This window comes from Balaenoptera acutorostrata, chromosome 2 (assembly GCF_949987535.1).
Source record: "Balaenoptera acutorostrata chromosome 2, mBalAcu1.1, whole genome shotgun sequence".
Lineage (NCBI taxonomy): Eukaryota > Metazoa > Chordata > Mammalia > Artiodactyla > Balaenopteridae > Balaenoptera > Balaenoptera acutorostrata.
This window is the reverse complement of record NC_080065.1, coordinates 60340366-60484544: the sequence shown is the minus strand read 5'-3', so window position 1 is coordinate 60484544 and position 144179 is coordinate 60340366. Positions and strand designations below refer to the sequence as shown.

Here is a 144179-nt window from a genome sequence, read left to right as displayed (position 1 = left end):
AACTGGAAGAATAGAGACTAGAATAGGAATTGTAGCCATAGGAACCCAAGAAAAGAGGCACCTTTGGTTGAGCTAAGAATGGAGGGGTGGGCTTGGTCTCCCTTGAAGGCTCATTGAAGCCTGAACAGAGATCTCAGTCACCACTGGACCAGCACCTTCTGCACACTGGGTATCACCAGATTTCAGCAACAACATAGTATACCAGTAAGAAGCATAGTCCCTGAGTTTCTTGGTCAAACGAGGAGAAGGAGGGAGCCCTGTCCATCCATTTATGTAACAAACATTTATTGAACACCTATATTAAGATAGGCCCTCTTCTAAATACTGGGGATATAATAGTGAATGAAACAAATAACTTTGCTGCTCTTGCGGCACTTACTTAGTGTGGGAAGAGAGACCACAAGTATGTAAATAAGTGAGATCCTTTTGGATGGTGATAGATGCTATGAAGTATAATCGGGATAGATTTTGGTGGGGAGAAGGGACTTCTTTACAGAGAGTAGCCTCCCTGAGGAAGTGACATTTGAGCAGAGACCTGAATGAACCAAAGGACCAGCCAGGCAAACATCTGCAGAGGGGTCCACGTTGAAGGATCAGACAGTGCAGAGCCCCAGAGTTAGCAGTGAGCTTGTTTTGTTAAAATACACAGAAAGGAGAGCAGTGTAGTTGGAAGGCAGTGATAAATTGGGAGAAGATCAGAGATGAGGTCAGAGAGGAAGGCAGAGTTGTGTCAAGGATAGAGAAGCTGGTTGTATTGGTCTCAGTCCAAGGAAGCCAATGGAGGGTTTTAAAGCAACAGAGATATGATCTGATTTATGTCTTAAAAGATCACATTGACCGCTCTGTGCAAAGGGCTTTGGGGGTGGGGGCAGGAACTGGGCAGCCACTTAAAAAAACAGATATTACAGCCCTGGCAAGAGAAGATGGTGGCAGGGACTAGGTGACAGCAGTGGCAGTGGTAAGAAGTGATCAGGCTCAAGATCTATTTTGGGGCTTCCCTGGTGGAGCAGTGGTTGAGAATCTGCCTGCCAATGCAGGGGACACGGGTTCGAGCCCTGGTCTGGGAAGATCCCACATGCCACGGAGCAACTAGGCCCGTGAGCCACAATCACTGAGCCTGCGCGTCTGGAGCCTGTGCTCCGCAGCAAGAGAGGCCGCGACAGTGAGAGGCCCGCGCACCGCGATGAAGAGTGGCCCCCGCTTGCCGCAACTAGAGAAAGCCCTCACACAGAAATGAAGACCCAACACAGCCAAAAGTAAAAATAAAAGATAAATAAATAAATAATTTTTAAAAAGATCTATTTTGAATGTAAAGCTGACAGAATTTGCTAATGGATTAGATGTAGGGTATGAAAGGAAGAAAGAAATCAAGGATGGTCCTAGGAGTTGTGCTTGAGCAACTAGGTGTATAATGGTGCCTCAGAGATGGAAAAGGTACAGAGAACAGCTGGTTTGGAGAAAGGGAGGAGGATTCAGGGTTCTGTTTTGGACATGTTAGGTTTAAGATGCCTATTGGAAATCCAAGTGGAAATGGCTATCAGGCAATTGGATACATGATTTGGGAGCTAAAGACAGATGTTGGATTGAAGTCATAAATTTGAGGGTCATCACCATGTATAGATGAGACAATGAAATTCATCGAAGGGGACGAGAGAGAGAGAGAGTGCGCAGGAGAGAGAGAATTGAGTTGAACCAAAAATTTTGGGGCACTTCTACACTTATACGTCAGGAGAAGTGGATGAGCCAGCATTGGAGATTAAAAAAGAGTAGCAAAATAGAAGAAACACCAGGAAAAAAGGAAGGCATTGAAGCCAAGAGAATGTTTTAAGAACTGGTCAATGGACAAATATGAGAAATGCCATTGCATTTAGCAGAATGGAGGCAGCCTTGGCAAGTGTTGATTCTTTGAAGTGGTGGAGAAATAAACCTGATAGGAGTGGGTTGAAAAGAGAAGAGGAAGTAATGACAGCAAATATAGACAACTTGTTCAAGCAGCTTTGCTGTGAAAGGGAGCAGTGAAATAGGCAGATATTGAAGGGAACAAGGAATGAAAGGGAAGGAGCATAAAATGGGCAGTATTAAGTCATGCTTGAGTGTCAGAGGGAATGAGCCAAAGAGAAGGGAGTGGGGAGATAATTATAGAAATGTGGTCCTTGAGTAGAGGAAAGGACATGGGACCAGAGCAAAATCAGAACGTCAAGAGAGTGTTTCTGGATTTCCAGTTAATAACTCTAATAGGATCTTGATCAATTAGTTGGAAAAAATAATTATAACTGCATGTGCAATTTTCGTTCTGCATGATAAAAGCACCTTTCATGTATTATCTCACTGAATCCTCACATCAACCTTATGAGGTCACTACTATTATTATCCCGATTTTACAGATGAGAAAATACACTCGATGAGATTAAATAAGTTGCCAAGGTCACAGAAGTAGTAAGTGGTAAATTACTGTTAACTTGTGATAAACTTATTAACATTGGTAAACTACAGTACTGTTAACAGCGGCATGAACAAGGTGTTATGCAGGAAGGTAAATGAGGCCACAAGCAATAGAAGAGGTCAAAAGAAGATGAGTGGTCAAGGGTGAAAGTTAAACTCATCCACCCAGGGCTTTTATTTATGGTTTTTTTGTTTTGGTTTTTTTTTTCATTCATAGTCTGGTGTTCATTCATAGTCTGCATCACATTCATTCTGTAAAGAAGTCCCTTCTTTGGTTATCGTCGCTCTAACCCAGGTGCTCTAAATGAATATGAACGCTAACTAATAAGGATCCCATAAAAATTTCAAGCGAATTTATTTATATACATATTATTTTAAAAAGTTTTTTCTCTTCTTACCATCAGTTCTGAAACATGCAAGAAATATAATTGTCCAAAAACTCAGATTCTATCAAAATCTAGACCTGTCCCACCCTAAACAGGACATCTGGTCATTGTATTAAAACAGTCCCTTTTTACAGGCAGAAGGAAACAGACAACCAAATCATCCTGTAGACATGACTGCAATGTACTCTATCAAATCTTTAAGAAAGACCACGAGGGCTTCCCTGGTGGCATAATGGTTAAGAATCCGCCTGCCAATGCAGGGGACATGGGTTTGAGCCCTGGTCTGGGAAGATCCCACATGCCGTGGAGCAACTAAACCCGTGCACCACAACTACTGAAGCCCGCATGCCACAACTACTGAAGCCCGCGCTCCTAGAGCCCGGGCTCCGCAACAAGAGAAGCCACCACAATGGGAAGCCCGCGCACCGCAACAAAGAGCAGCCCCCGCTCACCGCAACTAGAGAAAGCCCGTGCACAGCAAGGAAGACCCAATGCAGCAAAATATAATTATATAAATAAATAAAATAAATCTATTTAAAAAAAAAAAAAAAGAAAGACCACTAAATTCTGATGAACTATTTTCAGGGAGTCAACCAGACTAGGCCAAACTGACCAGATCCAAAGGTGATGAAATGAAATTTTGTTTCTAGCCTTGCAACTCCACTGGATATCTGCCTTGATATACTTTTTAAAAGAGTGCTTCAAGAAAAAACTGTCATCAATTAGGGTTTTTAAAAAAAATTTAGGTCCAGAAAAATATGTTATTTTTTTCTTCTCACTTCCCACATGCCAGCTAAAACCACTTCTTTCCTTTATTCAAAGCTATCTTCAAATATATCTTCTCCAGAAAAAGAAAGCTGCTAAATCATTACCTTCTGTATAATCTCACTTATATGTCTTTTTTCCTCCATATTCACTGATACATCCTTTAGATGAATTAGTTTATATCTTGTCACAAAAAGCTATAAACTGTTCTTTGTAGCATTTCTTTCTTTCTTTTTTTTTTATAAATTTATTTATTTATTTTTGGCTGCATTGGGTCTTCGTTGCTGTGCGCGGGCTTTCTCTAGTTGCGGTGAGCAAGGTTACTCTTCGTTGTGGTGCGTGGCTTCTTTTTTTTTTTTTTTTTTTTATTAATTTATTTATTTTTATTTATTTATTTATTTATTTTTGGCTGTGCTGGGTTTTCGGTTCGTGCGAGGGCTTTCCCTAGCTGCGGCAAGTGGGGGCCACTCTTCATCGCGGTGCGGGGACCGCTCTTCATCGCGGTGCGCGGGCCTTTCACTATCGCGGCCCCTCCCGCTGCGGGGCACAGGCTCCAGACGCGCAGGCTCAGCAGCTGTGGCTCACGGGCCCAGCCGCTCCGCGGCATGTGGGATCTTCCCAGACCAGGGCTCGAACCCGTGTCCCCTGCATTAGCAGGCAGATTCTCAACCACTGCGCCACCAGGGAAGCCCAGTGGTGCGTGGCTTCTTATTCTGGTGGCTTCTCTTGTTGCGAAGCACGGACTCTAGACACGTGGGCTTCAGTAGTTGTGGCACTCGGGCTCAGTAGTTGTGGCGCACAGGCTTAGTTGCTCCACGGCATGTGGGATCTTCCCGGACGAGGGCTCGAACCTGTGTCCCCTGCGTTGGCAGGCGGATTCTTAACCACTGTGCCCCCAGGGAAGTCCCCTTTGTAGCATTTCTTTTTTTTCTTTTTTTTCGTTTGTTTGCAGGTGTATGTGTTTGTGTTGGTGTTTGGGGGGTACTCATCCTTTCTTCACTCTTAAAAATACATCCTCTCCTACTTTTCAGTTTATCTGTAGATATATGTACATATATATATATATATATATGTATATATATACCCATTCAGTCATTGAATAATTGTGTGTTGTGTATTGTGTGTAGACACTGTTTTGGATGTGTGACATATGGTAGTGAAGAAAATAGGTAAAGTCTGCCCTCAGAAATCTTACAGCTCAATAGGATTAATAGGCAAAAATAAAATATCATAAAGAAGTAGATATACAGTATAATGTCTAATATATGTAATTAGGTATACAGTATTGTGATAAGTGCTATATTAAAAAATAAATCTGGGCAAAGGCAGTGTAATATTGTATTTAAAAACAGCAGATAAGAGACTATAGGACTATATAGAATATGATACTGGAATTAAACTGGGTTTTAAACCTGGCTCTGATACTTATGAGCTCTGTGACCTTAGGGAAGTTACATAATCATTTGTGTGACGCAATTTACACCTGCCCATCTGTAAAGAGGGAATGTACAATGTATACCTGTAAAGAGGGAATAATAATAGCACCTATCTCAAAGGGTTGTTGTAAGGATTAAATGATTTAAAATATGGAAAACAGAGATATGCCTGGGATATAGTAAATACAATCAATGTAAGTTATTAATATTATTAAGAGGACTAGGGAGTAATGAGAGGTGCTATTTCAGGGAGAACGTTTTCAGAGAAGACCGATGTGAGGAGGTGAATGGAATGAAGGAGAATCTCCTGTGATATCTGGAGAAAGAACCTATCAGGCAGAAGGAAAAGCAAGTGCAAAGAACAGCAAGGAGTTTGGTGCGGTTTGAGCAGAGCAAATGGGTAAGAGTTGTAGGAAATGAGGAGGGAGTCAGGGGCCAGATGAGCTAGGGCCTTGTAGGCACAGAAGAACTTCAGTGTTGCTCTAATGGTGGTGAGAAGCCATCAGAGGGCTTCCAGCAGAGGCGGACCACAACCAAATGTTTAGAAGGACCATCCTAGCTGCTACGTGGAGATGAAGTTACAGAAGGGCAAGACAGCTGGTGGTGAGACATTTACCAGCACGTCACTGCACAGCATTCAAGATATATTAGTAAGCAGAACAAAGCAAGGTATAGGACAGAGTGCATGGTATATTTCTGTTTGCATAAAAAGAAGAAAACTATGTATGTGTGTGTTTGTGTATATGTACAAACATATGTATATATACACATGCATTTCACTTATATACGCAAACATTTTATACATATAATATATATATAATCTAAGTAATTGTATGTGTATTTTTTGTGTGTACTTACCCTATCTTGGGAAGGCTATGTAAGAAACTGGTAACCATGATTGTCTTTGCACATGACCTTAGCCAAAAGGCCAAGAATCAATCATGGTTGCTTTTGAAGATGGGAACTAGGTAATGTGAATAAAGAGACTGACTTCTGCACTTTTTGAATTTTGTTCCATGTAAATGTACTATTTAAAAATAGATAAAGAAACTTAAACACTAAAAGGGAAGAAAAGAATCAGAATCATTTTACCCAGATGTTTAAAAATGGAACCAGAGGTGAGAGATAAGGCAGCAAACAAAGATACTGAAATGTATTGGATGCTTGAGAGGAAAAAACACAAATGTCACTACCAAGGATACTAGCATATGTATACTTGAAACAAGACAAAAATAAAATGTTTTCCTGTTGCCTTCTTTGCTTCAATGACTATTTGACTAGTGTCTGTCGATCACACTTTATTTCCTTGATTTTATAGGATTTTTCTACTGTCTCCTAGCAGTAAATATCCTGTGGAGAAGTCTGAAGCTAGCCTAAATTGTTTTTCCCTTTTTTACATCATTTTTCTCAACCTGTCTGTTCAAAGGTTATTTTTCTTTGAAGTCAAATAAATTTATTACAATGTATCTTGTTATAGATGCAGCACATCCATTTTTTTCTGTCACCCTGTTAGGATAGGCTAAACTATTATGATAGATCCCAAAAGAAATGGTCCTAACAAAATAGAAGTTTATTTCTTCCTAGGGTAACAGTCTACTACAGGTATTCCAGATCACAGGACAACTCTTCCCCACACACATGGCTGAGCCATATGCCCAGCTCTTTGAAAAAAGGGGAGAACAGATTTTGGTATTTGGCAAGCAGATATTGCCAATGATATGATGTGTTTCTTCAATCAGTTGGTATAAGTCTTTTATTTCTGGAATACTATTTTGAATTACATCCTAAATATTTCTTAATATTTACTTGAATGGTATCTTAAATATCTTATTTCAGTGTTTAGACTGAAAGACACTAATCATGCATACATAGATTTTTCTTTCCTTGTCTTCTAAAATTATCTTTTTCTCTTTTTAAAGCTTTTACAATTTTTCATTTTGTTGTTTTTTTTTTAAATCCTGTCCTCTGTGTGCCTACCTTACTGTGTTTCCAGCAATGCCTATTCTCCTTTGTGCTGCTTCCAGTGTCATGCTCACATCTGAACATTTTTAATAGTTATTATAAAATATTGGCTATATACCCTGTGTTGTACAATATATCCTTGTAGCAACATCTGAAATTTTTATTTTCTTTTCACTTCTGTTTTTTTTTTTTTTAAATATTTATTTATTTGGCTGCGTCAGGTCTTAGTTGTGGCACACGGGATCTTTTGTTGCAGCGTGTGGGCCCTCTAGCTGTGGTGCGCCGGCTCTAGAGCGCACGGGCTTAGTTGCCCTGTGGCATGTGGAAACTTAGTTCCCCGACCAGGGATCCAACCCATGTCCCCTGCATTGGAAGGCGGATTCTTAACCATTGCACCACCAGGAAAGTCCCTTCTTTTCACTTCTCCCTGGGCCCTGCTGTCTCATGTTTCATCAACATGAAGAAAAATGTGTCTTCATGTTTTTATCTTATCTTCCCTGAACTCACATATTTCTGCTTTGTGCTCTCGTTTTATGCAGATAAATTTTATAGAGATAACTTTTTAAAACTTAATTCATGGCAATTTGTTTGGTCTCAATTTTTTCCTGCTCCATGGTGAGAATTCTTCATCTGCCATTTGTTTTGCGTGGTTTTTCCCCCCTCATTCTTTCTTATCTCTTTTTATAGTTCGTACGGTAGTTTTTTTTTTTTTAATTTACTTATTCAACTTTAAATAAGTTAAGTTCCCCCCCAGACTACTTATTTACTGGCGTTTTGTGGGAGAGAGGCCAGGACTGCATTCAAGATCAGTAGAAACTCCCCTCATAACACAGGGTTATGTGTGAGAGTCAGTCCCTTTAGGTTTTTCATCTCTGCAGCCTACTTGAGGTCAGCACCAAAGGGATGTCACAATGCATCTTTCTCCCTCACTCTCCTCCCTCAACAATAGACTGCTTCCTGAAAAATATGATTAGTCTGTGATATTTCTTGCTCAAATCCACTTCCTCAGCTTTTTCTCGGTACTAAACTGAGTCCAGAGAAGTTCCCACCACCAGAACTTCATTTCATAGTTGCAACAGAAGGATTATTGATTTTTATCTTAAGCTATGCACTTTATTATTTTTTCCATAAATTTATTTATTTATTTCTTATTTATATTTGGCTCAGTTGGGTCTTCGTTGCTGTGCACAGGCTTTCTGTAGTTGTGGCGAGTGGGGGCTACTCTTCGTTGTGGTGCACAGGCTTCTCATTGCGGTGGCTTCTCTTGCTGTGGAGCGTGGGCTCAGTAGTTGTGGTGCACGGGCTTAGTTGCTCCACAGCATGTGGGATCTTCCTGGACCAGGGCTCAAACCCATGTCCCCTGCATTGGCAGGTGGATTCTTAACCACTGCGCCACCAGGGAAGTCCTATGCACTTTACTTTAGGGTCATGGGTTCTGCTGTCTTTTTCTCAGATTTGCAGCTCTGGGCTCCATTCTTCCCTGTGTCTCTGTTCGACCCTTGCCTCTTTTGGCAATCCTTCTTCCTATTTTACCTTCAGATGCCTTCTCATTTCATTAGATATGGAGTTGGCATTACTGTTTCTCACTCCTCTGTTACTTATAGGTGGTTTCTAAAAGAAGAGGCAGCAAAACCCCAACTTTTGTCATATTAATACCTGGATACCTTTAGAAGATAATTTTGCATTAACTCTGCCTGGCATTTAATAGGCCCTTTCAGTCCAAGTCCCTCTTTAGTTCTGGGAAATGTTCTTTCCTTATTTCTTTGATAATTTCCTCCCTTTTATTCTCACAGTCCTATACCTACAGTTTAAGTTATATCTATCCTCTATGTCTCTTAATACTACTTTTCTTTCTCCTGCCTTCCTTCCCTACTTCCTTCCTTCCCTCCCACCTTGCTTACATCCTTCCTTCCTTCCTTCTCCCCTTCCTTCCTTCTTTCCTTTCTTTCTTTCTTTCTTTTTCTTTCTTTCTTTCTTTCTTTCTTTCTTTCTTTCTTTCTTTCTTTCTTTTTTTCTTTCTTTCTTTCTGGAATACCATTTTCAAAGACTCTTTCAACTCAGTTTTCTAACTTAATGGCATATTCAGACCAACTTTTGGGTTTAGCAATTATATTTTTAAATTTCCATAAATTCTGATTGTGTTTCATAGGAACTGTCTCTTTTTTGAATGCAATATGCTTTCAGGTAACTCTGAGGATATTAACTATTTTTAATCTGTTTCCATTAACTCTATATTTTTTAGCATGAGCTAGTTCCGTATGTTGAATTTGGTGCTCTCTTTCATGCTGTTGATTCCCCCGAAAAGGTTTACTGGTTCTTAGTTTTCTATTCCTATTTGTAGGTGCAAGTCTAGACTAAACTTTATTCATAGTTGGAATGCATTTCCTCACTTCAAGTGAGAACTCCTGTTTACCTGGCAGTGAATGCATGTTTTAATTATAGGAATCTGCCTCATGGGATTGTGGAAGGACAGGGAGACTATGTAGGTAAACTTCTCTTCTTAGCGTGGGTTCCCTGACCCTCCAGGCATTGTCCTTTCCCTCTAATCTTAGCTTACTCTGGAGCAGTGGTATGTTGGTAAATGTTTAACAACCAGCTCTGGGGTGGAGGGAGTGATAAATAACTACTTCAGAAAACTGTACCCGTGGCTCTCATCTGAGTCCATACCACAGAGCCAGCTGCCGTGGCAACAGCTCCAGGAGTTGGTGAGTTGGTGGAGTTTTAGGGGTCTGGCTCAACTGTTTTTCTCTTTTGTTAACTGCTCGAGTACCCTGTTACCTGTAAATGTTTTAGTTTCTTCTGCTTTGCTAGATTTTTCTGTCAATCAATCTCATTTCTTTTATTCTTTTTGAAAATTTCTTGCTATATTGATCTGCTGGAAGCACACTTTTTGGTTTTGCTGTCCTTTGAATTTATTTTTCTATTTCTTTGCCATTTCAGTGAGAATTGGAGAAGGACAGGCAAAGCAGAAGTCCTTCTATTTCATGACTTCACTTGTTTTCATTAGAAGTCACTTCCTCTCTTTTTCTTTTTTTAAAATTTGTTTATTTATTTATTTATTTTTGGCTGCGTTGGGTCTTCGTTGCTGCACGCGGGCTTTCTCTAGTCGTGGCGAGCGGGGGCTACTCTTCGTTGTGGTGCGCGGGCTTCTCATTGCGGTGGCTTCTCGTTAGGGAGCACGGGCTCTAGGAGCGTGGGCTTCAGTAGTTGTGGCTCGTGGGCTCTAGAGCGCAGGCTCAGTAGTTGCGGTGCACGGGCTTAGTCGCTCCGCGGCATGTGGGATCTTCATGGGCCAGGGCTCGAACCCATGTCCCCTGCATTGGCAGGCGGATTCTTAACCACTGCGCCACCAGGGAAGTCCCAGAAGTCACTTCCTCTTATATCTCAGAGGTTGATTCTCCTCCTACGACCAGTGGTTTTCCTACAAGCTCACTGTCCCCAGTGATGGTTTGACTAACCGGGGTGACTGGCTCTCAGAGATCTCTGGAGAAACTTGGCTAACTGATTGAGGTGTCTGCCTTTCCACCCGGGCTCCAGCTGGGAAGCACACTGCTCTGTTCATGGAGGCCATTCATACTGGCCAGAGAGGAGCAGCCCAGCAGGTGCCCCGTCTCTGAGGTGGAGCACAGCTAGTGGCCTGGGGTGAAAGGTGTCTTTCTCAAGTGGCCAGAAGCAGAAGGATCCAGGTCAAATGACAGGGCTGCCGAGATTTATTCAGAAAGTGGTTGAAGGTGCTCAACCCTAGATCTCTTCCATGTGACTCTTTGGTTGATGACACTTCGACCCCAACACTTGGAAGTCCCTCTCTGGCAAGGAGCAACTTTTACTTCACCCTGGAAGCATGGGCAGGTGGGCACAGAGCAGAGTCCCCGGGGTAGAATCCTCTGTAGGTTAACTATGTGGCAGGTACATTTCTGAGCCTTTACATAAGTTAACTCCTTTAATCTTCATGACAATCTTCTGAAATATGTATTATTACTATCCTCAGTTTACAGATGAAGAAACTGAGACACAGAAAGTTCACACAGTCAATAAGTGGTTGAGGCAGGATTTAAGTCCAAGAAGTCTTATGACAGCTGTCAGCAGAGGTGGCAGCTTCCCGGTAGGTGTGTAGATAGGTATGCAGTGGCTTCCTCTCTAATGAAAAACTCCCAAAGCACTGTAAAACAATCAGGTAGCAGCAGTTCCCAGGTCATTCCCAAGTGGCCAGGGTCATCTGTGGGTTCAGTAGACTATGTACCAGGTCACATTAAAGAAGCAGGTTTACAGCAAACTTACCTCCTGTGATTGAATGCATGTTACAAAAATGGGCAAAAGAATATCTCCCATCCCACATGTTCTTCTTATGACTTTGACACTCTTCCCAATGAGAGGTGGTATCTGTTTCCTTCACCTGAATCTGGGCAAGATTGCGACTACAGTGAAAATAATGTTATGTGACTATTGTGGTGAGGTCATAAAAAGCTGTACAACGTCTATCTGATTCTCTTGGGACACTTGATCTTGAAACCCAACCACCATCCTGTGAATAAGGCCATGGCCCATGGGAGAGGTCCAGATAGCCAGGAATTAGGCCCAAAGAACACATTCCCAGCTGGCTTCCAGTCAACAGCTAGAACCAACTCACCAGTCATTTGAATGACACATCTTGAAAGTGGATCCTTCAGTCCGCAGGAAGCCACCCCAGCCAATGAAATGCCGAGCAGAGATGTGCTTCCCTTCTAAGCCCTGCCCTAATTGCAGATTCATGTGCAAATAAAGTATTGTTGTTGTTTTAAGCCACTAAGTTTTGGAGTGATTGGTTTGTTATGGAGTAATAGATACATTCCTGGATAATACCTGCTTGTCTGCATAAAATCCAAAGCTTCAGTCTCATAGGTGGTACTTATACCAAAGGCTCTGGTGGTGATCAGATTTCTTCCACGACTTCTGCCAAATTGTTGAGTTGTTTCAGGAGAAGGAGAACATAAAGAGTATATTTATAACCTTCCCCTGACTTTATTTTTTACTTTTAAATCTTTAATCTCTTTAGAATATATTTTAGTTTAAGGCATGATACAGGGATCTAACAATTTTTACAAATTATCACACAACTGCATATTACATTTTCCATCATTTTGTTATTGATTTAAAACATCACCTTTATCATAATTTGGGACCCCAAAGGCAATATTATCAAGGCAAAGGTGAGCAAGAAATAAACCTGCTGGAAAGAAGGGGATAGCAAGGAACCTTGTGAATTTTGACCTACACAGTGGATGAAGAGGGCAAATCTCTGCGAAAAATTCATAACCACAAGCTAGCACTTACATGAATTTGTAGCCACGCTACCTTAAAAAACAAACGAACAAACAAACAAACACCTGAAACAGATAACTTATTTCAGTGGCCCTGGGTTACTTACATGCCAAATAAGTAACAGAGGCAAACAAAAATCCTCTCCTGGGGACAATAATTTCAACCCATGCCTCAAGAATTTCCACAAATAAAATTCCAAAAAGAATAAATGCTGGATAGGGTGTGGAAAAAAGGGAACCCTCCTACACTGTTGGTGGGAATGTAAATTGGTACAACCACTATGGAGAACAGTATGGAGGTTCCTTAAAAAGCTAAAACTAGAACTACCATATGATCCAGCAATCCCAACCCTGGGCATATGCCCGGAGAAAACCATAATTCAGAAAGATACATGCACCCCAATGTTCATTGCAACACTATTTAAAATAACCAGGACATGGAAGCAACTTAAATGTCCATCAACAGAGGAATGGGGCTTCCCTGGTGGCGCAGTGGTTGAGAATCTGCCTGCCAATGCAGGGGACACGGGTTCGAGCCCTGGTCTGGGAAGATCCCACATGCCGCGGAGCAACTGGGCCCGTGAGCCACAACTATTGAGCCTGCACGTCTGGAGCCTCTGCTCCGCAACAAGAGAGGCCGCGATAGTGAGAGGCCCGCACACCGCGATGAAGAGTGGCCCCCACTCGCCGCAACTGGAGAAAGCCCTCACACAGAACCGAAGACCCAACACAGCCAAAAATAAAAATAATAAATAAATAATAAATAAAAAAATTAAAAAAAAAAAACCAGAGGAATGGATAAAGAAGATGTGGTACATATATAAAATGGAATATTACTCAGCCATAACAAAGAACAAAATAATGCCATTTGCAGCAACATGGATGGACCTAGAGATTGTCATACTGAGTGAAGTAAGTCAGACACAGAAAGACAAATATCATAAAATATTGCTTATATGTGGTATCTTAAAAAAGGATACAAATGAACTTATTTACAAAACAGAAGTAGAGCCACAGACGTAGAAAACAAACTTATGGTTACCAGGGGATAAGCGGGGGGAGGAGGGATAAATTGGGAGATTGGGACTGACAAGTTCACACTAGTATATATAAGATGAATAACTGATGAGGACCTGCTGTATAGCACAGGGAACTCTACTCAATGCTCTGTAATGGCATATATGGGAAAATAATCTAAAAGAGTGGATATATGTATATGTATAGCTGATTCACTTTGCTGTACACCTGAAACTAACACAACATTGTAAATCAACTATTCTCCAATAAAAATTAAAAAAAAAAATTCCAAGGAATCTGAGAGTTAATTTAAAAATCACAAAACGCAAGGAACCCAGGCACCATAAGTGAAAGAGATACCAGAGATACCAGAATCAGACACACAACGAATTCAGATATTGAAATTATCAGACACAGAGTATGAATAACTAAGTTGAATATATTTAAAGAAAAAAAAGAGAGTAACGAGCAAGGAATTAGAGACTATAAAATGATGAGATCTGAAAAAGAATCAACTAGAACTTTTAGTTTACTTTAATAAAACAATTAGAACTTAAAACTCAATGAAGAAATAAATGGCAGATTAGTCAGAACTAAAGACAGAATTAGTGAGTTGGAAGATAGTAAGAAAGAAAAGAGTCTCTGAGGACAGTGAGGAAGAGATAAAAATAGCTAAAGGATAAACGATAACAGAGTGAATTCTAACAAACTGTTTAATGGTAGTTCCAGAAGTAGATAAGAGATTAGATAAGTAGATAAGAAAAGAAAAGATTCACACACACACACACACACACACACACACAAAAGAATAAAAGAAAAGGAAAAGGAAAAGAGATGATTCACTATTTTAAAAGAGAATGGATAAAAATTATTAATGGACATAAGCTTTCAGACCTAGCAAGTCCATTGTATCCCAAGTAAGATAAATTTAAAATATTTCCACACTCAGATTCATCATGGTGAAATATGCACCAAAGACAAAAAATTTTTTTAACAAACACACACACAAACAAAAAAAAGAAGCTAGACTAAACACTGACTTCTCAATAGCAACAATATAAAGCTCAAGAGAGGGAGATAGTATCTTCAATGTGCTGACTGAAAATAAATGTCAACCTGAAATTATCTACCCAGCCAAAATAACTTTCAAGAAAGGAAGCAAAATTAGGAGATTTTTTTTCGACAAGCAAAAATAGATTTTACTACAACAGACCCTTCCTAAAGGAAATTCTAAAGTCTGTACTCATATAAAGAATGACTTTAAACAGAAAATTCGAGATACAAACTGAAATGATAAGGAAAGATAATATAAGGATAATATGATATATGGAAAAATCTAAACAAAAGTCAAATATATAAAATAAATATAATGTGTATTTTATGGAGGAAAAAAACCTAAAATACTATTTAATAGTGGGACATAAGTGGGAGAGGGTGGTGATCAGAGTTAAAACACTCTAGGGTCTAGGGATTGTTCCGAACAAACTGAATTAAATATCATTGAGTGGGGCTTCCCTGGTGGCATAGTGGTTAAGAATCCGCCTGCCAAGGCAGGGGACGTGGGTTCGAGACCTGGTCTGGGAAGATCCCACATGCCATGGAGCAACTAAGCCTGTGTGCCACAACTACTGAGCCTGTGCTCTAGAGCCCACGAGCCACAACTACTGAAGCCTGCACGCCTAGAGCCTTTGCTCTGCAACAAGAGAAGCCACCACAATGAGAAGCCTGTGCACCGCAACAAACAGTAGCCCCCGCTCACCGCAACTAGAGAAAGCCTGCGCGCAGCAACAAAGACCCAATGCAGCCAAAAAAAAAAAAAAAAATCTTTGAGTGACATGTTAGGTATGCATGTAAAATAGCTGAAGTCACCATAAAATACTAAAATTAAAGGATGTAACTGGAACTTCACTGGTGGTCCAGTGGTAAAGAATCCGCCTTCAAATGCAGGGGACCTGGGTTTGATCCCTGGTCAGGGAACTAAGATCCCACATGCCGCAGGGCAACTAAGCCTGCATGCCACAACTACTGAGCTCTCACGCCTGAACTAGAGAGCCCACGTGCCACAAACTACAGAGCCCATGCACTCTGGAGCCCACACGCCATGACTAGAGAGAAGCCCGCATGCCACAACCGAAGATTCTGCATGCCGCAACCAAGATCCTGCATGCCGCAACTAAGACCCAACACAGCCAAAATAATAAAGAAAATTTTAAAAAAATAATAAAGGATATAACTTTCAAATTAATAGAGAAAAAGGGATTAAAGAAAGAAGAAAAAATGTTCAATCAATTTTAAAAAAAAAAGGTCAAGTAGAGAGAAAAAAGAGAAAAGAAAGAGAACACTGCAGGGAAAGATAGAAAGTAGAGATGAATCTATACATAACTCTTTGAGTTTAAAGACAAAAATTGTCAGACTGGATTTTAAAAGCAAATCCAATTATGCTTTCTAACTGCTATTTTTAAGTGACACACATAAAGATAAGGAAAAACAAAAAAAAAGATGGAAAATACATCAGACAATACAAACCAAAAGAAAGCTAGTGTAATTAATATATTTATTTTAATTTACTTAATAATTTATTGCAATGATAAAAATTTAATGCCCTGAGATATGATCATGACCTATACTTTATACGTACCTAACAACCTATCTTTAAAGTATATAAAGCAAACATTGACAGAGCTACAAAGCGAAATAGGAAAATCCACAATCATAGTGAGAGATTTTAACTTACCTCTCTCAAAAATTGAAAGATCAAGCAGTAGGCCCAATGGATCCATGAACCCACCTGGAGTTACCTTCTAAGTCTCTACATTGGGATAAACATACTTGAGAGTAGTTAAAGAAGACCCAGTAGATTGTCTGAATGCCAAGATTATGGCTTCTTGCTTCCTTCCTTGAAGTTTAGTGAGATTCTTCCGGTGGACCCTATGGAAGCATCTCCCCTCTGGGAAACAAGATCTCTAGATCCACAGGGCCTAAGACTGTGGGAGCAGTAAGCACAAATTCCCAAGGGGGTCACTGGGAGTGATGGTGTGTGTGGCTGTTCCCGTGGATTCTGCTCTGTTGGGACATCCGTCTCAGCAGTTGCTGGATGGGGCATTGACCATCAGCCAAGCGCAAGGCTCCAGAGAAGAGTGCAGCTGTGCGCTGTTCTCAGCCTACCTTTCGTCAGCTGGGGGAGGGCTGACTGGTTTTGTAAAGAGGATCTGGGAGGGCACCAATAGAGTCTGCTCTACTGACTGACTGCTGAGTAGAGCTTCAGGAAAGAAGGCTTAGTTCACCTCACCAGCTTAAGTACTCCAACATGCTGAGGTACTGGCTGGCTGAGAGTAAGGGAACATGGAATGAGCAGAGGAGGAAAGATGTTATACATATCAACTAGTGCCCTAACAAGTTGAAGAAAAAAAAAATTAGAGCAGCCACCCTTGTTCTCTTCCTTGCCTTGTTACTAGTATATTGTGTATAGTAACCAATTTTCTTTTCCCCCATTCCCTTTCTGCTGCTAATCAGTACAAATTAGTGAAGATAATTTTAAAAGTTATTTCTTAGGGTATAAGATATCAAAGGTACAGGCGATAGCAAAAATTTTTTAAAAATCTGTTCGGAAATCCAATTGGGTTTTTTGTTTGCTCTAATTCTTTGAGCCCATCTCTGAAGCAAATAAATGCTTGCTGAGGCTTTAAAGCCTCAGCTTTAAAGGGTGGGGGAGGGGAGGTGGGGAGGAAGGTGGCAGAAGAGAGGAGAAAAGAAAAACTTAGGCTTAATATTACCAAATTTTAATTTGACACATATTATAAAATCAAAAAAATTTTAAATGCATTGATTCATATTGATATAAAAGAATAAATAATGGGAAAGAGAAACTCTTCCTTGTAATACAATGCCAACTAAAAAAATATTGAAAAACACATTTTGGCAATCCACATAGTAATAATTGACTTAGGCAAGAATAATCAATAAATGCTAAAACTAGTGGGTGAAAGTTTAATGAGAAACATGATTTGCATAATTTCAAAGTATCAGCCCACAAGATACTTATTAATTGCAAAGGGGAAATTAGTAACTTTACATCTGAGAAATGTGGTAGATAGCACCTTAAGAGATCCAAGTTGACATCACTCATAACAGTACAAACTGGCATAATATGTCTCCTAATATTACAGTATTTCTGCCAAAAATGAATATTTCTGAATCTAACAGGAAGAAAAAAGATGAACCCAAATGGTGGGACATGATATAAAATAATAGGTTTATCATCTTCAAAAATGTCAGTGTTATGAAAGACATTGACTGGGGAATCTTACCAGATTAAAAAAGGAAAAGGGGGGGCTTCCGTGGTGGCGCAGTGGTTAAGAATCTGCCTACCAGTGCAAGGGACACAGGTTCGAGCCCTGGTCTGGGAAGATCCCACATGCCACTGAGCAACTAAGCCCGTGCGCCACAACTACTGAGCCTGCGCTCTAGAGCTCACGAGCCACAACTACTGAAGCCCGCGTGCCTAGAGCCCGTGCTCTGCAAGAAGAGAAGCCACCACAATGAGAAGCCCATGCACTGAAACGAAGAGTATCCCCTACTCGCCACAAATAGGGAAAGCCTGCGCGCAGCAACAAAGACCCGATGTAGCCAAAAATAAATAAATAAAATAAATAAATTTATTAAAAAAGAAAAAGGAATGCCACCTGAGTACGATGAGTAATATGGGAATTTTCTTTTGTTATAAGTGACGTTATCGGGATAACTAGTAAAATTTGAATAAGGATGCAAATTAGATTGAAATTTTGATCATTTTCCTGTGGTCATGTAGAATATTTTAGGACATACATACTAAAGGATTTATGGATAAAAGGGCATCTGTTACTTATATTCAAATGGTTCAGGGGTAAAAAAGGAGTATTAGTTAACTATTTCTTTGGCCAAATTACCCCCAAACTTAGAGACTTAACAATATTTACCCATTAATATTTATCCAGGCGAATACTTTATGTTCACACAAAAACCTGTATGTGAAGGTTTAGTCATAAAGTTTAGGAGTGTTAGTCATAATTTCCAAAAACTGGAAACAACCAAGATGTTCTTCAACAAGTGGAAGAGGGCTTCCCTGGTGGCACAGTGGTTGAGAATCTGCCTGCCAACGCAGGGCACACGGGTTCAAGCCCTGGTCTGGGAAGATCCCACATGCCGTGGAGCAACTAGGTCCGTGAGCCACAACTACTGAGCCTGCGCGTCTGGAGCCTGTGCCCCCACAACAAGAGAGGTCGTGACAGTGAAAGGCCCGTGCACCACAGTGAAGAGTAGCCCCTGCTTGCCGCAACTAGACAAAGCCTTCGCACAGAAACGAAGACCCAACACAGCCAAAAATAAATAAATAAATTAATTAATTAATTTAAAAAAAAACAAGTGGAAGAATAAATATACTGCAGTATCCCCATACAATGGAATACTACTTAGCAATGAAAATGAGTAAGCCATTGATTTGTACAATATGGATGAACGTTAAAAGCATTTTGCTAGGGGCTTCCCTGGTGGCGCAGTGGTTGAGAATCTGCCTGCCAATGCAGGGGACACGGGTTCCAGCCCTTGTCTGGGAAGATCCCACATGCCGCGGAGCGACTGGGCCCGTGAGCCACAATTACTGAGCCTGCGCGTCTGGAGCCTGTGCTCCGCAACAAGAGAGGCCGCGATAGTGAGAGGCCTGCGCACCGCGATGAAGAGTGGCCCCCGCTCTCCGCAACTGGAGAAAGCCCTCACACAGAAACGAAGACCCAACACAGCCATAAATAAATAAATAAATAAAATATTTAAAAAAAAAAAAAAAAAAAAGCATTTTGCTAAGTGAAAGAAGTCAGACTCAAAAGGCTATATACTCGATGATTCCATTCATATGGTATTATTGAAAAGGCAAAACTATAGGGATGGAAAACAGATCAGTGGTTGCCAAAGCTTGGAGGAAGGGAGAGTAGTTGACTACAAAGCAGCTGCATGGGGAAATTTTTTAGGGTGATGGAACTGTTCTGTGTGGTTTGGGGGCAGTGGAGAAATGATTTGTTACATTTGTCAAAATCCATAGAACTTTCACTGTATGCAGATTTAAAAAACGAACAAGGATGCTGGGGAAGATGGGAATCAAAGTCTGAAATGCAGGTTGAGACAAGTGACTCAAACTGTATTACAAGTGTATGACATAATCTCCCTGAACGGGTTGGAGGAAAAGGAGCTGACCTAAGTAACTTTGGAAAACGGTTTTATGACTGAATGCTGTATGTAATCATTGGACTGTAGTAAGTTGTTTCTCACAGTGGTACAGGCTAGTAATTCCAAAACTACTGTACATGTTTAGTAGGGTTGAACAAATAAGTAAAGACATTGAAGATAATGGGAGCCAGGCTTATTACTTTCAGAGAAAGAAGTTATAAAGAATCAAGGCAAGAGCAGGAGGGAGGATGAAAATGAATTCAAGTTGGAGATATCATCATGATATCCTGACATTAACTTGATGTTAAGTTATCATGATGACATCTCCAACTCCACTATTTTTCTATACTGATATAGAAGTAAATACAGACATGTGGTTATAGATGGGTTAGTATACATGCATTTATTTCTTTGCTCTGTCCACTGAGAGGATGTAGGAACAGTAACACGCCAGTAGCAGTTAGCACACCCAGCACCCAGCTCTTAGTTTTTAAATGCCATTCTCCAGTAAAAGGAACCAGGTCTCCTTGGAAAAATAGCTGATTCTAGGGCTGGGGCAGGGAATAAACAAGATGAGCCCGGAGTACCACTTATTGACAGAAAGTTAGTGCTAAAGATGAAAATAAAAAAGGATCGGGGCATGTTAAAAGTACACAGAAACCAACTTGAAAGTGTTCCCAATGGTCAAAGCTGAAAGAACTTGAGCAACACAACAGTGATAGTATTAGATTACAACCCAAAGAATAAAACAAATATCCATGAGTTCGTACTGATATAAATAATTAAATATATACGTACATACAGAGAGGAGAAGGGTCACATCTTCCTTAGAGAGAAATTCCAGATAATACATGCAGATATGTCCCCTTCTGGGAGGTGAGGTTTAATTCCTTTCCTCTTGAGTGTGGGCTGGACTCAATGACTCGCTTCCAAAGAACAGAATATGGGAAGAGAAAAATAGTAACTTGACTACAGAGAAACTGGCTGATATCACCTTAACAAAGAGATCAAAGTTAACATCTCTATAGTGATGTCATGTTGATATCAAGTATTCCTTGATATGATGCAGTGAGAAGGATACTTCACCTTTGTAGAAGTCTTCAAAAAAACATCCACAGGGCTTCCCTGGTGGAGCAGTGGTTGAGAATCTGCCTGCCAATGCGGGGGACACGGGTTCGAGCCCTGGTCTGGGAAGATCCCACATGCCACGGAGCAGCTGGGCCCGTGAGCCACAATTACTGAGCCTGCGCATCTGGAGCCTGTGCTCCGCAACAAGAGAGGCCACGATAGTGAGAGGCCTGCGCACCGCGATGAAGAGTGGCCCCCGCTTGCCGCAACTGGAGAAAGCCCTCGCACAGAAACGAAGACCCAACACAGCCATAAATAAATAAATAAATAAAATTTAAAAAAAAAAATCCACAACCCCAGTTCAATAATGAGAAAACATCGGACAATTCAAAATTGAGAAGTATTCTCCAAAGTGCCTGACCAATCTACTTTAAAATTTTCCATGTAGAGACGAACGAGGAAAGACTGAGAAACTGTCAAAGACTGGAGGAGACTCAGGAGACATGATGACTAAACAAGTGTGATACAAAAAATGAAAATGCAGACAGGACAGGAAACGATTTATAGGTTAGATTGCGGGGGGGTGAGGAGAGGCCCTAGTGGGGAGGTGATACCCATCCTAAAATAGGAATGACCAAATGGTACCAGCCACGTGAATAAAAAGGGAAGAACAGTTCAGACTCAGGGAACAGAGTGTGCAAAGACCTTAAGGCTTTCCTTACTTCCTGTGTTTGGGGAACAAAGGGTCAGGGTGGCAGGAGCTTGGAGAGAAAGTTAAAGGTGAGCTGGGAGGTGTAGGAAGGGGCAGAGGACAACACAGAAACCTGTGAAAAATTGATTTGGCCCAAAAGAATTATAGGAAGAAAACAGTTTTTAATATGGTAAGTACTTCTTCAAAGTAGTGGGCCAGGCTAGTTATTCAGTGTGGGAGAGGACCTTGGGATCGCAGGGAACAAAAACATCTAAAACATAGGGAAAGCTCTTATGTACATTTGAGTTTATGCAAGCTATTTTATGTTTCCTAAGAAGACAAGTGCTTTCTGAGACATCTGTAGGTCTTCCTAAACTACATAATAAAAATATTTTTACTGGGATACAAAGGTACAGGAATTTAAGTTTCAGCCAAATGGCATAAAAAATAGAATTTGTTGTAGGAAGTTTGTTCAAGTAATAGTAAATGAACTTTATTAATATAATCCACCTGCAACTATTTAAGTTATGAGTGACTTCTTGTAGATAGAAGAATTTCAAATGTCCATCTTCCTTTCGCCAGATTTGCAAATGAGATCAAATAGTAGCTGTAGAAGATTAGAAAAAATAAACAATGTAAAGTAACACTTTCTTCGGACAATATAACTGGAATAGCAATTCCCATGAAGAAGCCAGAGATGTCCCAGCACAGAACCCTGGCCCAGCAAAAGACCTGAGAGGTAGGGGATGTTAAATAACTCTTTTAGGCTGGATGTCCAGGGGCACTTAAGGACCTCCTGTCTTTATTGATCTTCTGTAATTTGGGGTCATGATGATCATTCCTTTGGTCGAGGAAACTACAAGACTTAACCAAATTAGATGATGGGGTAAGGACTGGTGGCAACTTGTTCCTTCATGAACTCTGAGTGGTGGGCTGGCTGTGCCTCATTTCTTTCCCACCTCCGCTCTACAGGCCAGGTTAGGAAGTGGGGAGATGTTCTTTACGCTGTGCAGTCGTGGCACCTGTCCTTGGGACTTTTGTGTTTTGGCATAGCGAACCCTACAATGTGTCAGGAACAAGTGACCATAAACAGATATATTACAACAGGCCTTTGGACAATAAGTGCCTGAATCGGTGTGGGACTTTATCTCTTACCTAAAAATGAGTGTCAGTATAGTATTTTTTGTTAAAAGCATGGGCCCTGGAGCCAGTGACAAGTTCAACTATTTGAGTTTAAATTCTGGTTTCGCTACATATAACTTTAGTTTCCTTCTCTATGGACAGGAATAATAAAACAGCTGACTTCATAGACTGTCAAGAAAATGAAATGAGTTAATATACATAAAGCACTTAGACATTGTCCTCATTCATTCAACAAATATTGTTGATCATCTACTTTTGTTTCAGGGATTGCTCAGGGCGCTGAAGACATTCGAGCAAAAAAAATATACAGAAGCCCCTGCTCTCTTGTGACGCTTACATGTTAACTATTTAGTTCTTAATGTCATAAGGGAACTTCAGGTTCCCAAGAACTCTCTAGGTCCTTGCTAACTCAAAGTAAGGTCCATAAACAAGCTGCAAGGCATCACCGGGGAACCTGTTAGAAATACACAAACTTAGGCCCCATCTAGACTTACTGAATCAGGATCTTCATTTTATCGGGACTAGCAGGTGACATGTATGCACGTTAAAGTTTGAGATGTCCTGCCTAGATCACAATCCCTGTCCTTGGACTTAGGGAAACATTTCTTGAAGATATTTTTGTGTTCGAAGGGAGAATGGCATTAACAATTTTCAAGATTATTTTCATGTAAAAATGTCATGTTAATTGAGGTGAGCTTGCGGGGTGGAAATTTTCTCCATATATATATATTTATGTTTTATGTTCTTACAAAATACTGTACTAATATTCCAGGATTAATATAGGTCAATGGCTCCATCTAGTGGAAATATTTTGAATTTATACATTGTTGAGTATCGTTTAAGGTAGTCCTAAAAGGATTTCAGGGAAATTAAAATTTAAGAAGCTTAAAGAAAATGTGCATGCCTACAGTTGACAAAAAGGATGAGGCTTAACAAAACAGAAATGCTTGTAAAATCCTAGCAGACACGGAAGAAAGGCCTAGTAACTATCAATTCCTTCCTTTTCACATATAAAGAGTGGGCCTTTGGGGAATTCCCTGGTGCAGAGCTTAGGACTCTGCACTTTCACTGCAGAGGGCCTGGGTTCAATCCCTGGTCGAGGAACTAAGAGCCTGCAAGCCGTGCAGCATGGCCAAGAAAAAAAAGTTGTGATAAGGAAATAAGTGTTAAGAAGACATCTTATATATACTTTTCTATTTGGGAAAACGTGCCTTCAAAGTGAAAGTGTAGAAACAAAGTACTTAGAGAAGTTTATCAATAAAGATGCCAGAAGGTGAATATAGACATATATTACTTTGCCTTGTAGGAAGTATTGGATATCTCAGAAGTTGAACAAAAAAAGCTCTCATGGATCTTTAGTCCCTAAGTATGTTGGATTGAAATGAACTTGAGCTAACACATCTATAGTGTTACCATAAAGTTGCCTGATTTGATTATAAAAGATGAACTTGCTGGAAAAATAAAGGGAGGTCAGTATGCCAGTATATGGTTACCAGATAAGTCTTCTCTGGTGCTATGAAATTATGTGTGAAATATACATTGAGTATACATTCATGTACCATTTAAAGAATAAAATGTACCCACCACCCAAACTCTTCATCATTGCACCCTCAGCTTTCAAGTTGTAACCATCTTAATTTTATTTACACACTTATGTGTGTATCTCTATGTATTTTTTAGTTTTGTCTGTTTTTGAATTTTATATAAATGGTTTCTCTGTATTTTACTGTAACTGGCTTCTTTTGCTGAGAACTATTTTAAAAATTCATCCATCCTGTGGGACATTTGGATTATTCCTTTTTATTCTTTGCTATTACAATGCTGATATGAAGATTCTTGTGTGTTTTCTGGCACACATAAGAAGTTGTTCCAAGGTATATACCTAGTAGTATAATTGCTGACTCAGCGTATACAAGTGTTCAACTTTACTAGGTAATGGCAAACTAGTTTCCAAACTAGTTATACTAAATCAGAGTTGTAAGAGTTCCTGTTCCTCTATCACGCATCTTTAACAATTGGTATTTTCAGTTTTTGTGAATTTAGTGACTGTGAAAAGGTAAGTAGTATCTTTTCATTTGTTTATGAGCTATCATATTGGTTAAGTACTTAGGGAATGATTTATAGGTCAAAGAATGCATGTATTTATAATTTTGATGTTTCTAAATTGCCCTTCATATTGTACTAATTTACACTCCTGCTAGCAATGTATGAATTCCGGTTGCCATGTTCCCTAGGTAAGTGCATCACGAAGCCTTTCTGACCTTTGTCAATGTGAAAGCAATCTAAGTGTAAATTTTCTGTGAACTCAATATTCGTTGCCTATTTTTCTAATAGGTTGTCTGACTGACTTACAGGAGCTCTTTAAAATTTACAGAAATTAATCATTTTCTGTAAAAGGAGCTGCAAAATTTCCCCTAAGTTTTTACGTTGTCATGCAGAATTTTTAGGCTTTTTAAACCAATCTTTTCTTTCATGACTTTCAGGGTTTGTGTCATTCCTAGAAATGCCTTCCCCACACTAAGATTATATATAAAAAAGAAACTTTAAGGTTTCATATTGTACTTTAATTTAGAGCCATCTAGAATTTTTGGTACACAGTATGAGGTTGAGATAGGAACCCAATTTTTTTTTTTTTTAATTAAAACGAATGCCTACCCAGTTTTCCCAACACTTGTAAACTAATCCATCTTTTTTCACTTAAGTGCCATATACTAGTTTCATGTGAAGCATTTAGATGTTTCCGGACTCAGTTCTTTTGAGCTGCCTATGTATGAATCAGTAGTTTTCACTCATGTAGCCATAATTAAAAAACAAAAAAACAAAAACAAAACCCAACAACCTGATTGGGACTGTCCCACCCTCATTACTACCTTCTTTCACAGTTTTTCTGGTTTCTCTGATTTTTCACATGAACTCTACAATAATCTTGGAACAAACAAAAACCTGTTGCCAGTCTTTGGGGATGTTTTAAATTTTAAATTTAGACACTACACGCTGGTTATCATCTAGGGAAGTAATCTAACCACTCTCGCCTGTTCACTCCTCACAAGCTTCCACATTTCTTGAACAACCCAGTTTTTAGAAAACAACAAAGCTACTTGACGTGGTCTTGACGAAAAGGGAAGCCTATGGTCTCTCAACCCTTCTGGAGGGATGGAGACGATAGCTCTCATTCTGATTCGACAGCCATAAAAAAAGTCTGCCAAAACAACCTCCAGGTTGCTAAATGCAAAGTAAATTCTGTCTTACTTGTTCTGTACATCAGAACACCATGATTCTCTAGTTTTCTTTCCTCAAGCCTTAAGACATCATTGTTGGAATTTCATGTTTAGTCCTTGCATCTTTCATTTTTCCTGTTCTCAGATGGTGTTATTCAGCTTCATGGTTTAAAGCACATTTACACACTTCCGATTTTCCATCTGCAGCCAGACGATCTTCCCTGAACTCCAAGTGCCTACTCCACATTTCTTTACAGACGGCTCAACCCAAATGTCAGAGTTTTCATATTCCAGTTAACATTTCCATCCTTCTAGCTGCTCAGACCAAAAACCTTAAGAGCCATCCTTGGTTTCTTTTCTCAAACCCATTTCTAGTATGTGAGCAAATCTCGATTCCTCCTTTAAAACATATCCAGTTAATCCCACAATGGTCCTTTAACTTTACTCAAGGGCAAAACTGACATTCCAAACATTTTACTGTCTCAGGACATTCGTCCTTATTGTTCCTTTTACCTGAAATAGTCACCCCCAGACGTCCATTCCAAGTTTTTGCTCAAACGACACCCCCTCAGACCTTCCTCTATGTCCACTCACCCCATTTAAAATAACAAGTCTCTTCATCATCACCTCCCATCTCACTGGCACTTGCCACCATGTAACACACAGTTACTTATCTGCTTTGCTATAACAGAATGTAAGCTCCATAAGATTAAGGAATTGTGCCTGTGACATAAGACTCGGATATCTGTTAAATACGTAATGTGAAAGTATGATTTTTGTATATAAAATTTCCTAAATACAAAGTTAGAAAATCATGCTATTTAAATCACAGTTTACAGCACACATGGTTAATACCCATTGAAGTTACTGCTGGGTATGAAAATTAGTATAACTTTCTATGAAAGGAAATTGTACTATAACCATCTCCTTTTGACATGGCAATTCCAGAGAAATCGCTACAGATGTATGCAAACATTTAAGCATAGGGGCATTCATCATAACTTTATTTCTAGGAGTAAAAAATGAGAAATAATTTCTGAATGTCCAACAATAAGACGGTTGTGTAAACTGTTCACAGAACGTGGCATAGCTATCATGTACATTAACAGGCAAATTTAGATACTAAAAACAATGCACAAATCTACTATTCATATGTGCACAGAAACATCAAGTTATTCTACTGGGTAGTTGTACTAAATCCATTTACAACTGTTCACTTGTCTTTCTTAAATTGTTTAATGAAGCTCTTCAAAAGGTAACATAAAGCTAGAAAAGGAATACATCGTATAAAATTTAAACTGTCAGAGCAAAATGGCTATAATATGTACAGAAATGAATTAGATCAGTAACTGGCACAAAAACTTTAAGGTTCTTAGTATAAGAATTTTTCCAGTATCACTTTTGCCAATGATTTAGATTCTGTTGAATTTCTAAACTGTAACTTGCAAACTGTGTTGAACTGAACACTGGAGATCTATGCGGATGTTTCAGGAGTTTCTTTTATACCAACACAAGACTCTGACATTAAGGACAAGATGACAGTCGCAGCTTCTGTATTCACCATAGCAATGAATAAGTCCAAGCTCAGAGCTGTGGAGTTCAACTGCTGTTATACTTTTCCAATCATTCCTAAAGAATCACATGTAATGCTAATGATTGGAGTCAGGCTGATTATGAACTCACAAGATTAAAAACACCAGTCTGTTCAAAAACAGGTATAAAGTGAAAACATCTTAAAAGTCTGTACTTTAATTTCATTAAAATGTTAAAGACTTACAAAAGATTTTTAGCTACAGGCACATTCTAAGATTGCTGCAGCAAATTGGAATCATGAGTAACTAATGATTAGGCTGGTTTTGATTATCTTCTTCCACAACCTAAGTCCTAAACTCTGGAATCTTAAACTATTTCTTGATGATGTGTTTCAGACATGATACTCAGGTGTCATCTTCCCCCTCCCCTCCAACCCAAGTGAGGTATCTCAAATGTTCTCATGTGCAGGTAACGAAAGGGAAAAAAACCCCAAGTCTCATTTCCCTTAAAAGTTTTCTGGGTTGCACTAATCTAATCTCAGGCACTTTCCTTGTTATAAATCCAAAAAAAAAAAAAAAAAAAAAGAGTACTTGACAGTTATGCACACACTTCCTCTGAAATATATTAATACATTTAATTAGTAACATGCAACTATAATGGATTACAACCTGAAGAGGAAACTACTACTTTTGTAAATATTAATTTCCAAAATTACAAGTCTTATTTTTTTGAAGGATGACCAGAAAGCCTTAATAGGCCACACGTTCATACACATTCATGCAATCTATCCTTTCAATGTTTTATTCATGACTTCACTTAGTTTTAATTCCTTTTTTTGCAGAGCAGTATCTTTTTCCTCTCCCACCGGAAGCTGAACCTAGAATCAACTGTTTAGAAATACATCAATAACAGGATTAAAATGTGGGGAAAACAGGTTTTTTTTACTACATTATACAACTAAGAAAATACTCAATTAAAAAAAATAGATGATGTCAAACAAGAGTGCACTAAAGTGTAAGCTAAAAAACCCTCTCAAAACAAACAAACAAAAAAACAAAACAAAGAACAAGACAACAAGAAGACCTATCTGGACCCAAAATGGGATGCGGGAACGGGGGGAAGAAAGCTCATTTCCTTCCATTAAAAATCAGAGTGAAACATCTATAGTTAAACAACTTTATTAACATAGTCAAGCAGTGATTAACATTCACATCTATTATGTCACATCATACAAATGTAAATACAAAATTACTACAGTACAATATATATTCTCTGCATGATCCAAAATATTTGGTGGCCCCAAAAAACTCTCTTTAAAATTCAGCAGCTTATCAAAAATTAAAACCGTATTCTATTTAAAATGAAGATCTGTTAGCACAGAGTTTGACTTCAAGAAGTATCAATTTAGTACAGTTTGAGAAGTTGCAGGAGGATATGTTTGAAGGACACATTCTAACATAGTGTGGCAGGTACAGGAAACATCAGATTTAAAGCTTTTAAGCATAACTCATACAACCTAAGTTGTCAGCAGAAAGATCCAGTTATTTATAACTAAAGCTAAAACTACTAAATTATTGCACCCAATATTAACATGAATATTAAGTGTAAAACTGTTTTATAATATGAAGTGAAGTCATCAACCACGTTTAAACATCTCTTCTCACAGATGATAATCTATTAAGCAAAATTACTTATACAGTATTGTCTTATTATTATCTCCATAAAATTCATCCAATCTTAATTTGGTTATATATCCACAGAGGAAAAACAACAATGAAGCAATATGGGGAAAGTACAGCGGAACCCCTTTATGAGGCTGGTATTAGGAGGGAACCAACATTGCCTTATAGGCTAACCATGTTACAGTATAAGCTTTTAGGAAGATAACTGAACTTGCAAAATGGCTAACTGTGAATAATACCAAGCCATATAGTTAAGGGGATTCTATAGTAGATGAACAAAAATTGTAATACACGGGAAAAGCCTATTTTCCTAATTAGTGATATAATGCTTGGCAAATAGATTTGGTTTGACTTTAAAATGTACAAGAGGTGAAAAAAATAATCACCATTTTAACTTCCCTCAAAATCATGCATACATTAAAAAATAAAAATAAAAACAATACATTCTGGGATACAAATCACAATAAACAGTTGCTATAATTTAAATGTATACCTTAAAATTAATACGCATAATAATTAGGCATAAAGATAAAGAATCCTCTACATATAATACCAATGGGGGAAGATCTATATAAGACTGAAAAAATGTCACAAGTCACCTGGAAAGTGTACAAGTGAATGAAACTTTCACATAAAACTGAATTTTTAAGAGGCATTAGAAATATCTCCATATTTAATACAGTATGACTAGGTACTAAGTAGGTATACAATGCTCTTGCATGGTATTATTACTAGATAATATTGTTACACAGCTCTTTATTGATCTGACTTTTAATCTAGATTATTTTAGGCCCTTAATCTGAAGACCAGTTTTCATCAAAATTTCAATGCCTACATTTCAATAACAGTACAGTAGCGACAGTTAAGTGTTTTCCCCCTTGTATTACTTGCAAAAATAATTCAATAAGCAAAGCTGTGTGTAAAGTACTACTAAAGGAAGGACTTAAATTGCAGTTATGCACGATACACTCTTCTCTTGGGAAGAATGTTTTTGCACCGTTATCTGTTAATACATTCAATATGAATAATATAGATTAACTATATGAAGCAAAAAATCCCACTTTTTTCTTTATGGCAAAGGATTTAAGTTAAATTTAGACTGAAAGGTTTAAGACATACTTTAATTCTGGCATTTCAGCTATGCGGGGTAATTTAATATATGACAGAAAAACTTTCCACTTTCCTATCTTAAGAGTTCGGAGAAAAGGAGAACCAAATTGAATTCTCGCCAGGAAGGACTTATACCACCATAGTCTGCAAGAATTAAGGATTGGAAAATCAGACTAAATGGAAAGATTCTTCATGAAATACACTAAAAAAACGACTACAAGTATGATGACTCTTTATAAGCATACGTCACCAAAGCAAGAAGGATACAAGAGTATTCACCTGAGATAAAACTTGTATCTGAATATTTTATAACTGAGTAGACAAAGCATTTCAATAGAGGAAAGTCAGTTGAAATTATTTTAAAATATACATCTGATCCTATTTTACAATATATGCAATTTAAGCAATTCAGGTCAATGAAAAAGTCTTAACAAAAAAAATCACAGTGTTTATCAATATGTTAATTACAAAATGTATGCTACTTATTTTGTTTTTAAGATGTAATGGCTTGGTTAAGTGTTTTAAAATCTATTCTTCTGAAATCCAACCTGCATCACAAAATCAAGTAGCAGTATAATGTAAAGCATCAGAACTGGCTCTTAAAGATTATTTACATGTTGATTATTTGGAAAATAACCAACCAAAAAATATAAAAAAGTGATTTCTTTTTTACACAGTATGAAGTTATTAAAGAGATTAGACAATACAAAAAGCAAAATTCTTTCCTGAATAAATGAATGTCTGTGGCACTAGGTTCACTTACTAATGGACTGTAACATGGAACTGCCAAACATGCATTTAAATTATATTAAATACACTTTCTGTTTCCAACTTAGGTTGATCAGCAGCTTTTGTTCTGTTAGAATCCTTCAAAGAGAGAAGCTCAAACAGGAAAAAGAAGGCATATATAAAACAGTAAACACTGACCTCCTGAGGTTCCTACAACATAAAAATATTCAAGTAGAAAATCTACATCACTTAGCAGCGGCTATTTCTGTAGTTGAGCACACTAACAGCACTTTAGTGTGTAAGGAGCAGATGAAGTAAGCCGTGCTTTTAAGCATGCCAAGAGGCAGAAACACTGGAATGTAACAAAGACAAACTCACAATTTCATAGACATTCAGTCAACATTCAAAACTATTAAGACTACACCACAAGAATTAAGTTGCTTTATATATATATCCCATGATGTATTAAGTTTTATCAGAATAAACGCTAAATCAGAGCTTACCTCAAAAGATAACTTAAATGGCTTCTGCAAATTCCTATGTTATACTATGTATCTGAAATATAATTAGGAAGAAACTATAACCTCAAGGGGGAAAAAAACCCAAAAAACCCAACCCCATCTCAGGTTGTCAGTCATATTTTATTTATATTTTGTATTTTTAAATTATATTTCCTTTTAATTTAAAAACACGTTAAGTGACTACAAAAAAGGGCACATTCTTATGTTATGTATCTGCTTAATTAGAAATTAATTTTTCAATCCAATAGGTAACAACGCTTTTCAGTCAATAGAGAATTATCACAGGTCCAGATAACTTTATTGAAGGTTGTTTTTGTATGTTCATTTTAAAGTGTTCAGGAGAATTCTGAATTTAAAATTCTTTCAATTTAAAATGTTTACTACTTATTCCAGAATATTAAAATATCTCCCATATTAAATTCTAAAAAGTTTTGGAAAACTACAGTATATCACTAGAATTTAAGGATAAAATAGCTACCCTAATCAGGTTTTAAAGACTAGCTAGGAAGCAAATTTTGAGCTCCCAGTGAGGCAATGGTACTAGAAAGCAAAATGCTACATACCCTTTGGATCCAACTTACAATTAAAAAAAAAACCTGTACATTAAAAATATGATTTAATTTCAGGCTCTACAGACTGAAATTTGCAAAGCCAAAGTAGAGGAAAGAAGGTGAAAGAACATGTTAAAAAAAAAATACACACACACACACACACAACAACAAAAACCTTTCTGCATGCTACCATGCATCTGAAATTTTTTGTAACGGTATTTATAAATTCACACACATACAGCTCAAACTTCAGTGCAATGGCTGTATCATTCAACACCTTTAGAGGAAGAGAACCATGCAAAGAGGAGCAACTGCTTACAAAAATGGTTATTCAGTATTTATTCTGCAATGCGAAGGTGACAAACTAAAATATAAAAAGGTTGTTATGGCTTAACATTTCTGTTGCAGATTAAATATGCAGCATTGAAAAATGGAAAGGTGTGGCTTCATCTCTGACCAGCAGAGTTAAAAAGAAAAATCTCTCCATTTTCCTTCATCATCATGGGATACACTGTTCAGGCAATCCAAATTAATAAAGACTTGCACTTTCATATGGACACAAGATCAAGTGTACCAGTTAGGTTTTCACATTCACAGTATATAAGAAAATACACATGGAAGGAAAAGTAAAGGGTTAACTTAACAAGGATTTATTCACAGGAATACATGTAAGTAGAGAAAAATAACAGAAAAGCTGAACAAATGAAATGAAGAGGATCCAAACCAACTTTCACTCTGTAGCTTTTTACTTGCACCCTGTGTGCATATATCTAGGGCACAGAGGGCCACCAACATGCGCCAATACAGTGTAGGAACCCTGCATTACATCCATTAACTTAAACATATCTTTAAGATCATGCTTTGAACAAAAAAAGAAAGCTTAGAAGGCAATATGTTGAGTGGGAATAAACATTGAAATATAGCAATCATGTCTTCAACTTCTACAATTGTCTTTATGTGCCAACTAACATTTATGCAGCCTCTTACAGATCTTTTACCATGTAATTTAAGTTTTAGAAGTTTTGATAAAATCACTAGTAGTATATAACCATGCAGAAAGCACATCACACTGACAGCACAGAGGCAAAGATTTTGCACAGGTATATCAGCTTTCCACATTGTGCAGGTTACACACAATACAATATCAATCTTATTCCTAACAGATCCTAAAAAGATATTTCAAGGCCTAGCTGTAAACTACAGTACTTTATATCTATATTCTTAATAAAAATAAAATCCACAAATCTTAAAAAGGAATTTTAAATGCAGGGCTATATTGAACTGGTAAACTGCAACACAAACTGGCGCAACAGAGGTAACTGAATACCAATCTCACTCTATGTGATGCAAGCATGCTACTCTCCCACTAATTTAAAGTACTTTCAATCACTATGAGCCAGAATGCATGCCTGAACCTTAAACTGCACTTTAAAAATAACATCTTGGCCTAGAAATTAAATCTAATGAAGTACAACCATCAAATTATATCCACTACATTAATGTCTTAATGCAAAATCAAGATGTCAATCTTTAGTTTGATATGTCCAACCCCATTTATTCCTCCCTCCCTGCCCACCCCACAAAGGTAAAAGGAGTGACTCATTTGGCATTTCACAGGGTGCTTCATTGTTTATATTTGTTTTGTTTTATTTCCAACTTTCTGGGGTACCTTAAATTGTAACTTCCAAGAACCTGCTTCTACTATTATGGGTAGGCACGCTGATTTTAACTCTTATTAGCTTTCATTTGTGTAGTTCTTCATCAGCATGCAAAAACAAGTCCCCATCAATGTGGGAAATTTTATAAAAACCTTTAAATAAAAAAAACTAAAAAAACAAAAAAAACCCAAAAACTTTACTGTCTTCTAATCCCCATTCTTAGGTTTCCTTTATTGTGCGCTATAGAATTTTTCCTCTTTCTCATCTCTATGCATCATTTATATGGTTCTTGTTTTGGTACAATTCCCCATAATATTCCAGAATGTACTGTTTTGTGAGTAGATTGAATAGCTTTTTCTTTTTTTTTTTTTTTTTTGCTTCTTCACATCCAGTGCAGAGTTGTAATTGGAGACAGATTTCCACCCACAAAGGCTCCAGATGTTAAAACGTTTCCCAACAGCGACTTAATACAGTGACGGCAACACCTCCCTCCCGCCCCTCCCAGTAGGGTTGGGATTGTACTGTATTCCCTACTGGTTTACCCTTCCCCCCTGTAAAGGGTAACATTTTCCCTGGGTGCAGAGGCTCCCTCATAGTCTCCAAGACTGAAGGACCTGTAAGAAAACAGAAACAATTTTATACGTAAAATTGTTTTTCTTTTAAAGCCAGTGGAACACAAAATTAATCAGGTAGCAATGCTATCTCTACCTAAAGAAAATGAGAAACTGTACAAATTGCCTAAGATCACGCTCGTCAATGAGAACCATGTTGCTCCCTTCTCCTACAGCTCTCAGCTGTCACCTGCATCAGATACGAAAAGTGACGCCAAGCTGGGGACATGCAGAGAGGTGTGCAGCGCTTTATACAGATGAAATATAGATGAAATATGCCTTGTAGGTTGCCATCAGTCTAATTATCTATCCTCGTTCGCACAATGGGTCCCAATGGGAGCCGATTATTTCTTATATAACAAGTTGCCTTGCTTTCTTCAAAATTAAGTTAGCACTTTCTTTAGGACAATCACTTTCCTTAGTGAGAATTGAAACATTATCATTTTTGCCAGTATTCCCAACGTTAAGCAAAAAAACAGAGCGTGACTTATTTTACTCAGTCATGTCCTATACTCTCAGGCCTCTTCATTTTCCTGATAAAGACTTTTTCAATGCTAGCACAGTTTTAATTATGAGAAGATTAAGAAATAAAGGTAGATTACTGGGAGACTGTAACTAGTACCTGACATTGTCCTTTCACAACAAAACTTTAACTACTCCTGCGAAACTCTGGACATTTATGAAGATCACCACAGTTAATTCATAACTGGTGAAATGACAGAGACCACATACGGTTATTAATCAGGGTTATTAACCCGAAAGTGCTCAAGACTTAGCTCACTGTTGAATAATTTAGCCCTTGATGCTAAAAGTTATTTCTCATCTATTGCATTCTCATGATTTAACGTAAAGTGATCAAGCACTTCTCTAAAATGCTAAAGCCACAAGACAGCCGTAAGGACTCAAGACCACTGAGGGACAACACACACAAAGGGCTCTGAGACATTCCAGAGGCTGCAAGTCCATTTCTACTGCCCTTTTAGGCTAGTCAACTTAGATGTTCAAATCTTTCCAGGTTTAAAATCTAGCTCAGAGTAAACCAGCAAGCATGCAAACAGAAACTCCAACATACAAGGTAATTCAAGTAAGTGTATGCATGCTCAACACACACTGAGTACACTCTCTGACCCTCCAGTTGAACAGGTCTCAGTTCATGTTCAAAAACTAATGAAGTGCGTCCTGGCTCACTGTACTAACCCATATTACTGATATTTATTGAGCCAACTTAGTGTGTTAGGCAATATACGAAGTCCTGGCACCACATATAGAATAGTATTTAATCCTCAAAATAACCTAACGAGGGAACTAAGGCTAAAAGACCAGAATTGTTAGTTTGACTTAAGTCAGAAAAACTCAAACAACAAGAGTGCAGGTGGACTTTCCCCTCTACCACCCCAAATCAAAAAAGAATCTTCCACTGATCTTTTAAAAACACAGTGCTGGGAACAAGGAAGGTGTTCAATAAAATATGAAGAATAAATATTAAATATTCCTATTTACTGAGACCAAATCCAGTTCCAATTCTACTTGGGTTTTCCCTAAAGCTCGCAACATAGGAAGTCCTTGATATATGAGACTATAAATTCATGCTTTAAAAATGAATCATCTCTACCCTGCCACAGTGAATGTCAGTGACCTCTTAAAGGGCAAAAATTAAAAAAAGGATTGGTTGAAGAAATGGTGAGTAATCCAACTAGTACACCAACTTGGATTTCCTTCTACCTAGGATTCAAAGTGGAACCATGCATTTTATCTTGCTTGCTGGCTCATCAATCAATCAATCAATCAATCAATCTCCAGCCTTCATGTAAGTAATTTTAAGTCAAATATAACATGAGACTGTTTTACTCAACCTCTGTGGAAAACAAATAGCTTTTATTCTATTCAGTAGTTTTAGACTGAAGTCCTAACTTAAGTTCCTTCATCCTGGAAAATTCCAAATTTCTTACAACTTACCCCTAATTATGGGACTGCAGCCTAAGTGTATGAGATTAAACACCATAAAAAGCTGCAAGACGCTCTTTTAAGGGAAGTGGAAACTGGTCAGAGAAACGCCTCCAATTTTCATCCCCAACTTGATTTTTAAATCCATGAAGGATCTGCAAAAAAGTAAAAAATCATTAATTTATCAATAACAAAAGAGAAACTCTCATATCTGCGTAGCTTCTGAAATCAAACACTACTGATTTTATTATTCTAAAATTTTACCCCTATTAAAGTAGTTATTCTCAAACTTTGTTGAATTCTACACCATTCCATGTCTTGCCTAAAAGCACCTCATAGAATATGCTGCACTTTGCTTTGAGAAGGTTAGAACTCAGCAAGTGTCCTAGTAACAGAAGTACTCTAAGCAATCTGACATAGTAGTAATGAAAAGCAAGCAAAAAGGTATAGAATTCACCCAAGGGATTAAAATTTTAATGCCTTATTAAGTTTATTCAAATTGAAAATACACAAAGCTTTGGGGGTTCATAGTTGCAACTATATAGTTCACTAATTTTTTTTTTAAATTAATTAATTAATTTATTTTTGGCTGTGTTGGGTCTTTGTTTCTGTGCGAGGGCTTTCTCTAGTTGCGGCCAGCGGGTGCCACTCTTCATCGCGGTGCACGGGCCTCTCACTATCGCGGCCTCTCTTGTTGCAGAGCACAGGCTCCAGACGCGCAGGCTCAGTAGTTGTGGCTCACGGGCCTAGATGCTCCGCGGCATGTGGGATCTTCCCAGACCAGGGCTCGAACCCGTGTCCCCTGCATTGGCAGGCAGATTCTCAACCACTGTGCCAGCAGGGAAGCCCTAGTTCACTAATTTTAATATTAGGTAATTCAAATGTGTAGCAGCATTTTATTTCTTATTTTGTTATGGCTGAGGGCTGACTGGAGTTAACCACAAGGGGCATTACTAAAACACACAGGTTTAATCCTTGCTGCGACCAGTTATTTACTTTGTTCAATAGATTATATTATACTCCAATCTTAGTCAGCCATCTTTGAAAATACATGCTATTTTGCATAGGTGGGATAACGGGACTTCATGAATCAGTGGTACTGCTTGAGAAAATATTTTTGAAATACATGCTCTATTGATACAAAGTCACTACTGTATATTAAGAAAAGATCAAGTCAACTTCTTTATTACCAAGAACAAAGGTTATATAGTCTACCAGTACTGATTTGAAGAGTCTAAGTTTCATATGAAATAAAACCATAATTTAAATTTCCCAACTAAGACTGTAACAGTCACATGATGTGCACCATAAAGACTTTTTAGTTACCTTACAGAACATGTCTCGCAGATCATCTTTTGGATTAATCCATGATGCAACAGCATCACAAAAAAATATAAAATCCTATAACAAGCAAGAAATACATCTTCAATTGATACTGTATTTGTCAAACACAACAAAAGATACATGTAAACTTCAGAATATATATCAACAGAATCCTAGGTAAAAAAAACCAACTTTTTTAAACAGATATAATAAGGAATTAAAGTAATTTCTTAATGGTTGTCCCTGTTACTCCACCATCAAGGAACCTCTAACTCATTCAGTTTATATTGGAATTTAGTGCTACAGGAAAACCCAAATGAACTTTTTGGCCAACCCAATATTTCATTTTACATTACAAAACCCCAGTCTAGTAAACGTGTAGCATCAGCAAGGACTGAAAGCATCAAATAAGCACCAGTTTAAAAAATCTTCATTTATGGAATTAATTATATAAATTCAATAATTTTACAGTTCTGATTGGCCTAGAAATAATTCAAAGCTAGTTAAGTATACACCAAACAAGTTTGACTTAAAGCATAGGAATTTATAGATCTAAATTTCAAGATCCACCTCCAGATAGAAATGTAAATGAAATGATAAGTTAGAAGAAAAATTATGTAGTTACAAACAGCACCCAGCCCAACCCAACTCAAACAAACAAAAAAAACCCCAATGCTCAGACTATTATTTATAAGATAATCAGGTTATTCTGACTAAAAGAACAAGGTGGTGACAGGTATATGCCTGAAATACTTCATTTAAGTATTTTTCAAGTTCGACTATCTTACTGAAACAACAGTTCAACATACAACATACAAGATACTGCTGATGTACAACTACTTTAAATTTTACTATTAAATTCAGAAAACCTCATTAATTTCAAATAAAATCACTAATACTAAAATATGTGCATAAAACACATATTTAAGCAAATAAAATGCCACGTGCCCAAAGTTTATGGTTTATTCGAATTATGATTCTGGTGTCTTCTGAATATCAAAGTCTGATGTTAAAAATTTAAATTATATATACATGCAGAATTTGTGATTAAAAATTTAAACATAAAATAAAACTTAAGACATTTTCTTTTAACCATACCCAAATAAAGTATGTAAAAAGTAGAAATTTATACCAACTTTTAAGTTGGTAGTGATTTCATGACCACACGTGTTACTGTCACTGTCTTAAATGTTAATGCAAAAGGAAAAACAACAATAACAAAAAAAAAAAACCCTGTATGAAAACGCTCCTTCTTAATATGGTATATACCACATCAGATACCTCTAAAATGTATTAAAGGTGACACAAAGTTCTTAAGTATTGGAAAAAACCCAGAAACTCAATGCCAGGAGGTTATTTGCAACTAGGGACCATCGTTTAAGACAGTACTGGCTTGTTTTAATAGTAAGTTATTAATGTTATACAAACGTAAAATTAGCCAAAAGACTTTTTTTCCAGTTCTACTTCATATGTTTTCAATGCCTATCACCTACATCAATTTTGAATTTTATAAGCAGGTATTTCACTATGTTTCTAAACCTGAATTAACAAACAACACAGTAATCCACGTAAGACAGGAAGTATCGAAAGGTCTCAGTTAAAAAATGTTCAAAAGCACCTATCCCTTGAAAGTGAAAGGTTATTTTCTGGAAAACCCTTCCCATACTTTCTTTTCCTTACAATTCATCTGTTGAGGAACCTGGGGCATTTAACCTATAGCCCCACAGCCTGTATTTTGTTGATTTCATACATACGGTGTAAATCAACACGTTCCTTTATGTTTTGTGTGTCAGCTGGATCCAGAGGTTTGATCAGATTCACGTTTAGTACTGCCGCCAAATAATTTTTTAAAGGCTAAAGACGTCTAAATATAGTAGGAAATAGCGTAAGAAATGAAATTAAGGATGAATAAATCACTAAATCATAAACTCTCAAAGTTAAAGCAGTTTCAATGGTTGATTCAGTGTTCTATTTTATTCACTACTGAGTTTCTGATCTAAGTAACAGAAAGAGTATCCTACTATTTGATCACCCTCTGAAGTGTAGACAGCCTCAAACTCAGAAAATTGATATTCACGGTTTTAGGAAGCATTTACAAAGTAAATAAGTGACGTCTGAATGTGAATGAAAGAAGCTTTGGCTTAATTCAAGAATATAACTTTTATTCTCCCAATCTGCTGTTATTATATGTCAGGACCAAAAAAACATTTAGGAAATAAAAATAGGCATCATCATTTCAAGATATTAGGAAATACACATTTAAAACATAATTTGTTTCAGTTATCTTCAGTAAAAATAGGTAATATTTTTAATAATTATAGCTTAAACTTTAGAGTTTCATAATTCAGAACACTAAAAGTTAAATCCTTTTGAACATCTTACTTGGATTACTCCACTGGGATTCACACTGATCATGGTACAAATCCCACGAAATGCTGAATCCTTTTCCTCATTGTCCCTTATGTTTCTCAGAGAGGTGCACCTATTAAATTATAGAATTGAGTTTAGCATTTAAGTAAAAAGCAGGTTCAACTACAATACTAATGGACAGTATTTAATGGAATAAGCACCAGGGTAGAGATAATGTTTATATTCAAAGAATTTTCATAAAGCTTAAGTTTCTCACACTTACTATATTATGTTGGGCCCATCTAATCTCAATATAGTGAAAACCTTGAAATTCACAATTCTTACTAGTAAATTGCATCTAAGTAATAACAACTGATTTTAATTTCCCATTTAAACTATTACTGAGCTTGAGCCAAGAGTAAATTACCCATTTTTAAAACTGTATTATGACTTGTATTCCATTAAACACTACTAAAAATGTCTTGAATTGAAAGACTGTCAATCGAAAGAAGCAGAACATAGGATATACTGCCACAGTAGAAACTATTATTATACAACTTATGATGTAGATGTTTAATTTTTACATTAACAAGCAAATAAGATTTTTATACATAACAAATTTAAACATGTATTTCTTAATGCAATCCAAGTTTTCAAATTAATTCTAAAAAAGAAACAATGCAAAAACCTAAATTTATAGAATTTGCATGCATCTTTATTTTACTGGTGGATATTTAAATGCTTTTTATGTATAATCAAGCTTTTTAACACAGCAAGCATGTGACAATCTTATCCCATGCATCAATTAGTCGTTAGCCACAACATAAAATAAATATACATGACGATGCTACTGAAAAACCTCACAAACCTGATAGGACAAGATTAGTCACATGGTTGGCAATGATTAAGGATTGTGATTTTTGTAACCAACTGAAAATATATCTAAAAGTGAGATAGAAAGAGAAAGAAAGAGTGAAGAAAAATGAATTAAAAAAAAAGATTGAATAATACACACCAGGGTCTTATAAACTGCTGTAGCATGGGGGCCACCTCTTGAGGACAAACGTAACCAAGACGACCAATTGTTATTGCTAAGGTAACGCAATCACGGTTATACACCACCAAACGCCAACCAAGACATGAGCAAATGAGGGGGAAGGAGAAAAAATAAAGAAAAAACAACAAATAACTCAGAAACAGAAACCAACAGAATTTGTGTATGATAATAAACATAAGATTTCACCAGTGCTGTTTATTACCACCCCCTATAATAAGGGGCAGCAACATATATGGCATACTCTTGGAAAAAGAAAAACAAAAGGAATTAAAAAAACTTTAAAGATTGAGAGAACACCAAAAACCGTGATGAATTGCTTTTCTCGCTCAATCAAGTGTCAAGATATTCTGTTAATAAAATGATGAGCGATTAAACAGATGGATTTAGATTCTTCCTTCAAAGCCAGTTGAAATTTCAGTTTAACAATGAAATCTAGGTTTTCTCCCCCAAGAAATACTAGTAAATGTAAATGATTACATTTCTGAATTGTCTATTCAAACACACTTCTCAGAAGTTAACAGTTAAAAGCTTTCTCACTTCTTTACGTAGCTTTCTATGTGATTTCCATTCTTTGAAAATTATCTAGGAATCTGATCAAAATTTTGGTATATTTTTGGTTTGTTTGCCAGCATTTCCAAAACAAGCCAGTGGACCATTTGTTGCCTGATATCAAAATCAACTATTAAATTTTAGGTGTTATGGTACATACTGAATAAATGGATTGGAAAATTGCTGTGCTATGTCAAATCCCATTCTGAAAATAAACCTCGGATGGTGATGATGATAACAACTCAAATAGTCCACTAATTTCAAACCCTGTTTGACAAAAAGGAAATTTAGACAGTCCACTGTAATGACATGTGATATGTGGACCAAAGGAACAAATATTCTGTCCTTGCTATAAAATGCACAGCACACGATAATAGATAATGAAAACACACTGATTACATGCTAATATTTTATTTTTAAAAATTTGAAGTGGGAATTAATCAAACATATATTCACCATCAAAATTCAGTTAAGTCCTTAAATTTACAGAGTTAAAACAAGTGCAACTCAGAACTGCATTCTGCAATTCAAAGGTACATTACATATAAATACATTTATACACAACGGGGAAAAAAAAACAAACAGAAAACAAACCATGAGGTGCTTTAATGGTGTTCTCTCAAAAACTTACAGGTTAACCTTTCATAAAAAAAGGGTGGGGGGGTAAAGAAAAATGTTTAAGGATTACTTGAAGCAAACTACACAGATAATACTAAAATCCAGCAGATTCATATGAAGCAAGAGAAAGAAAACCTATGTTCAAAAGACACAAACTATGCAACATTCTCATTAAACAGGCAAGTATGAACAACCCAATGAAACATGCGATAAAGCAGATGATGGTCCATTGAAAAAGTTCAGTGTAGGATATACTAATTAGAAAAAAAGCAAGTAACTGCATATACTAAGGAATTGGCTTTATGAAATATTAAGATAATGGTAATTAAGTTGCTAAAATATACAGATATTACCTACTGACAATGATTTTACTTTAATAATTATCCACACCCCTCCTTTGGGGATGGAATAAGAGAAACATTTCCTGCAGTCACTTGTGATAGGAATAATACAGTGAATCCCAAGTGTGTTTCTTAATCATATCAATTCAATCCATCAACTTGAAGGGCATTATCAACTACCTTTTGATTTACTTAGGGTAGACTCATACTTAGAATATAATCTTATATATAAAGCCAATTTGTTCAAGGACCTATAACAAATTCACCACCTGATATCCCACAAGAAACTTTAATATACATTACACTCAACATTTATTTGCAGTTATGCATTCACATTTAAAAATAAATAGGAAGTTTCTTAAGGTTCAACAGTAATTTGATAATGGCCAGGTGTTCCAAATCTGAATGTCATGTATAGGTACTGCATTCTAAAGAGATAAAAACCTGACAAGATTTCATAACCATCCTATACATAGCTTTTTATACTTTTCAGCAAGAAAATCTAATTCACTTTATGATATAAACAGTACCCATACAGTCAAACAGCCATATAACTGTTTCATAATTAAAAGATTTCCTTCCATACCAATAATCACATTAATTAATCACATTAGGATATAATAAACTTTCTATAATTAAAAAATGTAAAATTAAAATACCTTTGAAGATAAATTTTTATTTAGAAAAACTTATTTGATTCCTTGTCCAGTATATTGGTAAGGCATTCACTGACTATGAATATACTACTGGAATTGTCTTAGTATATCAAGAAAAAAATGTGCCTGATTGAAAACAAAATTTACATTTTAAAAAATCAGGGAGGGTGGAAAGAAATAACCCTGCAATGTGTTTTATAGTATGGAAGGTACTCTTTAATATAAACATGCTCTCTATAAATGCAAAAGAGAAACAAGCCTCCTGAATAAAAATCCCACAAGATACTGCTTTAAGTTCCCAATCTGAAGAAGAGTATACAACAAAATACAAAATACATATGCCATTATTAATGAACTAGCCACTATAATGCAATCTATTTTTGGCTACATTTTTACAGATTAAAAAAAAAAAAAAAAAAAAGAAAAAAAAATACTCCCCAGCTGCCAGGTACTCTCTGAATTAATGTGAAAGTAAAATTCGTATCATTCAACAGTTATTTTAGTTGGGGCCCATTTTAGGCAGTATTAAAACACTATAACAGGGGAGAAAGTGTTTTTTTGAAAGTTTCTGAAAACTGGCTATGGAATGAAGCTAAAACAGTATATTTCATTACTGAGAATACAAATTAGCTGTTAATTAATAAGCTGGGTTTCTAAAGCTAGCTTTGCTTTAGTTTCTCTACACATCTTAACGTAAAATAAAAAGGCAAATAATTTTCTCTTCACCATAACAGTTCAGTCATATGGTACCTGTATTCTCTAACAACGTCTTTGGTGTGTTGGGTCTGTTAATGATTTCTACAAGCTGGTGCAACACCATAGGAATATAAGGCTGCATCTCTATACCTAGATCATTCCCAAAAGAGAAAACAAAAAAGAAAAATTTCATTGTTAAAATATCAATGTAAAATATTTCTGCCCCCTTTACTGTGATACGTTATAATATTCATATATATAAAGCTCATTATAAAATATTAAATTATCTAAAAATGTATATTTTTAAAGGGGAAAAAAATCTTACCCATTTGAATGGAGATTTCTCCAATTGCCCATGTAGCATTATTGCAGACTGAAATGAACTCTGGATTTAGGTTGGTTCCCAATATTGGCATGAAATCAGCTAGAAAAAAAAAGTTTTTAAAAACTATGTAGTAAACTTCTCAATAGCAGTGTTTTGTGCTTTAAAGGAAATCTACCAGATGGAAACTGAAATCTAGGCAAGAAACAGCCTTAAAAAAAAAAAAAAAAAAGCTGTTGGTAATAATTATCTTAAGAAACCGAAGGAAGCAGTATCTGGCCACTGAACGTTCATGTGAAATGTATCAGGAAGCCCAAGTTTTGGTTTTATTTTAAGTATCATTAAAAAGAGCTGGTCAGAGTAATCTCTCTCGTCATCAGACTGAGAAAATTTAAAATAAAGTGAGGAAAACGTGATACAATAGAACTTTCTTCAAAGCTGGTTTTTCACACTCAGAAAATTTTAAATCAATGATTTTGGCTTTTACATTAACTTTTACCCTAGTGCTCAGATTGTGGTCTCTAAATATCACTTTCCAGTTAAAAGGAAAAAGGGCTATCAGAGTAATGTCCCACCGCAGGCTAAGGGCAGGAAATGTACGAAACAAGCCTGGACTATTTTTTCATACCAGAAAAGACTCCGGACTCAAGTTGGTAAAGCTCCTGTTGCCAGCGGTAGGACAATTTGAGCATCATGAGTTCATACTGACACTCTAACAAACACAAATTAAACTCTGAAACATAATATAGATACCTGTGGAAGATGCTGGAAATCAATTATTATTTTGAAAACTGGTAAATAAAGAGAAAGAATCAAGTAATTATCCTGCCTCTTCTCCTATATGATTTGTACCTCAGGGCAATAATTTATTGATATGGGAAATGTCTCTATATATGCATTCTCACTACAAAATGAAGAATTAGAGTATCATTTTTTAACCCCTAATAAACCAGTCGATCTCACAGTTTCTCAATCTCAGCAACACTGATAATCTGGGTCAGATTATTCTACTGTGGCGAGGGGCTGTCTCATGTGTTGTAGGATGTTTTGCAACATCCTTTGCCTCTACCCACTAGACACCAGTAACACACCCCCAGTGTTAAAATGTCTCCAGACATTGCCAAATTGCTCCAGTTGAGAAACACTAACCTGGAAAATAATCATCATGGTTGGTAACATTAAAAACAGGGAGACAACTAGACACACTGTACCTCCTGAAGAAGGTACATGATCTATAAAGTCGTAAAATAAAAAAAGAAATGTAATCTTTCATACAAGTTTCAACTCATAAAAACTAAATCAGGTGGCAAATATTTGTAGAACAAGCTTTCCATAAAACAAAAATTCATTACACTTTCATTTAGAGTGGTTAGGCTTAAACTTGATGGTTTACTTTAATACGTCATAAATAATGTTATTATTCAAAGTTCAGAAAGACAGTTATTATTGAAAAGTATAACTGGGAATTGGCTGAAGGTCAAAAGGTACAATCTTCCAGTTCTAAAATAAGTTAGGTTCTGGGGGATGTAGTATATCACATTATAACTATAGTTAACAATACTGTATTGTATATTTGAAAGTTGCTAAGAGAGCAGATCTTAAAAGTTCTCACCCCCCCCCCACACAAAATATTTTAACTATGTGAGGTGATAGATGTTATTAATTAAACACTGTGGTAATCGTTTCCCAATATATACATATATCAAATCATTACGTTGCACACCTTAAACTTATACAATGATATGCCAATTACATCTTAATAAAAACTGGAGGGAGGCTCCCCAAAGCACACTGTATCAAATGAAAAAAAAAAAAAAACCAACAGAAAAAACCATTTTAGATCAATGCTTTAAACCAAGATTAAATGATGGGATATAGAAATGAAGGAAAAATAACCAAAACCCCATTTAATCCATGGGTCTGACAGCAATTCAGGTTACATTATTCAAGGAATCCCTTCTTATCTTCACAAAAGGCTAAGACAAATGCTATGCCATTTCAACAGAAACAAATCATTATTTACTTTTAAGAAAGTTGTTTGAAGTTTCCTATAGTACCTGAAAAATTATGCTGGTTTATCATGAGAAAACCTGATTATTATTATTACTGGGTACCTCTACCAAAAAAGAGAGGCTATTCAAGAAGTATCCATGAACTAGCATATAGGACCAAGGATTCACAGGTGGGCATGTCCTTTACTCTAAAGTAATACTCTTCCAACTTCTCTCCAGTCACATGAACGCCTAACGAGCTGCTGAAGTGATGGTGAATTCAAAGAAACAAGGAACAGGGAGGGCTTCCCATCCTGCCTGCTTGAATCAGAGCAGCTCTAACCAGTAAAATGTACACTTATAAATGTTGGGATTTCATGGTATTTCAGTTTAATAATGTAAACCATAGCTGATGAAAAATAATGTTAAAAATCACATCACAGCAATAGAAAATATTCATACCTATACAAGGCTTAACATGCTGAAAGCAAGCTTTTGTCAGATCACCTAACAGGGCGAAGGAACTCTGTCGAACCTCTGGCATTTTATCCTGCAAGAAAGAAGAAGAAATTAACCCCAATGTGACACAGAGAACCAGGTTTCAATTAATTTCAATTTAATAAGTCTCACCTGCATGCACTGATACATTAGTGTTAGAATGTTACTTCGGGCTACTAGCTGTTCAATGTTGCCTCCAAGTCCTTCAGCCAGGCCACTGAGTAAATCAAGAGCCACTATCATAAAATCTTTATCTGGAGCCTCATACTGATCTGGTTGAGCATTGTTCAGCTGAAATTAAGACACAATTTTTTGAAAACTTACTTTGAATCAATTAAAAAGTTTGTATACATTATGCCTATCCTTAGAAAAATGTTTATGATATGGCAAGAAGGGAGAGATATAAAAATTTTTAAAAATACCATTGCTTGTGCAAGAGTCTTCTGTACTAGGTTTACACAACGCTGATACACAGGTTCACAGTATGGAAGGAAGCCAGACTGCAGGGCTGTGGCAACTGAAGATAGGCACTAGAAAGGATAACGCAGATGTGTAAAACTTCTAGGTATAATTGAGATTATGATAAATGCTTCAAAGTGTACTCAATAAGATCCCGGTCACTTATGAGCCTGTTCTACTAGTCTATAGCATAGCAGGTTTACCTTTTCAAACCTCTCCTTTGGATGCCATTCATTGCTGTTAAGTTTACTAGCTGGTCAGGGGAGGTTTCCTCAAAAAAATGTAAAGGTTTCTATAATGAACATTATCTTTCAGAAACAGATTTAAGTATTATGTATTCCTATTTTTTCCTCAAATGTAAGAGAGACATTTATTTATCCTCCCATTCTGGTCAATACTGTGGGTGGACTTTACTGGGCACATTCTGAGCCCCTGCCTGGAAGTAAATATATCTAGTCATAATAATTCTTCTTGTTTTGTTGGGCCCAGGATTAGCCATTGCTCAGTCACAGAAGTTTTTACTTTGCTGGTTAGGGACAATCCATGGCAGAAGTGGTGACCCCTGAAATGATAGGGGGAACAAGAATGACTGAACTGGCTCTACCAATATCAATTCGTCTAGGTTTAAGCTACCACATTTGAGAATGTATTCAGTTATTTAAAGAGCATATACATTTTTTTTTGGTTAAAAAAAGCATTTAAGTACACAAGAAAACAAAACTTCAAACTAGATAGAAAAGGTATAAAGTGAAGTCCCTCCCATCAGAGTCCCAGTGCTACTTCACATATATATGAGTATATGTATGTATAAACAACAGATAATATATAAAAGAATTTATGTCAATTATGACATGGCTATATATCCATATAAAGAAATAGTTAAATAGAGATGGACATATATATGCTGATATGGAAAGATCTCCAAGATAATTTACTATCAATTAAGTAGAGCAGGCTAGAAAACATACAATTCAATCCACTGTCTACTTAAAAAAAAAAAAAGCATAACACATCCATTACACTTTTTCTGTTTCACAGTATTTCTGTGAAAACAGAAAATTTTAGATGTACCATAATTAAAGTTACGGGAAGTTACATATTTATGCAGCATTTTAACAGAAATGGTTCAGAATGTAAATTAACACTTACCACATATACCCATTTTAGATTTGAACACGTGTTTTTTGATGAAACACAGATTAACTAAATGTTACCAGCTTAGCATACCTCAAGTAAAGGGAAGAGATCTTTATCTTCATCCTTTAACATGTTCCATTTCTGGATCAGTGGAGGCATTAGCATCTGAATATATTCCTAATTACAACGATGAAAAACACATAAAGCTCCACTACCATATGTAAACTAGTCCATTTTGAGTCTATGAAAATTAAAATCCATTTACAGTAATTGTGTAAAATTATTACTGAAAGAATTTTAAGACTCATTCTTTGACTGAATTTTTTTTTAGTCCTGGGGCTTGTGACATGTAATGACTCCTGCTGTGCAGTAGGTTATAAATGACAGGTAAACTTATTAAGGACATTTGCAGAAAAAAATTCATAATCATTTAAATGTTCTTACTAAAACGGAAGAATTCACGCAACCAAGTCAATAAACATAGTAATCATGTAAACAGGAGCACAGATTCTAAATGGTCTAATCTAAGATATTAGGAATCCCCCCACCAAACAAAACCAAAACAACCAACATCAAAGCAAACCCACAAACAAGTGCACTGCACCAAGTTTTAAGTATAACTTATAAACACAGACAATTTCTTATGATGTTTCAGAGAGTAATCATAAACATGAAATCTATTCTTCAGCAGGGAATTTCGAGCTATATTAAAATTCTAATATTACTTAAATCCTATTTAAACAAATTAAATTCCACCCATCTCTTCAATTCTTAATACTACTAGAGACAGAGTCTGGCTTCCTAGCCACACTTCTGTACCACTATTTAGCATTTTAATCTATTACCCTAATTTTTAACTATTTTACCTTAGTGTATTCCTCATACTTGTAAGTCCCAGTGAGAAAACACAGATGTTTAGATGTGGTACTCTAAAGCTAGTGTTTATTAAGTGAGACACAAAACTACTCGGAATTAAGTAAAAGCTGAAATCCAGAGTATAAAACCTTTATCCTCTTTCCTTTAGTCACTCTAAAAAGTGTTGGTGCATTCATGTGATATGCTCCTGTAATCTTCACACCCTGCACATATTTTTTTCAAATACTACTTAAAAGGTGAATACACTTGCTGTCTTTTTCAGCTCTACATTCTTAAAGCAGCAAACACTAAGTGTTCACATCTCCCCAAACACGTTAATTTTCAAATATGTTAACCTATTGATTGTAACTATGCTTTATATTTAATTTTTTCCTTAACAGTTCATCATAGGTACTTACAGGTTTGTTTAAGTGATGTCCTACTGAATCTGCTAATGTTCCTATGGCATCATAAAGAATGAGCAGGTTTTTATGCTGGTATTTACTAAATGCAAAGACCAAGGTATCAAGTATATAAGCAAGGTAAGGAACAAGTTCTGTACAAGCCTCCTCTTCCAGGGTAGCAAAGGCACTATAATTTAAAAAGAGAGATCACTGTTGTAGAAAAGAAACAGTTTACAATAGAGACAGGAATCTAAGTCTACAGTTTATAGAATACCTATTACACTTTACATGCATATCTCCTTACCGTACCACACCAGATGCTTATTTTTAACCATTTCTTTCCCATTCCTTATGCTGTCACTTACGGGCACGTGCTTAACTACAATGGTAAAATCTAAAACTATTGTTGGTTCATTCAACAATTTATTTGGTGTTTACTATTTATTTAGTGACTGAGTGCTGGGAACATAGCAATGAACAAAACAATGTCCCCATTCTCGGGGGGTTTACATTCTAGTGATGTTCCAGATTAATGAAATCAGAATTGACACTGTTAAATGATGGAAACATTTTTTAACACTTAGGATGTTTGAGATGTATGAGAACATAGCAGTATGACGATCTCTCAAATGTTTTTCTTAGTGGGAGGGGGAAATGGGGTGCTGGAGGTCAAAGGGCACAAATTTTCAGTTATAAGAATAAATTCTAAGTGGCGGGGTTGGTGGGGGTAGTGGGATGAATTGGGAGATTGGGATTGACATATACACACTAATATGTATAAAATAGATAACTAATAAGAAACTGCTGTATAAAAAAAAAATTCAAAAAAAAAAAGAAAAAAAGGAATAAATTCTAAGGATCTAATGTACAGTATGGTGACTATAGTTAACATAGCACTGTATACCTGAAAGTTGCTGAGTAGATCTTAAGCATTCTCACAGAAAAAAGAGTTACCCATGTTAACTATAGGATCTTGATCTTGGTAACTGTTCTACCATGCTTATGTATATCAAAATCAACATGTGGTACACATTAAGTATATGCAATTATTTTTGTCAATTATTCCTCAGTAAAGTTTAAAAAATTTTCTCTAGGCACCACACTATACATTAGAATGCACAGTGCATTTGTTATTATAAATTTGTTTATATGCAGCTTATTTTTTAGGACAAATATACAAGAAACGAACAAACTCTAGGGCCTCAGGGCAATTACTTCAATTTATACCTAAATGTGTCTCGACTTTAAGGTGTATCTGGCCCTTCGTTTGTAAAATTAAGGTTATTTTCTTCTGTTCTAGCCAGGTAGGAATTTCCTAAAATGATAGGCTTAAGCCATTTGTTAATTGAAGTCTTATTCATTAGCATTGAGCTATATCTATTTCCTTCATGGCACTTTCCACAAATTATAATTATATAGTTGTTCAGTATGCCCTACTAGCCTGTAAATTTTAAGATGCAGAGACTGTAAGCTCGGCATTTAATATATGCCTAACAATTAGTAGGGAACTAAAAAAAACCTTGCTGAATGAATAATCTACAGGAAACCAAGCATAATCGGTATCCTCCCCCCGCTTGAAAAAATATTGAGTGCTATTAATCACCAAAGCTCCCTTGTTTAACTTTCTTTCACATCATTACGAATTAGGACTCTTCCAGACATTTTTGCTTCAGATCTGGTAAAGTCCAGCTACACTGAAATTTACTTTCCTCTCTTTCAACAGCTATTTCTTCTTATTAACAAAGTCAACAGTAAAAGCAATTCTATTTGAAAAATTAAGAACTATAAACATTAAGTGGCAAGCCTTTTTAGAACATGAAGGTTTGCTTCAGAAAACAGAAATGCTGGTAGTAATGAAACTAACTGCTGATCTGATGTAAAAACAGAGGCAGCCCCAAATGCAACTGACAGAGTTGCTACTGGAGTTGAATCACTATGTGGCAACTTAGTTATCGTAGTTGACCTGTCGACTAATAATGTCACTCTGCTCAAACTTTTTTATTCCTTCAAGAGTAGGACCCTTGCCACTTCCACTCCAGATATCTGTGTGGGAATTAGGGTGAAAGATAATGCTACTGTTAAAGCCACTAAGAAAAAAAAACGTGAAGAAACAGCAAATATGGATGTCTAGGTAGAGTCTCATTTGGATTTATAAAACCATCAGGTTTTATAAATCAGGTTCAAAGATACAGATAACAAAAACCCCATTAGTGGTTTAATATCAACATTCCAACACACATTTGAAAATTAAGTTTCTCCCTGAAATACTCACACTCCCTTCTCCCACAATGAACATTTTGTTATGAATGTCTCACCTGCAGGCAGCTTCTTGTACTCTCTTGTTGCTATCCAGGATACGCTTTAGCAGTTCTGTCATTAATGGCTTCAGGTACGTGTCTGGGGGCTGGCTGACTACCCAGTGTGCATAGCGGCTAAGAGTCCAGCACGTTATGGAACGCACAAGAGCCTTTTTATCAGAGAGGCACTGAATAAGGTGAGGAATGAGCTCAGGTAGGTATGGAATCATGCCCTGCATGCAACCTAGGAAAAAAACCCACAGAACTATTTCAGGAAGTGCTGAAGTTTGGTTAAAACAAAATTATTTCAGTTGAATACTAAACTGATACGTGCATCCATGAAACACATTCAGATCATCTCCATTCCAATAAATATATTGCACTAATCTGTTCCAAAATTATTTTAAAGAAATAACTGAAATGAGCGCTAACTGCTCTTTAAGTATCTTTCAGTAGGGTTAGGAAAGCGCATTTTACTTCTGCTACAGAAATTATGGCTTTCAAAAATGCCTGTAAATGCTTCAATTTCTTGTAGATAGATGTTTACAGCTAGGACAGAATAATAATCCTTTATAGAGGATGATGACACTTGACTTATGTTTCTTACACTTACCTATGGAAGTTATTTTTCTAGCAACAGGGATGCTTCTGACATCAGAATCCTCTCATTCTGTTCTCTTTATTATAACAAAAGCATTTGCAAAATATCTGGCTGGGGTTGTAAGTAAGTCTATGGTTGTTTAATAATAATTAACTAGCTCAAAGTAAAAACTTATCCTAAGATGGCTTTTAGACTCAAATATCGTTTTTAAGGCTAATGTGGATCATAGTCTTATCTACCTCAATAGTCTTATTAGCAACACAAGACAACAAAGTACGTGAACAGTTTCTGCTTACAGAGTAACAAGTCCTTAAAGTAGCCTAGACACATTAGCACCTATTGAGGACTTTACAGTTCAAGTTTGATTTAGACTTACCTTCAGCAATTGCTCCTAAAACCAAGATGCCTGATTCTTTAACAACCCATTCATGATGAAAAAGTAATTCTTTCAGAAGGGGCAAAATATGTGGCAAAAGCTCATCACGATACACATTTGCAAGAACATCTAGGGCAGCCGCAGAACATTTTCCTATGGAAATATTTAATTCAAAGACATTACATTAACTTCCATTATCATTTTGTTATATATCTATAAATCTGTATCTATATAGAGATAAAATTTGTTGTATGTACAACACTTTATTTTTACCTCTACAAAGTTTTAAAGAATTCAATTAAATAGGAGGTAGTCTGTTACAGGAAAAAAATTCTATTGACAAGAATACTTTATGACCAAGAATTAGCAAACTAATTATGAAGATATTTTATCCTGTATACGACTACCTTTTTTTTTTTTTTAAATAAAGCTGTTACGTTGGCCAGAAATAACACCTTACTCATCAAAAGGGTCTTACTTATACTGTATGTAGATCCATTCATATGAATATTATACTGCCAGGAAACAGAATGAAATATTTAGGTACTGACACAGGATGAGTTGCATGATATATGGAAAAAAATCAGCAGAGTACATATGATCTGATTTCACTTCTGGAAAATCAGCCTCCCCTGCTAAAAAGAAGACACAGGCATACCTCAGATATTGCAGGTTCAGTTCTAGACCACCACAACAAAGTGAGTCAATTGAACTTTTTGGTTTCCTAGTGCATGTAAAAGTTATGTTCACACTATGCTGTAGTCTACTGAAGTGTGTAATAGCTTTATGTCTATAAACCATGTACATACCGTAACTAAAATATACTTTATAGCTAAAAAATGCTAAGCATTATCTGAGCCTTCGAAAAGCTGTAATCTTTCTGTGGAGGGTCTGGCCTTGATGGTGGTGGTTGCTGAAGGCTGAGGTGGCTATAAGCAATTTCCTAAATAAGACGACAGTGAAGTTCGCTGCATCGACTGACTCTTCCTCTCATGAACGATTTCTCTGTAGCACGCAGTGCTGTTTGATAGCATTTTACGCAGTAGAACTTCTTTCAAAATTGGAATCAATCCTCTCAAACACTCCTGGCTTCATCAACCAACACTGTCATATTCTAAATCCTCAGTTGTCATTTCAACAATCTTCACAGCATCTTCACCAGGAGTAGATTCCATCTCAAGAAAAAGCAGTTTCTTTGCTCACCCGTAAGAAGCAATTCCTCATCCATTAAAGTTTTCTCATGAGATGCAGCAATGCAGTCACATCTTCCAGCTCCACTTCTAGTTCTTTTGCTATTTCCACAACATCTGCAGTTACCTTCTCCACTGAAGTCTTGAACCCCCAAAGAAGAATCAACTTCTTCCAAACTCCTGTTAATGTAATGCTGATATTTTGATCTCTTTCCGTGAATCACAAATTTTTCTTTTTTAAATTTTCATTTATTTTATTTATGGCTGTGTTGGGTCTTCGTTTCTGTGCGAGGGCTTTCTCTAGTTGTGGCAAGTGGGGGCCACTCTTCATCGCGGTGCGCGGGCCTCTCACTATCGCGGCCTCTCTTGTTGCGGAGCACAGGCTCCAGACGCGCAGGCTCAGTAATTGTGGCTCACGGGCCCAGCTGCTCCGCGGCATGTGGGATCTTCCCGGACCAGGGCTCGAACCCGTGTCCCCTGCATCGGCAGGCAGATTCTCAACCACTGCGCCACCAGGGAAGCCCCCACAAATGTTTTTAATGGCATCTAGAATGGTGAATCCTTTCCAGAATGTTTTCAATTTACTCTGCCCAGATCCTTCAGAGGAATCACTACCTATGGCAACTATAGCCTTACAACGTGTGTTTCTTAAATAAGACTTGAAATTACTCCTTGTTCCATGGACTGCAGAATCGATGCTGTGTTAGCAGATGTGAAAAAAACATGAACCTCATTGTACATCTCCGCCTGAGCTCTTGGGTGGCCAGGTACTTTGTCGATGAGCAGTAATGTTTTTAAAGAAATCATTTTTTCTGAGCAGTAGGTGTCAAGAGTAGGCTTAAAATATGCAGTAAACCTTGTCATAAACAAATGTGCTATCATCTAGGCTTTCTTGTTCCATTTATAGAGCACAGAGTAGATTTAGTGTAATTCTCAAGGACTCTAGGATTTTCGGGATGGTAGATGAGCACTGGCTTCAACTTAAAAGTCACCAGCTGCATCAGCCCCTAACAAGAATCAGCCTGCCCTTTGAAGCCAGGCACTGACTTCTACTCTCTAGCTATGAAAGTCTTAGATGGCATCTTCTTCCAACAGAAGGCTCTTTTGTCTACATTGAAAATCTGTTGTTTTGTGCAGCCACCTTCATTAATTATCTTAGTCAGATCTTCTAAACAACTTGCTGCAGCTTCTACATCAGCATTTGCTGTTTCACCCTGCGTTTTTATGTTATGGAAATATAAAGACTTTCTTCCTTAAACCTCAAGAACCAACCTCTTCTTCTGCAACTTCCTCGCCTCTCTCAGCTTTCACAGAATTGAAGAGAGTTAGGGCTTTGCTCTGGACTAGGTTTGGCTTAAGGGAATGTTGTGGCTGGTTAACCACAAAAACTTTCTCCTTATCAGCATTCAAGCTGTTTTGCTTTCTTATCATTTGTGTGTTCACTGAAGTAGCACTTTTAATTTCCTTCAAGAACTTTTCTTTTGCTCACAACTTGGCTAACTGGCACAAGAGGCCTGGCTTCCAGCCTACTGCAGTTTCTACATGCCTTCCTCACTAAGCTTAATCATTTCTTTTAATTAATTCGTTGATTATTTCTTTGGCTGCGTTCGGTCTTCGTTGCTGCACGCAGGCTTTCTCTAGTTGCGGCGAGCAGGGGCTACTTCATTGTGGTGCGCAGGCTTCTCATCGTGGTGGCTTCTCTTGTTGCGGAGCGCAGGCTCTAGGTGCACGGGCTTCAGGAGCCGCAGTTCGCGGGCTCTAGAGCACGGGCTCTGTAGTTGTGGCGCACGGGCTTAGTTGCTCCGCGGCATGTGGGATCTTCCCAGACCAGGGCTCGAACCCGTGTCCCCTGGATTGGCAGGCAGATTCTTAACCACTGTGCCACCAGGGAAGTCCCAGCTTAATCATTTCTAACTCTTGATTTAAAGTGAGAGACATGCAACTCTTCCTTTCACTTGAACACTTAGAGGCCGTTGAAGGGTTATTAATTGGTCTAATTTCAATATTGTTGTGTCCCAGAGAACAGGGACACTCAAGGAGAGGGAGAGAGATGGGGAATGGCTTCCCCATCCCCATTGGAATGGTCCAATGGCTGGGTGGACCAGTCAGAACACACACAACATTTACTAATTAGTAAGTTTGCCATCTTACATGAGCATGGTTCACGCAGCCCCAAAACAATTACAACAGTAACATCAAAGATCACTCATCACAGATTGCCCTAACAAATATAATAACAAAAAAGCTTGCAATAGTCCAAGAATTACCAAAATGTGACAGCGTCACAAAGTGAGTAAATGCTGTTGGAAAAATGGCGCCAACAGACTTGATCAGTGCGGCGTTGCTACGAACCTTCACTTTATAAAAAATGCAGTTATCTATGAAGTGCAAGAAAGCGAAGCGAAACAAAAGGAGGTAAGCCCGTACACCCGTTTTTCTGTATCTGCACAGAAAAATTTCTGGAAGAACATAAAGATGGGCGGGATGTGAAAAGGAAGTATTCCCCCCAACCCCCAATTCAACACACATTATTATTTTTGCAGTTATCTACATTAAATCTTAATGCATGCTCCCCACCAACCTTAAAGTAGGGATACACTGGGAGGTAATTCTGTGGTAGTAATGAAGACCTTGGGTTCTCTTGTTGTGTGAGATTTGGGTTCCAAAACTACATGTGCCACCAGTACTAGCTAAGCTAACCTTGGGAAGTTTCTCTTTTTGCAGTATCTTTACCTACCCAAGGCTGTTGGAAAGATTAAATGTGACAGGCATACAAAGTCCTTGGCCTAGGGCTGGGCACGTTAGTCACTCTAATGAACCGTTAGTTATAGGAAACTAAATGGGCAGTAATCAGCATTATTCCAAATAATTTACACAGTTCAGGCTGATGATTCATGTCCTTAATTGCTCTATCAGTTAGTTACTAGAAATCTCAACCCTCTGAATCACAGCGTGGTTCTTAACTGGGGGTGATTTTGTGTCCCAAGGAACATTTGGCAATGTCTCGAGACACTGCTGGTTGTCACAATTTTGTGTGTGTTCTCCCCCCACCTCCTGCGCTACTGCCATTTACTGGGCAGGGATCAGGGCTGCTGCTCAAAATCCTGTAATGGACAGGATGACCCCACAACAAAGAAGTACGCGGCCCAAAACGTGCAATGTGCTGTGAACTAGAGCAGCAAGATTTAAAAACCAGCATGCAAGCAAAAGCAAAACACAGGTGTCTAGATTCTCCCCAGAGTTATCTAATTAGTATGTGGCCCAGAATGCAGGCTTAACACATGATGTGGATTTGCAGGTAAGGTTGAAAACCAAGATTTTAAAAAGCATATTTGTAAGTCTGAATATGACAAAAGCAATTTATATCATTTTGGAAAACTGCATGATAATCAACCAATTTTCATGCAAATTATCACACAAAAAAATAAGTTTATGTTAGGACAACAGGAAAAGCTGTGGTCAATGTTTCTATTTCACAGTATCAACCAAAATATATACCCCTTTGAGAAATGACAGTGTGAGATAAAGTCTCTTTAAGGAATAAAATGACAAGGAAATGAAGCGCAGAGCCGTCAGGAAAATACAAAAACAAACCCACAATAAGATTATCACTTCGCATCCAGAATGGCTATAACAGAAAAAGACACCCAAAAAGGCAGGCACGTGGAGAACCTGGAGCCCTGAGACACTGCTGGGGGCAATGTAATGGTGGAGCCACTCTGAAAAACAGCCTGGTAGTACCTCCAAAGGTTAAACATAAAGTTACCACATGACCCAGTAATCCTGCTCCTGGGTATATACCCAAGAGAACTGAAAACTTATGTTTACACATCAAACTTTACACAACTGTTCACAGCATCATTACTCACAATAGCCAAAGGGGGGAAACAAAATGTCCATCAAATGATGAACAGATAAGTCAGTCACAAAGGACCACTTTTTGTATAATTCCATTTGTAGGAAATGTCCAGAACAGTTCCTAGAGACAGAATATAGACTGGTCGTTGCTTAAGGCTGGGGAACTAGAAGAAAATGGGAGTGACTACTAATGGGCACGGGGTTTCTTTTCGGGGTGATAAAAATGTTCCAAAATTTACTGTGGTGATGGTTGCACAACTCTGTGAATACACTAAAAGCCACTCAACTGTATCCTTTTGTATGGTATGTGAATTGTATGATATGAGGGCACTGTATGTGAATTATTTCTCAACAAAACTGTTATCAAAACTGGCGACTGTGCTTCTCCCTCTCTGACTTACTTAGATTCCAGTCAGAAATTGTATCATCATCATCAATTTCATCGTCATCATCATCTTCCTCTTCAATTCCATCTTCATCATGCTGCTGAGCCACTGTCCTTGATCGATGAAAACGTGGCCTTATGTCCTGTTCACTATCAGGAATTGTTTCATCTTCTTCAACATCACCCTGTATATTTTTTTTAAAGGAAAATTTTGGTTATATTCATTATAAGCTAATATGTATATCAGTAAAAAAATGAGACTATTCAGAGATGGGATTATGCATATTATTCTGAAATACAGTTGACTCTTGAATGATATGGGTTGGAACTGTGCGGGTCCACTAACATGCAGATTTTTTTCCAATAAATGAAGTCTTAACACTACTACATAATGCATGGTTGGCTGAATCTGCAGATATGGAACCATGGACATGGAGGGCCAAATGTAAAGTTATACAGGGATTTTTGACTGTGCTGAAGGTCGATGCTGCTAACATCCCATTTTCAAGGGTCAACTGTATACCTCTTCATTAAGAGCCACTCCCCTGGGCAGAAAATAGTTCTTTGTGAAGGGGAGAATAGGCTATCACATAACCCATGTTAGATATCAGGCACTTTCAACCACATTATATGGTTTCCCACCAGCTGGTATAATCTAGAGTATCTGAATCAAGATCAGAACATATTTAACATATTTTAAAATAAACTCCAAACAATCTGTATTAACAGGAAATGGATGCAAACTCTATTAAAGTCACCGCCTAGTTAGCTCCAATTAAGCTAGAATCTATCACCACCCAAATTCATTATCTTTGAACTCCGTAGCATATTATATAACAGAAAGCCTATTTACATAGGGCCTAATCTAAATAAATGTTCTGTTAGTCAAATTTAAAGATCTACTAAGTCAATAAAAATAATCTTCCCTATTCATCAGGAAATAGTTTCCTTACCTTAAGTAGGATGATATCTATATCTGAGTACTTCATGCCATTCACTAACACAGGAATCAACCTATAAAGAAATGAATTCATGAAACAAAGATCTAAAGATCTCGAAGTCTTAACAACCTCAGGAATACTAATAATACCAATAAAACAATATTGCCTTATAGCATGTTCTTTGTCTGCCCTTCTCAAATGATGAGTACTCCCAATATGTATCTCAGGCCTTTTAAATACTCATGCATGGGATCTACTGGATGGAATCTTAGTGGGAATAAGATAGCTTATTAAGAGTGCTTAAAAATAAAAATAATTTTTTTTTCAATTTTTTCCCTAAGAATTTATCCCAAATATATGAACGAATATTCCCAATTTTTAAAGACCGATGTTCCCTGATGCAAGAACAAGAACAATGGAAACAATCTAAATGTCCATCATTAAGGGCTTGGTTAAAAATAAATTACAGTTGGGAATTCCCTGGCAGTCCAGCAGTTACAACTCTGCGCTTTCACTGCTAGGGCCCAGTGTTCAATCCCTGGTCTGGGAACTAAGACCCTGCAAGGATCTTATTTTTGGATGCAGCACAGCCAAAAACAAACAAACAAACAAATTAAGTAAAGGTGAAAAAACAAAAAGCCCTCTAGGTGTAAAACACATAAAGCACATTTCCATTTAAGATAAAAATGAGATTCCTAGCCACAGCAATCAGAGAAGAAAAAGAAATAAAGGAATCCAAAATGGAAAAGAAGTAAAGCTGTCACTGCAGATGACATGACACTCTACATAGAAAATCCTAAAGATGCTACTAGAAAACTACTAGAGCTCATCAATGAATCTGGGTAAAGTTGCAGTATACAAAATTAATACACAGAAATCTCTTGAATTCCTATACACTAACAATGAAAGATCAGAAAGAGAAATTAGGGAAACAATCCCATTTACCATCGCATCAAAAAGAATAAAATACCTAGCAATAAACCTACCTAAGGAGGCAAAAGACCTGTACTCAGAAAACTATAAGATACGGATGAAAGAAATCAAAGATGACACAAACAGATGGAGAGATATACTGTGTTCTTGGATTGGAAGAATCACTAGTGTCAAAATGACTATACTACCCAAAGCAATCTACAGATTCAATGCAATCCCTATCAAATTACCGATAACATTTTTCACAGAACTAGAACAAACACTTTTACAGTTTGTATGGAAACACAAAAGACCCCAAACAGCCAAAGCAATCTTGAGAAAGAAAAATGGAGCTGGAGGAATCATGCTCTCTGACTTCAGACTATACTACAATGCTACAGTAATAAAAACAGCATGGGGCTTCCCTGGTCACTCAGTGGTTGAGAATCTGCCTGCCAATGCAGGGGATACGGGTTCGAGCCCTGGTCTGGGAAGATCCCACATGTCAGGGAGCAACTGGGCCCATGAGCCACAATTACTGAGCCTGCGTGTCTGGAGCCTGTGCTCTGCAACAAGAGAGGCCGCGATAGTGAGAGGCCCGCGCACCGCGATGAAGAGTGGCCCCCGCCTGCCACAACTAGAGAAAGCCCTCGCACAGAAACAAAGACCCAACACAGCCATAAATAAATAAATAAATTTTAAAATGGTCCACATCAAAAAATAAAAAACCAAAACAAACAAAAAAAACCAGTATGGTACTGGCACAAATACAGAAAAATAGATCAATGGAACAGGATAAAAGTCCAGAGATAAAACCACGCACCTATGGTCACCTAATTCATGACAAAGGAGGCAAGAATATACAATGGAGAAAAGATACTCTCTTCAATAAGTGGTGCTGGGAAAACTGGACAACTACATGTAAAAGACTGAAATTAGAACACTCCCTAACACCATACACAAAAGTAAACTCAAAATGGATTAAAGACCTAAATGTAAAGCCAGACACTATAAAACTCTTAACAGGAAAACACAGGCAGAACACTCTGTGACATAAATTGCAGCAAGACTTTTTTGATCCGCCTCCTAGAGTAATGAAAATAAAAACAAAAACAAAAGGGATCTAATTAAGCTTAAAAAAGCCTTTATACAGCAAAGGAAAGCACAAACAAAACAAAAAGACAACCCCCAGAATGGGAGAAAGTATTTGCAAACGCAGCAACCAACACGGGATTAATCTCCAAAATTTACAAACAGCTCATGCAGCTCAATATCAAAAAAACAAACAACCCAATCCAAAAATGGGCAGAAGATTTAAACAGACATTTCTCCAAAGAAGACATACAGCTGGCTAAAAAGCACATAAAAAGATACTCAACATCACTAATTATTAGAGAAATGCAAATCAGAACTACAATGAGGTATCACCTCACACCAGTCAGAAATGGCCATCATCAAAAAATCTACAAACAATAAATGCTGGAGAGAGTGTGGAGAGAAGGGAACCCTCCTACACTGTTGGTGGGAATGTAAACTGGTACAACCACTACGGAGAAGAGTATGGAGGTTCCTTAAAAAACAAAAATAGAGCTACCATATGATCCAGCAATTCCACTCCTGGGCATATTATCTGGAGAAAATCATAATTCGAAAAGATACACGCACCCCAATGTTCACTGCACTATTTACAATAGCCAGGATGTGGAAGGAGTCTAAATGTCCATCAACAGAGGAATGGATAAGGAAGATATGGTACATATATACAATGGAATATTACTCAGCCATAAAAAAGAATGAAATAATGCCATTTGCAGCAACATGGATGGACCTAGAGACTGTTATATTGAGTGAAGTCAGTCAAAGACAAATATCATATGATATCACTTATATATGGAGACTAAAAAAATGGTACATATGAACTTATTTACAAAACAGAAAGAGAGATATAGAAAACAAACTTATGGTTCCCAGGGAGGAAGGGGGACAGGGATAAATTGGGAGATTGGGATTGACATACATACACTATTATATATAAAACAGATAACTAATAAGGACCTACTGTATAGCACAGGGAACTCTACTTAGTAAATACTCTGTAATGGCCTACATTGGAAAAGAACCTAAAAAAGAGTGGATATGTGTGTGTGTGTGTGTATGTATATATGTGTGTGTATGTATATATATATATATAAACTGATTCACTTGCTGTACATCTGATACTTAACACAACATTGTAAATCAACTATACTCCAATAAAAATTATTAAAAAAATTAGATTACCTATACAATAACTTATATACACAGACTATCTAGGAAGGCTATACAATAAACTGCTGTCTTCAGAGAGGTGAGTGAGTAGGCTAAAAAGGGACGGTATCCATCTTCTACTTTATTTCTAAATGGTGTGACATTTTTACAATAAGCCTACATTCAGTATTTGTATTCCTTTTAATAAAAGAGATGAGAGTGTTTAAAATATAAAAACAGTAAACTTAAAGGAATTAATCCAAAAAAAATAAATCAAAAAGGAAAAAAAGAGCTCTACCGACAAGGTTATCATAGTCTGATAAAAAGTTTGGAAATTTAAATTCTAACTTCTTAAGACATTATGAACTTAAACTTCCAATAAGAAAATAGTTAAATAAATCAGAATATTATATCTAATCTGAAGTATTATGTTGTCACCAAAAGGGAACCATAATGTCTGTAAACACGGAATTCCAGGTATACTGAAATATTTTTGATGACTAGTTAAAAAAAAAAAATCAAAACATGTTATGTAAAGGTCAAAATACTAATTTCAGTTCCTCTTGTAGCTATGATGGTTTTATCTTGGACAGCTTTCTTAAACTTTGATTCGTTTCCTCACTGTCCAATCATACACACTGAAATGAGTCTACTAAGGACAAAAGGTATGAGAATACTTTGGAAACACATAACAATGTCCACAGTCCACTGCTTCAAAATTCTACCTTTCATCGTTCTGGGGGGCGTGGAAAAAGTGTGAGTAGGCAAAAGAAACTCATACTCGTGAGTACCAGCTGTGGGGTTATTAATAAAGCACCTTCTTAATAACCTAGTGAGAAAAGTATTATGATCCCTATTTTACAGATGAGTAAACTAAAGCTCAGAGTTCATATTATTTCCACAAGACCATAAATGTTAAGTAAATTTCCTTTCTTTACCCCAGATGTAAAAATCTCTGTCCACGTTAATGTCCTCAGTGTTTGTTGTGGCCTTACTTCAAATAGTTACATGCTTTAACACACACTAAATAAATATGTATGAAACCAATTTTAAGCACACCTCTACTTTCAATGAGGTAATTTTGCAAGCCCTCATTAACCAAAGGAATACTAATAGTAAAAAGGAAGCAGTGGGATTTCAAATTTGTAAAAAGGAAAATATGAGCCACCCAAACTTTCATGTTCAAAGTCCTTCTAAATTCTAAAATAGATTAATGGTAGTAATTCAACATTATAGCTAGTACACCATAACTAGATAAAATTATAACACACAGAACCATACTGTGTAAGCTACAGGAATCTTGCAAGAGAACCAAGTCCATTTGGATCACCAACAGTTAAATCATTTATGATCTTTGTCAATAATTTCATGAAAATGATGAGGACGGATGGCAGACCATAAAATATTGAAGAGTTCACCTGAGGTGAGGTAAAGAAGTAAAGACAGTGAGCCCCATCTATCCTTTCAATCTTTTTAAGATGAAAGAAACTGCAGCAAGTTAAAAAGTTAAGGCAGCAGAGAGGGAAAAGTTTAAAGAGAGAATTTATCTATCTGATAGAGTGAGGTCCCTAAGGGTAAGAAAAAAATTATGCTATCCAAGACCATAAATAGAAAGCCTGGTTAGGAAGAAGACAATTCACACGAAAATGTATCTGTAAGTTTTGGGCAAAATGTGAAGGGTCACCTGTTTTCCCTACAAAGCAGAAGTGCTCAAAATGAATGAAGAGAACTTCAGAAGAGTGATAAAGGTATCAAATAGTTGCTCTGGTGAATGGAAGATAAAAGCTGATCTGGAACAGGAAAAATTGGCAGATTGTATGAAGGGTCCACTTGATGTTGAAGACCATGGATTTCTACAGCCACCAATCCTCCTGGCAGTGTAACTTTTCCCAACAGTATTTAAGAAGTAGCAAAGACAGTTCGATTAATCCAGAGCAGGGGGCAGCTGGAGGTTTATGGTCAGTACTGTTGATTTGTGGATGATATCTGTGCCAGATAGAGAAAGAATATGAAGATGTGCAGGAAATAAGGGACTGATAAGGCAGGGCAAGTCAAAAAGTGAGGTAGGAAAGAGATATTGGAGTTAACTGTGACCACGTGGAGATATGGCATGTGTCTGACAAATTCCAATCATACAAAGCAGACCATTATTTTTGAACAAATCTAATTGTTAAGAAACTTTCTCCTGAAGCCTCTTGTAGAATGCAACATCATGGAAAGGCAATGATGTTAATACCAACAATGAATGTTTACTGAGTACTTAAGTATATACCAAGCACTGGGTTAGTTGTTTTACATGGATTAATTCATAAATAAGCCCCAGGAGATATTAATGTACAAGAATAAAGGTGGGAAAAAACCAAAATAATTCAGGGGAAAAAAAGAAGACCCGTTCTACCAGATAACAAAATATATTAGCAAATGTTCAATAATCAATAGAGCATAGTACTGGCTAAAAAAAAAAGAAACAGAAAAAGGAAAAGAAAAAAAAAAGAATACACGACACAGCCCAGAAAGATAGAAGAATTTAACCTTACTCTTTATTACATTAATGCTTTCTATGTGAATTCATTTTAATAAGAAAGATCTCATCACATTAACAATTTTGATTCCTCAGCAAACATTTTTTGCTCATATTAAACAAGAATCTGGTTAACAGATCTAGGAAAAACAAGTTCTTTTACTGTGTTTTTAATCTCAGGATCTGACTGATGTTGGTATTTTCCCATCCTCACAATACATTATTTGAACCAAAAATAAAAGCAGTTTTGTTTAATCTAAAAATGGTTCCCAAACCAGTGGTTTGGAAGACATATAAATCAAATCCATTTATCACTGGAATGGGTTGTTTAATGTTTGCACATAGCACAACTAAATGGGAACTGCTGATCTTTTTAGCCTGCTACCAAGTTCTTGGTTGCTTACCAATGTTTAGATTTTATTAGGGTAATGAAAGAGACCACCAACCTATAACTGTTCTTATCATTTCCCAGTGTTACAGCTTAGGTTTTCATTAATAAAATCTCTTCAGTTTTATAAGAATTAATGTCTGTTTATATGACTTTTAGAATTATATGATCCTATGGTAAGAAACAAGCATATCATAAAAATGGAATCACAAATCAGGGAGAAGAGAATAATTAATATATGAATTTCCTAAGGGAGGAAAAAAATCCATGTAGCACATCACCTTGCACTTTCCTCCCAAATAAATTCTAGATTGACTGGAATAAAACATAGGTGGCATTGTTTTCTCGGTAGGGAAAGAATTTTATCGGAAAAGAAAAAAAACTTAACTGACTACATGAAAATGAGAATATCCAAGTATCCTAACTTCTGAAAACAATGTGACTCCACTAATACTACAACATATTAAAACAAATGGTTTTGTTTTTTGCTCATCCAGAGGGCTAAGATTGGAAAAATTATGATTAATGGATTGCAAAAGTTGTGACAAGATGGGACCCTGCTGGTGGGGTGTAAACTGGTATAACTTCCCTAGAGAACAATGTGGAATATTTATGAAGATGCTTTAAAATGCTCAGGCCCTTTGTCCTTGGTAAAAATCACTTCTAAGAATTCTCCTTGAAAGAAATCACTACTTATGGACAAAGAAAGACGCTCAGTCCAGGATTATTTGTGAGTTAAAAAAAAAAAAGGGCAAACAACTAAACATTCAACAATAGAAGAAGAGTCGATTATATATATATATGGTACACAAACCATGATGGAACAGTACTCAAAGTTTAAAGAGTAATGACATGGAGGAAAGTGCACAACCTATAATAACTGAAAAGAGCCAACCACAAAATAGTAAAATCAAAAATGTAAGCATTAATTATAGCCACATGCCATGTACATACTACCAAATATATTTCTTCCCAAAACACTCTGAATATATCACATTTGGTATATGGTACTATCACAGAAAAAAACATTAAAAGACAACACACCAAAAATACTAACAGTGATGACTCAAGGGAGTGGAAATACAAGACATTTTAAGTTTTCTACATTTTAATTTTCTTTTATGAGCCTGTATTTTCTTTATTTTCAAAAGAACATGAGCATTACTTTTAAAAGTGACTGACTTTAATATATGAAATCATTGTTGTACACCTAAAACTAATATGCTATTTTATATCAAATTCAACTTATCTCAATAAAACTGGAAAAAATATATTAAAAAAATAACTGATTTAACAGCATTCACTGGGTTAAAAACAGGCTTAACAATAGATTGACCAAAAATTGCATAGTATCACAACTAGTAGGAAATCCATGAGACCCCATAGTCAAATTATAAGATTATAAAAAATTGTGCCATGGATTATCCAAAATTAGTTATAATTCAGGACAAACCACCCTCATGTAATTTAGAAAACAAAAGTAACTGCTTCTTCAAAAATGTCTTTACTTATAGCATCGGTAAAATTAAGCCTTATTTCTTTAGAACTTCATTACCTGATGGCATAAGAATGTAACCTAAAAATATGAAAATGAGGAATCACTGCTAAATTTAACAACAAGGGAGTATTTGTAAGAAGGTACACTTACTTGGGAAGATGCCTTATGAGTACATCTTTGCATATTGGTTGCTCAGCCAAAGTGAGCCAAAATTCGCAGGCTTCTAAAGCCACATTTTCATCTTGATCTTGGGTCCTCTGCAGCATGTACTGTAAACAAAGGAGGCTTAGTATTAATCAGTTTAAATCATACAATTAAAATAAACCTAATTTAATTTCAGCAAGTTAACGGTCCTTTGCTATGGGCCTTGCACTTTTAGAGGTTCTCGACTTAGGCTTTGTATTTCTTAAAAAAAGCTTCCTAATCAATTCTAAAGAGCAGCCAAACTTAAGAACTACTGTTTTAGAACGTTGCTTAATGTAAAGTGTCCAATTCATGTTTATCTGCTTCTATATAGGTGTATACTGTTTCATGAAACCACTGAGATTTTTAAAAAGTATTAATATTCAAACATTGTCTTCATAGATGTATCAAAATAAAAAACACCATTAAACCATTCATAAAATGGACAATCATTTTTATAACATAACTACCCAAGCTGTCTCTTATAATTACAATTACCCCTTGAACAGTGAGGAGGTTGGCATGCCAACCCTCCAAGCAGTCAAAAATCCACCTATAACTTATAGCCAACCTTCTATATATACGGTTCCTCTGTATCCAGTTCCTCATCTGCAGATTCAACCAATCTTGGGTTGTGTAGTACTGTAGTACATATTTAGTAAAAAGAAATCTGGGTATGAGTGGACCCATGAAGTTCAAACCTGTGTTGTTCAAGGGTCAACTGTATATACTTCCACATATTTAAAAAGATATATACATATTATACAATTAAAAAATTAATTTTTTTTTAACTTGGAAAAAAGTGGTGACATTTCTTTGTCAACTCTAATTTCTAGTTGCCAACAAAATAGGTTTATCATGTCCTTCATGTCCTTTGAACATACCAAGCCAAATCCACTCTTAAGTTGGAGGAACAATCTGATCTCCAAATCTATCCAAATCTACCCCTCTTTTAAGAACCTAACATACCGGGAATTCCCTGCAGCCCAGTGGTTAAGAACTTGGCGCTCTCACTGCCAGGGCCCTGGGTTCGATCCCTGGTCAGGGAACTAAGATTCCACAAGGTGCACAGCACGGCCAACCCCCCCCCCCCACCAAAAACCTTACATGCAAAAACAAAATAAACATAATCAAAGGCATGAATTCCCAATGTACCTGGGACTGAATCTGGGGTCAAGTGATAAATTCTTGAATGAAACATCTCACACGACAAAATACAGCAACAAAACTGTTGTGACAGGCTAGCCCCTACCATGTCCTACTACTATGCTGGGTATTGCTGAAGAAAGAATTGTAGCCTTGTAAATTAGGTTCCCCAGCTGTGACGTGGCAAATGATTAAATGTCTTTCTTAACTTTCTGGTTAACCCCAGACTCTCACTAAACTCTCAACCAACCCCACCTGATTCTTCTAAACACTTTACAGAGAGAATATCTTTATCAGAGAGAGTGTCATTTATCCCCATCTTTTGCTGCTACATATCCTTATCACTACAACTATCTTTCCTTATGTTTTAGAAAAGGAGTTGCTGAACATCATGAATGCTAGCCTTCTTCTAACTGGTCTTAGATGCCATCCTTTAAGTACAACTATATTCAGCAATGTGAAAATTAGGTATGACTGTAGCAATAATGAGTATTGCCCAACAAATTACTTTTCCTAATAATAATTTTATGTTATTATGTATTCCTTCCTTTAATTATAGCTATCTGTGCTCAACATACTTAAATATCCTAGTAAAATTATTTTAATCACATAAGGACTGAAAGAGAGCCTTTTAAAACCTAAATGGTCTGCTAGAACTCACTATAATGGTTATGTATTTTCTATTCAGAAATTGTTATCACTGTTACCATAAATCAAAAGTTGATCAGATCAATTTACCAGTTAACGGGTCGAAAACAAACTTGGCCTAACCCATATCTAATAAATACAAATAATCTAAATATTTCCTAGTTACACTGGTTAAAAGCTATCTACTCCTTTAAACAACTTTCCCCTCCATAACATCTTATATCTCATGAAAGAAAAATCGCCATAAAGATAATTTTTAACTTCAAGATGATCATAACTAATTTTTATAGTCCCCCCACCAACAAATGTGACAAATAAATTGGAAGACAGTGGTTTCACACTATACGTTTTGTGCCCAAGATTTTTCTTGAGGGGAAGATGAGGAGAAAGCCTTTAAATTGCTTGTATTACCTCAACTATATTATGCATGTGAGGAAGCAGGCGATCCATTCGAACTTCAAGCAACATCACAAGTGCCCGGCACACATTTTTCCGTACCTCTGGTTCTTCATCACCAGCCAATGCAAAGAGATTCTATTGCACAAGAAATATTTTCTTCTAGTTAAGTATTCCAACATATTAGAAAGGTTTATACATAATAAGCAATAATCTGCAAGGCGGCAACATTTAAAGAAACCTAAGAAGATATTGTACAAATAAAGGCTTATGAATTAACTGGCCCTACTAACACTTTATAGCATTAGATTATAAAATAAGACAGACGCAGGATGATAACTGCCAAAAATTATGATTTTGGTAAATGATCTAAAGCCATTTTTCAGAGTATGAGTGGTTGCATCTTGAAGTAATCTTTAGTTTATGAGAATAAAACCATGTCATTAGGACATAGGAGCATTCACCCAGATCACCCAGAATTAGAGATAATCATTAAAATACAGTTTGATTTACTCTTCAAAATTACTGTCTGTTAAGAGATTATTCCTACCAACACTGATTCTTAACAGGCATACATTCTATAAAAGCACCAACAATTGGGAAATACATACTGAGTTTCCAACAACGTGACCCTAAACTGCTTTCGTTCACTGAGTCACCTCACCTACTGAAAAAATGGTAATAGTAGCAATCGATCTTATGCTGTTAAATTTCTCTACAAGGTTTAAAAAAAAAGTCGGAATGAACAATACTGTTTCAATTAACCTTCTCAACTCCAAGATGCTGCTACTCAATTTTACAAATTTAGACATTATATAACTTGCTAGCAAGTGGGGGAATCTGAATTTGGTTTTCACGAAATCATGGGTGAGTCCACACTCATTTCATTATACCAACAAGCCTCCACTAGAAAAAGCTGTCTCTTGCAGAGGTTCAAGTGCAGATGTCAGAAGTAAAAACAATTAAGCCTTCCCTATCTCACTCCTGAGGTTTTACTTTATTTACACACAACATACACACACATACTGAAAGCAGTAAAAAGATGATTAAAATAATTAAGTAAAATCCAATGTGTTCCCTTGTCTCTTCCCAGGACCACAGAAACATCTCCAAAGAGATGAACCTGAAATCATATTACAAGAAATGGGTAAGACGATGGAAAAATTTAAATATCAAATGCGACAATATGTGAAGTACTGTTGTAGCATTTTTAAAACTTTCATTTCGGGCTTCCCTGGTGGCGCAGTGGTTGAGAATCTGCCTGCTAATGCAGGGGACACGGGTTCGAGCCCTGGTCTGGGAAGATCCCACATGCCACGGAGCAGCTGGGCCCGTGAGCCACAATTGCTGAGCCTGCGTGTCTGGAGCCTGTGCCCCGCAACGGGAGGGGCCGCGATAGAGAAAGGCCCGCGCACCGCGATGAAGAGCGGTCCCCGCACCGCGATGAAGAGTGGCCCCCGCTTGCCGCAACTGGAGAAAGCCCTCGCACGAACCGAAGACCCAACACAGCCAAAAATAAATAAATAAATAAATAAGAAAAATCCTTTCATTGCCTTTCCAGGCTTGCAATTTAAAAATAAATAAATAAATAAATAAATCTACCTTTAAAAAAAACAAAAAAACAAAAAAAAAACTTTCATTTCTCCAAGTCCTGCCTCTACTTCTGAGGCTTTCAAAACTCTGTAGTTGCTCTTTTAATTTTACACGGTAAGAATACGGTTTTTCCAGCGAGTGCTGCTTATATAAATCCTTCGTGAAAGTTGATATTGTCTTGAGTATGAATACCCAGCTTTGCCAAGGTATGTTATAGCCAAGTATTAGTAACCAATACACTTTTCATCAGTACCGTCACACACAGCAGGCATGATTTCAACCCCTGATAAAAACACTGGTGACTGAAGAAAACCAACCAGTTATTGATTTAGCAAATAGTTACTGAGAGCCTACCATGTGTCAGGCGCCTCCTCTGGAGGTTTACTACTCTTACCAGGATGAAGAACTGGGTGAATCCTACTGGATTACCAAGTAGCAGAGAAGTATTAATATGGTATTTAACACTAATGGAAAATATTATTAAATGTCAGGAAACGTTCTTGTTCCACTTGCTGAGTATGGCCCTGTGGAATTTTTATTTTCAGAAAGAATTTATTTTATTCTAAATTATATTTCTGTATAAGATGCTGGTATGTCTATTACTGTTCTCTTTAATAAGTCATGAGAGAAGAACACTAAGAGGGAATACTATTATAATTACAATAAAAGCTACTACTGCTTCTAAAAATAATAGCAGTAGCTAGCATGTGGAGTGCTTACTTTGTAGCAGGCACTGTTCCAATTTATTTTTAGCCAATACCTTTTAAACAATCCAACAAGGTAAGTCTATTATTAGCTTTATTTTATAAAAACTGAAAATACCAGTTAAATAAGGTGCCCAAGGTTAACAAGCTACTAAGCTGTGGAGCTGGGATTTGAACACAGGCAGTCTTACTCCAAACTTCTAATACTGTACACTACCCTCTATACCAAACTAGACTGAAAACACCTTGAAGCATAAAATTTCTTTATGTATCCTTAGCACCAAGCACAGTGCCTGAGTCACAGTAAGTATTCAGTAAAATGTATTTAAGATGCATGTTTTCATTTCAATTTTCAAATGGTTTGAGGATTCTAATGGCTACTACTTGTAGTCTATTGGTAAAAGATGTTTAGAAAGAAGCTTGTCAATTTAAGTGATGAGAAAAAAAAGACATAATTTCCCCCCCTTCTTTCTTGTAATTTCCCAACAGGAATACAGCAATATGGTCTCTGAAGGACTTTTTTTTTTTTTTTTTTTTAAAGGAGAGCTGAAAAGGAATAGACTATTTAAATTTCATTTGATGAAGATAAAAGTGAAGTGCTTAAGGAACTTTAATAATCCTTTCACAATCGCTGTTATCAAGCAGAAGTTCTGAAAAGAAATTCTACTGCTTAGGGTTCAATGGCCAAAAAACTATGCTCCTGTTGTCTTTCTGCTTTTATCAAAAAGTTAAAAAGTACCATTAGAGGGCTTCCCTGGTGGCGCAGTGGTTGAGAATCTGCCTGCTAATGCAGGGGACACGGGTTCGAGCCCTGGTCTGGGAAGATCCCACATGCCACGGAGCAGCTGGGCCCGTGAGCCACAACTACTGAGCCTGCGCGTCTGGAGCCTGTGCCCCGCAACGGGAGGGGCCGCAATAGTGAAAGGCCCGCGCACCACGATGAAGAGCGGTCCCCGCACCGCGATGAAGAGTGGCCCCCACTTGCCGCAACTAGAGAAAGCCCTCGCACGAACCGAAGACCCAACACAGCCAAAAATAAATAAATAAATAAATAAAGTAGCTATAAAAAAAAAAAAAAGTACCATTAGAAATGCACGCTGGGGCTTCCCTGGTGGCGCAGTGGTTGAGAATCTGCCTGCTAATGCAGGAGACACGGGTTCGAGCCCTGGTCTGGGAAGATCCCACATGCCACGGAGCAGCTGGGCCCGTGAGCCACAGCTGCTGAGCCTGCGCATCTGGAGCCTGTGCCCCGCAACGGGAGGGGCCGCGATAGTGAAAGGCCCGTGCACCGCGATGAAGAGCGGTCCCCGCACCGCGATGAAGAGTGGCCCCCACTTGCCGCAACTAGAGAAAGCCCTCGCACGAACCGAAGACCCAGCACAGCCAAAAATAAATAAATAAATAAATAAATAAATAAATAAATAAATAAAATTAAAAAAAAAAAAAAAAAAGATTGCTTTAAAAAAAAAAAAAAAAAGAAATGCACGCTGTCGGGGCTTCCCTGGTGGCGCAGTGGTTGAGAATCTGCCTGCCAATGCAGGAGACACGGGTTCGTGCCCTGGTCTGGGAAGATCCCACATACCGCAGAGCAACTGGGCCCGTGAGCCGCAATTACTGAGCCTGCGCGTCTGGAGCCTGTGCTCCGCAACAAGAGAGGCCGCGATAGTGAGAGGCCCGCGCACCGCGATGAAGACTGGCCCCCGCTTGCCACAACTAGAGAAAGCCCTCGCACAGAAACGAAGACCCAACACAGCCATAAATAAATAAAAAAATAAAAAATTATTTAAAAAAAAAAAAAAAAAAAAAAGAAATCCTTTCCTAGCTCTCACCCTGGCTGCTCCTCTTTAAAAAAAAAAAAAAAAAGAAATGCACGCTGAGCTTTAACAGCCAATTTTCCCCCCTGAAACTTCTCATTTTACACTGAAACCCAATGGAAAAATAGAAGTACTATCCTTTTCATTTACACCTTCAGATTCTTTATCAAATAAAGTTTATTCAACTTCTTCATGTTTCTAACATCACAAACGAGCTGGGAGATTTAATTTCCATATGCAATTTGAACAGTATATTGAGGTAGAAACTTTTATAATCAAGATATTAAACACACACATACCATAATCAATGTTTGCACAAGTAGAAAACTCAGTGAGAGGAAAAGCAGTTTTATTTTCAGTTAACGAGAATCACAAAGTTTATACTGTACCCAATTTTAATACTATCAGAAATAATTTAAATATTGACAGCTCATAATTATAAATTATCGTATTTATAAAATAAAACTACATGCAATGAACAGTTTCTAACCTCCTCAAAAATAAGGTGGCGTGGGGGGAGGACAAATCTTACCTCAATAAAGGAATCAATGTGCAACATCAGAGCCTGAGTCCTACTGATGATAAACTGATTGACACAGGCAACAGCATGAGACCTAGAAACAAAATTCAAAATACACTCATTGAAGCTCTGTTCCATTTACAGAAGACTGGCAAGAATTTAAACGTTCCTCCATAAAAATATTACAGTGTATGTACAGCCATATGTGCACACGCGCACCCTAAAAAGAATGAGTCAAAACTCTCTATGTATTAAACATATTCTTCACATTCTTTCCGTGTTAAGTGAAAAATGCAGGTTGTGGAGCAATATGTTAATGCTACTAAGAAAGTGGAAAAGCATCTGGAAGGACATGTTCGCTCTCAAGAGTGGGAGGTTGGATGGGGACCTAACGGGAATTTATTATTTTAGATTTAAAAATAATGGGTATGCATTCCTTCTGAAACTGAAAATGGGGACTGTTCTACAGCCTATGTGTTCTGACATACCTAATCTAATCCCATAGCAATTCTTAATGGCACTACTGTTAAAAATATACCCATAATCTAATCACTTACTACCTCCACTTCTCCTCTAGTCCAAACCATAATTTCCCAACGGGATTATGCCAACAGGCTCTAACTGGTTTCCCAATTTCCATTATGCAAAACCCCACTACCTGTTTGACACACATAAATAAGATCACATAATATCCTTGTTCAGATTGCTCCAGTAGGAATCTACTTTTCCTGCCAAAAGTCAAAAGGTAAATATTTTAAGCTTTGTGGGCCACATAAGACCTCTGTGGCAGCTTTATTACCCACCCGCCCACTTCAACCTTTTAAAATATGAAATCATTTGTAGCTCATAAGTCACGTGTGAATTTGGCCACACGGGTCACAGCGTGCCGATTACTGGCGTAAACACACCCCTGTAATCCTGTAATGTGCTACTCTCTACCCCTCTAGCTTCATTTCCTACTGTGCTACAAAATCGTTTTCTTCTGTCACTCTAAAAGGTTTCTTCCTAACTCCAGGGACTTTGTACTGTTGTTCCCTCTTAAGTGATCTTGGCTTTGATCGTTCAGAAAAGCCTTGCTACTTTACTTTGTTCAGGGTTTCTGCACAATTGCTGCCTGTGACAAAGAATGTGCTACGTAACACACCTGTGAATCACTACCTAACCCCTTATGCTCGCTATTTTTCCACAGTATGTGTCAACCCCGACAAGCTCCGCCCCACACTGAATTTCAGCCTCACACAAAGGACTTTAAAAGCGTGACTGTTAACCATTATAAAGGTAATTAACCATGTAGATGGTGGAGAAGTGTCATAGTCAATGAAAATTTCAGCAGAGTGACATTTCACAGGCTGTCATTAGAGGAGTAGATTTCAATGATCAAGTCCACCTCTATGGAACAGCCAGTTATCTTCTGCCGATCGCAAAAATACTAGGTAGTGCAAAATAAGGGAGTGGTCAGGTTCGTATCAGAGTTTATAAATTAATTTAATATTGGCTATATAGATACCTTATTTTTGGACTACTGTGCTTGAAGAATTGTAAAAATTTAGGAATCATGATGTTGAGAGGACGATCTAAAACATCACTATCTAAAATCTCAGCAGAATCTTCACAAATCTTCTGAAGGGCACCAAATGCTCCCTGTAAAAGACATTTCAATGATTAGAATTAAAAATGAAGCCATTTTAAAAGCAAATTGAGGAATATTAACTAATTTGTATGGATTAATGTTCCCAGTCTGCATAAAACCTGCATCATAAAATCTATACATTTAATCATCAGCTATAAGAGAAATTTATTAATACCACTGAGGTATTTAAAACCTCAGTTTAAATATAATGGTACATTTTAATTTTAGCATTAAATGTCTTAGAATTTTATCGTCAGGGACTGTAAATAATATCATCTAATTAAAAAACTTAACTTCTGAAGTATTCTTGCCAATTTTACGTCAACACTAATTTTTCTCTTATTAAATACCAGTTTGTTAAAACAATGTAAAACTCTATGTTTACGTATAAGTGCATTTAACCATTGTACCACTTCTCTTTTTGAAGAACAAAAGGAGGTCTTAATTATCATCAAAAAATTATTTATATGTAAACCATTCATTGACAAAAGTTGTTAAAAGGGCAGGCAATTCAAATTGGCAATTTCCCCTACAACCACTTTACAACCAAGTGGCTTACCTAGAGAGCTCCTGTATATAATATCTAACCTACCAGTTACCTCAACCACCTACTTTACTCTGCTTATAATTCTATCAGCAGCACCTTGGGACTTATTCTCTACACTACAGGTTAATTTAAGAATACTGTATGACTTAGTAGCTCCACAATTTCATGCTTATCAGTTTAAACTTTTTATTCTTGGAATGTGCTTGCTTAAAATTTTGGCTTCCTTTTATGTTATTATACCAAAGCACTATTTAAATTTTAATCAACTGTTACCTGATGGCTAAATATTATTTTTATTTTAGTTTTTCTGTAACCTTCCAAGGCATTACTAGAAAATGTATATATGAGAATGCAAGATTGTTTTCTTTTTCTTTGAGGGAGGGAGAAGAGTGACTTTTTAAGACTCCTTTTTGCTAGCTTTCCCTCTCCCTGGTCCTCTCTTCCCCAAGTCGGATCTGGCAACAAAACGTTAAGTCAAAAAGACCACCTGATTCCTTTTTATTAGGTTATTTTTGCACCTGCCCTGCCTCCAAGCCTTGCTCTTTTTTGAGAGGGAGATAAGTCACTGCCTTGAGAGGCAAAACACCTAAAATGATTTCTATTTAAAACAGATTTCTATCCAAACTGGAAGCCTGCTAATTAAAGAGATGGTTAAAGTACTCATTAAGTGAGAAATTACAGGAAAACAAATCCATACAGATTCCCTTTCATCTCCCCAAATAGAAAGGTTGCTACTGATTTGATCAGTGGCAAACAAGAGATTATAATTAATATATAATTAAAACTATACTACATATACCTCAGACATACCATACAACAAGAGGCACAAAAACAACTTAGAGACACTGAAAATGTACCCACAGTCTGGGAATTTGGTAAATTTAATTAAGCCCATCTTCGAAAAATACTACTTCACCTGATTAAGCTTGACAATTGCTCTGCTGATTACATATACACACACCCAAGAATAGTTTTAAAATACAAAGACAGAAGATATTTCCTTGTAGGAAATATAGTAAACAGGTTTTATAACTTAACGGTCTTTAAACAGTAAGATACACGATCACTAACGTAAAACAAAAAGGTAAACTTTAGGCTTCTAAGTTTTGAAGTTATATGTTTCAGAGGAATTATTTTTTCTCAATATTACTAATAAACATGAAAAGAAAAATAGAAAAATTATATATGAAGCAAAAATCCTTACCTCACAAGTGTTGTAATCTTCAGAATCCAACAGGCTACAGAGTTTTGGTAAGAGGTCAGGCCAATTCTGCAATTCTCCCTTGGAAGCTATAGTTGTAATCAAAATACCTTGAAAGAAAACACACCCCTTTAGGAAATCTGACTGCATTATGTTAGATACTGCCTTGTGAACCACCACAAGCCAATGTGAGTGCTCACGTTTGCACGTTGGTGTGTGTGCACACACATGCACGTGCACACACACACATACAGTTTAAATGTTCCAAATCAGTGTATGACTTGCAAACCATGTCAACAGTAACATTCACCAAGGATCACTGTATCACCACAGTACATCTGTGGAAACCCCAACATAAATCAGATCCATTTCTAATCTTGTTTTCCAACACTTCACCCTCTTTGTATTTTTAACAAGTACCTGTACAAAAGACTACAACCTGCTCTTCTCCAACAATATCAAGAATAGTTCTACTAATTAAAATTACCCCTATTTTATAAAAATTATATACAAAAGAGTAGAAAGAAATACACCAAAATGTTATTAGCAGCACTTATCACTGGGTGATGAGTATGAGTCTGTTAGATTCAAATAAAAACACATAAAAGGGGTAAGATCAGCTCTCTGACTTAACCTAGGATCAAAGCCATGACTCAGGGCAGGGAGAGAGAAAGTACATAAGCCATTAACCCAGAACATTCCAAGGATGAATCACTGGCAAAGTGATTTTGGATCATGGAGGCTAGTGGCATAGGTTGACTGATCATGTCACTCTGACTGGATTATTTCAACTGTGTTGTGTGCCTTAGCTGTAATAGCTCAGGATCATGCAAATACAGAAATATGTATGTAACACAAAAATTTTGTATTTTTCTCTGCCTTAGTAAATTTAATATTAGTACCATAATGTAATATGCCTGGTGATTACAGATCTTTTAGCACCTTAATTAAGAGTATAAACTAACAGTAGGCAAATTATATGTAATTCAAAATACTACTCTGTAAAAAAAATTTAAAAGAAGAGAAAAAGTTCTCTCTTCATAGTTATTTTGAGAATTCAGTGAGATAGGCACACAAAGTGCCAGGCATATAGTAAATACTCAATAATTATTATTGAACAGCAAATTCTACTGTCTGTGTATATAAATTCTCTGAGTTTTCCATTGTTAGTTTTGGGAAGGTTGCTCCCAATGGTAAAGAGTTAAAAAATGTAAAGAGTAAAGTTGTTAGCCAAGATTTACTCTCCACAAGAAAAATTAAATTATATGGTAAGGGTCTTAAAATGACAGCATTTTTAAGATATAACCCGTACAATTAAGTGGCCTTCTGGTAAGATCAAAAAGCAGCGAGACTAATAGTAGATCTGTTCCTTCTTGCCATGTATTCTTTCCTGAAGTTAAGACATGAAAGAATTGAGGGAAAGAGAAATTTCTGGATCTGCCTAAAGGAAACCAAACATGTCTTAAAACAAGCAATAATAAAAATTAAACACAAACTAAAACTTGGTACTAAGAGTCTGCTGACACTCATGAGTTCTGCTGAGAGAATATTAAAGAATGTTGACAGACTGACAAATTCAAATTAATTTGGCCCCATATAATCTCATCCACTCTCAAAAAATATTCTAATGCCAACGCAGTTGCAAAAAGTGAAAAACTGTAATTCTCAGTGGACTCAACAAAGATGGGAGTGAAAACTGATGTGCTTGGCAATACCTATTAAAATTTTAAATGTTTAAAAAACACTCTGACCCAGTAATACTACTTCTACGAATGAATTCTATAGAAACTTTCTCACCTGTGTATGAAATACATAAAAGGATGTTCACTGAAATAATAAAATTACAAACCATACATTCTTTAACAAGGAGAAACAATTTTACACCTCTCTAATGGATTACCACACAGTCACTGAAATGTGGTCCTTCCCAGTACACTTCCTTGGCAAGATTTACCATATGTACTGTTAAGATTAAAAAATTTTTAAAAAGACTGGTATACACTCACCATCCTTTTTACCACTGTCAAGAGTCTGGTAGAAAATTAGGAGTATATGAGGGTCCATCAGAATAACCTAGGGAGACCCTTTCCTCAAAGTATAAATGCCCTCTACCTATCCTATTTAAAATCAGTGTTAATAATGGCAATGTTTAATATTTGGAGGGAAGTTACAGAGCCTCTGCTTTTTGAGTCAGAGATGAAATGGGTACTTTTCAAACCTACCATGAGACAAAATATACAAAAGCAAAGAACTTTTAATGAAAATGACTGACTCATTATGGAGGTTCTTAATTGAATTCCATTTAACCAACCTGCCAGATTAACAGAAGCTTTCCAGGTCCTTGTAAAACATAGCTGCTGAAACCTCATGGCATATGGAATCTACCCATTGGTGGGCTATTCTGCAGTACATGTCTATTTCTGCTTCTACCAGATGATGTGTGTGCTTACCCACAGTCAGTTGTATTGGCTCCCAAACCTACTTATTCCAGTTACTATAAACTAAGCATTTTAACACAGTCTTTCATAAAATGGTAGAAAGTTGTTCTTTCACTGAAAACAAGTTGAACACTTAAAAGACTCAAAAATTACTGTAATTAGGTACAGACAAGGCAAATATGAATTAAAAACAAGGGGGGGATACAGTGAAAATCTAAGGTCCTACACGGAAGATGTTTTACAAAGAGTTTTTCTTTACATGCAAAAGAAAGTGAAACTGGAAATTATACCCCATGTATGACACAAGGAAGACATAATTAAGGAACCCACAGAAAAAACAGTAGTCCTAGATTAATATCACTTGTTAATGCCCCACTGTAACCAACTTTGATTAAGCAACTACTAGTGAACCTGGTCTCACTGGATTAAGAGAGCTTTTAGTAACATTATTTCAAAAGCAGCAATGAAAAATTTTCCCCATCACAATTCAACATGAAATGGATGATAAAAATTCCTATGGAAATGGTCTGTCATGTCAGAAACCAACCCAGTTACAAACAGGATAAGCAAAATTGTAACAGATTACTTACCTACAGTAGCTCTAATCAAAGGAGAGGAGTCACCGATATTGTTTAAACATTCACTCTTAATAAAGTCTGTTACACCATTTGGGAAGTTCTGAAAGTGTGCTTTCACGTTATTCTTCAAAATGAGACCACTCAATGATCTTGTGGGTTCATCTGTAACAAAACAACAGCACTGAGTTTTAAAGTAGTTTTCATTTCAAAATATACCAAGAACGGTAACTTTAAAAATGTATTCAGAAACTGATTGTAACATTTCATTAATTTGCTATAACCAGGAAAAAAAATACCATAAATGATTATCCAAGGATTAGCTCCATGATTTATAGTTCAGGGTTTCTCAACCTTGGCACTATTGACATTTTGGGCCAGGTAATTCTTTGTTGAGGAGTGCTGTCCTGTGCACTGTGAGATGTTTAGCAGTATCACTGGCCATAGGTGCCAGTATTACCTCTCCAAGTTGTGACAACCAAAAATGTCTCCAGATAATGTCAAATGTCTCATTGGGCAGCGGGAAGGTGGGGGGAACACACAAAACTGCGCCTGGTTGAGAACCACTGATTTAATTTAAGAGTTAATTTAGTTTATATACGGCCAATGTACTCAAGCTTTATTGGAACCTGATATGAACATCAAATTACAGATCTGAAAGTATTAGTCACTAAAGATAGCCTATTAAAAAATTAAGTGGACAAAGAACATATGGGATCACCTTCACATACAAATAACTGCCGTTCATTTATATCATGTTTTTCACTTGCCTCTGAGCTAAAAAAAAAAAAAAAGGGGGGGGTGGGGGGTAAAACAATATTTAAATTTCCAGAAGTTTTTAAAAAACAGAATCTACGTGAAAGTTTAATCCGTAGATGGTACTAACAAATTTTCCAAGAACCAATTTAATATTAGAATATAACCAATGCTTTAACAATTGGCCTCATCACCAACAATATTAGCAACAGTTAACATTTTCTGAATGTTTATTAGGTACTAAACACTGCTAAGTGCTTTCCAAGTAGTTTGCATTTAATCCTCACAACCTCATGAGACAGGAATTATTATCTCCACTGCACAAACAAGGAAACTGAGGCCTTTACCAAAGTCACACAAGGCTACGAAGTGGGGAAGCCAAAACATCAACCTTAGGAGTCCGGCTCCAGAGCCTACACTCGATGCACGGTACAGGATCACCCTCCTCAAAGGGCTAGAAGACATGAACAGCTGGTGTATTGAACACAATATGCTGTTTCAGCACTCCTGTTTTACGTACTTTACCAAAAAATAAAACCACCCAAGCTTGTTCTAGCTAGTAGTATGCTCTCAAAGTCTGATTGGCATTTAAATCTTCAGGGGTACAGGACAGGGGGAGGCAAAAAGATAGTGTTTCTTTGCATATAAACCCCATTCAAGCCATCACAGCAATATAGCCTACGAGCTTTTTATGTCACCCTCTAAAAATTTCTTCCTGGTTTCAATTACCATCATTCAATCAGTAACCTATAATGAAACAAAAACACTTCTAAATTCTCTTGAAAGTTTAAAACTTCCATAAAATAAATGAATAGATTTATTTAACTTTATAAATTTAACTTCTTCGAGCAATAAGCTTTTTTGTCTTAAGTCAGCCATTAATAATTCAGTCATGTAATTTTAAATGGCATGTGTATTTGTTTATAAGAAATACACTATATCATTTTTACAATTAAGATTACAAGATGAAGTTTTTAAAAAATCAGGAGGTGAAATGATTTAAAATTAAAAACATAAAATATTTTATATCAAAACACTTATTTTAATTAAAAATATCCCCAGTCCCAAATTCATTTAGAAGGGCCAAAAATTAACTACATCCTCTTTTTAAAAAGACTACTTTACTAGGTCTCAATTCTCATCTGTAAAGTGAGGGAAGGAGATGAGCTGATCTCTGAGGTCTCTCCACATCTAAAATTTTACTCCATGATTCAGTGTAAACAAATTCACATGAGGAATGGCAAAAAGGTTCCTAAATAAATAAGCATTTTCATTTCAAGAATTTACTTATGTTCCTTCTCTAATATGGATGGCATCAATGCTAATTTTTTAAAATAGAAAACTAGATATAGCAAACTTGTATCCCAAATAAATCAATAAACACGGGAAGAAATACCAAGTATTACATAAAATCCTTTCCAACATTTTGTGGTTTTGTAATTAATAGGTCTTTTGGGAGGCAGTTACACATCCAACCTCTCTTGCTGCTATTTGAATTGTAAGTTTGTCTGCTTTTAAAAATACTTCTGATGTATCCTCATAGCCCAAAAAAGTTTTAAGAAAGAGTATAATATTATACCAATCTTAATATTTGGAATTCAGGATGAGGACATGACAGAATAGATGACTTGGTGAAAACAAACTTAAATTTTTCAAATTAAACAATATAGTTTAGAAAAATTCATTTACTAAATTCTTAAGTCCTTATAGAATTATCTGATTACAACTATGATGTGGGAAAAATAAGATTTCTATATTAAGAAATAACACATCACATTAATGTATATTTATCAAACTAGGAATATTAATTGCTGAATGTAAAGATATGTTGAAGGACTTTCTAGTTTCTTAAAATTTAAATTTAGAAATTTAAGAAGTTTCTCTTACATGCCTCAATCACAAATTAAAATCCCTAAAATTAACTAGAAAATTTGAAAATAATTCAAAATAAATCATTATACTGTGCATGAATTATTAAAATCTGAATAAATACAAGATTAGTGAGATTTTAAGGCCATTAACGCACTCGCTAGTGCTTGGAGTTGAAACCTTATGGACGGTCTGGTAGGCTAACACAGGCATTTTGTAGCTGAAAAAAGCAAGAGACGTGAAATGAGTGTCAGAGTCTAAGACTTATTTCTCAACTCCAAGTGTAGTAGTTTTTACTAATTGCACTATGGCTTCTGAAAGGGTATGGTGCTTTCACTTAGAGGCCAGTCAGTTGCTCAAAAAATACTTGAGTGCGTTCTGGGTGTCTGACAATGTTCCAGGAAGGGAATACTCAAATAACTCTACGAAGAACACCTCTCACTACAATGTAAGCGCCACGAGGGCAGATTCTCATTTATTTTGTTCACTTTTATTGTCCCTGAGCGAGCAAACTGCCTGGCAAAGAAGAGGTGCTCAGTAAATACTTGTGAAATGAATAAAGTCGAGATGGACACATTACTTGTATTAGAAACAATCAAATGACCGTGTCATTTAAAAATCAGATGATCTGGGCTTCCCTGGTGGCGCAGTGGTTGCGAGTCTGCCTGCCAATGCAGGGAACACGGGTTCGAGCCCTGGTCTGGGAAGATCCCACATGCCGCGGAGCAACTAGGCCCGTGAGCCACAACTAACTGAGCCTGCGCATCTGGAGCCTGTGCTCCGCAACAAGAGAGGTCTCGATAGTGAGAGGCCCGCACACCGCGATGAAGAGCGGCCCCCACTTGCCACAACTAGAGAAAGCCCTCGCACAGAAGCGTAGACCCAACACAGCCATAAATAAATAAATAAATAAATAAAAACAATTAAAAGAATCAGATCATTACATATCTACATCTTTAAAAAAAAAATCAGATGATCATGTCATTTAAAAATCAGGCTGTTATATAGAGATAATTTAAAACTGTTGTAGACTAGTTAATGAAAAAGTTTCATGTATACTGTTAGAAGGTTTAAAAGTTACAGGAGTCTATAAATCGAATGATCCTTTTTCTGGTTAAAATTTGAAACAGTACATAGCCATATAAAGGAGTACAGAATTAAGAGATTAACAATTGTCTCTGAGTGATGGGATTATACATGACTTTTCATTTTGGTTATATGAACTTTTAATCATACAAATATGATCACACATATAGTCAGTTATTTAGCAAATCCTGCATTCAATCTGTGTATTAAAAGAAATCAATCTCTATGACAGTCATGTAAAAGGACTGAAGCAAAGCACCAAAGTAGACTTTGCAACATTCTTTTCATTTGCAAAGAATGAGTGAATTTATTACAAAAACACCCAATTACCAACTGAATGCTCATTAAGCATCCAAATGCTTAGAGTGATAGTAGCTCTTTCATTCCACATCTTTAAAGCAAGTGGTTACTACAAAATGAAATCCTTTGAAATAAGTCACTCTTCGTATATTTTAACACATCTCAAAGACAAAATTTGAAGTGTAAGAAACTTTTAAGTAGTTACCAACACAAACCCTACTTACCTTCAGATTTTAATTTTGTAAGAACAAAAATCAGGTAGTTGTTAAAGTCTGGATATTGATTGAGTTGTTCCAGTTTCTAGAACAAACAGTAGTTAAGGAAACTTCTCAGTGTAATCTAAGGAAGGAATTAGGCACTTTTAACCTAAAATCAAGAATCTCTTTTGTGATTTTTAGCCTTGCATTTTTTCCAGTAAGAATAAAGTTATCTTATTAAAACCATCAATATGCTATTCCAAGAACACACCAATGGTTGTGTTAAACCTCTTGTGCGCTTTATGGCTGAAATATTAATATTTTACATCAATTATATTCAAGACAACATAAGCCAAGCTCCACCTTCAGCACAGGCGCATATCATATGGAAAAAATTTTCAAAACAATTTCTTTGATTTATTTGAACTTAAAAAAAAAACCCCTAATCAGAAAGGTATTTAAGTATAAAATAATGACAAAAATGAAAAGCACCCCAAAGAAACAAAAACAAGTCTCTTAAAGATCACTTAGGAAAATTAACTTTATAAAATCGCCTTTTAACTTAAAGTGCTTTTATTAGACTCATTTGTTCTTTAGAATTCAAAAAGTTAAGATAAAATGCTATTTATGTGCAAGTCTACATATCAAACCTTATAACAGTCAGTATTATGAAATTACTACACTGCAACAGTTCTACAGTTTTGCCCCCCACCCCCCAACAAGACCTAACGTTTCCAGTGACACCAACGTGCAGGTATTTCATTCTGTTGGCAGGCAACAATGACATAATGGTCTACTATGTCTTTCTTCATGCCCTCTAATCCCTAACATGCTTTTTAATAACACCTCTAATTGTGTTTTATTAGACAGAATTTTCTCAATAGACTTAAATCTTTAAATTAAATCCACGATACACACTCTAGGCACACCATATTAGCTACTTATTATACACTAGAATACTCTCAGTGTTCAGTGCTCGGAACATAAATTAATATCAAAATACATTTCTCTAGAAAAATTCCAAGGTGTACTTTCTTTGACCAAAAAAATCCTAGTGATTTCTTTCTTTAGTGAACAGCCAAGATTAACAGCATGCTGATATGCTAATAATTTTTTATAAATATTTCCTGATAAGGTTCACTTTCTTAGAACTTGAGCTATCTATCCATAATAGTATAACGGTCTTTCTGAAAGTGCTCAAGCCTATACAAAAACAATAATTACATTCCTTCCAAAGGAGACACAAAAGAACAAGGTCATTATTAGGCACTCTGAAAATATAAAGCAGTGCGTATTTTTAAAATACTATTAACCTTTATCTACTGAAATTTAATTTGTTCCTTATGCAGAGGGCATACTATGCTCCAGGCACACAGAATAAACCGTAAATTTGATTCCTAGCGCACACATAGTACTGAGCATATAAAAGGTACTTAATAAATATGTACTAAAACAAAAAATTATGATATACAGTGCTGTACAAGAAATTACAATGCAGTTTTGGGATTGGCTAACTTAAGAAATTAACTGTCACATAACACCTACAATTCATCAAATATCAACTTTTATCATTTCTACAGCTATGACAACACAAATTAAGACTGAGCCACAACAATGCTTCAAATACAAGCTCCAATACACCCCAAAACGACTATTCTTCCCTCAGTACTAGCAGTATACAAGCGAAATGGCTTAAAAAAAAAAATCCAAACCAAGTAAACCTAAATCATTAACACCTCCATTTTAAAATAAGCAGTATTAATTAACCAAAAGGCTAGATACTTACCTACTGAAAAGTTTTAAGTTACAGCAATGCAGTACTTCTTTGAGAAACTTATTTACCAGAACTTCTCAAGTAACTGTATTTAACTTAACGTTTATAGTGTTTTAAATTTAAATACGTCCAAACTACGCCAAAAGAGCTTACTTACCAAATTCCATACTAAGCAATTTTCCCTGTTTATTAACAATAAAAATTAAGAATTTTTTTTTTTTTTTTTGCAAACAGCAGACTTAAGTTTCCTAAACAATTAACTTCGTCTTAAAATAAGAGATAAAACGGTTATTTCTGATCGGGTGAATTTGTTTCCCTTATTGGATGCAGCAAGAGCTCTCCATTTGACCACAGTTTAGGGCACTACAGAAAGTACACAGAGTAGAGGTTTTGCTTCTTCTCTTAAGTCTTTCTGCCTCTAAATCCGTAGTAATAGGACCAGCAAACTCGGTAAAGACTTGGTAACTGAGCAGACCGTCTTGAGCCAAAGATTTAAAAAGAAAATCTCACTTGGGAGGCAGGGAGCTCGCAACAGGTGTTGGCACTAACAGCCCCGGGGTGAGAGGCCTGAGACCCCTCACTTCTTGGTTTCCAGCCCTTCCGGGCAAGGGCCTGGCAGAAACCCCAGGCCCAACAACACCCAGGCGGTTCAAACCCCGCGCCAGCTCCACCCCACTCAGGCCGCCGATCTCCGCCGCGCATGCAGCGCTCTGCCCGCCGCCCCCTCCGCGCATTGTGTGGGCCGGGGCGTCGGTCGGGGGTCCGCGCCGGCACCCGGCTGCTCCGCTCTCCACCCCCTCAGCCGGTCAGCGGCGGGCGGGGACGTGACGAGCGGCCGGCTCACATGTCGCGATCCCGGGCGGCGGCCAGGAGCCCCAGCCTCCCGCGGGCCGGAAGCCGGCGGGCGCTGCGGCGCTCCGAAACGGAGGCACGAGGGCCGCGTGCGCGAGGCGGCGGGCAGGGGCGGCGGCGGCGGCGGGCGGGCCTCTCCTCCCGGGCGGGCGGACGGACGAAGGGCGGAGGGATCCGGGGAGCGGGAGGAGGGGGAGGGGCGGCGGGAGCCACCCGGCCGCCAAGAGCGGGCCCCGCGCGGGGCAAGCTGCGCGGGCGGCGGCGAGGCCTCGGAAAGGATACTTGTTGCACGGTTCTCTGGATGGTGGTGTCGGGGGACTGGGACTCCTTCAGCAGCTGCAGGATTTGCTGAAGCCCTTGCTCGTCAGGTTTCCACTCATACTCCATCTTGGTTTGCTGCAAATAAAGCCAGACACAGGAAGAGACGGAGCAAATGTTACTCCCCGTGCACAGGCCCGAGGGCTTCCCGCGCCAAGCACCCCCCTCCTCCCCGCCAGAACGACCCCTGCGCTCCCCGGACGCCTCGGACCTGCCTGGGGCGCCCCGAAAGAAGTCTCGGACCGTGAAACCCAGGGAAACTGATTCTAGCAGCTCGGCCGCCAATGTCTGCTGCTGCTGCTGCCGCCGCGGCCGCCGAGCGCAAGGAGCCGACCAGACTGAGTCACCGCGAATTTGCAATCTGGCCCCTAGATCCGCTCACGGGAGCCCCCTGGGTCCTAGTGCCACGCAGTTTTCTCCAACCCAACTCTAGTTCCATCCAGATTATTACTGATTTAAGGGCTAATCAAAAATCAAGTCCTTATCAAAATCCCTGCGAAACACCTTTAGAGATCTGATTTTGGGTTTCAGTCATTTTAAGTTAACATGGTTAGTAATTAAGAATGACTGTAATAAGGACGAAAGCCTGGTAATTCCCCTGACAGCTCAACAACACTTAAAGAGAAGAAATAAAAATGTTTACATTTCAGTTTGATATATAAAGCACTAAATACTAATATTTAGTCTAAAATATTAAAGATGCATTGCAATCACAACCCACACTTCGATAAACACTACATGTTGCATTTACATTTGCATAATTTGACCGAAAAAATGCATCCTTTCATAAACTTCAACTTTTGAACTCTTTACGTGAAAAAAACTCCACCTGAAATAACCGCATGTCACAACTAATGACTTTGGGCTGAAGAAAAACAAGAAAAATAACGCAATTTTACAACTGGATAGTGTTTAATTCTATTAACGTGTTTTCACATACATTTTCTCATTTTATTATCACTCCGACCGGTGGAAGTATTATTTGCCCCCATGTGGCAACTATAGAGCAAAAAGATCAGAGGAAATTACAACAGTTAATTAGTTAAGATTGGGAGGAGAATATAGGTTTCTTAAACTACCATGAGTTGCATCTGCTACAATCAATGGAAACTACCGTATCGATGACAGTTCCTTTAAAACTAAATGCTTAAACAAAAACAAAACTTAAGTATCAGGCATGAATTATTGTAAAAATCAAACTGAATTTGCTGAAGGAGAGGATTTTTTTCATATGGATCTACTACTACTTGATGGTTTGACAGCTGAATTTAGTCCCTTCCTAGCAGGGGTTAAAAAAAATTACCTGACCTTACAGTACCTCTCTAGTTAGCAGTGTTTTTCTATTTTTAAAAAACCTTTTCCTCTCTCCTTCACCTTTATTTTCCGCTTAATATCCTGTAGTCTGGCTTTGCTCACCAAATTCTACCAACTTCCTAAATGACCCAACCCCCAAACAAAACCCCCCAAAACAAAAATGATATCTGGACATAATATCTATTAATAATACTGTAGTGTTTTTATGCCAGTCTTCATTCTGTGTGTTTATATATTTTATAATAATGGGATTGTCTTGTTTCTTGGCCAATTCCATGTATCATTAAATAATAAAAGTATTTTTTTAAAAAGTATTCCATTGTATTGACGTGCCATAATTTTAATAAACTTAATTGATATAATGTATACAATAACCTGTACAAATCATAAGCATACAACTAGATGGATTTTTATAAAGTGAATACCTGTGTGACCAACATCCACATCAAGATAAAGATCATTACCAGTACCAAGGTTTCTCTTGTACCCATTCTCGGTCATCAACCCATGCCATAATCGCTATTATAATTTCTATCACTATAGACCTCTCCCCTTTCCCTCTTGACTTTTTTACTTCAGAAACTTCAAAAAAACTTTACAAAAACAATATTACAACAAATCAAACAACATGGTTGTACAAAATAGTTAATTCAATTCCATCACTAAGCTTACCTCCCTGACAGAATCAGTTTCAACAGTTTGATATGAATCCTTCTACACCTTTCTCTATTCTCAAACATACACATAGTTCTGGTTTGTTTTTTAGGATCATGCCACATACTACACTCTATTAACTAAAAACTTTAAAGCACATAATATTGCATGGCCATCATTCCAGGCCACTACATATAGATTTAACTTTTCACTTTTTAATAGATGCACATTGGTCTTTAGAATGGATAGAACATAACTTGTTCAACTATTTCCTGATTGGTTTCCAGGTTGCTTCCACTTTTTTGTGACTACAAACAACACGGCAAAAAACATTCTTGTACTAATGTCCCCCTAGCCAGTAATGGCAACCCAGTGTGATTATTAGGCCATAAGTATGTGTATTTAAAAATTTCTAATAGTTATTACCAGGTTACTTTCCAAAAACAGCTGCAATCCGCACTCACCAATAATATGTTTCCCATATATCCACCAGCACGTTCTTTTAATTTTGGTTAATCTAATGGGTGAACATTTAAAATTTCTCCTGTTCCTGGATGGGGGAGGGAGTGGGTGCAGAGGGGGTGAGGAACCTTAAAGTCTGAGCCTTAGTTATGAGTTGAGCTGCTACCATGCATATCCCACCTGTTGAGGTGACAACTGGACACCTACTTAACTCCTTAGCTGCCTTTCTGAAAAAGAAACTAATGCCAGGGGCCAACAGCAGCCAAGTCCAAAAGATACCTTCATCATACCTATCCTGAGGATGGCTGCCCCATATCATTACCATGCTTCCTTCTTTATCCCTGCATCAAATCAACAGAATTCTTTTTCTTTTTGAATAGCTTAGTATTAAGAACATTTAATGTGATCAGCCTATGATGATGAGATAGGAAGAACTGAGATAAACTGTTCCCTCACACCTTACTCAAGTTATCTGGAACAAAAGGCTCTCAAAAATATTTGATTGTTAATTGCTTGATAAGAGATCTCAGGCCACTCTGAACTTATACCACATTTTTTAATTGTGGTAAAATATACATAATATAAAATTTAGCATTTTAACCATTTAAAGTGTACAGTTCAGTGGCATTAAGTACATTTTCATTGTTGTACAACCACTGCCACCTCTATCTCCAGAACTTACCAAATTTTAATAGCCATTAAAATTAGGAAGAATCTTATCCTAGGGTAGCCAGAGATATCGCAGGGTTATTTAGATGTCTGAAATACTTCAAGCTAACCAAGCACACCAGAATTATGAGGTAGAAATCGTTTATTTAAACAGTAAACTACATCTATATTAATTAAATAGAATATCAAGATTAATATTAAATTTTCTTAAAATAGTTACTATTCTTTTTGCACACTGAAGACTCAGAAATGTTTCAGAAAAGGGAAATAGTACTTCAAATTTTTCTCTTTTAGAGTACACAAATCACGCTGATTGGCCCATGACATTCAATGGTAAGTCCCCGCTCCCCCACAAAAGGCATTTCAATAAGCCAAGACAGTTATTTGAACTATCTATACAGAAGCTGGCACCAGAATAAAAAGCTTGCAAGAGGTAAGTTACTGTAAGATAACATCTTGGCCTTCAGAAGACTAAAACTTACTCTAGTCCTAAACTGTTAAGAACTTGAATTTACATTAAAAATTTGAATTTACTAGAGTTTATGAGAGGTAAAGAAGCCAGACTGGTTGAAAAAGTAAACATAAGGCAGACAGAAGGGCTGGACTCAACCAACCTAAATTTAAATCCTAGTTCTTTCACTTAGTAGCAGTGAAAACCTGCGCAAGTTAATTAATCTCTCTGAGCCTCAGTTTCCCAACTATAAAATGAGAACATACTGACTCTGTAATAGGATTATAGATACTTGCCTGGCATACAGTATGGTTTGAAATTTAGTGGCTTTGTTTGTTACATCAATCAATGATTTTCTGCTGCCTGCAAGATGAAATCTAACTTCTTTTTCATGGAAAAGGCTCTTCATGATCTGGTCCATCACCTCCAGAGACAGCTTTATCTCTTACAACTCAACCTCCAACTTTTATGCTCCAGCAATACCAGCTGCGCCTCTCATACCTCTGAGCCTTTGAATAGGGACTTCCTGTCTGGAGTGAACTCTTTAAATTTGACCATTTGGCAAACTCCATCTCACTCTTCAGATATATGCTCCTCTACTCAGTTTCCCAGTATTTACTGAGAGTCTTCCTTGGCACTATGATTGGTACTGGATAATATTTCTCTTCTGTAACATTATTGTAGGACCTTCCCACAAGACTTAAGTATTTTTTTCATTACAAATCTATAGTTTATGGCTATTTCCTTTTCACAAACTGTCATATTATAATTATTTCCAGGTCTGTCTTAGCAACACATCATGTGTTGAAAGCAGTGACAGTATCTTTTTGCCCCTTTGAATCACTCTAGCAGAGTGATTCAGTAAGTATTTGCTGAATAAATACTATTGTTGCTCATTACTCAAATACTATTATTGTCCATTAATTCAACTGAATAAATATTAAGCTGAGCAACTACCATGTACTCAGTGAGCATTAGAGATTCAAAGGTAAGTAAAATACTGTTCTTGCCCTAAGTTCTCATTTAGTGACAGAGACGCATGCATTATCTATGAATGAAGTATGCGATTGAAGTGCAATAGGAAAAAAAAGAAAATATTCTGCCAGGAAGAAAGATGTGCTTTTCTCCCATATGCTTCAGAGTCTTTCTTCTCTCCTAATTTCAATGAAATTCAAACAAATATTTACTGAGCAGTCAAATGTTTCCACCTATATGGTGAATCACCATGAATGTGATAAATGTTGCCATCAGTGACATGATTTCCCAAAATGGTGAACAATTCTTGGCAGAGTTCCACGCAAAACAAGGTACAATCTTCCTTCAATAATACAGTAGTTTTATTCCTGGAAAACTCAACATTTAATTAAAATTCTGCAAAAAATTCCATGTGTATATGTGAAACTAAGTTAGGCTCTAGGCTCTGACAGCTATGAACAGATTTTTTTCACCTATGTAACTCCCTAATGGGACATTCAAAAGTCATTCAGGGCTCCAGACAGTTCTTAATGATGAACATCTATAGGACCCCTCAGCTCCACCTACTAAGTGGCAAGAGCACCTCCCAATTACTAGGACATTCCCCTCCCCCCTCAGAGAGTGGCACTGCCTCAGTGGAGAATGACTATGGTAGGGGATAGTACCAGGGGCTGTGGGGACATTATGCTAACCCAGTTAAGAGGTCAGGAAAGGACTTCCTTGAGGAAGTGACTTTTTTACCTGAAATCTAATAGGACTTACTAAAAAGTGAAAGTGAGAGGAAGGTAGGGCTAGGAAGACCTCACAGACTATGTTAGGAAGTTTGACTCAAACCCATGACTCAAACCCAACTAACCTGGTTCCAGGGTCCAGTCTCTAAGCCCCTGATAAACTGCCTTTTAAACAGAAACATCAATTTCTGTAAACTGGGAAACTAATCATAAAGAAAACCATTTGTATACTAAAGAAATAACATGTATTTGATACCTTTGTAGTGAGGTAGAGAAGTAAAAATCTTATTTCACTATTATAAAAATTATAATAGATCTAAAAAAGCAGTATGTATACAGTGTGAAAATATAATAAAAATGAGATATTTCAATAGCATTGAGTAAATGAGTTCAAAACATTCTAAATCTGATCTTCACAACATCCCTTTCTTGTAAGTAGGTGGCAAGTATTATCTTCATTTGACAAGCAGATAAATCAAAATACAGCTTAAGTCATCTGCTGAATCACTTGCTGAATGTGAATCAGATCTTCCAAAATAAAATGTCTCTTACACTGGTTTTTTACAAAAAGATGTTATGATGAACAAGAAAGAAAAAAAATCAGAGATGCCTAGAGGGCTAAAAAGAGCATGCTATTTTTTAAAAAGTTATTTAATAAAACTTTTATAAGAAATTGAACCAAAATTCAGGTATGAAGGGAAAGAAGGAAAAGTCTAAAGGCAAATGATTATTAGTAACTTTTTTAAAATGAGGTTTTTTTAATGTCAAAGAATGAAAATGTCGACAGGCTTGCTAAATAATAGATATCAGTAGAACTAGAAGGTTCTTCAAGAGATTCTATAAAGTAATCAGAGATTAAGGATCAAAAAAAAAAAAAAAGAGAGGAAAAAGCAAAAGCAACCATTGAGCCCAAGCTACTTGAGGAAATGAGCTCAACTAGATTGAAGGGCAGGGACCATAGCATACGGACCCTCTGACGTTACATGGTGCTAGACACATAGCAGGTTTTAAATTGTTCTTGACTGATTAGGGTGATGGATCTCATTCACCACTTGGAAGAATTATGCTAAGAGGTTAAAATTACAATCCTCTGGCATTACAATTTGTCATCTAAGAGCTGAAAGATTTACAGAAAAAAAAAGAAAATGAAAAATAAGTACTATGGAAAATTTAGATAAATGTATTCTTAGAGTGCCCTTTCAGGAAGACCTCTGAAGACGACTAGTCATGTGACTCAAGTGCTAAAGTTTACAAACAAACATTTTTTAAAAAAGGCTAGTATCAAAATGAGCAGGTTACAAGAAGGAAAACTAGATCTCAAAACTCACTCCGATCTACAATCAGGTACTTCCTATATAATTCAGTTCATTAAATATTCACAGCAGCACTATGAGGTAGATATTAACTCTACTTTATATTAACTGAGGTTCAAAGAGGTTAAGTAGCTTGCCCAGCCAGTATGTGGCAGATTGGGCATTCAAAACCACATCTGTGTAATTCCAAAGTCTGGACTGTGTCTAGTAAAAAAAGCAACCCTGTTAGCATTTATGGAGCACTTCTATGTGCCAGTTATTATACTAAGTGATTTAAATGCATGATCTCACTTAATTCCATGAGTAGGGACTACTATTACCTCCATTTTATAGAAGAGTAACAGGCTTAAGAAAAGTTGAGTAATGTGTCCAAGGTCACAGAAATAGTAAAGAACAAAGGCAGGACTCAAGCTCAGATGCATCCAACTCCAGAGCCTGTGCACTGATTCATGCTGCCATATTATTCTCATTCTGCCACTTCCATGAACATGTGACTAATCCTTAATAGAACTCTTGGGTAGAGTTCATGGGTAGGCTTATCTTTTTCTTTCTATTCCATGCATCACCAAGAACTCAAAAGCTCTCTTATTTAAGGGTCTCCTTTCATTAGTTCAGGTGGGATAACGGCACTTTGCTTTTCAGAATTCAAACTACTTATTGTACATCAAAATAAAAAGCTGATAGGAGTAATACTTCCCATATATTTAACTTTTGGTCATATAATTTTCATCATCAAAACACCAATTCTCTGTTGATTTCTAAGACAGATTTAACTGTTTTAACTCTTTAATATCACAATTGGTCTCACTCTCCATGTACGTTAAGCTATGTAAACCAGTGGTTCTCAGCCCTGACTGGGCATTATACTCATTAGGGCCTTTAAAATAATATGATGCCTGTTCCCTATGACCCCCACTGACTCAATGTAGGAGTGGAGCCTAGGCACCTGGGCATGGGTATGTTTAAACAACTCCCAGGTGGTTCTAATATACAGCCAGTTGAGACTCTTTGTATTAACTCAATAAATCTGCTCCTGGCAATTTTCATGAGTTTCTTACTCTAATGAGCAGCAGTGTCCTAGCTGTACCAGAAATGACAGAAAATAGAAGAAAGTGGAAGCGAATGCAGACTGTACTGATTAACATGGAAATATTCTAACTGCTAGAAAAATGTCTTTGATGAAAACCAAAACATAAGAACATGTTGTTTAAAGTCACATCATAATTTGTACTACTTGGTAAGGACTGCATGTGTTGGAAGCTATTAAGTACAATGGTCATTTACTTCATTATTTATCAGTGACAGAGGCTGGGTAAGGAGTTGCACTTAGGTTCTTAGAAATGGAAACTTGGGAAAAGTCAAGATACGGGGGAACAACAAAAGTTGTTATATAAATTAAATACGTTAAGTAAATTATAAATAAAACATACTAGACAATTATGGTCTTTGACCAGCCAAATACAATTTAAATTCATATATCAAATCAACTTATCTTGCAAGTCATAACCACATCTTTCTTCAGATGGCAATATTAAGACATTCATAAAATTGAAAGAAAACCTTTCTAAATAATAAGCCCACACATTAAATACAAATATACAAAATAAGTAAATTAGGTCCCTGATTCTTTTAGCATTGTAGCTTCATTAAAGAGCTTTACTAGAGATCTTCCCAATGCTACATTCAACTGACTATCCTCACTGAATATGTCAACCATACTCTAACACAGTTGTCATTTCCGTGACATTGATTTAAGAAAAAAATCCTCTTTTATTAACATGATTGTAAATTCCATTTCAGAATATAAATTCCATTTCAGAATGTTCGCTGATCATTGCCTAGTGGTTTCAGGTAAACACAGTGCTTAATAATTTTCAAAGTACTGTCACACTTTATCTATAATTTTCAAAACTAAACTGTGAGTTGAGGGAACAGTTTCAGTTATGTTAAGCAACTTGCCGAAAGTCAGTTGGTTAGTAAATGTTAAGACTTGGGTTAGATTGCTGAAAACTTCTCAAACTTGGGGAGAGAAATGAACATCCAGATCTCAAATAGGTTAAACCCAAAAAAGGGCTACGTCAAGAATATATAATTGTCTTAAGTCAAAAACAGAGAATTTTGAAAGCAGCAAGAGAAAAGCAACTCTTCACATAAAAGGGAGCCCCCATAAGACTATGAGCAGGTTTCTCAACGGAAACTTTGCAGGCCAGGAAAGAGTGGAATGACATATTCAAAATAGTGGGGAAAAAAAAACACCGAAACTTGTCAGCCAAGAATACTATACCCAGCAAAGCTGTCCTTCAGAAATGAAGGAGAGGGACTTCCCTGGTGGCACAGTGGTTAAGACTCCGCACTCCCAATACAGGGGGCCCGGGTTCAATCCCTGGTCTGGGAACTAGATCCCACATGCATGCCACAACTAAGCGTTCTCATGCTGCAACTAAGAGTTCTCATGCCACAACTAAGGATCCGGTGAGCCGCAACTAAGGAGCCCATGTGCCTCAACTAAGGAACTGGCAAGCCTCAACTAAGGAACCGGCAAGCCACAACTAAGGAGCCCTTGAGCCGCAACTAAGAAGCTCGCCTGATGCAACTAAGGAGCCTGCAAGCCACAAGTAAGGAGCCTGCCTGACACAACTAAGACCCGACGCAACCAAATAAATAAATAAATATTTTAAAAAAAGAAAGGAAAAAGAAATTAAGGAGCGATAACGACATTCCCAAACAAAAGCTGAGGGATTTCATCACCACTAGATCTGCCTTACGAGAAATGATAAAAGAACATTTTTCAAGTTGTAAAGTAAAAGAATGCTAATTAACATCCTAAAACCATATAAATGTATAAAACCTACTGGTAATGGTAAATATATTATGAAACACAGATTCTTTGACATTGTAATGGTTGTATTTAATTCACTTACAACTCTAGTTTAAAAGTTTTTTAAAAAAGTATTAAAAATAACCGTAGCTACAATACTTTGATAATGGATAAGCAGTAAAAAAATATGGATACTGTAACATCAATAACCTAAAATGTGATAGGGAGAGAAGTAGAAGTATAAAGTTTCTGTATGTTCTTGAAGTTGTTATCAGCTTAAAATAGGATGTTATAAGATATTTTATGTAAGCCTCATAGTTACCACAAAGGAAAAATCTGTAGTAAATGCACAAAAGATTATGATAAAGGATTCAAAGTATAACACTACAAAAAGTCATCAAATCACAAAGACAGCAAGAAAGGGTCAAAGGATCTACAAAACAGAAAACAATTATCAAAATGGCAACAGTGAGTCATTACCTATCAATAATTACCTTAAATGTAAATAGATTAAATTCTCCAATCAAAAGACAAAGAATGTTGGAAGAAATTTTTTAAAAAAAGGATACAATATGCTGCCTAAAAGAGACTCACTTTATCTTTATGGACACACATAGATTGAAGAGTGAAGGGATGGAAAAGATATTTCAAGCAAATGGTAACCAAAAGAAAGCAGGTGTAGCTATACTTATAGCAGACAAAATAGACTTTAAACTAAAAATGGTCTAAAGAGACAAAGAAGTTCATCATATTATGATAAGGGAATCAATCCATCAAAAAGATATAACAATTGTAAACATTTATGTAGCCAGCATTAGAGCACCTAAATATATAAAGCATATATATAATACCAGAACTAAAAGGAAAAATAAATAGCAATACAATAATACCTGGGGACTTTAATACCCCACTCTTACAGAGAATCGATGAGGAGACACTGGACTTGAATAACACTAGAGAGTAAATGGACATAAACACATACAGAACATTCCACCCAACAGCAACAGAACACACATTCTTCTCAAGTGCACACGGAACACGTTCTAGGTTAGATCATATGTTAGGCGACTAAGTAAATCTCAACAAATTCAAGACAGAAGTTATATCAAGTATCTTTTCTGATCACAATGGTATGAAACTAGAAATCAGTAACGGGGAAAGCTGGAAAATTCACAAATACATGGAAATGAACACATTCCTGAACAACCAATGGATCAAAAAAGAAACTAAAAAAGGAATAAAAATATATCTTGAGACAAACTGAAATGGAAACACAACATACCAAAACTTATGAGATGCAGCAAAAGCAGCTCTAAGAGGGGCTTCCCTGGTGGCGCAGTGGTTGAGGGTCCGCCTGCCAATGCAGGGGACGCGGGTTCGAGCCCTGGTCTGGGAGGATCCCACGTGCCGCGGAGCGGCTGGGCCCGTGAGCCACAGCTGCTGAGCCTGCGCGTCTGGAGCCTGTGCTTCGCAACGGGAGGGGCCGCAATGGTGAGAGGCCCGCGCACCGCGATGAAGAGTGGCCCCCGCTTGCCACAACTGGAGGGGGCCCTCGCACAGAAACGAAGACCCAACACAGCCATAAATAAATAAGTAAAAAATTAAAAAAAAAAAATTTAAAAGAATCAGAGCCTCTGTCCAAAGTGGCCCTGAATGATTTAAAAAAAAAAAAAAAAAAAAAAAGCAGCTCTAAGAGGAAAGTTTACAGCCATAACCACATACATCAAGAAAAATAAAGATATCAAATAAACAACTTCAGCTTATACCTCAAGGAAATAGGAAAAAGAACAAACTAATCCCAAGTTTAGCAGAAGGGAGGAAATAACAAAAATTAAAGCAGAAATAAAGGAAATAGTGAAAAAGAAAATAATAGAGAAGATCAACAAAATCAAGAGTTGGTTCTTTGAAAAGATAAACAAATTGACAAAAACCTTCAGCTAGCCTAACCAAGAGAGAACTCAAAATTATAAATGAAAGAGGAGACATTACAACTGATACCACAGAAATACAAAGGATCACAAGAGATCACTATAATACACCAATAAATTGGACAAACTAGAAGAAATAGATAAATTACTAGAAACATATGATGTACCAAACTGAATCATGAAGAAATAGAAAACCTGAACAGACCAATAATGAGAAAGAAGATTGATCAGATTGAATCCCAACAAAGAATAGCTCAGGACCAGATGGTTTCACTGGTGAATTCTACCAAACATTTAAAAAAGAATTAATATCAATTCTGTAACTCTTACAAAAAAATGAAGAGGAGGGAACACTTCCAAATGCATTTTACGAGGTAACAGCATTTCCCTGATAGCAAAGTCAAGTTAGGACACTAGAAGAAAACTACAAGCCAGTATCTCTGATGGATAAAGATGTAAAAAATCTCAACAAATTACTGGCAAACCAAACTCAACAGCACATTCAAAAGATCATACACCATAATCAAGTGAGATTAATCCTTGGGATGAAAGGATGATTCAACACACACAAATCAATCTATGTGATACATCACATTAACAAAATGAAAGATATGAATCATATGATCATGTCAACAGAGGCAGAAAAAACATACAAAATTCAGTAACTATTCATGATAAAAACTCTCAACAAACTTGGTATAGAAGAAACATACCTCAACATAAAAAAGGCCATATACGGCAAACCCACAGGAAGCATCATACTCAATGGTAAAAGGTTGAAAACTTTTCCTATAAGATCAGGAATAAGATAAGGGTGCCCATTCTCACTACTACGATTAACCACAATACCAAGTAACAACGCAAGATAAAAGTACTAAAAGGCATCCAAATTAGAAAAGAAGTAAAATTGTCTCTGTTTGCTGATGGCATGATCTTACACATAGAAAATCCTAAAGATTCTATCAAAAAACTAAATGAATTCAGTGAAGTTACAGGATACAAAATCAACATACAAAAACCAGGTGCATTTCTATACACTAACAACAAATTATCTGGAATAAAAAACAAAACAGTTCCATTTACAATACCATCAAAGAGAATAATAAAATACTTAGAAATAAATTTAACCAAGGAGGTAAAAGGTCTGTACACTGAAAACTATAAAACTGTGATGAAAGAAACTGAAGAAGAAACAAACAAATGGAAAGATATCCCACGTTCATGAAATGGAAGAATTAATGTTATTAAAATGTCCATAATACCCAAAGCCATCCAGAGATAATGCAATCTCTATCAAGATTCCAATGGCATTTTTTTTTTACAGAAATAGAAAAAACAATCCTAAAGTTCATATGGAACCACAGAAGACCCTGAATAGCCAAAGCAATCCTGAGAAAGAAGAACAAAGCTAGAGACACCACACTTCTTGATTTCAAACTATATTACAGAGCTAAAGCAATCAAAACAGTACTACCATAAAAACCGACATACAGACCAATGGAATTGAACTGAGAGCCCACAAATAAACCCATGCGTATGCAGTCAACTAATATTTGACAAGGGAGCCAAGAATACTCAGTGGGGAAAAGACAGTCTGTTCAATAAACGGTGCTGGGAAAACTGGATATTCACATGCAAAAGAATGAAACTGGACCACCTTCTCACTCCATTTACACGAATAAACTCAAAATGGATTAAAGACTTGAATGTAAGACCTGAAAACATACTTCTGGAAAACACAGGCAGTACCCTCTTTGACATCAGTCTTAGCAATATTTTCTTGGATCAGGCAAGGAAAATAAAAGCAAAAATAAACAAATGAGATTCATCAAACTAAACTCCTTTGGCATGAAAAGGCAGCCTACTGAATGGAAAATGGTATTTGCAAATGATGTATCTGATAAAGGGTTAATATCCAAAATATATAAAGAACTCATACAGCTCAACATCAAAAAAACCCAAACAACCCAATTAAAAAGTGGGCAGAAGACTTGAACAGACATTTTTCCAAAGACATACAGATGGCCAACAACACTGAAAAGATGCTCAACATCATTAATCATCAGGGAAATGCAAATCAAAACCACCATGAGATAACACCTCAAACCTGTTAGAATGGCTATTACCAAAAAGAACAGAGATAGCAAGTGCTGGTGAGGATGTGGAGAAAAGGGAACCTTTGTGCACTGTTGGTAGGAATGTAAATTGGTACAGCCACTATGGAAAATAGGATAGAGGGTCCTCAAAAAATTAAAAACAGAATTACTATATGAGACAGCAATTCCACTTCTGGGTATATATTCAAAGGAGAGAAAAGCACTATGTCAAAGAGATATCTGTACCCGCATGTTCACTGCAGCATTATTTACAATAGCCAAGACATGGAACCAAGGTATGTGTCCACTGACAGAAGAATGAATAAAGAAAACATGACACACACACACACACACACAAGAATATTATTTGGCTATAAAAAAGAAGAAAATCCTGTCATTTGTGACAACATGGATGAACCCTGAGAGCACGATGCCAAGTCAGATAGAGAAAGACAAGTGCTGTATGACTTACTTATATGAGGAATCAAAAAAACCCTAAAACTCATAGAGAGCAGACGGGTAGTAGCCAGGGGCCAGGGGAGGGATGAATGGGTGAAGGTGATCAAAGAGTACAAACTTCCAGTTATAAGATGAATAAATTCTGGGGATGTAATGTGCAGCGTGGTGACTATAGTTAACAATACTGTATTATACATTTGAAAGTTGCTAAGACAATAAATCTTAAAAGTTCTCACCCCACGCCCCCAAATTTTTTTTTAACTTGTAACTACACGAGATGATGGATATGTTAACTAACCTTATTGCAGTAATCATTTCACAATATATACATATATCAAATCATTATGTTGTATATCTTAAACTTACACAATGTTATATGTCAATTATATCTCCATAAAACTGGTAATATATAAAAAATAGGGCTTCCCTGGTGGCGCAGTGGTTGAGAATCTGCCTGCCAATGCAGGGGACACGGGTTCGAGCCCTGGTCTGGGAAGATCCCACATGCCACGGAGCAACTGGGCCCGTGAGCCACAGTTACTGAGCCTGCGCGTCTGGAGCCTGTGCTCCGCAACAAGAGAGGCCGCGATGGTGAGAGGCCCGCGCACCGCGATGAAGAGTGGTCCCCACTTGCCACAACTAGAGAAAGCCCTCGCACAGAAACGAAGACCCAACACAGTGATAAATAAATAAAAATAAATAAAAGACCGTGAATTTCAAAAAAAAAAAAAAAAAAAAATTAAAAAAATAAAAAATAAAAAAATAAATAAGACAGTTTCACTACTACTTCTACAAAAAAACAAAACATGTTGGGTTGGAATGTATGTCTTTCTGGTCCAATGTTTCTTTTACTTCAAACTGCTTCTTTAATTCATAGTTCATAAAATATGGAAGTATAATTAATTAAAAGAACAGCTTGTCTTAAAGTAACATCACTCTACACTGATTACTTACTTGATGGTTCATGTGTGGACATACATGCAAGATGAAGACAAATCTGTAGGTACCTTAGCAAGACTATAATAGCTCTTGGTAAAACGCTGGTAATGAATGATTAAAAATGTATCAGCACCAGGCAAGCTATTGATTATAGCTGCACTTACTGTATTTAAGACGATGGTAAAAAGGGCTATAATGCAAATAGCCAAATATTTTCCCATATAACACATCTGAAATTATAAGTAAAAAAAAAAAAAAAAAGGTATGATTCACTATTTTAGTATCTACTTTAAAGTGAGACATGCCTGTATAGTTGATAGGGAGCTAAGCTGATAGTTTTTTGAAAAATTAGGTAGCACATGGGGACAACCATTACAGATCATTTTGGTAACTACAAGTATACTGTTTCATTACAGCTAGATTCCTCCTAAAGTTCTGAAGTGAGAGGGCCCTATGAGTTTCTCATTCATGTCCAAAACTATCTTTGATTGTTAAAGTGTAATGGGCTGATTCAATATTTCACATTTTCAAGTGTAAACAGAAAAAGGAACATAGCACAATGCTCACTGGCCAGGGCTGAATTGGTAAAAGGGTCAGAGCAGTTTAGACAGTAAAACAGAAAGGTGATACATGGTAAGTAGTCAATAGGCTGATTATCATTAGTTTTTATCTAATCTTTCCTTTGTTCATTGAAATCTCACTCACACATACAGGGGCACATATAATTCATATTTCAGCTGTGGGAAGACAGACACAGCAGAAAAAACTCATGAAAGGAAATCAATTTTTATTCAACACAATGTTAGTGCCTGAGCTGAATATTGTTCTACACTATTTTTGTTGCTAAGCAGGAAGATAGAGTAGAGGAAAAGCATGGGCTCCAGAGTCATACATACAATCTCAGTTCTGCCAATTGTCTTTTTTAGAAAAGTAGCTTAACTTTCATAGCCATAGTTTAGTTATCTGTGAAATGGTATTGATGAGAAGATTAACTGAGAATGTAAAATGATGCAATAGTAGGTACTTAACGTTCAATCCCTTCACACTTCACCCCCCCAACTAAAATTATCATTAAGACACAGCTTTACTGATAGTCTGTATCATCAGATAGAATTAAGATGAAGATTAAATTATTTTTGTATGATCAAAGAATATGCAACAAAATGGGCTGTTTGACCTGTCATTTAAATGAGTTGATATTCTAAAGAAATAGAAAAATCAAAAGAGAAATACTGGAGGAATAGAGGAACAAAGAAAAGAACCAGAAATCAAGTGGTGAATATTAAATCAGATATAAGTGTAATCAGTCTGTAAAAATTTTATAAGGGTGAAAACTAAGTAGGTGATTAAGGGCAGTCTTCATGGTATGCAAGGAGATAGGAAAAGAATATCACAAAATAAATTCTACAGATAGTCCACAAATGGAAAAAAAGCAGGAAATAATGTTGTATGATAGATGGTATATACAACAAATTGTTTAGTATGAAAAACAACAGCACATACTCTGAGTGTTCAAGTCTGTTGTTTTATTACCACGACAAAGAAACAATGAGGCTCAACCAAGACTGACACATAAAAAAATTAATGAATATAAAATCTAGAAAAAAATGTGAGATGGTAAGGAAATCTGAGATTACACTAGACATAAAAGATAACACTAATCTCTTATACATACTAAGGAAGTGTTCAGTTTATAAGAATATACCCTTAAAAACTGAACCTTGGGTTGAAAAGCTTATTGTTATCTTATAAACAGAGACACTGAGTTATCTATCAGCCAATTAAATATCATGTGGTTATCACCATCCATCCCCCTCATCCCATGAATTGGAATTTATCAATTTAAACTAACTGTAATTAGAAAATAGCGATCCCAACATCTTATCTCCAAAATGAAAACAGCATTAGACAACATCCCTATCTTGTTTTTTTAAAAATGGAGAAATCAAGACCCAGAAACCAACATTACAAATTAATTAAGAAAAATAATTTGATTTCTATTTTTAAAAACATAGTAACAACATCCAGTTCTATATTATAAGGTTCTTTTCTCTCTTTGTTTTTGCATAGTGCACTGATTTTCTGATAATTACAGTAAAACCAAAGGCTCTTTCTAAAGGAAACTGAGTAGCCTACAGCCCATGTCTAACCAATGGTTCTAATGGCAAGGTTGATACTTTGTGATTGCATTTCCTAAATGCAATTAATTAAACCAGGATTGGGCACCCAACTCTCCACATGATGAATCCCAGCACAAACAGATAAGCTAAGTCAATTGAATTTCCTTTCTCAGAATATAAACAGGAAGTACTAGGATCATTTAAGCATTTACCAGTTCTCAAAGCAGAAGCTAAAAGGTCACAATGTGGTAGGCAAGTGGCCATCATTCGATTCCACACACATGACAAAATTATAAAGAGGCGGGAATTGTAAGCAAAAGCAGAGGAGAATGGACCAGCACAGAGAGGAAGCAAGGAAGCATTGAGCAAGATTACATGGTCCACCAGAGTGACAGGATCTGCTTCTGGGAGCTGCCTTGCTTCCAGATGGCTTTCTATTTCCACAAATGACTTTAAAAAAGTAATAAATCTCTCCCTTTCTCTTAAGACAATCTGAATTAAGTTTTCTTCCTTGGAACCAGAAGCACTTAATCAGAATAGAAATAGTAAATAACTATTTAAATATATAATCACATAATTTTATATATATATATATACAAAAATAAACTATTCCCAAAATGTATTTGCTTTAAGTAGAAGGAACTGAACTTTTTAGGGGAGTTCTCTCAGAACTGTAGGGCTGGGAACTGATGAAGGCTGATGACTATCATGTAAATCAATTTCCTCAGACGGAACACCAGAGTAAATCTGAAAGCTGGCATGGAAGTCTCTGAGAGGTACTGAGTATAATGAATATACCCAGATGGGCAAAGAGCAAACTGAATAGGAAGAATAGAGAAAGCCAAGAACAAAACCAGCTGCCAGTTCAGGTGTGCACCCTCTTTACAGACAACAGAATTCCTTACCCATCTACTTCTATTCCTCCTCTCCCTTCTCTTGCCTTTTCCAAATTATATTACTTTGGTTCTGAGCACTGGCCATCACTGCCTCTGCTGCCATCAAGGGAAAAAAAAAATGCCTCAAATTCATTTTATTAACATTTATACTAGTGGGATATGTAGGGACAGTAGTAACTTACCCTCACTGTGATGCCAGATTTCAGGTAATACTTGCTTCCCAAGACTCAGTCCACATCTCAAAAGACCTAAAACATCTCTTATCATGATTTCCAGGAGGCACCACTGTTTACAAATATGGTGGATAAACACATGCTTTATTTGAACAATTATAAAAGGGAGCTCCTAGTATATTTCAGCAATACAAACTTAGGCGATCCAACAAAACAGTAATACGGTCGGCCCTTTCTATCCACAGGTTCCACATGCCAGATGTGGAAGGCTGACTGTTCTACACCATTTTATATAAGAGATTTGAGCGTTGTGCATTTTGGTACGGGTGGGGGTCCTGGAACCAATCCCCTGCAGATACTGAGGGACAACTGTACATTAATAACTTTACTTATCTGGAACACTAATTCAGAACCAATAGATAACACATGAAGGAAAAATTCACAAGAGGAAATACAACAGTAAACAAACATGGGAAAATGCTGAACCTTACTAGTAATCAATAAATGTAATAATGAAGTAATGTTTTTAGACTAATTAGCAAAGATAATTTTATAACAATATCCTATGCTGCTGAAGACATGATGAATCAACTCTAACAAATTACTGGTGGTAGTGTAAACTAATACAACCTACTGGAAATCAACTCAGCAATCTATATCAAGAGCTATTATCCATTTTTATACCCTTTGTCCTCATGATTATATTTCTGAGACTGCATCTTAAGAATCTTAATTACAGAAAAGAAAGCATTATTCTCAAAGATTTTAACCCAGGAGTATTTCTAATACAACAATAAATATATGGGTAACTAACACAACATTCAACTGAAAAAAGATAGTTAATTTCTGTAATGACATGGAAAATGTTTATGATCAGAAAGTGAAAAAATGATAAAAAGTTGTATGTAGAGAACAATTACAGGGAATTCCTTGGCGGTCCAGTGGTTAGGACTCCATGCTTTCACTGCTGAGGGCCCAAGTGTGGCCAAAAAAAAAAAAAAAAAAAGAGAACAATAACAAGTATGTAAAAAACGTGTATAAAAAAAGACAATTATTACATGAAAAAAACCGGAGGGAAACAATGACAAGCTCGCAGTGTATTAGTATGTTAAGATTATGAGTCCTTTTTTCTTTTCTCTTTAAAAAATTTTCAATATTGTGGTTATATTACCTTCATAATGAACATAAATAATAAAAATCTCCAACAGTATAATTGCTTTAAGTCATAAATAGGGCAGGAGAAAAGACCCCGGAGAACGTAACTATATTATGGTATGATGCTTGCTACTGATAATAATGACAGAATTGTTAAAAAGTTTAAATTATACCTTTCCTGCTTTTTAAGAAGGTGTGAAATATAGTTTAGAACGCTTTTTGTGAAAATGCTTAAAGGTTATGGTACTTAAAGGGTTAAGTTTTAGTTACAGAAAAGTGATGCACTTGCAGCAACTTTTTCCCAGATCATGCCATTAAAATGAGTAGACACAATGACATGAAGATAACATTGAAAATAAGAGTATCTTCGTAGTACTGGGGAAAAACGCATTCAACCTTTGGAAAGCAAAAGAACTGTACCAAACCTTATACTAGAAAACAGTAAATGAAAACTGTTTATTTAAGATTAAAAAATTGTTTCATGATCCCAGAGACGTAGTCTCAGAGAAAGGCTGTCCTGAGAATTAGAGCACAGAAGTTTTACTTTTGCTTAGATAATGGGAATTATTTACAGATTCCATACTTGTGATTAGTTTTTTATTATGGTTTTAATATCTTATACGTATGGAGATATTTTTTAACAGTGCTATAGTAACAAATTAATGTTAAGACATTTAAATGTAAAGATACACAGAAACAGTAAGCCTACTACAAAATTTACAACAAGAATACCAAAATTCTTTAATATAAAAAAAATTTCAAGCATCTCTCATCAACTTCCTAATTTTTCAAAACACTGATACATAATTCTGGAAATATCATTTAAGAAAAAAATCAATAAATAGTTCAATTAAACCATACACTGCACTAGAAGGAAAAAAATCCCACAAAAATGTAAAAGCCAAAAGCAAATTTAAATGAATTTTACCTTAGAAAAGAGGATCTACAATTCTTCTACAACAGTTCTTGAGACTTCTGTACTAGTAAGTTCTATTGATTTTCTCAATAATTATAACTATAAATATTTTAAGCAAAAATTACTAATGAATAAGAAAATTTTGACTACAGAAATAAATAAATGAGCATATACCACAAATAATTTAAATTTGTCATTTAGCATATACTGAACTGAAAAAGGCTGGAGTTCTAGTACTTTTCATTTTGTTAGTTATTTGTGTCATATACTATTTCACTCTTTAAGAAAATAAATCATAAATCATTTAAGTAATTTAAAATTAAGATCTTTAGAAGTCAGTCAGACAGTTTACATGTGGAATCTTAAAAAATGGTACAAATGAACCTATTTACAAAACAGAAATTGAGTCACAGATGTAGAAAACAAACTTAGGGTTACCAAGGGGGATAGGGAGGGGGTAGGGATAAATTGGGAGATTGAGACTGACATATATACACTACTATATATAAAGTGTATAACTAATAAGAACCTACTGAATAGCACAGGGAACTCTACTCAATACTCTGTAATGACCTGTATGGGAAAAGAATCTAAAGAAAAAGGGATATATGTATATGTATAACTGAATCACTTTGCTGTACAGCAGAAACTAACAACATTGTAAGTCAACTATACTCCAATAAAAAAAAAACAGAAAGAAATAAAATTAAGATCTTTAGAAAATAAATGAAAACTGTTTCATTTAAGATAAAAAAATTATCTTAGAATCGTCCACAGATTCTTCTTAATATATTTTTCTGCCTAAGGAAGCTAATGTAATAACTAAGATAGGGTGGGAAAATAATGCTTACAAATTATTACTTGACACTAATGGTATAGCTCTGTGTGTTTATTTAGTCTATGAGATGGATACCATCCATGGTCATACACTTATAACTGGTAGACATAGGAGTCTAATGAACTGCCTTAAAAGTATACACTATTTCTATTACACTAAACTGATTCTTAGAAAAATAAATTCATTTATTATAAAACAAATTTTTCCTAAATCATTTTCCTGGGGTAGGGTTGGGGACATAGAAAGCAAAATCTTTGTCTTAAGTCATATAATATTTCAATTTTAGAAAAAATGTCATAGGCCACTAATCCATATTATTTACAGTTAATAAAATATATAGTCTTCATTTAACTCTTCATTATATACTCTTACAGGAGTAATATGCATATTCTAGAAGAAAGAAACTCCAGAAATTAAATCAATAAGCAAACATTTATTCAGCACTTGTAATAAGCTGGATTTTATAACTGGAAACTACAAATACAATAAAAGCCTGGAAGGAGAGAGATGAACTAGGAAATTCCTAAGATTTTTTTATGTTATTCAATTCAACAATTCAGTATGTGGCTAGGTATTTTGATGAACTTGATTCCAAAGCATTTGAGATGTACGGGAGTTTGTATTTCCCAATAAATAATAATTCCCAAATGATAATTTTACCTGAAATCACAATTTTGTCCTGGTTGCTGACAGGACAACTCTACTAGAATCTCACTGGTGAATGTGTAGATTCTGTTTTACAAATAATAATACCTGCTGTGCACCTTATCAGCAAGTAACAACACCAACACAAAAGCCTCTAGCCCACTGGGATGTAAGGTTAAAATAAAGCTAGGCTTTTTATTAGAGCCTTTTCCTTTTTATGCTTCAACTTTTTATTTCTCTACTGGCTCTTAACCTTCCCCATCAAATTCCTACATTAAATCTTAAACAACTATACCACTCTCTTGATTCTGAGCTTACTACCTGTGCTAAAACAAGACTCCAGAAAAACCTACTACCTTTACAGTTTCTCCACCGTTTCATCCTTGACTTACGGTGGGGTGGTGTCAGACCAAGGGAAGGATGACATGTGGGGAGGCGAAACAGACACTTCAACTCCCAGCAGCAGTGTAACTTCATGGAGTTTTAAGACAAACTGCCCAGGTCTTTAAGTCTTCTGTGCCACGATGAGCCAAAATAACATCAGGAAAAAAGGCGTGTCAGAGATCTGGGGCTCTTGTCTCAGTTCTTCTCTGCACAAAGAACTGCCTGGGCAATCCTGTACAAATCATTTACACTCATTTGGTTCATTTCCTCATTTATAAAGCAACTAAAGACCATGCTCCTTTTCAGCTTCTAGATGCAAAACATTTAGTAAATAATGAGTCTGGTCATATTCTACATACAAAAGCCAGCCTTACTTCTTTTCTTTATACTTGCTACTGAAATTCTCCAAGTCTTCAGGGAAACTTGTATTCAACTCAATTGTTCAAGTGTAGTTCTGGGACTACTAAATTACCTGAGTGAGAGCTTCATGTCATTTGATTCTTTCAGCAAATACTTGGGCTCCTGTGAAAGGGCACAGCACTGCACCAGGTTTAGGTCATTTCTTACCAAAGTCATTCAGTAGTAAGAACAATCTTTAGCTGAAAATGTTATGTACAAAAATTTTCATCACAACTTGGGTTTCTACCCAACAGAAGTCTTTACCCATTATCCCCTCAAAACTGTGTAACAGAAAACTGTATAAAACATTATTGAACTAAAAATCCAATGGAGCATTCTAATTCCTACTCTGGAGCACCTGTGGTTTCAATGATTCACTGTTTAATGCTCTTTTCCTAAATTAAGTCTCCTAATATTTTCTAATAAGGTTTGACAAGCAGCATTTTATGAGCTGAAACATATATCAGGACTCTTTAGTCCATGTCCATATATACTGCCAACTAAACTTTACTGCAAAAGAATTAACCCAAGTACTTTATTTTACCTTTCTAAACAATCAGCAGCAATAACTCTGAAAACATATCATTTATACTGAAGTCTGGTAAAATTTACATATGAAGTTTAAATATCTTCACTTTCCTTGTGCTTTCCTTCTGCCCTGATGCTCATCAAGGTGACATATTACACTCTGATCCACCATTACAAAGAGTTATAATCCAGATCTAGAAGTTTAAAATCATCCTTTTAATATAAGAATCAGTGCCTCTGATCTATTTATTTGACTTATCTGCCCACTTCAAACATGGAATTTCAGATTTTTCCAAGCACTCCATGGGAGGCACTCTTATACAGAGCTTAAGAGTACAAACCCTGGAGTTCCTTGGCTTGACTTTGAGTTCTTGCTCTGCCACTTATTAGTCATGGAAAGAATAATTAACCTATGATCTATAAAATGATATAATTAATAGTACTTCTATCTCATGGGGCTGTTATGAGGAGAAAATGGCAAAGTTCCATTAAAAAAAAAAAACTCTTTGTCTAAAAAGATGACAACTAAAAGCAGTATAAAACCCTAGACTGGATCCTGTACTGGAGGAAAAATGTTATAAAGGATGTTACTGGGACAAGTGACAAAATTTTAATACAGATTGTAAAAAACTAAATTTCCTGAATTTGATAACTGTATGTGCTTTCAGAACAGAATATCCTGGCTCTTAAGATATACAGACTCAGGTTAAGGGGCAGAGGGGCAAGATGTATGCAACCTACTCTCAGATGATCAAAAAAATAATTACGTGTGTGTGGGGTGGGTGGGAAGAATGTGGCAAAACGTTAAAAAATTGGTGGATCCAGGTAAGGGGTATATGGGAGTTCTCCCAATTATTCTCACAACTTTTCTCTAAGTTTCAAATTATTTAAAAATATCTTTAAAAACCAGCTTTGACTCCATTTACCCTCCACTACTGCTCAATTTCTCAATTTCCCTTCCATTCACAGAAACATCTTGAAAGTTATGTACAGTCACCATGTCCCCCTCTTCACTCCACTCCTCAGAGACTGAGATTTCCTTGTTGCCAAACCCAATGATTTCTTCTTGGCCTCATCTTAATTTCTCCACAGTGCTGAAAACGGGCAACAATTCCTTCACCTGTTAGCCTGTGGCATCACATCTCCCTTGGTTTTCCTTTTACTTCACTGGCTGCTCTTTGTCGGTCTCCTTTGCTGGCTCTCCCAACCCTAAATATCCCAGGCACCTTTCTCCTATCTACATAATCTCATCCAGTTTGTGCCACTGAATAGCTCTCTGAATTTCAGACTCAAGTAACCAACACCTTATAAGACATATCCACTTGTTTGTTAAATGGGTATCTCAAACTTTGCTGACTAAAACAGAACTCTTTCCCATCCCAAATCTGCTCCTCCTCCAGCTGCCTATTATCACTAAATGCAGTTATTACTGTTCATCCAGTTGTTCAGGCCAAAATACCAAGGACTCATCCTTGATTTCCCTTATATTCCACATTTAAACCATCAGTCAGTACTGTCAAAATATGTCCTTAATATATACCTTCAAAATATACTCTGAATCTGACCATTTCTCACCTTCTCCACTGTCTACCCCAGTCCAGATACCATTTTCTACAAAAGCATGGTCTACTACATTTGGTTTCCCAGCCTGCTCTTTTGTTCACTTACAGCCCCATACTGAGACAAAGCAGTAAAAATGATCAAGTTAGAATTGGAATTAAATCATGTCTTCTCTCCATCAAAACCAATGGTTTCTCATCACACTTAAAAATAAAACCTCATATTCTTACCATAGCATACAAAATTGTTCCTAATGTGGGGTCCTCCCTACTAGCAGACTCTGCCCCCCTTTTCCACTATGTTCCACACTAGTTTTCTTGCAGTTCCCTGATGTTGTTATGCTTTTTCCTACTTAAGAGTCTCACTTTTGCTTGTTCTTTCTTCAAATATTCATATTGCTCACTCCTTCTCATTCAGATTGCTGGCCAAATACGACCTTTAAGAAAGGCAATGTTCTCTTCCCTCTCTCTCCACCCCATTACTATTTCTTCTCATTGCTTCAGTCAGTACCTATTTTTTTCCCCTTTCTCTTCATTAAAAGTATCTTTAAATGAAAAATTGATGTTACTGCTTCTCATCGTACAAAAAAAGTAAACAATACAGATGAAATTCAAGTACCTCTCCTAATCCTGGTCTCCTCCCCAAAGGTACTCTAATATGCATTTGATGTGTATCCTTACAGAGCTGTTTTTTGCTCATTTAAATCGTATGTTTCTGTCGAAATAAAAAGAATTTTATTTCTGTTCTATAAAAACTCATCCAAAATATGCCTTAGCTTTCCTACTCATTGTATATATAGCTCTATTTCATTATAATTTTATACCATTACAAGCAATTCATTCATTCAACAAATATTTACTGAGTACCTATATTCTAGGCACTGTTCTAGTTATTGCAAATAGAGCAATAAATAAAACAAAGATTTTGCCCTCTTAGAGCTTATTCATGTGAGAGAAGAAAGATAATAAACAGAATATTTAGTGCTAACTTCCCTGCAAAGGCCCAGACGGTAAATATTCTGGACTTTGCAGACCACGTTCAGGCCAAACAGTAAGAATACGTCTGTTGTATGTTCTTTGTTTTTGTTTTACAACCCTTAAAAAAATGTAAAAACCATTCTTAGCTCATAGGCTGTACAAAAACAGGCCACAGAGCAATGGAGCTCTAGCTTGCTGATCCCTGATATAGTGTGTTAGGAGGTGGTGTGTGCTATGCGCAAAGTAAAAAAGAATCCAGGGTAAGGGGGATGGGGGGTTAGGATGCAGTATTAAACAGAGTGTTTAGAGAATGTGAGATCTGAGCAAAGACCTGGAGGTAAGGCCAGTGAGCAAGGAGGGAAAGTGGTAGTAGGAAATGAGGTCAGGGAAGTAAGGAGAAAGGGGAGTGGGCTGGGCAGACTATGTAGAGCCTTGTAGTCTACTGTAAGGACTAGATTTTCTGAGTGAAAGGGGGAACCATTGCAGCGCTTTGAATAGAGGAGTGACAGGGACTATCTTAATTTGTGAAAGGTTTGCTCTGGCTACTATACTGAGGGAAGACTACTGGGAGGAGGGTAGGGTGGAATAGGGAGACCAGGTAATAACCTATTTAAGTAATCCAAAGAGATACGATGGTCGTGGCTTGGACCAGGGTGGTGGCAGTGGAAAAGGTGAAGCATGGTAAGATTCTGGATATATTTTGATGATATAGAAAAAAACTGGTCGCCCTGAAGGAATGGATCTAAAGTGTCAAAGAAAAAGCAAAGTCAAGAACAACTCCAATATTTAGCCTGAGGTACTGCGAGGATGGAGTTGCCATTGACAAACCAAAATGGGGAAGTCTATGGGTAGAGTAGGTACTGGGGAGGAAGTTTAGGAGGTAAGTTTTGGACAAGCTAAGTTTGAGGCCTATTATTAGACATTTAGGTAGAGATGTTGAATAGGCAGTTGAACATGTAAGGAATTAGGGAGAGAGGCTAAAGATCTAAATTTGGGCATTGTTAGCATTTAGATGGTATTTAAAGCCATGAGACTGAATGAGATTACCAATGGACTGAGTATTTATGAAAAACAAAAAACAAGGATTGAGCTCTGGGGCTCTCCAACACTAAGAGGTCTGTGAGAAGAAAAGCAAAGGAGAATTACAAGGAGGCAGGCACTGAGGTAGGAGACAACCAAGGGTGTAAGGTATCCTGCAAAGCAAAGAAGAAAGTGTTTCAAGAATGAGAGAAATAGCTCTGTCAAATGTTGCTGATAGGTCACGTAAGATGAACAGAATCAAGGACATATGGCATTTGGCAACATGGAAGTTACTGGAGAAACTAAGGAGCTGTTTCAGCAGGAATAGTTCACTGGCCTGATCGGAGTGGGTTTAATAGAGTATGGGAGGAGAAACCTTGGCAATAGCAAATATAGACAACTCTTTCGGGGAATAATGCTGCAAAAGGAAACCAAAAATATGGGGAAACAGGTGGTGAAGAGTGGATCAATTTTTTTAAGATGGCAGAAATAATAGTGTCTGTTTGCTGACAGAAATAATCCAGTAAAGAAAAAAATTGATGTGGAAGGACAGAAGCTGAAGCAATTCCTTGAGCAGATGATAGAGGAGAAAGGATGGATCTAGTACAAAAGCATACAGAAGAACATAAAACAGTTCACCTAAGATAAAAAGCAGGAAGATAGCATGTACTGACACAGATGATGGTAGTTCATGGGGTGGTGGGAGTGTGTGGAAGTTTTCTGATTGCTTCAATTTTCTTAACAAAATAGGAAGCAAGGTCATGAACTGAAAATGAAGATGGGAAAAGTTATATTGGAGGTTTGAAGAAGATATGAAACAGTTATTGAGGAAAGTAGGAAAGTGAACAGACTAGGAAAATACAGTATAATCAACAGGCAGCATTAACAAGTAATGTGAGGTATGTGGTCATGTGTGGTTGTGTGTTTTCTTCCAGCCATACTAAGTTATATAGGGGCAGGCACAAAGAAAGCAGAGAGTTGGTTTTAACCAGGGTATGGTTCTACTAAACAAGCAAAGAGCAAGGGAGCTATCCAAAGGAGTGATTAACCATGGAATTTAAACTGAGTAAGAAAGGAAGTAAAAATATCAAGAGGGTGAATGGCAGGGACACAGTAATAGGATCAATGGACTGGTGATTCCATTGGGGTAAAAAGAAGGTTGGGGCTGAGATACTAGCTAGAAGGAATGAACTACTAAAAAAGGAAGTATGGTCAAAGAGTAGAAAACATGAAATGGTAACCACAGAGGGACTGTAGTTATTGACAATGCAAGAGGGTACCACTTTGGGAGTGAATGACTGAGATAAGATAGAATAGATGGGAAGAACACTGGAGGAAAGATCAGGTACACTCATTTTAATCTCAATATAAAGACTGAGATGGTATAGAGAGGCAATGAGCCTGGAGCTAAAATAATTGAGAAATGAGGAGGAATGACCTGAACAGTTAGCAGTTGATAGCAGTCATGAAGGGTAGTAGTCACATAATCTGATGACATAATCCAAAACAGGATTTTTAGGGAGAAGGGAGGGAGAACAGTAGCTAGATTGAGACTGGATTTTGTGGATGACGGACTGTAAATTCCAGCAGGCACAGTAGAAGAATATGAAGGGTTGTTACGGGGTTTCAAAAAAAGGAGACAAATATAGACCTTTTAATGATTTAGAATGCAGGAGATAAAAGGTGACCTGGGCTTCCCTGGTGGCGCAGTGGTTAAGAATCCACCTGCCAATGCAGGGGACATGGGTTCGAGCCCTGGTCCGGGAAGATCCCACATGCTGCAGAGCAACTAAGCCCATGTACCTCAACTACTGAGCCTGCGCTCTAAAGCCCGTGAGCCACAACTACTGAAGCCTGTACACCTAGAGCCCATGCTCTGCAACAAGAGAAGCCACCGCAATGAGAAGCCTGCACACCACAACAAGAGTAGCCCCCGCTGAGAAAGCCCGCACGCAGCAACAAAGACCCAATGCAACCAAAAATAAATAAATAAAATAAATAAATTAAAAAAAAAAAAAAAAGGTGACCTGGAAGTCTGGAGGTTCTGTGGCAACTGACAAAGACATCCTTGAATATACATTATTCCTGATATACCCCTATGTTTCTCTAAGAAATGGAAATTGCTTAGGTCGAAAATGTTTTTACTTTAAAATTAAAATGGCTATACTGATTTATTCAATGTTTGAGTTTCCCTACAATCTTATCAATACATACTAGTAAAACTTTATCACTTTTGCCAATATGATGGGTAAAAAAAAATTTCAGTTTTACTTTGCATTTCCCCATTGGTGGGGTAGAGCATTATTTCATGATTATTGGCTAGCTGTACTTCCTCTTCTGTGGATTTGCCCACTTAAAAAATTGGATTCTCTTCTTAGTTTATAGCACCTAAAAATAACCTATTTTTCTATTTCTCTGCTCTTAATGAATCACACAAATCAACGTTGCAAATTTCTCATTTCAAATCTTTCAATGGCTCATGCTAGGGCAACACAAGGCTCAGTAGGTACCTCTTCCTGAAATCCTTCTAGTATATACTTTAAGAGATTCTCTACTTAAAGCCCACCAATCAAATCTGGCCACACCTATTAGTTTCCATATTGTCTATGGCTGCGTTTGCACTACAATGGCTGAGTTGGTTTGGGCTACAAAGCAGAAAATATTTACTGGGTGTCTCTTCAGATTTATATCATAAGAGCTTTATCTACACTTCATTGCACTTTTTTGTTTACATATCTCTCTCTACAGTAGTATCTAAATCTCTTGAGGACAAGGGACAATGTCAGCACTGAAAATGCTTACTGAATGAATAAACGGAACAAGTCCTTCATAATTTGGCATGTTTCTCATCACTTTCCTATGCTATAAAATAAACTATATTTTTACTTCATTAAGTATTTTTCAAAAACATTATTTCTAATGGCAGCATAATGATCAATGTTTTATATTCATTTACTTACAATTTTGATGGATACCACCTATTCCTAATCATTTATTTGTATCTATTTTGTACACTCACAATCTGCTGAAGTATTTCTCCCCCCTAATTCCTTCCCTAGTAAAGACAAAAGCAATGGAATCTTGGCCTTTCTGGGATCAACCTTTTCATCTATGGTGGTTACTTTGGCACCTGAGGTTTCAGAGACCTCACCGATAATTATTTCACTAATGGCTTCAGAGTGCTTCAAAGTCAACTATAAAACGCGACTCAAAATTTTTGTTTTTGCTTTAGTTTTCAGTATAAAATTAATCTCACACACCTTGTTGGTAGTCTTCTCCTTAACTGGAACATCTCAATTATTTATTTATTTATTTGTAAATTAAGATTTTAGTTTACTTTGCCAGTGGTTTCACTAAACATATTTTTCAATATAGTTATTTATTGGGCCTTTGTCACTTCTCTTATACCCCAAATTTGATGGATTTGTTTTTTTCTCCTCTATTTGTGTTAAGGTCTTTAAAAGAGTGTTTCACCCACAAATGTTTGCTGCAATCATTTTAGAAACCAGCTTTATATATTCATTACATTCATTACATACATACATACATATTACATCTCATCCAGGTAAGGAGTTTTTTTTTTCCTTTTTAAAATATACTTGGATAGTTAAGCCTTACCTGTTTTAACTTTGTAATTTACTCATTCATTACTTCCAGCTCAGTTTCACTATCTTAATAATGTGATCTACGATCTACAGTTAACAGATTCACTGTTATAGTGAATTATAAGATTCCTTTAAAGATTCTGTATTCATTCAATGTATACATATTCATTATAAGATTCTGAATATGTATATCACATAAAACTTTACAAAGTTTTGAGTTTTGTAATGAGGCAGATCTAGATTCAGATCCAGCCTTGAACACTCTTGAGTCCTTGGGCAAAGTACTTACCTACCGATACTTCAGTTCTCCCATCCAGTAAAATGGAAGTAACTCTCATGTGTAAAGCGACATAGGGCTAGGATAATGAGCATAATGTACATAAAAGTAACAATGTATGTTAAAGGCCTGCAAATGATGCCTAGTATATTATACAGAAAAAAATGTTAATTCACTCTCTCTTCCCTCCCAACTCAAGCAAAAGGGCAATAAATGCTGTGCTCCTCAACTTAAGTCCATTATTAAATTCCCTTAAGTAAAAGCAGTTTGGCAATATGAACCATGAGCTCTGGATGTTCATACACTCTGACCCAACACTTTCACTTTGGGAAATCTATCTTAATGAAATAATCTAAAACACAGAAACGGTTTTATGTATAAGAATATTCACTGTAGTGTTTCTTACAACTGCAAAAAGAAACTTGCTAACTGTCCAACAGTAAAACGTTTACTTATGAGAAATTCACAAAAACATTATGTGGTCATTTGAAAAGATGCTGATGAAATAATTTAATAGCAAGAGAAAGCTTATGGTGCTACGTGAAAACAGCAGAATGCAAAATTGTTAATATTAAAGTCTCAACAGTGTAAAGATCAAATAAACTGAGAAAAAATATTGGAAGGAAATGTATCAAAGGGTTTATAGTAGTTACCTCATGGTCCTGATATTAGTGATTATTATTTTATGGTGTTTTCTATAGTTTTCTAAAATATCAATGATCATGACAATGATGATAATAATAGCAGTTATTATGTATGAAGTGTTTACTACATGCCAGACCAAGTTCTAAGAGCTTAGTATTAACTCATTTAATCCTCATAAGATTAATTCCTTAAAAGATGAGATAACTGAGGCATAGTGAGATGAAGTAATTTGTTCAAGGTTACACAGTTAATTATGGAAGGTGCCAAGACTTGAATCCAAGTAGTCTGGCTCCAGAGTTCCTGCTTCTGCTATACTACACTGAAAAGACTTGCTTTGTTTAAAAATTTTCACCATTAAAAAGGTACATGTCAATTCAAACCTTGTGGCCTTTCAGATATGAGATTTCTTTCAGCTTTCCATCAGTTCTGAATTCAAATATTTGCTTTGCCATCAGGTGCCATTCTGGAATAAGATGCAGCCACCATTCCTGTATACGTTCTATCTACTCCAGAAAATTCTAAGACAAATCTCCACCCCTATTTCCTGTTCCAATATCTCATTTAACCACTGAGACTCTGGAACTCTTAACATTCTTACTTATTACACCTACTGACAGTACTTCAAAGAATTCTTCTAGTAAGGAGGTCTTAGAGCAAGCAAGGGTGGCTTCTAGAAACTCTTTCCCACACTAACACCCATCCATGTAACTACAATTACAGTTTGTAGTTGTAATTGTAGTGGTAAATCTACAGTTACCACTTTTGCAAACATCTGTCTTCCACTGTAAAGTTCTCACCCTCTGCAACCCAGGAGATCCCTTACCTGCCAACACTCACCAGATAGCTACCATAGCACTGGCTGAATGGAACCAACTAAGAAAGATTTTCAACACCTGGGGAATTTAACTGTCTCTCATCCTCCTTTCTGAAGGTGACATTATTCTCCGCTGTTTTTAAAAACTTCATCAGTTAATCAATCACCTTGATTTTCTCAGCTTTCTCACCCTTTTGCTGGTAAACCAAATTGTTTTTTTTACGAACAAGGTCTTTTTGGCACCAATACATATTCAAATATCAATTCCAGGAAAAAATATTCATAATGTACACCCTGGGCAATAAAAATAACTTCCACTTACTGTGTTCTCCGCAGTTTACATTTGATAAATTTATTTCATTACGTATGTCACTTGGTTTGGTTTCCTTTATAACCAAATTCCTTTTCTTAAAAACAGTATCGGCAGAATCCAACATGGTTAACTGCAATTCTTCTAAACATAGTACATTTATATTTCAATGCAGTTCATTTACAGTATTTAGAAGAAGAGAGTTCATGAGATGGCTTTAACATTATATAAAGAAAAAAACTAGTCATAAAAACAATGAATACAATAACAAGTGTTGATAATGGAAAGATTTACAACCAGAATCATACATATTTTTACCAAAATCTTATCCTGCTCACAATATATAATGATAATAAGCTCGATTACTTTAAAATATTTTTATAGATATTTCAGTGGGAGGAATTTAGTAATTCCCTAAATATCTAGGCTGAAGATGTAACTACATCAAGGCCAATCTGGTGAGGGCCCCTTTTAGGAAAAAGAAAATGGAGCACTAATAGTTCATTAGGCTCCTATTAAATTAGGTGAAGTAAAAACCATACTCCAAACTGTTACACATTTATGCGTTGCATATGCTGAGGAGTAAAGAAGAAATCTGCACCTTCAAGCTAATATTTCTCTTTTGCAGTTGCAAGTTTTCAACTTGGCGGAGTCATTCTCTAAGAAGAATGGGGTGCAGGAGGGAGTGAAAACAGAATCGTTTTCAAAAGACGGAATCCTCCCCTGCTTCATTAGGCATAACTTATTTACCATTCTAATATGAAAATTTAATAAAACAGAGAAACTTAAAATCCAAAAGTAATTTGTTATCCTAATAATGAGCATGTCAGGACAGCCATTTTACAACCTTACAGTTTCAAATACCTATTCCACGATACAATTTGTATTTTAAAAACATCTTTCCTTTAGATTAAAAAAAAATGAAAAGCACCATTTATGCACTCATCATTGAAGTCATGAGCTTCAACGCAGGATCGTTACTGAGCTTCTTAATACAACTGTCAAAATCAATTTGTGGATAGTCTCCAACTTTAAATTTCTACATTTTTATCTGCTGAAGAACCGAACTGATTAGCGATTGCTAAGATAACGGACTTAAACTGTAAGCAATCCTTGCAAAATCCAGTTGATTTTTAAAATCAGGAAACAAATAACAGGCGATTGTTTTTGAAGGATGAAAGCCATGCCCAAAACAGGTTGATTGTGGCGTGGGTCCGCTTCTCAGCAGTTCCCTGTGGCGCGTTCGCGTGAGAGAAGTACAAAAGGGCAAAAGCGCAAAAAACACAAACCCACGCAAAACCCGGACAGTTACAAACATTAAAATTATGTACACATGTCGTGAAACCATGAGTCCCCAAGTGGAAAGAACCGCCTGGAGAAAGCGATCAGCCAGCGGAGTGTGGTGGCGATGGTGTGTGTGGACCAGGGACACCCGGGCAGAGGGGGCCGGGCGGGGACAAAGACCGGGCATCCGGGGCAGCGCCCGACAGTGCCCAGAACCCTCGGGAAGCAGGTGTCCCAGGGCAGCGACTGCGGTACCCAGGGCCCTGAAACGCCGCGGTTTAATGGTCGGGGGCAAAGGCTCCCCGAGGAACACACCCTCTTCCCACCGCCCCTAACGGGCTTCAGGCCCTAACCTCGGACACCTGAAGAGCCGCCGCCAGCCCCCTGCCCGGATCCCCAGGGACGCCCGGGCGGGCAGCTGTTGGGCTTAGAACCGCGCCGCCGCCGCCGCCGCCGGGCTCCAAACGGCCGGGCGGGCACCGAGAAGGCGGCAGCGGGTCCGGCGCCTCTCCCCGCGGCCCGTCAGGCAGCTTCCGAACAGCTTGCCTCCGTTCCCGCCCTCCAGTCCGGGGCCGCGCACCCTCACGCCACCTACCCGGTCCCACACCATCCCAGAGGCCTCCGGCGCTCGGGCCCTCTGCCGAAACGGCGTTGCCTCCCCTCCGGGGCCTGAAATGGCTGCGGAACAAAGAAAATCTGGGCTCCAGCGAGCGCCGGTCTGATTGGGCGTGGGCGGGGCCTGCCACGGGAACGTTCGGCGGCTGTCGCCTTGGCAACGGCGGCGGGGCTGGGAAAACCGCGGCCCGGGCCTGCGGGGCCTATGGGTCTACGCCCGGCGGCGCGTGGCAGCGGTTTCTAAGCCCGCGCTGCAACCTCGGGCTTCGGCCCGCCGCCAGGCTTCCGCTCGCGCCCCCTGCGGCCGGCGCGCGGGCCCGAGCCTCTGGCTCACTGGAGGAGCCCGCACGGACGCTGCTCTGCGCTGTGAGGCCTCGACCAAAATGGCCTGTACGTTTGGCTGACTCCGAGCACGACGACCCTACCCCAGCCCAACTTCCATACCTCAGGACCACCTCCAAAGTGACAGCCCTTCCCGGGGAGCCTATTAAACACCGAACGTGCCGCATATTCCACAATAATACAGTTCCATCGCCGCTGGTAAAAAGTAGAAATGGCTTCAGTGGATAGATTCGGTGGACGGTCCTCCGCTAATATTGCAGGATAGCTTTTGAGGTATGCTGTATCTAACACATCAACTGCTTTGTAGGTGAAATTAAATGCCTTCTAAAATTAGGTTTTACGTCTCCAGGCGTGTATTCATATAAAACTAGGTTCTTGCTCTTAGAAATAACAAGTCCTCCTCTCCGTAACCGGCCATCACGAGAAATTAAAATGTCTTCTATTTTCCGAACAGAAAATAATTCAAAATGGGAGAGGTAGACTTTTTATATACTCAATTATAATAATGGTAGTGAATAGATAAAAAGCAGTGCCCTTACCTCACGGTATTCTTCTATATAAATTTACTATATGTGAATATTTTATATTTGCATAGCTAGATCATTATTTCCTAAGGTGATGATGCCGCTGATGATATGCTTCCTCACATGGTCAATGTGTCAAAAGGCCAACAGTTTTGACTATCCTACTTGCAAGTGCTGTATATATTATGTTTTGAAAATGTGTAGTGATTGTTGCCTTCCAGGCATATTCTAGATAAAATTAGAGTACCAATACTAGGAAGTGTTTTTATACTGAGACATCTTATTTGTTAATAATTTTCGTTTGCAACAACAATCATTTTACGAAAGAACAAGTTTATTTAACTTAAATTTTGAGTATAAAAGGACCATTTCTCCAGGACATGGAAGCAACCTAAGTGTCCATCGACAGATGAATGGATAAAGAAGATGTGGCACATATATACAATGGAATATTGCTCAGCCATAAAAAGAAACGAAATTGAGTTATTTGTAGTGAGGTGGATGGACCTAGAGTCTGTCATACAGAGTGAAGTAAGTCAGAAAGAGAAAAACAAATACCGTATGCTAACACATATATATGGAATCTAAAAAAAAAAAAAAAACTGTTCTGAAGAACCTAGGTGCAGGACAGGAATAAAGACGCATACATAAAGAATGGACTTGAGGACCCGGGGAGGGGGAAGGGTAAGCTGGGACGAAGTGAGGGAGTGGCATGGACGTATACACACTACCAAATGTAAAATAGATAGCTAGTGGGAAGCAGCCGCATAGCACAGGGAGATCAGCTTGGTGCTTGGTGACCACCTAAAGGGGTGGGATAGGGAGGGTGGGATAGGGAGGGTGGGAGGGAGATGCAAGAGGGAGGAGATGATTCACTTTGTTATAAAGCAGAAACCAACACACCATTGTAAAGCAGTTATACTCTAATAAACACGTTAAAAAAAAAAAAAGGACCATTTCTGTCATTAGGAAATTGAACATGGCAAGAAAAAAAATTTAACTAAAATATTCGTAATTATGATTTTAACATTTTCTGATGGTAATTCGATAGCAGTTGAATACAATAGCATACAGCAAAAAGAGGCCCCCAAAATAGGAATAGATTACCAAGAAAAAAATCTTAATGTAAACCTTCCTAAATGGTAGTTCAGTGTATCTGCAGGGATATGTGTCCAAATAACAAACAGGGTTTATTTCTGCATTTGAAAATTTCCATCATGGAATAGGGAGCCTTGTTCTGTACAGATGAGCGTGGATGTGGTATCTGTATTCTACTTTGCTAAAGAAAAATAACAGGAATACTTTTCAAATGTGTAGGAATAGCGAATAATGACCGATGTAAAGAACTATTGATTAAGTAATTAGTAAGGAATTCACCTGATTAATAGTTTGGAAATAATTGAAATGGATTGGAAAGAAGTGAAGTATTATGTAGTGTATGCGAGAGGATTTATTGGCCAAAATTTTTTGAAAGAAAAAATATTGATTACCAGTATTTTGAAATTAAGACTAGGCAAATTAAATATCCATTCTTTTATAAAATTTAAATGAAAGTGGATTAAAATTTTAATATAAAATAGTTCTGCAATGAATAAAGAGTTACTTAGACATGTAGCCTTTTTATCTTTATCCTTTAGGTTAAATTAAAAATACATGTTTTAAACAGTAAATCTTCTTATCATTAGCAAGGATTTATTAACACAGCTTATTTTAGTTTACATTTCCTGTTATTTGTTTTCTCTTGGCACAGTTAGTGCATGAAGTAGCAGCTACCCAGTAGTGTTTTCTCTTTATACCCAAATACAGTCCTGCAATGCTCATGTGATAAAACTTTGAAGAATTGTCAGTACTTTTTAATGACATATACTGAAATTAAAAACAGTAAATAAACTTTGAGTTTAACCTCAGAACCTATTACAGATATCTTATATTTTAAATTTCTGTATTAAAATTTATTTCTTAGGTAAAACTATTGACCAAGATAAAAATCAAAGAATGGTAGAAATTACAAAATAGCATTAAAGGAGAAAACATACCTATAAGCTTTCACCTTGGAAGGAAAAGATGCTTACTCTAGGATGTAGCACTGTCAAAACAAGCATGAAGCTGGGAGGCAGAGGGCTTGTATGTACTTGCAAACACTTTCAGTTCTGTCCTTCTGAGCTTCACTTTCCTTGCTTTAAACAGGATTAAATATGAAAGTATATTAGGAGCGCATTAGCAGAGTGCCTGGCAGATAGTTAGAGGGCAATAAAAGACAGTATTACTAGGTATTAATATGTATAAAAGAGCAGATATTTGAGAAGGAGGAATGGTTATTGAAAAAGTAATAGGACTGGAAATCCATAAGTTGTTAAATAAATATCTTTAATAGTAAATTATTAGTGAGTATATAGAAACTCAGTAAGAGAAGTGAAATAATCTATTAGATACAGGTAAGCTTCTAAAATAGAAAACTTCTAAGAAATGTTTCCATCTTATGCTTCTGGAAAGTTGGGAATTCTCATTCAATCCTTTAACACTAGGCAGTTTAAGGAATTGCCTTCCATTGAAATATGTTCAGATTGTCAATAAGGAAAAAACATTTAAAAAGTAATTGTTTAGAGCAATTTAATTCAAATATTGGAAGAGGACAGTTGTAGTCAATATTCAGAAATGTGTATATAATCTATAAGCATTTCTCATTTAAAGCAAACCCAAGATATAGTTTGAATGTACAGAAGAGATACACAAGGGAATTATTATTAACTGGGAAAGGATTAACTTCAAAGTCCCTTTAACTATTAATATCTCCTAGTGATTAAAATGTGATTCTATTTATAGAAAGGTCTACTTAGACTTCTGCTTCTGGGAAGATGGAGTAGACCTACTTTTCCCTCTTTCTCTCACTAAGTACAAAGAAAAACCTTGAATATTACACATAAAACAAACATAAGACTCTGAAAGATGGAGAGAAGACAGACCAACTAGGGCCCTGGAAACCCAAGGAACGTGATGGTTAGTTCCCTGAGTTTTCTTTTTGCCTCATATGTTCCAGACTTGAAACTGAAGAAGCTGGCTACCTGGAAGTGCCAATGGTACAGACAAAAAAAGGCCCAACAAAGTATTGCTCTCTTTAGCTGAAGGACCAGTAAAGGGGCAGTAAAGCAGATAGAAAACATTTAGACAATAAATGCTCTACTCCAGACAAAAACTATGAAAAAAAACCCAAATGTGACACCCCCCACCTCCTACTCATGCCAGCAAAGGTCTGGTGGAGAGCCTAGACTTCCACCCTCAGCAGGCTATAACAAGGTGCCCCAACCTCCCCTCCCCTCTTCTCATGTCAGATAATGTTAAGTAGAGAATTAGAACTTTCATCCCACTAGCCAGTAATGAGGAGCCTCCCACCTTGGGTGTCAGTGGAGGCCAAGTAGGGAACTTGGACTTCTCCCCCAACCTGGCAGTAATAAGGTGGTGCATGCTCCCCAACCCCACGTCCACTTGCATTGCTGTGTCAGAAAAAGCCAGCTAAAACAAAAGATTTAAATAAGATCTAAAATCTCATGGCACAATATCCTAAATGTCTAGATTTCAACTGAAAATCGATTGTCATGTTAAGAACTAGGAAGATTTCAAACTGTATATAAAAAAGACAATAAATGATAAAACCAAGATGATAGAGATGTTAGAATATCTGACAGATTTTAAAGCAGACAAAAATGCTTCAGTGCACAACTACAAAAACACTTGAAACAGAAAAAATAGAAAATCTCAGCAAAGTAGTAGAAGATATAAAAAAGAACCAAATGGAAATTTTAGAACTAAAAAATATAATAATTGGAGTAAAAAACTAAGTGGATGGGTTTAACAACACAGTGGAGGAGTACAAGGAAAGAATTAGTGAACTTTTGGATAGAAAAATAGAAATTACCCAATCTAACAATAGAGAGAAAATAGATTTTAAAAAAATGAACACAGTCTCATGGAGTTGAGTGACTATAACAAAAGATCTAACATTCATGTCATCAGAGTCCTGGAAGGAGAAAAGAAAGAAGGCGGGGCTAAAAATACTCAAAGAAATAATGGCTGAAAACTTCTGAAATTTGACAAAAGACATAAACTTACAGATTTAAGAAGCTGAGCAAATTTTCAACAAAAGTGCCCAAACAACTAAATGAGGGAAAGACAGTTTTCAACAAATAGTGCTGGGACAACTGAGTATCCACCTGCAAAAGAGTAAAATTGGACCCCTGCCTCATACCATATACAAAAATTAGCTCAAAATGGATCATAGAACTAAATTTAAGGGGTAACACTGTAAAATTCTTGGAAGAAAACATGGAAGTAGATCTTTGTGACCTTGAGTTAGAAAAAGACTTCTTAGATATGACATCAAAAACACAAGCACCAAAAGAAAGCACTAGATAAATTGGACTTCAAAAAAATTTAAAACTTTTGTGCTTCAAAGGACACCATAAAGAGAGAAAGTGAAAAGACTACCCATCGAATGGGAAAAAAATATTTGCAAGTCACATATAGGAGACTTTTTCTAGAATAAAGAACTCATATCTCAATAATAAAAAAACAGATAACCTAAATAAAAATGGGCAAAGAATCTGTATAGACATCTCTCCAAATAAAATGTACAAATTGCCCATAAGCATTTGAAAAGATACTCAACATCATTAGCTATTAGGGAAATGCAAATCAAGACTATGAGACACAACCTCACACCCACTAAGATAGCTATAGTAAGAAGCACAGATAATAACAATATTGGCAAGGATGTGGGGAAGGGGGGGGATGTAAAATGCTACAGCTGCTTTGGAAAACAGTTTGGCATTTCTTCAAACAAACACAGAGTTACCATAACATCCAGCAATTCCACTCCTAATGGGAATGAAAACATATGTCTACACAAAGCTTATGCACAAATGTTCATAGCAGCATTATTTGTAATAGCCAAAAAGTGGAAACAACTCAAATGTCCATCAATTGATTATGAATAAACAAAATATAGTATATCCATACAATGGAATATTAATTGGTATTTAAAAAATGAATAAAGTACTAATACATGCTACAATTTGAGTGAACCATGAAAACATTTTGCCAAATAAAGAAGCCAATACAGAGGACCATGTATTGTATTATTACATTTATATGAAATATCTAGAATAGGCAAATTTACAGAGACAGAAAGTAGATTAGTAGTTTCCAAGGATTGGAGGAGGGGAAATAGAGAGTGACTACCAGTAAGTATCAGAGGTTTCTTTTGGAGAGGATGAAAGCAGTCTAAAATTAGACAGTGGAGGTTGCACAACCCCATGAATATACTATAAAACACTTTACGGTAAACTTTAAAAGGGTGAATTTTATGGTATATAAATTATATCTCAGTAAAGCTGTTATTTAAAAAAATAAAGAAGACAAATGAAACCCAAATAGGATTAATCCAAAAAAAAAAAAAATCCATGCCAAGACACATAGTTCAACTTCTAAAAATTCAAAACAAAGGAAAAAACCCTGAAAGCTTAGGGAACAAGAAATGACGCCTTACCTATAAAAGCTTATATGAACGACAGTGAATTTCACACCAGAAACCATGGAGGCCAAAAGGAAATAATACTGTTTTTCAAGTGTTGAAAGGAAAGAACTATCAACCCAGAATCCTATATTCAGCACCAATATCCATTTAGGAATGAAGGGAAAATCATGACATTCTCAGATAAAGGAAAATTAAGAGATCTTGTCACTAGCAGACTTTTTCTAAAAGAATAGCTAAGGGAAGTACTCTAAGCAGGAAGGAAAGTATAAAAGAAGGAATATAGGAACGCTGGAAGAAAGAAGAACAGATTGAGCAAAAATACAGGTAAATATAATAGGGTATATTCTTGAGTCTTCTAAATTATATTTGGTGCTTGAAGCAAAATTTATAACATTGTCTGATATGATTCTGAATGTATGTAGAAGAAATATTTAAGACAATTGTACTTTTAAATGGAGAAGGTAAAGAGACATAAAGGGAGATAAGGTTTCTGCACTTCACTTGAACTGGTAAAATGACAATACCAGTATACTCAGATAAGTTATACATACACTATATATATTATATATCATATATAAATATATGTAATTTAAATATATATATAATGTAATACCTAAAGCAACCAGTAAATAAGCTATATAAAATGATACGCTAAGAAACATTATAGGTAAATCTATATGGAATTCAAAAAATGTGTGAATAATCAACAGGAAAGCAGGAAAAGTAAAAAATAAAAAAAAAGAACAGACAGAAAACAAGAAATAAAATGACAGCCATAACATATCAATTACATTAAATATAAATGGTCTAAAAACATCATTGTATTTTGATTGGCAGGAGTGGATTAAAATCATGACCCAAGTATTAATATATGCAGTCTACAAGAAACTCACTTCAAATATGATATAAGCAGGTTGAAAGTAAAAGGAAATAATAAAGATAAGAGCAGAAATCACTGAAACTGAAAACAGAAAAACAATAAGGAAAATCAATGAAACAAAAAGCTTCTTGGGAAAAAAAAACAATATAATTGACAAACCTCTAGCAAGACTGAAAAAGAAAGAAGACACAAATTACCAAAAACTCAGGAATGAAACAGGGGATATCACTACAGACCCTGCAGAAATCAAAAGGATGATAAAGGAATATTATGAACAACTCAGCACACATACATGTGAGAACTTAGATGAAATGCCAATTCCTTGAAAAGTACTAATTACCATAACTCAACAACATGAAATATATAATTTGAAATAGTGCTATAACTATTAAGGAAGTTGAATTCATAATTTCAAAACTCCCCACAAAAGAAATCTCCAGGCCCAGATGGTTTCACTGGAGAGTTCTACCAAACATTTAAAGAATTAATACCAGTTATACACAATATCTTCTAGAAAAAGAGAAGAAGTGAAAACACTTCCTAACTCATTTTGTGTTGCTACTGTTACCCTGATACCAAAACAGACAAATATGGTATAAAGAAGAAAACTACAAACCAGTATCTCTCATAGATTCAAACATAGACTCAACATAGACTCAAAAATTCTTAACAAAATATTAGCAAATAAAATTCAGTAATATATAAAAAGAATTATATACAATGACCAAATGGGGTTTATTCCAGGGATGCAAGGCTAAATCATTGTTCAAAAACCAGTCAACATTAGCCATCAGAGGAATGCAAATTAAACCCAGGTGATGAGATATCACTACACACCCATCTGAATGGCTGAAACTAAAAAAAAATAATAATAATAACAACACCAAAATCTGATGAGAATTCAAAGAAACTGAATCACTCATATGTTGCTATTGGGAATATAAAATGGTACAGCCCCTCTGGAAAAGAGTTTGGCACTTTCTTAAAAAATTAAACATGCGACCAATATATGACCCAGCAATTGCACTCTTGAGCATTTATCCCAGAGAAACAAAAACTTACTTGCACACAAAACCTGTCCATGAATGTTTATAGTAGCTTTATTTGTAATAGCCCCAAATTGGAAACAGCCCAGATGTTCTTCAATGGATGAATGGTTAACAAAACTGTGGTATATTCATACCATGGAATACTACTCAGCAATAAAAAGAAACAAACTATTGATACACACAACAGCTTGGATGAATCTCCAGAGAATGATGAATGAAAAAAAGCTAATCCATGATTTCTTCTAGCAAAGTTCATTCTCTCTGCTTCATCTTCCTCTAGCCTTCTCTAACCTGTATCTTCAACCTCTCCCTCTCCACTGGATCCAAAACTTTTCCAGAATTAAACTGGATATGATTTTAATGTTTGTAAGAGTTGTGGGATTCTAAGTTAAGAAAGAATTCAAGATTCCATCAAGTTCAAAAGTCTTTTTAGGGTTGAAGGGAGAATACATCTGTGTATCTTAAGAGCCAAAGAAACACAACATCCAATCAAGTCATCAACCAGAATAAAAGATGCAGACCTCAGTGATAAACTAGTGCTCCACTAAGTGGAGTTTGGGTGCCACAATGAGCAATCTGCCAAGTTATGAAGAACCTATTATAAACTATAAATAAGGACCAGTATGTTCCATCAGTGTTTCTGAGAAGACTCGAGTCAATGTCATGGCCTGAAATTTCTAATGATTGTGCAGTCTCAAACAAGCTAAGAACGAAGTATGTTAGGATTATATTCAGCTGCAAGTGACAGAAAACTTATAACAAGATAGTAATTTATCTCTCATGTAAACAGAGGCAGTTCACATCTGGTCTGGAAGATTCATAATTATCAGGGATGTAGGCTTCTCCATCTTGCTACTTTTCCATCCTTAATATGAAGCTCCTTTCTCAAGGTCTAACATGGAATACCAGATTTCAGCTTAGCCATTTACAACCACATCCCAGCCACTGGGAAGGAGAAAAAAAAGGAGAGGTATAGGACCCTCCCTTTCAGAAAGTTTCACACACCACTTTGATTTGTCATTAGCTAGAACTTTGTCACTTGTCATATGACACATACGTAGCTTAGCATCTAGGCTTAACTCCACTCCCCCAAAAAAGTCTAAGTTTTCCTCTCATTCCAGTCCAAGGCCTGATTCCCAGAAATTGGATTCTGTCATTCTGAAAACTTCCCCAATGGCTTCCAATAACTCCTAGAATTAAATCCTTAATTAAATCATAGCTATAAAGCCCTACTTGATCTGGCCCTCACCAACTTTCTGACCTCATCTTGTACCTGTCTACTGCTTGCTGAGTGGGCTCCAGCCACACTGTCCCTCAAACATAGTGAGCTCATCTCCACCTTAGGCTGTCTACACTTGCTGTTTCCTCTGCTAGATTGCTATCCCCCTAGGACTTAACACAATGATCTCTCTTACCTCTTCAGATCTCAAAGATCCTGCTAGATATTATTCCTTGACCACCCTATTAAACCTCTATCTTCTTACCATGCTTAATTTTATTCATAGCATGTATCAATATCTAAAATCACATTCTCTATTTGTTTGAGGTTGTCCATCTCTTTCACTAAAATTCAGACTCCATTAGAGTGGGAACTTTGTCTATCTTACTAATAATCACATTATCAGTATTAAGAACAATGCCAGGCATAAAGTAGGTACTCAATAAATAGTTAGTGAATGGAAAAATAAATGGATGAATGGATGACTAGCTTGGTGAAACATTAAGAGAACCTAACTCCCTGGATTTGTTTCCATGCTACTAAGCAACCTTCTGATTATAACTTAACTTCCCACATAAATTTGATGATTGGAGAAACAACATTCTAATTGTTTTTGGACATGGACTGGTATTCTGGTTCTTACGCATGTGTCTCCCCACATTTTGTTAACGAGCGTTTGCTCCTGAAAGGGAGATGTGCCTTTGGGTTTAGACTCTTTCCAGATGACCCCTTATCTTGCTGTGCATCTTCTTTTAGAACAGCACTAAGGACCCCCACCACTGGGCCGTGGTAACCCTATCAATATCAAGTTAAGGGCCCTGTGTGAGGCTCTGTCTAGGAGAACAGCTCTGCTCCCTTTGTAATATTTCTAGGTCTGTATTTATCTTCAACTTAAAAAACTTTTGAGGAACACATCCATCAAGAGACACATATTACCAATTTACCATTTACTCCCTCTCCTGTACCCTCACAATACAACTTTGATTTTCTTTTAAAATTTTTTTAAGAAGTAGTGACCAGGGAGGTTAAAGGCAAACCTTTAGTTCCAGGCATATCTAGATTCAGATCCTGGCTTTGTCATCTTGGAGATGTCAGTTGACCTTTGGAATCCTTGGTTTCTTCATCTGTGTGATGAAAATATTAGTTGTACCCACCGACTAGGGTTGTTGAGAAGATGAAAAGAGACTATGCTTGTAAAGGTTTTGTCACAGCACCTAGCACAAAGTAAGCACTCAATAAATGCCAGCTATTTGGAAAGAGTAATAATTTTTCCAGGTGAATTGAAAATAATGCTAATTATACTAACATTATTAACAGTATGATAGAGGAATGTGAACTTTTTTCTTTAAAAATGTTTATTTTTTGATAAATGTTTTGAGTGTTTGTGTTATACTCTACTAAAAAGGAATTGGGCAGATTGTCTAAACCCAGCAAGGCAGAAATAATGGCAAATAGTGGCAAAACTTAGTGAGAATGCTACCTAAAGTTATCTCAGATCCAGCTCTTTTATGGATGGAAAAGACTGGGTTAGTCCTCTCACCTCTGGGAGGATATTAATCAGAGTTACAAAACAAAGTTTTCTTCTACTGCCTGCATTCCGCCCCTCCCTACCCCCCAAGTTCTTTTTCTTCTTTTTATTTTGTCTCTGCCTTTCATTTCGGAGCTTTCCTTAAATGCCTGGTGAGACTTGGCTCTCCATCCAAACATATTTAAGAGTAAGGCGCTGAAAAGCAGATTGTAGGCTCTGCTGTGATGGAGGAATTTGTGGATAGGTGGGCATCTCCATAGTGCGATGGGGCACTGAGACAACTTTTGTGTCAACAACTTTTCTGATGTCTTGATTGGGAGAAATAAGTCTGGCTCCTGGTGTTCTGTGACCAGGAACAGGTTATAAGGATGGAAGTGGGAGGTCTCATTGTTCATTATGCCTAACTCTGATTAGTCCTTTATTTTCATTTCGTTGCCATCCTTGTGCTCTACTGTGCCTGGAGTCCTCAAGTCTGGGGCCTCTCTGGTTCACTTCTTACCATTTTCTTAAGGTGAGACAAGAAAGAGTAGTCATCTGGCTTCATCGGGGAGGATAGGGTTCCAGTGTTCTCTTCAACCAGTTCTCCTGTTGTCAGTGCCACTCTGCATCTCTGCCTTTTTTAGTACCTCCAATTCCTGAGCCCTTCCTGGGCTCTATGGAGGGACTCAGCTTGCTTCAGTTTGGCATTAGGCACTTCGATTTCAGATTTCTCTTCTCTTTTAAGCCAGTTTCCACTTCTTCATCTGCTTTCCATCTCCACAAATTTGTTAACATTTCTTGTCTGCTATAGTGTCTTTCCAGCTGTCTTTGTGCTTGTGAATTTATACCTTAAAAAAAAATTTCCTTTACTGTCATTTTCAGGGGATTTCAGAAAAGAGAAAAATATGTCTAACAAGTTAAACTAGAATTTTTGATTCTACTTTTAAAAAGTAGCTGTTAGATGTTATACTGGACATGGTTTCATTTTTAATTTTGAGTAAGAAAGAGAGTGTTTCAATGTATGTAATTTTGAGTCAGTAGGTTAGCAACTGGGAATTAAATATTTTAAAAATTAAATTTAGGTTTAATTCCAGTGATATCTTAGGAGTCAGTGTTATGATTTTGTTATAGCCCATAGGGAATTACATGAAATTGATCCAAATAAACTGCCATGTAATTTTTAATGTTTTGTATGTCATGAAAATTCTTCACAAAATTAATTTACAAATTGATTAGCAGCTTTCATAGAATAAAGACATTCTGTCCAGAAAGATTTATATTTTTAAACACAGATTATTATAGTAAAATTTATAGATAAATATGTAGTCATAACTTTGAAAATAAATCATCCCTTGAGACAGAAAACGGGAAAGTCCTTTTTTAACTTTTAATTTCTGCACCAGAAATTTTAGGGTCATAATATCCAAGCATCCAAAGAATTTCACCAAACCATGAGGGCTTTCTGCTACAAAGATATTTATTCATAAATTTTAAAGCAATAAAAGGTATCCTTATGAAGTTTTCTCTTGGGGCTCTGAAGTTACATGTATGCTGGACTGGCTTCTTTTCCCCCCGCTTCCACTGCATTTTTAGTTCAGTTTTCAACTGCATCTCTCAGCTATTACTTTTGTTTTGTCCTTAGTGTTCACTGTTGTTCTCGCAAGAGTCACTAGATTGGCAGTTTGTCAAAAGACCAATTTGTTATTCTGTATGCTATGCTTTTTCTAGCCCTCCTGGTGGGGAAGATTTAAAGAATTCTAAAATGAGGGCTGTCTCTTCTCTAGTTGGCCTGAAGTGGAAGTGGTAATTTGGATTTGCTTTGCTTATACTGGTAATGATTGTACAGTCAGAGAAATGAATTTTAAGGCATGAAAGCTCTGCCTGCATTTCACAGGACTTGTGTTGCCTATGGGGGTAAATATATTTCATGGTCCCTAAGGACTGAACAGAAGATTTCTCATCTTGGAATTGGATTTTTCTGAGGGGATACATATTCACATAAATTAGAAAGAAAAACCATTAGGGAATTTTGTTATGAAGAACATATAAGCCAGTAAGACATCTAAAAAAATCAAAACAAAGGATTATTTCAGTAATAGTTGTGGATAAGCTATTAATTCATATCCCTTAATACCTTTCCGATTTTCTCATTAACACTTTTTTTTCTATGCTGGTTAGTAACATTTTTGCTCAAATAATTTGTGTATCTGTGTTCCTTCCTCAGAAGGATTTTCCAATACTATGTGGAGTGCATATTTACATTGTTACAAATGGATGTAATACTGGAATTTGGATTGCTGAGGAGACAGGATGCCATCACACTGCTATTTTGATGATTTACCATGATTCTAGTATATCTTAAGTTGTTTGGTTCAAAGGATTATTTCTTGTAAAGTATCACACATCGTTTTTTTCCTCTCACTTCAAGATCTGAGTAGATGAAATTAAGATCCATCTTACAGGTGCAACAGAATTTATATATATATATATATATATATATAATTTACTTGTTTTTACTGAACTGTGTCTATAGAATTTTCTTTTACAGGAAACTATAGTACTCCTGTGCAACAGAATCTGAAGGAGAAAGGCTCAGAAGTGAAAGAAACAAGCTAAAAAAATCTCTAAGTCATACAGGTCAATTTTAGCTGGAGAAAGTACATCTTTTAGTAGTTAAGCTAATGGAAATCTTTCAGTTTAAAAGAATGGAGGAATGTGAGCAGATGACTCGAGGCAGTATTATAGAAGTCATAGAGATGGACAGGGCTATGAAGGAAGCAATCATCCCTGGCAGGGAGATTATCTGAAGATGAGAGAGTTCAATTTATTTGGATAGAAGTTGTGTTACTTTAGATTTGGGGCTTGAGGAGGAAGGCAAGCAAACCAGATTTTGATCACCTAAGGCAAAAAGAACTTATTGAAAGTATACTGGATTATTTCTCAAAAAAGAGTTGAACAACCTATTCTAGTGATAGGAATACAGCTTGTCTATGGACCAGCAATGTCAGACTCTCTGTTTGCCTCTTGTTTATATAGACATCTTTCCCATGGGGAACATGGCTGCCCGGTATACCCAAGGTTTACAATTTATGGCTTCAATTATTAGGGACCAACTCTCCATCTTTTTCCTATCTAAGACCTAAATTCCTGGGGATGGGTCTTACTGGCCTTGACTGAGTGAGAAGCCCAACTTGGACCACAAGTAATTAACTGTGGCTGGAAAGAAGGGTCATGTTGCAGTAGGGCTGTCCTGCTGTGGCTTCATTGTAGTGGGAGGGGATAAGAGAGAAGGAAGAGCAGTTTCTAGAATAAGCAGAGGGGCTAGGGAGACTACCTTAGAGTTCTCCACTGGAGAAGTACGTCTCCAAATCATTTGATTCATGGGATTTAACTGGAAAAGATGATCTGATGCTCGGGCACAAAAATCCCACCAAGCTACCAACATATTCTGGTAAAATAGCAGTGCCTGAAGGTTTACCAAGGTTTATTTTAACTACTTAGATTTCAAAAGGATAGTTTATTGGTATTGATTTTATGCATTTTCTCTAATAAATTGTTCATTTGGAATTGCAGCTAGAAGGCATTGATAAATCTAATGCAATTCTCTCATTTTATAAAGATGAATCTAAAAGGATAGATAACTTGACCAAGGTCAATTGTACATTAAGTGAAAACATCTAGGCTGAAATCCAAGTGTTACTTCTTATCTAGTGCTGATATTTTGATCTTATTTGCTTAGAAATAGTTTATATTTTGCTAAAAAATTTAAGGATGATGGGTTCATTTTTGCACAATCTCTGAATAAAAGTATATATAAATCCCTGGTCTCACTATGTCCAGTGGGCAGCAAAACTTAACAGCAGGTCAGAACTTCAGCTCAGAAATTGAGGAATATCAATTCCACACAGTGCTCTCGCCTGAGTGAAAGACCACTTCTGCCCAGAGATGACTTGCAAATAGATCTGCAGGGAAAGCCAGGATTTAAGGAGCAGATTTGGATTCCATCAGCTCTAAGATAGTTCTATAATGTTAGATCAGGGTATATGACAATTTAATATGGCAGTGATGATCTGATCAGTAAGGGTTTCAAAGCAGAAATACCAGTAAGGGCCCCATACATAAGAACACACATAAACATGTAAACAAATAAACAAGATAATTCCTGACAGGGATAACTGCCATGAAGAGAATAGAATAGGGGATGTGATAAAGACTGATGGGAAGCTACTCAAGATTAGGGCAGGGCTTCCCTGGTGGCGCAGTGGTTGAGAGTCTGCCTGCTAGTGCAGGGGACGCGGGTTCGGGCCCTGGCCTGGGAGGATCCCACATGCCGCGGAGCGGCTGGGCCCGTGAGCCACAGCTGCTGGGCCTGCGCGTCTGGAGCCTGTGCTCCGCAACGAGAGAGGCCCGCGCATCGCGATGAAGGGTGGCCCCCGCTTGCCGCAACTGGGGAAAGCCCTCGCACAGAGGCGAGGACCCAACACAGCCAAAATCAATCAATCAATCAATCAATCAAACATACGCATCTGATTCAAGATCCTCATTAAAAAAAAAAAAAAAAAAAAAGATTAGGGCATCAGGGAAATTCTCTCTGAATTAATGAGTGATTTAATGAAAGGAAAACTATCAAAATTAAAACCACATGTCAATAACTTCAATAATAAAATCATACAGTCATATCAATAAAAGCCCCAAGTGATATTTGATAAAATTCAATATCCAGTCTTAAACACCTTGAAAGTGAGATATAGGGTTGCTCTTTCTTGATATAAAAAAAGGAAAAACTAAGAATTTGAAAATAAAAGTTGATTTTGTAAATGGTAGAGCAAATCTAGCAACATTTCCCTTTTAAAAAATGAACAAAATAAATTTGCTGTTTTTCACTATTATTTTCCATTATAATGCTAGAAAAATTTTTTTATCCCAGTACAATCTCCAGAAGAAATGAAAACTAAATATTGGAGTTGGGGGGAGGAAACAAAAATGTGATTTCAAGAAATAGAAGACCTAAATGAAGCCATTCCCACCATCCACAAAACTATTTAAGATGTTAAAAGCATTCAGCGAAATGGGAAAATGAAAGATAAATCTGTAAACATGTATATCTTTCCTAAATATCAGTAAAAACCAACCAGGAAAGGTAACTAAAAAGAGATCTTATTCACAAAGTCACTGAATTATAAAATATGCAGAAGTTAATATAAAATGTTCAAGGCACATAAAATAAACTATAAAAAAACTTTAATGAAAGAATTCAGAAAAGCAAATGAATGCAGAGACATAGCATGACTGTGGATAGCAGAAATGATATTTCCTGAATTAATGTATAGATTTAGCATAAGCCCATTAAAAACCAAAGAATACTTCACAGAGCTCAATAAAATGATTCCAAAACTGTTTTGGAAAAACAAATTGGCAGAATTATCAAATATTACACTATGGGGAAAAAAAGAACAATGAGGAGGAACTATCTTTGCTAGGTACTAGAATTTTAGAGGAAACGAACGGAAATGGCATGGCATTAGTTCAAAGATGGAGTAAAGGATAATGGAAAGGAATAGAAAACCTAGTCTGCATATAATGTAAGTTTAATATATTAACTCAGTCTACCCAAATGATGGAGAAAGTAGTCATATTTAAGAACCGGCAAGGAAACCACATATTAATGTGAAGAGAAATAAACTTAGACCTCATATTACATTTTTATCCCTTCTGCAAGAAGCTGCCCATCAGGACTTTACTGTTTTTGAAAGCTGGCATTAAATCATTTACAAGTTGCCATCTATTTTCTCTTCTTCTAGGGGTGGAGTCATCAATTCATCTTTGGAAAAGACTTTCTTTGTTTTGGGAAAATCACCAGAATGGATCTTTTTACTTACACAAATGTAGAACAAACACTCACTTGTTGCTTGTGGAGGAAATTGAAGTCTCCCGTAAGCTGACAACTTTGGGTTTATTGGCTGGCGTATGTCCTTTTGGAATCAGAGGGGAAAAATATATCTCTGTGTCTTAGTCTGTTTCGGCTGCTGTAACAAAGTACCAGACTGAGTAGCGTATACACAATAGAAACTTATTTCTCACCGTTCTGGAGGCTGGAAGTCTGAGATCATGGTGCCAGCATGGTCTGGTGAGGACCTTCTTCTGGCATGGCAGACTTTTCATTGTGTCTTCATATGGTGGAAAGGGCTAAGGATATCGCTAGAGCTTCTTCTATAAGGCACTAATTCCATTCATGAGGGTTCCTCCTTCATAATTTAAGCACCTTCCCGTAGGTCCCACCTCCTCATACCATCACATTGAGTATTAGGATTTCAACACATGAATTTTGGGGGGGATTCGAACATTCAAACTATAGCACCGTGGAATATGGATTTAGGCTGAATTGTCCTTGCAAAATAGTGTTTATTTTGGAAAAGATAGAATAGAATAGAATAGAAAAGAATAGAAAGAAAGAAGAAAGAAAGAAAGAAAGAAAGAAAGAAAGAAAGAAAGAAAGAAAGAAAGAAAGAAAGAAAGAAAAAGAAAGAAAGAAAAAAGAAAGAAAGAAAGAAAGAAAGTGTTTTGTCCATCTAATTGTTTACAGGAGATTGTCATACTGGGCTATGCCAAGAGGGTTGTGTAGACCTGATATCTTTATGCTGGAGATTAAAAGTGTGAAAGAGAATCAGTAGGACTGGACTTGGTACACTAATATTTGGATTGGACCATTACTGCCTTTCACATAGTGTTATTTAAGACAAAATAACTCAGACCTGGGACATGCACTGCTGACCTTTATCATAGCCTTGTTTGAGACATGGGAGCCAGATTATACTCTCTGGGTGGGTGTTCCCACTGTCAGTTATTTAATTTGTTTAACTCACTTAATCTTCATAACAGCCATATGAGACAGGACATGGGTTTGAAGAGGAAAGATCTCTCTCTCTCCGACTGTCTCTCCATCTGTCTTTCTTCTATGTGTGCATGTACGCACACACACACATGCGTGCCTACGCACACAGACACAAGCACATACACATTCACACTCCCACTCATACGTCCACCACAGGGATTCTTAGGGCCAGTATTCCAGAGTGTAGAGATGCCTGGAGATTTTCTCTTGCTGGGGGTGAGCTGGCCATTGCCACATTGGGTGTTCTAACAGGAATTCCTTCTAGCAGTAGTACACTGTATTGTTATTTCATTCCTGAATCTGCAGTATATTTTGTTAATTGTTTTATTATTATCTTAGCTGTGCCTTGGAGAAAGAAAGGCGATATCTGTGTCCATGCTAGGAGAGAAACTGGCTGGGCAGAGTGGTGCTCTGGAGAAGCTGGTTATCAGGTGGCAGGAGTGACCTGCTAGACTCCAACAGTGGTGCTAAATGATCAGGAGAACTGATTTAGGGAGACGTGTAATAGGTCTGCGGGAAGGAAATTCCAAGGAAGAATGGGTTTCTTAAAGCTTATGGAATGTAGCTTCATGGTTTTTGTAATTTGGCTGTTAAAGAAAATGTGACCTTATTATGTTATCCCAGATTTGTGTGGTCTGTGGACTACTGAGGCCAATTCAGTTGTTCCTTTACTTATTCATACATTCCACAAATATTTATTGGTTGCCTACTACGTTCTGGGACTGGGTTAGGCATGTAGATACAATGATGACTAACAGTCTCTGCCCTTTAGGAGAATACTCCTTGAAGTAAATATTAACAAATCAAATTGTAAGAAAATAACAAGGAAAATAAGAGCGGAAACAGAGAAATGAAAAAAAAGATGGATATATATTACTGTATAAACATTTTAAGTCTATAAAATGAAAACCAATGAAGGAAGCTGAAAAAGAAAACAGACTTAGGGATACTTGTACTAAATATGACAAGTGAGCTAATGGAATTTTAAATACATCAGTCTTTAGTCAAAGGTAAAGCCTAACACCAAATCCCTAAAGAACAAAAGGACACTAACAGCATTCAAATAAGAGGAAACTTTAAAAAATACCTTCAATAGCAGTTAAATACATTTGCATTAAAACAACAATCAGCTAATATCTCACACTTAATAAATTTAAAAGTGTGTGTAAGAGAAGTATAAGAAGAAGCAGAAAACTTTGAAAGAGGCTATGGAAAAATAAGCACCCAGACATTGCTGTTGTTGGTATAAATTAATTCTTAAATCTTAAGTTCTCAATTTAATTCTTAAAAAGTGACTTAGCATTAAACATTGAGAGCATAAAAATATAAATGCCCTTTTACAACTGAAGATTCATCCTAAGACAAGATTTCACTTTTAATAGTAATCGCCACCTAGAATGCTTACTCCATGCCAGGCACTTTTCTAAGTGCTTGATGCATTTAATCTTCATTGCAGTCATATGAAGTAGGTACTTTTATTATCCCCATTTTACAGATGAGGAAACTGAGGGACACCAAGATTAAATAAATTGCTTAAGATCACATGGCAGAGCTGAGATTTGAAGCTCCTGGGACTGGACTCATAATCACTGCATCATGATGTTTCGATGAAAGAAAAAAGTTCTGTATACAAAGATGCTTGTAGCATTATCATTTATAATGTAAAAAAAAATGGGGAGAAAATGACATGTTCCACAAGGGGAATGGTTAAATATATTATAGTACATTCATTCAATAGATAATTATTCAACCAGAGTTGTTCAGAACTTTTCTTGGTATAGGACACCAACTTGACAAAAGTATTACTTGTCCTTTTGCAAGCCTTCTCTGTGTCTCTATATCTTTGAGCCATTCATAAAGATCAGGAGGTTCTATCCCAATTGGGCACTCTATTATTTTCTGCTGCAGCAGCCCATGGCTCCATATATTATGTCACTAGATGGACGGAGTGTGGCTGGAGTGAAAGTTCTTTAGGAGTATAAATTACCATCTTCCCTGGATACTTTAGCCACATTTAATGAACTCATACATTTCTTTGACCTCATATTCTCACCCTTGTTACCTCACCCAAGTAAAGCTGTTTTTTGCCGTAAATATATATATTAACATAGTTATCAACACATTTCTTACCTTAACAGGCTGTGAAGATCTAAGTAGGGTTTTGTGTTGGAAATGTTAGTAAAAGAGTTTCAAAATATTTAAAATAATTTCATTCACAGTAGCAAAAGAAAAAACGAGAAAGAAAAGAAGAAAAAGTATGTATTTTAGCATGTCTCTTCACATTTTTTCCTATTAATTACAAAAATAATACATCCCGTTTATTAGAAATCTACAATGTGCCAGGAACTATGCTAATCTTGCTACATAATTAATTGCTTTTAATCTTCTGAATAGCCATAAAAGTAGGTATTATTCATTATTACTGTATCACAGATGAGAACACAGAAGCTGGAGAAGTTGAGTAACTTGCCCCATGTCACACAGTTTATAAGTGGAAGAGCCAGGACTTAAACCCAGATCTGTCTGAATCCAGAAATCAAGCTGTGATTCATACCAGCTTGAATCATACTGATACTATCTTTTCTTCCTCTTCTTTTCCAAAAATAAACTTAGATTTACTTTCTCTAATGTTTAGTTCCATGATAAAGTTCTAATTCTGTGGTTACAGATAACATTATAACCAGTTGCCTTGGAAATGAAGAGGGTATCATAAATTAAAACTAGATGTGACTTACAATATTGAATATGAAAAAAAGGTGAAATTATGAAGTTCTTTGAAGAGAACCTTGCTGTATGATGAAATAAAGAAGAACAACCAAGTAAAGGAATGTACAAGTGGAATATGGAACACTCTCTCGACAAATTTACATATATGTTTTACAAATATGTTTACTAAAAAGGCATATTGTGTACAATAAATGTTAATGCCAGTAGGGAATGAAAATTTGAAATTATCTAAATATGTACTGATTTCAACTTCAACCCTTCTTCCAGAGGTATCCTTTTTTTCCTTCCTCTGCTGGCTCAACCATATAAAGTACAACTGTACACACAGAAATCTCACTCATACCAAAGACTTTGTCATCTAACGCAAAGGCTGGCTCCTGTTTCAGAGTGGTCAGTTTTACCATTTTTGACATCATGAGTAGCTTCCAATAGTTCTCTTACTTTTTCCTTCTTTATCTTATTTTTGAACTTGAGGAAAAAACAAACAAACTTACAAATGTAGGAAAAGACTGATTATTCTGAAGCTGTAACAGGGGTGGAGCTTGCGCACAGCCTGACCCTTAGCACGGCGGTTGGAGGTCCCGCTCCGCCAACAGGCAGCTCCGCCAACCTCCAAGGGCAGTGCTCCGAGGGGCAGAGAGTGCGGTGAGAGGCGGAGCGCGGCCTCCTCCCCGGGCCCTGGAGGCCCTCGGGCCTCGGGACTGGCAAGTGTCCTGGGGGGCCCGGGGACAGGCTGAAGGCTGTGTCCCATAGAGCTCCAGAGCCCTCGCCACGGCGGCCCACTGACCGGGCCCAGGCCTTGAAGCAGCAGCAAACCTCTGCCCCATCCCTGTCTCTGTGACCGAATGGCAGTGGTGGTCTCCATGGGTCGCAGTCCGTGGGACCTGGCCCCCTTTTGGCGGCCTTAGGAGCCTGAGGGCAGCTGGGTCCTGGGCGCCTTGCTCCCTCAGTGATAACAGCAGGGCAGAGTCTGGGGACCTGGCCCTGAGGGTGCCGCCAGCTGAGATCTGCCTCTTCAGCCAGGCCTGGACACTGGTGGGAGGGCCCAGACTAGGTGCTGGACGAATGCTCCCGGTCAGGGTAACTGGCTGGCACAAGGACTCCCTCCTTAGTCAGGGCTTAGACCTTGGGGGTGAAAGTTGAGCCTTGGGACCTTGCCCTTTCTTGTCAGAACAGAGAATAACATTTGTTTTGGTGGAGGTTTATAGGAACATCATGACGTGACCGTGACCTGACCTCAAGAACAAGGATCTGACACCAAGAAGTTTGCGACCATTAACCACGCACCTCCCTTACCTTTCCTATAAAAGGGCTTTGCTGAAAGCTTTAGGGGAGTTCAGGGTTTTTAAGGCATGAGCCACCCATCTCCTTGCATGGCCCTGCAATAAACCTTTCTGTGCTCCAAACTCCAACGTTTTGGTATTGTTTGGCCTCACTGTGTGTCGAGCACGTGGACTTGCGTTTGATAACAAAGCCATGAAACAAGCAGCCACCTTAATTAATTTAAAGCCTGTTCTGTCATATGACTCACCTTGGTAAACACACTTTTACAAGCCAACCACTCTTGTCAGTCTCTCACTTCTGAAAGTCAGCCTATCAAGGACAGACTCACTCCAATAGCATGCCTCTGAGTGGTACCCAACCAACAATAGTCTCACCTGAGTAACCACGCTTCTACAGATGATGTCAACCCAATTACACCTCTGAGAGTTCACCAGTTCCTGAACTTCATGCTTCCCTAAATCCTTATATAATAAGATCGACGATGTATTCTGCTTGAAAAGATTGTCTGACTAGCATCTCTTACTATAACAAGCAGTAAGTTAGCTTTGTCTTTTTATTTCAGATGTTGAGTGATGGTCTCATTGGACAGTTTTGGAGGTTCCACCAAGATTGTTTTGAAGACCCTCATTTGGCAGCATTCCAGGGAAGCCTGAGGCCAACAGGTACACTCGCTGGGCACATTGTGCCAAAATTCAATTTACTCTTCAGATATGCTGAGTCAGTTTCAACAATAATCTGATCTCTGACTAGTTTCACTGAGTTCATGTTGCTGATTTTATTTTGTTATTCTAGGATTTGTAACCAAATATGTCTTTGTTTAGGCCTAGATTTTTGTGTACAGCAATTAGATCTTTTGATTTAGAGATGCACCATTTACTAAAATAATTAAACCTAGGTCTTTGTATAAGATCATTATACCTTTTATTTTGGAGGCATGCCATTTGAGAAATGTTTTTTTTGCCATTAACCTACTTATTCTCCTGCTGCTTGCCTTGCTTTTGCTGCTGTTTGTTTATATGTACAAAGTCTTGTTTCCTGTGTTTTTGCTTTGCCCTAGGTTGTTTTGTTTCTTTTTTCTTTTCCTTTTTTTCTTAATTTTTTATTGGAGTATAGTTGATTTACAATGTTGTGTTAGTTTCAGGTGTACAGCAAAGTGAGTCAGTTATACATATACATATATCCACTCTTTTGTAGATTCTATTCCCATGTAGGTCATTACAGAGTATTGAATAGAGTTCCCTGTACTATACAGTAGGTTCTTATTAGTTATCTATTTTATA

General features: G+C 36.8%; 1 protein-coding gene across 4 annotated transcripts; it reads right to left on the bottom strand.

Moving 5' to 3' along the window:
* Nucleotides 1-28315: 28315 nt before the first annotated feature.
* Nucleotides 28316-121097, bottom strand: TNPO1 (transportin 1). 4 transcript variants are annotated; one of them, XM_057539776.1, is made up of 25 exons: nucleotides 120926-121097; nucleotides 86940-87053; nucleotides 84059-84134; nucleotides 79839-79988; nucleotides 76814-76920; nucleotides 74940-75073; nucleotides 73445-73526; nucleotides 68817-68939; nucleotides 66579-66697; nucleotides 58875-58935; nucleotides 57938-58106; nucleotides 52489-52641; nucleotides 51530-51755; nucleotides 49230-49401; nucleotides 48046-48132; nucleotides 46782-46889; nucleotides 46492-46650; nucleotides 46324-46411; nucleotides 43874-43972; nucleotides 43603-43698; nucleotides 40647-40722; nucleotides 39665-39764; nucleotides 37286-37360; nucleotides 35972-36114; nucleotides 28316-34018 (listed from the first exon to the last, which is right to left on the bottom strand). In XM_057539776.1, the coding sequence occupies exons 1-24, from the start codon at nucleotides 120938-120940 to the stop codon at nucleotides 36007-36009; spliced, it is 2697 nt and encodes an 898-aa protein (XP_057395759.1). In that variant the 5' UTR covers nucleotides 120941-121097; the 3' UTR covers nucleotides 28316-34018; nucleotides 35972-36006. The 4 variants fall into 4 exon arrangements, with proteins under 4 accessions (XP_057395759.1, XP_007176004.2, XP_007176002.2 ...); XM_007175942.3 differs by lacking the exon at nucleotides 120926-121097 and adding an exon at nucleotides 87187-87312; XM_007175940.2 differs by lacking the exon at nucleotides 120926-121097 and adding an exon at nucleotides 87191-87309.
* Between the last annotated feature and the right edge of the window lie 23082 nt (nucleotides 121098-144179).

Coding starts and splice junctions, on each gene's coding strand:
- TNPO1 (XM_057539775.1), bottom strand. CDS start 86,507: ATGCGCGGCGGAGATCGGCGGCCTGAGTGGGGTGGAGCTGGCGCGGGG. Junction 46,890..48,045: donor ATCTCTTCCCTTTACTTGAG/GTATGCTAAGCT, acceptor TATCCTTTCTAG/TGCCTATCTTCAGTTGCCAC. Junction 37,361..39,664: donor ATCCCAGTGGAGTAATCCAA/GTAAGATGTTCA, acceptor TGCTTGTTATAG/GATTTTATATTTTTTTGTGA.